The sequence below is a fragment of the Hyperolius riggenbachi genome, chromosome 6, assembly GCF_040937935.1.
Source record: "Hyperolius riggenbachi isolate aHypRig1 chromosome 6, aHypRig1.pri, whole genome shotgun sequence".
Taxonomy (NCBI): Eukaryota; Metazoa; Chordata; class Amphibia; order Anura; family Hyperoliidae; genus Hyperolius; species Hyperolius riggenbachi.
In genome coordinates, this window is record NC_090651.1 from 92,882,594 (window position 1) to 93,026,772 (window position 144,179).

Genomic DNA, 144,179 nt, shown 5'->3' on the forward strand with positions numbered 1-144,179 from the left:
GCTCGCTCATACAACCCACCACCTAAATGAATTTTGGCTCCTTTTCTTGTCACTAAAAGCTTTCTTTTGGTGCTATTTGATTGCTGCTGCGATTTTTACTTTTTATATATAATAAAAAGTAAAAATCGCAGCAGCAATCAAATAGCACCAAAAGAAAGCTTTTAGTGACAAGAAAAGGAGCCAAAATTCATTTAGGTGGTCATCAATAAAGACATGAATTTTGTCAAAAAAAATGATTTTTAACTTTCTGTGCTGACATTTTTCAAATAAAGTAAAATTTCTGTATACATGCAGCACGAAAAATGTGGACAAACATGCTTTTGATTTAAAAAAACATTCAGCCTATATTTATTGGTTTGGGTAAAAGTTATAGCGTTTACAAATTATGGTGCAAAAAGTGAATTTTCCCATTTTGAAGCATCTCTGACTTTTCTGACCACCTGTCATGTTTCATGAGGGGCTAGAATTCCAGGATAGTATAAATACCCCCCACATGACCCCATTTTGGAAAGAAGACATCTCAAAGTATTCACTGAGAGGCATAGTGAGTTCATAGAAGATTTTTTTTTGTCACAAAATGACAGTTTGTGACAAGGAAAAAAAAGTTTCCATTTCTGCTAACTTGTGACAAAACAAAAATGAAATATGCCACGGACTCACCATGCCCCTCTCTGAATACCTTGAAGTGTCTACTTTCCAAAATGGGGTCATTTGTGGGGTGTGTTTACTGTCCTCGCATTTTGGGGGGTGCTAATTTGTAAGCACCACTGTAAAGCCTAAAGGTGCTCATTGGACTTTGAGCCCCTTAGCGCAGTTAGGCTGCAAAAAAGTGCCACACGTGGTATTGCCGTACTCAGGAGAAGTAGTATAATGTGTTTTGGGGTGTATTTGTACACATATCCATGCTGGGTGGGAGAAATATCTCTGTAAATGACAATCTTTTGATTTTTGTTTACACACAAGTGTCCATTTACAGAGATATTTCTCCCACCCAGGATGGGTATGTGTAAAAATACACCCCAAAATACATTATACTACTTCTCCCAAGTACGGCAATACCACATGTGTGGCACTTTTTTGCACCCTAACTGTGCTAAGGGGCCCAAAGTCCAATGAGTACCTCAAGGGTCATTTTGCGGCATTTGGTTTCCAGACTACTCCTCACGGTTTAGGGCCCCTAAAATGCCAGGGCAGTATAGGAACCATACAAATGACCCCATTTTAGAAAGAAGATACACCAAGGTATTCTGTTAGGAGTATGGTGAGTTCATAGAAGATTTTATTTTTTGTCACAAGTTTGTGAAAAAAAACAAAAATCAATTTCCGCTAAGTGTCACTTTCCGCTAACTTGTGACAAAAAATAAAATCTTCTATGAACTCACCATACTCCTAACAGAATACCTTGGGGTGTCTTCTTTGTGGGGTTCCTATATTGCCCTGCCATTTTAGGGGCCCTAAACCGTGAGGAGTAGTCTAGGATTTCACACGTAATTTTGCGGCATTTGGTTTCCAAAGGTACTCATTGGACTTTGGGCCCCTTAGCACAGTTAGGGTGCAAAAAAGTGCCACATGTGGTATCGCCGTACTCGGGAGAAGTAGTATAATGTGTTTTGTGGTGTATTTGTACATATACTCATGCTGGGTGTGAGAAATATCTCTGTAAATGACAATTTTATTGATTTTTTTTTTTTACACACAATTGTCCATTTACAGAGATATTTCTCCCACTCAGCATGGGTATGTGTAAAAATACACCCCAAAACACAGTGTACTTCTTCTCCCGAGTACGGGGATAACACGTGTGGCACTTTTTTGCCTTATCGGGTAAACACTGTGTTTTTAGTGGAGCCTACACTAAGGTGACCCTAATGTACTGCTATAGATCTGTTTGCGATCAGGAATGATCACTAGATACTATATAGTACCAATGCTGATTAGCGACAGTGATGGTGCTAATCGGCGACTAATCGGTGAATGTGGTGCAGTGGGCTGGGCACTAACTGACCCTAACAAAGGGGCCTAGCTAACTGCTAACACTAGTGATACTAAAAAAGTGTCCGTTTTCACTGATCACTGCTTTTAGATCACTAGGATAGTAACAGGGGGATGATCTGGGGGGGGGGGGGGTTGTGGGGGTTTGGGGTCGGTGGGAAGTGGGGTCTCAGGGGCAATCAAACAATCACGGGACAATCAAAGCCGATCACGGGACAATCAAATACAATTACAGCACAATCGAATCCAATCACAGCACAAGCAAATCTGATGCACTCGGAAGGTGGTGGTTGGAGGTGGTGGGGGGGGGGGAGGGTGAGGTTGGGGGTGGCGGGAAGTGGGGTCTCAGAGGCAATCAAACAATCACGGGACAATCAAATACAATTGCAGCACAATCGAATACAATCACAGCACAGTCAAATACAATGCACTCAGGAGGTAATTAGGGGGGTCTGAGGGTGATTTGAGGGGGTGGGGGGTTGATCAGGAGCCCGCACGGGGCAGACTGAGTCCTGATCTGATGAGAGGCAGACACAGGGGGTTACTGATCGAAGATCAGTTAGTAATTGCTGGGGGGACAGATGTAAATGCGCAGGGGATGTAATCAAGAGGGGGTTCTGAGGGCAATCGAGGGTCTGGGCAGGTGATCGGTTGCCCCTGCGGGGCAGTTAGGGTCTGCTCTGATGGTTGGGGTTGCTGAGGGGTGATGGACAGGTGATAGACAATTGATCAGAGGGGGATCAGGGGGTAAGCTAGCTGTATACAGATGTATACAGTATACAGGGGGGGGTAGTCTGGGATGGGGTCTGGGGGTGATCTTAAGGTAGGGGGGGGGGATCAGGGGTGATTAGGAGGCAGTTAGGGAGCTAATCTAGGAGATAGCGTCGATAGTGACGGGGGGGGGGGGGGGGGTTTAGAGGGGTGCAAGGGTGCTGGCAGGGGCCTGCTGGGGTGATCAGGGGGGCTGGGTGGGAAAAAAAAAATGTGTGGTGTATACTTACTAGTGCTTCCTCCTCGCTGGTGGTCTCTGGAACAAAGAGACCATAAGGCGAGGAGGAAGCGTGTATAAAGCACTTTGTTTACCTATCAAAGTGCTTTATACACTTTAATTGGGCGAATTTGTGTATTCCTCCGCCCACCGGCGCTGCTAATTGGCCGGCGGGCTGGAGGCTAAATGCCCGGCCATCAATCCCCGGTGAAGGATCGCGTCACGGATGACGCGATCGCTCCGCCCATGCCCCTAAAAGAACCGCCGCCTCTGTGCATTAGCCGGTCCTTAGGGCTTCCACTTTCCGACGCCCCTGTGCAGTGTTAAGCATGCAGCTAATCAAGTCAGATCTGACAATGTCAAACACCTGATCTGCTGCATGCTTGTTCAGGGTGTATGGCTCAAAGGATTAGTGGCAGAAGATTAGCAGGGCTGCTAGGCAACTGGTATTGCTTAAAAGGAAGTAAATATGGCAGCCTCCATATTCCTCACTTCGAGTTCCCTTTAAAGTGTACCCGAGATAAAGAATACACAAGTTTTTTGTTTTGTTTTGTTTTTTACTTACCTTACCCACTCTGTTCTCCTGCAGTCAGAGCTGGTAATTTCTCAGACTGGCCCACTCACAGACCAGCCACGTGCATGCCCCAACCGGGTGCGTTCTGCACATGTGCAGTTTACCTAGATAAAATGGTCTAGCACAGGATGTCCCAGCAATGGGAGTGCAACATACGATTTGGGGGGGGGGGGGGGACTGGATTTTGAATGCACAGTTGACTACAGGTGGCTGGAGGAAGCCTCAGGTTAAGTAGAAATCATTATGCTAGGTACACACTATTTTCTGGCTGATTTCCTGCCAGATCGATTATTTCTAATCTGTCTAATCTAATTTTCAATCGATTTTTCATTCATCTCTACGGAAAATCGATTAAAAATCAGATTGCACACACTAACAGAATAGGAAGAGGGTACCAGGGAATAAGAATACAATACTCTGGTCTGCACAACAAGCCCTATAGGTACAGGATAAAGATAATACATTTATTAAATATCAACATAAAACTTAAAAAAAAATGGATATGGATTCCACTGTTGTGGGACATTAGTAAAGACCCTATAATAGGGATATCAATCCACGCAAAGAGAGGCTGTGGGGGTCCTGGATTATCCCTCTACACGTCAAAAGTATCAAGAAGCGAGGTGCATCTATCCCACAGACTGGGTGAAAGCTTCACTGGACGTAGCTGCAGAGGAAACCAGCCTGCCCAGACAAGGGATTCAAGGGACTCCGAGCAGTGCAAAAACTATGGAAAGATGCATATCATTTTAAAGCTCTCTTTCTCCTCTTTCCAATGATATATAAATCGCTGCCCTAAATTACCGCGGCTGCGATTTTGATCGCGAAAATAGAGAAAACTAAAAGGCGTAGGGCGACGATTTAGGGGTCGTCAGAAAGAGGAGAACGAGAACTTTAAAACGATATCCATCTTTCCATAGTTACATTGTATTACACAGGGCGACTTTTACTCAAAGTCAGCAGCACCATTCAGACGACCCCTAAATCGTCGCCCTACGCCTTTTAGTTTTCTCTATTTTCGCGATCGAAATCGCAGCCGCTGTAATTTCAATCGCGAAAATATCGAAAACTAAAAGGCGTAGGGCAGCAACTTATATATCATTGGAAAGAGGAGAAAGAGAGCTTTAAAATGATATGCATCTTTCCATAGTTTATGCACTGCTCGGAGTCCCTTTAAGTCAGATCAGCTGACAGTCTGTGGCAGACCTTCCACAATAAATTATCACGCACGTACGTCAAATAGTAACATAAATGGGTGAGAATAATATATATATATATATATATATATATATATATATATATATATATATATATATATATATATATATATATATATATATATATATCCCCTATCATGTATATAGCTCGAGTCAGAGTGAAATCAGATTGGACAGGTTGGAATCGATCTGGCAGGAAATCTGCCAGAAAATCTCATGGTGAGTACCTAGCATTATGTACTCTATCTCATCCAGTACCTTTGAAGTCCATTTTCCAATGACTGTGGTAGAATGATGGCAGCTGTAGGCAAACACTAACTACTCAGTAATGCTCTGCAGAAGAGAGCAGAAATATTTTAGAAGAACCCGAGAACATGATGTGAAATTGCTGGAAGCACTCCCAAATACAGTCCCCTCCCCCAAACACACCCGTCACTAGTGTCATGTCACCAAGGCTGGACCGCAGACATCAAATACCTTCCAAGAAAGAAACCAGCCACAAAAGATCAGAGGCTTCAAGTTTATTTGCGATAAAATATTGCAACATCCTTTTCTCTTTTTTTGTACTTTTTCTTAAAAATAACAAAAACTGATATATATATAACCTGGCATCCATTCAATGGGTCACATTCACATCACATGTAACACTGTTAGCAGTTCACAGTAAGAAAATAACCAGTGAGAAATTAAATTAAAAAAACACCAACAAAATATATTACAAGAGCTGTAAAAAAAAAAAAAAAAAAAAAATATAGAATTGTGGTGGGTGCATGAAGGTGTATAAAACCAACCATCCCACAGGACAAACTCTCTGACGTCAAGCAGTTCCGACTGTAGTGATCCCTAGAAAGTGCTCCACAAAGCATCAAAACAGGAGAATATTTACTATGGGTGTTGGTAACCACTTAAAGTAGATCTTGCATTTGGGGGGGGGGGGGGAACAACTGTATTCTATAAAATGAATTGCCTAAGTTAAGGTTTAGTGTAGTGCTTGTCTGTCCACTCCATGCAAAAGAATAATTCTGGCATTCACACAACGCCAACACTTAAAGGACAACTGAAGTGAGAGGGATATCTAGGCTGCTATATTTTCTGGCATTCTGCTGATTCTTTGTCTGCAGTAGTGTTTGAATCGCACACCTGTAACAAGCTCAGGGTTTATGGCTAAACGTATTACATGCAGTAAATAAGCAGAGCAGCCAGGCAATGTGCATTGTTTAAAAGGAAATTAATATGGCAGCCTCAATATCCCTCTCACTTCAGTTGTCCATATTAGATGCAGTGAATAAACAGAGGAGCCAGCCAATGTGTATTGTTTAAAAAGAAATGAATATGGCAGACTCAATATCCCTCTCACTTCCATTGTCCTTTGAAGACAACCTTGCTGAAGCAGAGACCACGGTAGTGTCGATTTCTGGAACAGCCCCCCTATTGCCCAGCCCAGGTGTCTGTCTGAAGCACTGAATGACTCTGGGAAAGAGGAGCAAAACGAAAGAAAAACAAAAACTGAGAGAACACTCTGGACAATCAAAGCTCCATAATGCAATTTACACAGGGAGAGCAAGGCATTGCTGATGTAGAGTGCCACAAAGCAACTTGTATGTAGTTACATTATCCTGAAAATGTATATTATATACAGAAAATCCTTAGTGTGATCATGATGCAAAGTCATGTTTATGGGCTTTACTTGAGCTTGTACACATGCTACAGTTCCTGGCTAAGCGGCCGGCTAGGCCCACCTCTGCAGAGTCTCTAGCATGTGTACAGAGGCTTCCGGCCCCTTGATATCAGACCTTAGTGGGTTGCTGAAATTGGATGCCTGTATGCACCCTTTAGTAGATAGGATTACTGGCTCAATTGACAGGTTTCCCAGGTATCGAGTCCATAAAGAACAATTTTATGAAGAAACACAACAGGACCCAAGGCATAGGAGGAGCTATTGCCCAAAGTAACCAATCTACAATCTTAAAAGTGGACACCTGGTTGAAAAGGGGTGGAGTCATCCACTAAGTTTAGTCATGGTGCAGGATGGAAGTGCAGTTGAATCAAGTAAAGCATACAAACATGTGTAACATGCATTACAAAAAGCTAAACATTCAGTTATTTCCAACAGCCTGGAATACCACTTTAGGTCCCCTAAACATTGGGCATCGGTATGCCCTGGTATTGTGCTTGGTAGTATGTTGTGTGACAGTAACCAGATTAAGTCTAAAATTGTGCATTTACTGGTCTATACATGAATCACTGACTCAATCATAGATGTGAAACTACATAAAGCATTTTGACAGGTTTTCCTCAGTACAGGCGTCTCCAGACATCTGCCACTGCAGCTATTGGCCAAGTTGCATCTTGTTTGGTGATTGCTACTAAACTTCCTTGTAGCACTTGTCAGTGGGACGTCTACCCCCTCCCAGTTCATTGTGTGATGCTCAACAAGCACGCAGGCACAGTCTCCTGGAAAACCGTCACTTGAAGCAATCACAAAAGGTCAGGTTGCGGAAGAGAAATCTGTAATGTGTAATCAGCTTTCAAGCAGGTTTTCAGCAGGAGAGTTGAGGTAGTGCTCCAGTACCGGGTCTTCGGTGAAGACCATGAAGTTTACCTTGTATGGGCCCACAAAAGCTGTATGTCTCTGAGGTGACCCCGTTTTCAAGTGTCCAAAGACCTGCAGCTTGTTCTATAATGGGTCGGGTAATGAGTTGCCCACCAATTAGTTACTATGGACACTCAAAGTCATAATATATCTGCACCTACTTCTCAAACCTTCCTATCTGCTATTGCCATTACAAAAAAGCTCATGAAAACATCAACAGAAAATGCATCAAGAGCCACGAAATGTAATCTACATTAGCAGAAGCTACAATGACTACACCCTGAGACCCTATATATGTTACATACTTTTGGGCCTGTAATTTATTATGAGTAAACTCATCCTTTTAATTTTGACTTCCAAGAACACCCAAGTAAAACTATTAACAACCCCTAATACAGGTCTGCAAGACATTAAGACAGTCCTTGACCACCACACTCTGACCCAGGTTTACTAATGTACATGAAGATGTACATACAGTACCTGATCCAGCAACCTGAGCTGGTTTTATTAAAAACTCTGCTATTAACTGGTAAGTGTGTGGAACTCTTGCCTGGGTGATTATCTTCGCGGGTTGCTGAAAGGTTAGTCAATTGCTGGTTGAACAATTAGTGTTATCAGAGTTTTTTATACTAAATCCACGCTACTATGGATTCATTATAAAAAGCCATGTTGTGATTACACAAAGGCTAATTCACCAACCTTTTCACAACTCGCACTATGGTCTAACGTTCCCTATTGCAGAAGTCTTAATAAATCCAGGATCTCTGCCCACACAGGCCTCAATTATTTGAACTCCTCACCAAATGAAACGTAGAAGCGGAGAGTGAAAACCATGCATGCAATGAACAGGTCGATGGGGGACTGCACCCTTTATGTCAGTAAGCAGCACTTGGAGCTCTGAGGCAGAGCAATGCAGACAGCCAGACACAAAGCTCTGCTCACATCAATGCCTAAGCTTAACAGGACATATTAGTAATAGACTCCAGTTATGTCCATATTCCAGTAATGTCAGGAAAGTAGCATTTCAGACCACGTCACTCATCCACCGTGTTTTACAGACAGCTTAAGTGTCAACATAAAACGTCTATATACATAATCTGCAGATTAATCTTTACAGAGAAGACAAGCCCCAATAAAAGGCTAAACTTAGAGGGACAGAAGGGCTAGTGCCGACAAGTTCAGCACTGAAAATCCTACATGCCAAAGCTCTCACTCTGCCCAGTGTAGTGGTAAGAATGACTCCCAACTTTGACGTGTGGCTGTCCCTTAAGAGCTTTGAAAATGACCTTTTGGATACATCTGGCCGTTCAGAGCTTCTCATAAATTCCTTCTTGTACTACTCAATGAAGAACTCTGAAGGGCTAAAAACGCAAGAGGAGTGGAAGTCAGAGCTCAAAGGTGACAGAGGTGGCCGTACTACGCTATGACAAATGACAGTTGTGCCAGGTAACATATGCAGGGCACTGCTGAAACTATTGCCATCAACCCCGATGTCTGTCTAAATTTAGCCTTTAGTTGGGATTTAAATAGATAATTTTCTGTACAAAATCTTGAAGAATAGAAAAACACTGATAGCCAATGAGCAGAATGACATGGTGCCAGTGTCCTGTGTCACTTCTCCTGATGCACACATGTCCTGCCAAGTTTAGGTGACTAGCAGTCTCACTGCATTGAGGGGAAGAGAATGCAAAGCCTAACCACAGCAACATGCTGGAATGCCAGTGACTTGTGGGGACCGAGACATGGAACCCTGAACCAAACAAGCCTAAACATTTACCTGCCAACATAAGTGACAGATCATTGACCAGTTTGTGGTGTTATTAAAGTGTGTCGTGGACTTACAGTGGAGGCAGCCAGTTTCAGGGCCTAATTATGCAAAGTATGCGTCTAACAGTAGCAATTCAAATTGAAACTGATCATTTTCCAATAAAACAAAACCACACAATTGTGACCATTTAAACAAAAAGAGACTGAAAAAAAACTGCCAGTTCAAAACCCTGCTCTTACAGATCGAAATTCATTTTCAGTGGAGTGTAAATTAATTGTAATAGTATGTATGGCTATCATAAACCCACCAGTAAGATCTATGGTAGATAGAACATTCAAACTACCAAAGGCCTTTGCCACAAGAGACCAGCCTATAAATATGCCTTCATGTTCATCCCTATGAAGAGAGAAGGAAAAGGGAGGAGGTGTAGAGGTAAAATACAATAGTCTGTCAGGGAGAACCAACCTGAATAATTGCTTTCTGGGCCAATCAAGTTCAAAGACAGGACGTCAAGTGTGTCTACACACATCCAAGCATTGCCTAATCTAAGCAACCACAACTGAATGAGTCCGCCCACCATGCAGTGACATTGGGCGGGCCACTGAACGGGAACAACATTTGTCATTTACCCCTTCAAAAATGTTATTGTGGTCAAATTCTCTCACTCTCTCTAGCAAGACTGTCTGACCCTAATTAAGTAAAAAAACAAATGACTACAAGCTACAATAACAAATAGCTTTATAGATAATAGATTGGCTGGGTCCTGTCTGGGAGAAATTGCTCATTATTATAATTTGCAACATTTATGGAAGCTAGAGACCTTTTAAAGCAATTCTGTAAAACAGACTAAAGTAGAATCCCTTTATAGATATCTCCACGGGACCAGGAAAAGTAGTTTACTATATTCAGGATTGGTCATATATTTTATATTTATACCGACGCATTTGGGACCTGCGGACCGAGTTTACTATATCCAGAGGTTTACTATATCAGTTTACTAGAGCGAGATTCAACTGTATATTATAAGAAAATAAAAGAGTATCCAATTTTAATATGTGATTTAGCTGAGAGGATACTTCTAGCTGACATCCTGGAATTCTCTTAAATATTTCAAGTAACCTTTAAACTTGTTTCAGTGAGGGTCCAAACTGACAGAGTACTGAGATGAAGGCAGAAAGGCGAATTCTCTGTGTCAGGTCTTATGCTAGGTAAACACCATACAATTTTCTGGCAGATTTACCCGGCAGATTGATTATTTCCAACATGTCTGAATTTCAATCGTTTTTTTTTTTTTTTCAATTTTTTTTTTTTTTTTAAAAATTCAATTTTTTTGATCGATTATCATAGAACTGAATGAAAATCTATCGAAAAATACAATTGTAAAAGGATCGGAAAGTCAAAAAAAATCGATCGAAATTCAGATCGGACATGCTGGAAATAATCGATCTGGCAGGTAAATCTGCCAGAAAATTACATCCCATACACCAACATAGATCTCTATCTGGGCAGCTCTGGATAAAGGAGAGAAGATATGCTACACCAGAATATTTTCAGGACATTAAGGTGGATGCAGGAAATGTATAGAGGCCGTCATTGCATAGACTGCATGCAGTCTTACTCCATGCTACACTTCCTAATGAATCAATCGGACAGAACAAGCATGCAAAATGTCCAGAAGCCATGCTGGATTCCAAGATCAGTAACTTCTAATGGAACAGGATAGAGGTCTAAGTGTTACACCTTCAAATGCAATTGAATAAATTAGACTCAAATGGTACTAAACAAAGGATGCACAGACTGCATCCCTTATTGAAGAATTAGTGGCCACTCATACACGAGATAGGACTTCCAGCCCCTGTGGAATAAGGAGTTCCAGCAAGTTCACTAAATATTTAGACTACAGGCTGTATCTTTATGGTCCTGGTCCTTTAATGACTGCCCCCACTGTAAGCAGCTACAACTAGTACAGGGCCAATGGATCATCTCCTCATGTTGGTAACTCAAATCTTTCAAATAAGCTAACACCACTTCTTACGTGAAGTATTGCAGCACAATGCTCATTTAACTCTGACAGCAGATCAATGGGGTACAAGTACAACATTAGGGGGGCAAACAAATCTGGGGTGTGGCCTGTTTTAGAGTCCTCTGCTTTCAATATCCCCAGGAAATCATTGTCCACATGCACACTTCTCTTCTCTACCAAATCCATACAGAACACACAACTTCATGTTTTGCCACATTGCTGTACAACTATTAAAGGGGACCCACTCAGCTCTCTTTTTGGACCTAGAGAGGAGAACAAAATCTCCATATGACAATACAAATAAAACCTGAGATGTAGAGGACATAAAATGCAAAGCAAAAAGGACTAAAAATTCTGGAGCAGAAACTTAATCTGGTGCCTTTTAGTGTTAAAACTTGTTCTTACTGGACTGCACTGTTCTGTTAGATTTTTCCAGCAAACGTATTTTCCTTTAGAAGTAGAAAGGGCTAGTCCTCACACTGGCTCCTCCAATGCTAGAGTGACTGGTACACACCTTACAGTGCATCCCAAAGGAGGTGGTAAACTGAGGGTGCATGGGGTGGTGAATAACAAACATCTCCTGTACATGTCAGCAGGACCATGCTTAGCTACCTCTGCACAACATCACTGATCTCCTGTACACAAGATAGTAAGTTATTAAGTACAGGGTTTGAACCCTGGGAAGCAGCTGCTGCCCCACCGCCTGCAGAAGACACCTGCAGCTCTTGTAGGCTGACCTCCAAGCGGCTGACAGCCTCACGGAAGGCAAATTTGTTTCTCGTTTGGGGGATGGAGTCCACGTATCCAGTGCAGTAGTCCAGAAGCTGATGGCCTGTGTCTACTAGTTGGCTGTTGGGTTGGGGTTGCGTTAGAGCAGTAGACAGCATCCCTGCACACTGCAGTAGCGCCTCTTTGCTTATTTTCTCTGCAGGAACCTTCTCTGCAGGTTGCTTGGACTTTCTCAAAGCACCCCTACCACTTCCAGCAGCCCCATTGGAAAGCTTTCCAACTTGAGTTACCGGAGGTGGTGGTGGCAGTAGGGGTCGCGTGGGTTTGGTCGCCCGATCAGGGATTGGCTGCCCTGATGCAGAAGAAGCAGAGTCCTCTGCAGATGCTTGCTGGAGAAACCTCAAATTTGGTGGAGGAGGCGGGGCGCATTTTGGCTTGAGCCGGCGATGAGAAGGACGATCCTTCTCACATCCAGCTGGTGCCACATGTTCCTGAAGCAATTTGAAGGTGTGACCTAAAGAATCCATTCCAACCAGTTGGCTGTCCGTAGATGCATTCCTTGGGGAAGGAGAGATGAGAACTGGCACTTTGTGGTTGTGAGCAGCTGTGGGAAAAGAAGATGAGGCAGCTCCAGACTGTTTGCTGGGTGAAGACCTCTCATCTGCACCTGTTCGTACACCACCATTTCGCTCAGAGCCCCCAGTCCGCGGAAGCATTTTAGACTTTACTTTGTCGCGATTTGGTTGAGGGGGTGCCATGTCCAATGCAGTCTTTGGAAGCTCCTGCTGAGTGTCATCTGTCTGGGACGATACAGAGGCACTACGGTCCACTTGGACCTTAGTCCGGTGGCAGTTTCTTGGCAGTGTCCTAGCCATTCTGTCCTGCTCAGGAACTACAGGAGTCATGGAAGATGTGGAATTTGACCTGGGAAAAGGTTTGGACTGATCCTCACTGCTTCCTGATTTTCCTGATCGCAATCCAAAAGTCTTTTTGATGAGACGTGGGGTAAAGAAACCGGATATTCCAGTCCAGCCACTGCCAACTCCTGCTATAGTGTCTTCCCCAAAACCACGCTGAGATACACCCCCATAACTCTTGTGAGAGCTAGGAGACGCAGGGGTATCAATTCCATCCAGTTGCTGAAAAGCAGATAGCTCCCCAGTCAGTTCTGGTCTTTTATGGGGCTGGTTCTCCATTTCACGAAAGGAGCTGCTGCGTTTTGGAGGCTGCGGTGCACTTTTCTTCTTCATAAAAGAACTGAAGAATCCGCCCTTTCGATCACGTGTAAATGTTGTCTCTTTAGAGTCGCCCAGCAAACTACTCGGAGATTTGTCCCTTTGTTTGCGGGGGAGGGCAGGGGAGCCAGTGGCCACAGGAGATCCTCTAAGAATTCCTGAAGAAAAAAAAAAAATAAATAAACTCAGGTCACTGTACGTTATTAGTCTCGAGCATACACTATATAGCTTGTGGAAGATATATCGAATACAGAACATTTACCTGATCTACCACCTTGCAGTATTATGCTAGGTACACAAGATGCAATTTATTGACAGATTTACTGTCAGATCAATTCTTTTCAACAAGTCCGTTCTGATTTCCGATCCATTTTCCATTCACTTCTATGGAAAATTAATCGGACATGTTGGAAATAATCGATCTGACAGTAGATCTGTCAGAAAATTGCATAAATGTGTACCTAGCATAAGATATCAGATAAATGTTACCCAATACTGATAACACTGCTAGTTCTGTGCTGCCTGATGCTTCTGCCCGCAACCCCTTGTACAAAGAATGAGCATTCCTGATTAAAACTTGATGGAATATTGCACAGGAATGCCTGATAATCTTTAAATGACAACTAACATTTAAAATAAAAAAAACACCTCAGAGTATATGGATCCCATTTGCGCCCAGTGTCCTCTGATGTTCTTTAAAGTACTTAATGACATGCAGCGTCTCGGCCGCTTGAAGTAGCCCCTCCCCTCCCACGATCTAGCTCCACCCCATGTGGCAGCATGATGCCGCCGGGATTGGTGGGGCAGGGAATTATGGATCCCAGCATGCTGCAGCATGTGAAGGCAGCGAGTGCTACCTAGAAGTGGGAGTAGTGCAAGATTGAAGAAGATAGTCACTGCATGGAGCAGGTATGTCTGTATGTATATGTATGTATGTGCATGTGTGCATGTATGTATGTGCATGTGTGCATGTATGTATGTGCATGTATTTATGTATGCATGTATGTATGTATGTATGTGCATGTATGTATGTATGTATGTATGTATGTATGTATGTATGTATGTATGTATGTATGTATGTATGTATGTATTTATGTATGTATGCATGCATGAGCATGTGTGTATGTATGTATGCATGCATGAGCATGTGTGTATGTATGTATGCATGCATGAGCATGTGTGTATGCATGCATGCATGCATGAGCATGTGTGCATGTATGCATGCATGAGCATGTGTGCATGTATGCATGCATGAGCATGTGTGCATGTATGCATGCATGAGCATGTGTGCATGTATGCATGCATGAGCATGTGTGCATGTATGCATGCATGAGCATGTGTGCATGTATGCATGCATGAGCATGTGTGCATGTATGCATGCATGAGCATGTGTGCATGTATGCATGCATGAGCATGTGTGCATGTATGCATGCATGAGCATGTGTGCATGTATGCATGCATGAGCATGTGTGCATGTATGCATGCATGAGCATGTGTGCATGCATGAGCATGTGTGCATGCATGAGCATGTGTGCATGCATGAGCATGTGTGCATGCATGAGCATGTGTGCATGCATGAGCATGTGTGCATGCATGAGCATGTGTGCATGCATGAGCATGTGTGCATGTATGAGCATGTGTGCATGTATGAGCATGTGTGCATGTATGAGCATGTGTGCATGTATGAGCATGTGTGCATGTATGAGCATGTGTGCATGTATGAGCATGTGTGCATGTATGAGCATGTGTGCATGTATGAGCATGTGTGCATGTATGAGCATGTGTGCATGTATGAGCATGTGTGCATGTATGAGCATGTGTGCATGTATGAGCATGTGTGCATGTATGAGCATGTGTGCATGTATGAGCATGTGTGCATGTATGAGCATGTGTGCATGTATGAGCATGTGTGCATGTATGAGCATGTGTGCATGTATGAGCATGTGTGCATGTATCAGCATGTGAGCATGTGTGCGTGTGTGCGTATGTATGTATGTATGTATGTATGTATGTATGTATGTATGTATGTATGCATGCATGCATGCATGCATATATTATGTGCATGTATGTATGCATGCATGTATGTATGCGCGTGCAAGCGCTTGTGGGCCCTTTCACACTTATGTCGAGTGCTGTCCGTTATGACGCACCGCACATGGTAATATGAAAGTCAACAAACCTTTGTTATCGTGCGTGTCAGGTTTGTGGACTTTCATATTACCATTCACAGTAGATGAAGCTTTCCTGCACATTGTGATGTAACGCCCCCAGGAACACCTCACCGCACAACACAAGCTATTTTCCATTGAGTTAAATAATGCCAGCACCGCTGATTCATGCTGAAATGAAACCACCCTCCACGCATGGCGTGCATCGTAACGCATGCATGAAATGGCATTCGTGCACACATTAGCTAGTGTTTCATTTTGCTAGTTCGGCCCCCTAACAATATCAAGAACAGTCATAGGGACCTTGGTCTAAAAAGCTTGAACACCCCACAGAAGTACTCGAGTCTCTGAATACTTCCAAAGATGAACAGCTCTGCACTGTGGACTAGTCTGTGCGCAGTACGGAGACCAGAGTACTTCCTAGGAGACCAGAACACTCAGCTGGCGGGAGATTTGAACAGGGGGCCTGGCTGTAGAACGAGGGGCACAGGGATGAACAGGAAGGCTCATGGGGATCCTGAGCCTTTCCTCCACTCCTAGGTGAGTAACTTTTTTTTTTTAAGTTACGTTTTAAACATTTTTACTTAATCCAACATCTAATGTATTTCATAAATATTGCGTAATGCATGCCAAGATTCCTCCCTTAATACTATCCCCCATTATTTTACAGCACAGCGGGCTTTGGCACACCATCTTCTACTCAGATGGCAATAAAAGCCAACACATCTGAAGCTCTTTCACCTGGCGCATTGCTGGAGGTGGAGTTATCGGATGAATCTCCGGTGCCTTCGATATTCTCTTTGTTTTCAGCTTTCTTCTTGATTGTGCGAGATTTTGAAGGTAGTATTGGGAGACGACTCTGACCTGATGTGGAAGCAGCAGCATGACGTCCCAGTTCCTCAGCAACTTCTGAAACAAGATCAACATTAATTCATTGCAAGTCATACACAAGCAACAGCATGTTCCTTTACTCCTCCACATAGATTTGTAAAGTCACTTTAAAGTGTACCTGAGGCAGGGTATCTGCCATGATTTGGACACAGAGGCATGCTAGTGATATCACTTGCCTCTGTGTCCTTTGCTTACTTTTGTTGGTCCTACCTGGCCACTGTACACCCCCTCCCCCTGCACGCACGCACGACAAGGAGCATTTCAATAGCAGAAGGGGCTTCCTTTCCCTAAGAGCGATTCCTGCAGAACAGCCTCTCAGGCATCAGGAACATCCCTTCACGCCTCTCCCCCGTCCTCCTTTCTTGTATAGTAGGAAAGAGATTAAAAAAAAAAAAAAAAGTGCACTAGTAGGAGCTGAGCATGGCCAAAGCTCAGGCCCTCTCATGCACTGTTATCAGGGACGTCCCGTGACCCCGAAAGTACTTAGTCTTTGGAAGAAAAAATGTATTCTTCTTCACCCGGCAGACGGGAAACAGAGTGAAGTGGTGCGTCGGATTTGGAAGATGAGCTGCATCAGGTTGTAGGTTTATTTGTAATGTAATTTTTTTAATCACCCCCTCTGAATTTCTGTAAGGGCCCATTTCCACTGGCTGCGATCCACTTCAAAAAGCGGTACTGCCAAATGCTAGAGCACCGCAATAACTTGTACATAGCGGTGTTCATTTTTTACTACCGCAATCTGTTTTTCGCCTAATGGCAATCAGCGTCCTGCGCAATTCTCATCGTGATACCTTCCCGATGGCTACACGCACAATCACGGCTAGTGGAACAAACAACTTCCGCATTTGCGAGCACAGGTGAATTGTACTTGCTAGTGGAAAAGGGCCCTACGGAATAGTTATCTACCTGAATAATGCTGCAGGCAGCAGGAATCATGCTTTGGCTAGCACATATTAGATACACTGTTTTACAATAGTCACATGACATCCAGATCATGAACATGTTATTATGCAAGAGAATGAAGCGATTACATCACTTGCCTTCGTTGATATTGGAATCATGAAACATTGTCTCGAAAGCCTGGTGGGTCTCAGAGAAAGAAGGCCTTTCCGCTGGATTCCATTGCCAGCCTAAAGGAGGCAAAGTATCAAAAAGACAAAAGTAATTTCCAAAAACATCATCATACCTTAATTGGAGCCTAAATTTGGCCAAAATATCTAAACTTGTCACTAGGTTTTCCAGCTGCAGTAATTCTAATCAAGACAGGAGTGCCCAGGGCTGTGCGTAACAAAACCTCACAAACAATTCTAAAGAGTCGGTACAGGGAAATGTAATGTGCAGCATGTTTCCCGCAAGGTGAAGGACCCGTAAGTATATTAAAAAATATCCTTTCTTGGATATGCATTAAAATAAATATGTATAACAATGTAGGGCAACCTATACTGTCTCTTAAAAGTACTAAAAATATCATCACATACATGATGATTTCCGGAAGACTACTGGCCATCATTAATGATACCAGATACTTGTACTAAAACCTGGCAGCCCTGGCTCTCCTATTAGGATAATATTGGCCTACAGTCGTGTGATCTTTCTAATTGATTGGATTTTACTGTTATCATATTATGCTCATATAAGAGATAATCTGGGTCCACATATTTTGTACAGCGTGTTTTCCCGAAAATAAGACACTGTCTTATATTTTTTTTTGCCTTCAAAAGATGTGTTAGGTCTTATTTTCGGGGAGGTCATATATTGTTAGGGTAGCCAGATTCCCATTCCCCCACCGCCACTTTACCTCCTGATGACCCCCTTCTCCTTAAAGACGCATCCCCGCTCTCCACTGCCCGACATACCAGTAACTCAAACCGCAGGACAGCGGTAAACTGTTGATTCCCCCACTGCTGCTTTATTTCCTGCTGGACCAGTTCTCCATTGCCCCATCGTCATAATTCAAATCGCTGATCAGGGATAAACTGTGGTTAATGCAGCTAGTTACAATGTAACAGCGCTTCCGTGAACAGGAAGTAAAGAGAGATGTCACTGCATAAGGGGCCCATACACTGAGCCGATTTTCTGGCCGACCGATCGATCCAGATCGATTGAAAATCGGTTGGCCAATCGACCGATCGATGGCCGATTTCGATCGATTTCGATGGATTTCTGTCGAACTGGCAGGATGGAAAATTTAGGTCGATCTGATGAGATTGCTTATCATTTTGCATTGGCCTTAATGGAAATCTGATGGCAAAAAAATGCCATCAGATCGAATTTCAATAGATTTCAAACTGAAATCTATTGGAATTCTATCCTGATAAAAAAATGTTCTAAAAACGCATCAGATAGATCATCAGATGCATTTCTTATCTATCTGCTGCCAATCTGACGAGTGTATGGGCACCTTTACAGTAACTAGCTGCCTTAACAGCAGTTTACTGCTGATCAGCGGTTTGAATTATGATGGTGGGCAATGGAGAACGGGCCAGCAGGAAATAAAGCAGTGGTGCGGTTTGAATTACCGATGTGTCGGCAGGCAGTAAAGAACGGGGATGTGTCTTTCTGGAGGAGGAGGAGGTCAGCAGGAGGTAAAGTGGCTGTGGGGGAAGGGGGCAGGTGGACAGATGGACTGGACTTGCACAGTCACTAGGGCTTATTTTAGGGGTAGGTCTTATATTTCGAGCATGCTCAAAATATGGGATAGGTCTTATTTTAAGGGGATGTCCTACTTTCGGGGAAACACAGTACTTACCGAACTCCACTTTGCTGTAAACTGTTCTTTTGGATACTAATGACCTTCTTGGTCATTATTCATGATGATTAATTTTGAATTTTAGGTTAATGAATCTACTCTTTTTGCTCCTGTTGGGGCTATTCTCAGCTGCACTGTTTATCTACATTGTTTCTAATAAAACTCTTAAATTCTTTGAAACTAAAATAAACATGTATGGAAAAATATTCGTATAGAGGTATCCAACATACAACAATTTGGGCCAGGCACTAGAGGGGTGCACGTGAGAAATAATGTACCTCCTTAGCCAAGGGTTCACGGTGGTCTAGTGTCGTACATCAACTCAAAAATAAAAGGCAATGTGCAGGTGTTATACAGATGCAGCTAAACTGAACACGCTTCAATCAAAAATAGAGCTCTGCCGACGGAATAAAGTGCATCATGCTATACACCAAATAAGCCTCCCACCATTTAAAACAAAGACCGTGAGTCATAGATGTAGCCTAAAGCTGGGAATACACGGGTTGATTCTGGCGCTCGATTCTGCACCTGATCAATTTGCCCACTCAATTCTCTTATCTTCCGCTCATTTTTTTTTTTTTACCTTTTTTGAATTTACTATAATATCACAAACCGAGCGGCAAAACGATTGAACGGTGATCGTACATGTCGGAAATTATCTATCTAACCAGCTTATCAGCTCAGAACCGACCTGTGTATTCCCAGCATAAGTCAGAGCTGAGGAGCCACTGAATAAGCACTCCTATTTGTATAATTATCCAATCACATCTGGGACATGGAGGTGGGGGATGTGTCTCATTAGGCAAATCTAGTGACAGTTGGTTATTTTAATGCATACTTCTTAAAAGTTATTTTTTAACCACTTGAGGACCTAGGGCTTTCTACCCCTTAAGGACCGGCCACTTTTTTTTCCATTCAGACCACTGCAGCTTTCACGGTTTATTGCTCGCTCATACAACCTACCACGTAAATGAATTTTGGCTCCTTTTCTTGTCACTAATAAAGCTTTCTTTTGGTGCTATTTGATTGCTCCTGCGATTTTTACTTTTTATTATATTCATCAAAAAAGACATGAATTTTGGCAAAAAAATGATTTTTTTAACTTTCTGTGCTGACATTTTTCAAATAAAGTAAAATTTCTGTATACATGCAGCGCGAAAAATGTGGACAAACATGTTTTTGATAAAAAAAACCCCATTCAGTGTATATTTATTGGTTTGGGTAAAAGTTATAGCGTTTACAAACTATGGTGCAAAAAGTGAATTTTCCCATTTTCAAGCATCTCTGACTTTTCTGACCCCCTGTCATGTTTCATGAGGGGCTAGAATTCCAGGATAGTATAAATACCCCCCAAATGACCCCATTTTGGAAAGAAGACATCCCAAAGTATTCACTGAGAGGCATAGTGAGTTCATAGAAGATATTATTTTTTTGTCACAAGTAAGCGGAAAATGACACTTTGTGAGAAAAAAAAAAGAAAAAAGTTTCCATTTCTTCTAACTTGCGACAAAAAAAAATGAAATCTGCCACGGACTCACCATGCCCCTCTCTGAATACCTTGAAGGGTCTACTTTCCAAAATGGGGTAATTTGTGGGGTGTGTTTACTGTCCTGACATTTTGGGGGGTGCTAAATTGTAAGCACCCCTGTAAAGCCTAAAGGTGCTCATTGGACTTTGGACCCCTTAGCGCAGTTAGGCTGCAAAAAAGTGCCACACATGTGGTATTGCCGTACTCAGGAGAAGTAGTATAATGTGTTTTGGGGTGTATTTTTACACATACCCATGCTGGGTGGGAGAAATATCTCTGTAAATGACAATTTGTTAATTTTTTTTACACACAATTGTCCATTTACAGAGATATTTCTCCCACTCAGCATGGGTATGTGTAAAAATACACCACAAAACACATTATACTACTTCTCCTGAGTACGGCGATACCACATGTGTGGCACTTTTTTGCACCCTAACTGCGCTAAAGGGCCCAAAGTCCAATGAGTACCTTTAGGATTTCACAGGTCATTTTGAGAAATTTCGTTTCAAGACTACTCCTCACGGTTTAGGGCCCCTAAAATGCCAGGGCAGTATAGGAACCCCACAAATGACCCTATTTTAGAAAGAAGACACCCCAAGGTATTCCGTTAGGAGTATGGTGAGTTCATAGAAGATTTTATTTTTTGTCAAAAGTTAGCGGAAAATGACACTTTGTGAAAAAACACAATTAAAATCAATTTCCGCTAACTTGTGACAAAAAATAAAATCTTCTATGAACTCGCCATACTACTAACGGAATACCTTGGGGTGTCTTCTTTCTAAAATGGGGTCATTTGTGGGGTTCCTATACTGCCCTGGCATTTTAGGGGCCCTAAGCCGTGAGGAGTAGTCTTGAAACGAAATTTCTCAAAATGACCTGTGAAATCCTAAAGGTACTCATTGGACTTTGGGCCCTTTAGCGCAGTTAGGGTGCAAAAAAGTGCCACACATGTGGTATCGCCATACTCGGGAGAAGTAGTACAATGTGTTTTGGGGTGTATTTTTACACATACCCATGCTGGGTGGGAGAAATACCTCTGTAAATGGACAATTGTGTGTAAAAAAAATCAAAAGATTGTCATTTACAGAGGTATTTCTCCCACCCAGCATGGGTATGTGTAAAAATACACCCCAAAACACATTATACTACTTCTCCCGAGTACGGCGATACCACATGTGTGGCACTTTTTTGCACCCTAACTGCACTAAGGGGCCCAAAGTCCAATGAGTACCTTTAGGATTTCACAGGTCATTTTTGTTTCAAGACTACTCCTCGCGGTTTAGGGCCCCTAAAATGCCAGGGCAGTATAGGAACCCCACTAATGACCCCATTTTAGAAAGAAGACACCCCAAGGTATTCTGTTAGGTGTATGACGAGTTCATAGAAGTTTTTATTTTTTTGTCACAAGTTAGCGGAAATTGATTTTAATAGTTTTTTTTCACAAAGTGTCATTTTCCGCTAACTTGTGACAAAAAATAAAATCTTCTATGAACTCACCATACTCCGTACGGAATACCTTTGGGTGTCTTCTTTCTAGAATGGGGTCATTTGTGGGGTTCCTATACTGCCCTGGCATTTTAGGGGCCCTAAACCGTGAGGAGTAGTCTTGAAACCAAATGTCGCAAAATGACCTGTGAAATCCTAAAGGTACTCATTGGACTTTGGGCCCCTTAGCGTACTTAGGGTGTAAAAAAGTGCCACACATGTGGTACCGCCGTACTCAGGAGAAGTAGTATAATGCGTTTTGGGGTGTATTTTTACACATACCCATGCTAAGTGGGAGAAATATCTCTGTAAATGACAATTGTTTGATTTTTTTACACACAATTGTCCATTTACATAGAAATTTCTCCCACCCAGCATGGGTATGTGTAAAAATACACCCCAAAACACATACTACTTTTCCTGAGTACGGCGGTACCACATGTGTGACACTTTTTTGCAGCCTAGGTGCGCTAAGGGGCCCAACGTCCTATTCACAGGTCATTTTGAGGCATTTGTTTTCTAGACTACTCCTCGCGGTTTAGGGCCCCTAAAATGCCAGGGCAGTATAGGAACCCCACAAGTGACCCCATTTTAGAAAGAAGACACCCCAAGGTATTCTGTTAGGTGTATGACGAGTTCATAGATGATTTTATTTTTTGTCAAAAGTTAGCGGAAAGTGACACTTTGTGGAAAAAAACCAATAAAAATCAATTTCCGCTAACTTTTGACAAAAAATAAAATCTTCTATGAACTCGTCATACACCTAACAGAATACCTTGGGGTGTCTTTTTTTCTAAAATGGGGACACTTGTGGGGTTCCTATACCGCCCTGGCATTTTACGGGCCCAAAACCGTGAGTAGTCTGGAAACCAAATGTCTCAAAATGACTGTTCAGGGGTATAAGCATCTGCAAATTTTGATGACAGGTGGTCTATGAGGGGGCGAATTTTGTGGAACCGGTCATAAGCAGGGTGGCCTTTTAGATGACAGGTTGTATTGGGCCTGATCTGATGGATAGGAGTGCTAGGGGGGTGACAGGAGGTGATTGATGGGTGTCTCAGGGGGTGGTTAGAGGGGAAAATAGATGCAATCAATGCACTGGGGAGGTGATCGGAAGGGGGTCTGAGGGGGATCTGAGGGTTTGGCCGAGTGATCAGGAGCCCACACGGGGCAAATTAGGGCCTGATCTGATGGGTAGGTGTGCTAGGGGGTGACAGGAGGTGATTGATGGGTGTCTCAAGGTGTGATTAGAGGGGGGAATAGATGCAAGCAATGCACTGGCGAGGTGATCAGGGCTGGGGTCTGAGGGCATTCTGAGGGTGTGGGCGGGTGATTGAGTGCCCTAGGGGCAGATAGGGGTCTAATCTGATAGGTAGCAGTGACAGGGGGTGATTGATGGGTAATTAGTGGGTGTTTAGGGTAGAGAACAGATGTAAACACTGCACTTGGGAGGTGATCGGACGTCGGATCTGCGAGCGATCTATTGGTGTGGGTGGGTGATCAGATTGCCCGCAAGGGGCAGGTTAGGGGCTGATTGATGGGTGGCAGTGACAGCGGGTGATTGATGGGTGGCAGTGACAGGGGGTGATTGATGGGTGGCAGTGACAGGGGGTGATTGATGGGTGATTGATAGGTGATTGACAGGTAATCAGTGGGTTATTACAGGGGAGAACAGATGTAAATATTGCACTGGCGAATTGATAAGGGGGGGTCTGAGGGTAATCTAAGCGAGTAGGCGGGTGATTGGGTGCCCGCAAGGGGCAGATTAGGGTCTGATCTGATGGGTAACAGTGACAGGTGGTGATAGGGGGTGATTGATGGGTAATTAGTGGGTGTTTAGAGGAGAGTAAACGCTGCGCTTGGGTGGTGATCTGATGTCGGATCTGCGGGCGATCTATTGGTGTGGGTGGGTAATCAGATTGCCCGCAAGGGGCAGGTTAGGGGCTGATTGTTGGGTGGCAGTGACAGGGGGTGACAGGGGGTGATTGATGGGTGATAGGTGATTGGCAGGTGATTGACAGGTGATCAGTGGGTTATTACAGGGAAGAACAGATGTAATGAATGCACTGGTGAATTGATAAGGGGGGGTCTGAGGGCAATCTGAGCGTGTGGGCGGGTGATTGGGTGCCCGCAAGGGGCAGATTAGGGTCTGATCTGATAGGTAAAAGTGACAGGTGGTGATAGGGGGTGATTGATGGGTGATTGATGGGTAATTAGTGTGTGTTTAGAGAAGATAACAGATGTAAACAATACATTTGGGAGGTAATCTGACGGCGGGTTTGCGGGCGATCTAATGGTGTGGGTGATCAGATTGCCCGCAAGGGGCAGGTTAGGGGCTGATTGATGGGTGGCAGTGACAGGGGGTGATTGATGGGTGATAGGTGATTGGCAGGTGATTGACAAGTGATCAGTGGGTTATTACAGGGAAGAACAGATGTAATGAATGCACTGGTGAATTGATAAGGGGGGGTCTGAGGGCAATCTGAGCGTGTGGGCGGGTGATTGGGTGCCCGCAAGGGGCAGATTAGGGTCTGATCTGATAGGTAAAAGTGACAGGTGGTGATAGGGGGTGATTGATGGGTGATTGATGGGTAATTAGTGTGTGTTTAGAGGAGAGAATAGATGTAAACAATGGATTTGGGAGGTGATCTGATGTCGGATCTGCGGGCGATCTATTGGTGTGGGGGGATGATCAGATTGCCCGCAAGGGGCAGGTTAGGGGCTGATTGATGGGTGGCAGTGACAGGGGGTGATTGACAGGTGATTGACAGGTGATCAGGGGGGATAGATGCATACAGTACATGGGGGGGGGGGGTCTGGGGGGGGGTCTGGGGAGAATCTGGGGGGTGGGGGGTGATCAGGAGGGAGCAGGGGGCAGGGGGGGGGGTATAAAAAAAAAATAGCGTTGACAGATAGTGACAGGGAGTGATTGATGGGTGATTAGGGGGGTGATTGGGTGCAAACAGGGGTCTGGGGGGTGGGCAGGGGGGGGTCTGATGGGTGCTGTGGGCGATCTGGGGCGGGGGGGGGGAGAAAATCAGTGTGCTTGGTGCAGACTAGGGTGGCTGCAGCCTGCCCTGGTGGTCCCTCGGACACTGGGACCACCAGGGCAGGAGGCAGCCTGTATAATACACTTTGTAAACATTACAAAGTGTATTATACACTTTGTATGCGGCGATCGTCGGGTTAACATCCCGCCGGCGCTTCGGTATGGCCGGCGGGATGTTGCGGCGAGTGAGCGGCGACAGGCGGAGGATCGCGTCACGGATGACGCGATCGCTCCGCCCATGCCCAAACAAGGACCGCCGCATTTTGTCAATACGGCGGCCCTTGCGGCGTCTGCTTCCCGGCCGCCATTTGTCTATACGGCGGTCGGGAAGTAGTTAAAGGTACTGTAGGGTCCGCTTCCCCTTGAGGGAAATGTGTGGCGTGTAACAAAACCTAACATTTCTTTGGAGGTTTTTCTTTCAGGGATCATTCAGATTCTGACAACTTTTATATTGAAACATTAATCTTTTTTCTAAAAACTTTTTATTATTATTATGTAATAGACAGAAAATAGATGTACAACTGGTCATCATGTAGAGAAGAAATGTGCTTCTAGTTAAATGTTGCTCACCACTAGACAATACCAGCATGATATCTCAGAGTAAAATCCATGGAAATACTCACATGCTCTCATAAGCTCATAGACCTTGGGAGGACACCCCTCCGGCTGCTCCATGCGATAGCCCTTCTCCAATAAGTCGTACACCTGAGAAAGGTCAATGCCAGGGTAAGGAGACATACCGTAGGTAGCAATCTCCCACAGTAACACTCCAAAAGCTGCAGAAGAAAAAAAATAAACACATTACTGTAATAATATTTTACAGCAACAATATTACACCACTTTATCTGAGGGCTCTGTCAAACCATAACTTAGAAGACGATGTAGAACTATGACGACAACCATCACTAAGGGAAGATTGTGAGCTCGACACGCATTAGTTGTTGCTGTGCAAGCACTCTATAGTTGTGTCCGATCATTTTCCAATAAAACACCGGCTTTTAGTATTCTACTGAGCCTGTGGATCTCCTTACTTCAACTGTACCAATACCATTCTTATAAACAAGACCAATAGCATTGTAATAACCCAGCTGCAGCAAATCAATTGTCCAAAATTACTATACCGTAGTTTTGGACAAGGTTATGTGTAATAGGAATAGTTTTCAAGTTTCCACTGCTTTCTGTGTCCTGAAAGGGCGGGATCTCTTTCCCCTAACAGTTACACAAGAAACTGGAACCAGAGATGGAGTTAGTTTACATGGGAAAGTACGAAACTGTCAACAATATCAGCAAGGAGAGGGGGACAAAAAAAATCTCCAAACTACCTATGACCATTTTTTTACTAAAATAAGGGTCCCTCACTGGGGTACTCTTAACTCCAGTCTCAGTGACAACTACAAATCCTTTGATGCCGTGATGCCAACTATATTCCCAGCAATAAAAACTTAAGAAAAGCTCAAATTCTTACTCATGCTACCAAAAATAATAATGAAACATTCAAATGTAAAAACTGTTCTAATTCTTCTATGTGTCTTCCATGTGTTTACCACAGCAATGAGAGTATTAAACATATTTACAGACTTTAAAGAGAAACTCCGACCAAGAATTGAACTTTATCCCAATCAGTAGCGGATGCCCCCTTTTACATGAGAAATCTAGTCCTTTTCACAAACAGACCATCAGGGGGCGCTGTATGGCTGATATTGTGGTGAAACCCCTCCCACAAGAAGCTCTGAGTACCGTGATACTCCTGGCAGTTTTCTGTCTGTGAACCTTGTTGCATTGTGGGAAATAGCTTTTTACAGCTGTTTCCAACTGCCAAAAAAAGCATGCAGCAGCTACATCACCTGCCAACAGTAAAAATGTCACCATGAGATAAATGTCAGAATGTAAATCAGGGAGAGGAAAGATTTTACAATGGGCAAACACTGACTAAATCATTTATACATAATTATTGTAAAAATGAAGCACTTTTTTATTACATTATTTTCACTTAGGTCCTCTTTACAGTAAGGTAAATGGCATAGAAAAAGGGATAAGAGATAAGCAGGGACTACTGTAAAGCTGGCCATACACTGGCCCGATTTGCCGCCGTTTCGACAGCAGATTCGATCACTGGGATCGAATCTGCTGCCAATCGTTCACGCTACACGCCGAATTTCGATCCATTTCGTCCGATCCCGTCGATCGCTCCGTGCGGAAAATTACTGTCGATCGTCCGCGGGTAGGGAGCGCGTCGCTAGCGGCGTTCGATTGCCCGACGACCGACGCAATAGAGCCGCATACATTACCTGCTCCGCCGGCGCGACCCGGTCACCGCTGCTCCGTGTCCGCGCTGGTCTCCGGCATGCTTCAGTTCCTCCTGCCCGGCAGGAAGTTTAAACAGTAAAGGGCGCTCTACTGTTTAAACTTCCTGCCAGGCAGGAACAAAGCATGCTGGACCTGGAGACCAGAGCGCAGACAGAGCAGCGGTGACCGGGAGGACTCGTGCCGGCGGAGCAGGTAATGTATGCATGGGGAGCGGCGGCGGCAGCAGCAGCACCACCACCACAACAGATTGTGAACGGTTTCAGGCTGAAATCGGTTCACAATCTGTTTGCAGTAGAGGTAGCCATACGATCCCTCTCTGATCAGATTCGATCAGAGAGGGATCTATCTGTTGGTCGAATCTGATGACAAATCGACCAGTGTATGGCTACCTTAAGTACTTTCCTGTACTTAACAGAACAGCAAAAATGAGCTCAGATTCTAGCTGACATTATGCAGATTGCAGATGCTGTATATGAATGTCATTAGTGCTGTTTCCGGTCATTCTGCTGCACCACGAAAGGCACCTTTTATCAGTCCCCACTGTTGTAGATAGGAGGATTGTCTCTACATTAGAAGGTTAACAATGCTTCCCAGAGGATGCACATTTTTTTTTTCAGGCCAGGTATCCCTCAGCAGCACAAACTCACTGATCTTGCATAACACACTCCTTGCATAACACATTCCTTTAAGGGCCCATTCACACTAGAAATTGCTAAACGCTAACGCAAAACGCTGAGCGTTTTTCTGGCGTTTTTTCCTAGCGTTTTTCACTGTAAAGAGAGCGTTTTTCCAGCGATTAGCGTTTTGCGATTTCTAGTTCAATTCAAATACTTTTACTGAAACGCTAATCGCTCCAGAATCGCTCAGAAAACGCTGCATGCAACGCGTTTGCGTTTCAGCAAATCGCTAAATGCTTAGATGAGAACACTTCCATACACTTTCATTGTGCACACGTTTTTCAAATCGCTAGCGGTTTTCAGCAAAGCTGAAATCGCTCTGAAAACGCACAAGTGTGAATGGGCCCTAACTGTTATGAGGGGTGTGTAGCCCTGAATTTCATTCCTAAATCCTTGTGTATTATAATTTCCAGCCCTGTGGGCTCAGTGTGGCAGACATGGAATCATTATTTCCTCTCATACAGAAAGTATCTCATCCATGTCCCACTCTACTCTTGACTTCCTTACCCCAGACGTCTGACTTGATGGAGAAAGTGTTGTATGCCAGGCTCTCTGGAGCAGTCCACTTTATGGGAAACTTGGCACCAGCGTGAGCTGTGTATGTGTCTCCTGTCATAAGTCGAGAGAGTCCAAAGTCAGCCACCTTCACCACATGATTCTCCCCCACCAGACAGTTTCTTGCTGCCAGATCCCTAAAAAGAAAAAAAAATATGCAAGTATGAATAAACCGCAGGAGAAATAAAAGCCTCAGTGGCACCCAGAGGGCACCATAAGCTTTTGTTCACAGGGATTAGCACCCGAGAGTGCATGCAACTCACCGGTGTATGAAGTTCTTGCGCTCCAGATACTCCATGGCTGAGGAAATCTGTGTGGCCATGTAAAGAAGCACTACAGCAGTCACCTCTTCCCGGTTACACTCCCGCAGGTAGTCCAGAAGGTTGCCATAGTGCATGTACTCTGTGACGATGTAAAATGGAGGCTCCAGAGTGCAGACACCTGCAAAGATCACAAGAGAAAGAAACATTTCTAAAGAGAAAACTAAGCCGAGGGCACACCGTGCATTGCTCTCTCCACATGAGGAGACTTCTTTGCTGAGGATAAGCAGGAACATGCAGCTGTTATGTGGCACGGCTGAGGATTTCATCCAGAACTGTGAGTTTTCCCGCACAAATGAGAAACATTGCCATCTATAGCACAACACTGTACATGATGCTGCAGATGATTCTGTAAAGCTTCTTAACAACCAAGAATCCTGGGTGTATCCAAATTAAAAATTTACAGAGCCGCTTCTTCAGTCCTAATGAGTGCAGGAGATACCAGAGTATTTTCTAAAGGAAGCATCAAGCAAATGTTGCTGCCCCATGATGTACTTACCGGGGGCTTCCTCCAGCCCCTTGAAGCAGACGCAGCATCTACGCTCACAGCCGCTGGCCTAGGATCCCCGCTGGTGCAGAGGCGGACCTCCTCTACTACACCTGCGTGAGCACCGCTATCCGTCAAGTCCACGATGTCCGCAGTGTACTGTACAGGCGCAGTAGTTCTGCGCCTGCACATTACGCTGCGGACAATATGGGCGCTTGATTGACAGCGGCACTTCACGCAGGCGCAGTAAGGAAGACCTCGAGGTCGGCCTCTGCACCGGCGGGGACCCCGTACCGGCGACTGTAAGCAGAGATGCTGCGTGGGACATGCCGGCTTCAAGGGGCTGGAGGAAGCCCCCGGTAAGTATATCATGGGGCAGCAACATTTGCTTGATTTAAAGAAGACCTCCATAGTAAATAGAAAAATCTGTCAGCCTGCAAGAAAGAGAAAGTTATATTTACCCGAGAAGCCTTGTCCCACGATGCCGTTCTGAAGTTCCTGCATCACTTGACTTCTGGCGCCTGGCCCCGCCTCCTCTCTTTGTAGTAAATAGCTTGGGCCAGGTGCCAAAAGTCGAGTGATGCAGGGACTTCGGGACGGCATCGCGAGACAAGCTTTATCAGGTAAATATAACTTTCTTTTTCTTGCAGGGTGCTAGATTTTTCTATTTACTATGGAAGTCCTCTTTAAGTAATCCAATTATGACTGCCAATAGTCTAGATAAACTATTATGCAGAGGTTAATTGCCTGACAAAGTGTGCACCGAACTCAAAATTTCTAGGCAAGCATGATAAAATAGTGCTGCAGGATGAGTGGTTAAAGTGGATCAGAGATGAAAAACTAACTTTAACAAGTAACTTGTCTACATATCTTATCTAAAGTTTACACAACAAATCTAGCTGCAAACAGCTTCAACAGTTTCATGTTTATTTATTCCTGTGATACAATGACAGCGGCCATGTTTTGTTTGTCACATTACACACAGGCAAGCTGCAACTGCATCTCCAGCCCTCAGCTCACTCCCCTCTCCTGCTCCCTCCTCCCCTCTGCCTCTCAAATCTCTAGCTAGTAACCTCCTCCTCCTGCCCGGACTGATCTCCCATAAGCCCTTGCTACATAGCGTGCCAAGGCACTTTGAGCTGTGGGTGAGGCTTGTTTAGTTTATAGGGAATTAGAGTATTGAAACAAAAAAAATAAGCATTTGGATTGAGGAATGCCCTATAAAGTATATGTAAGGAACATAATTATGCAATGAGTAAAAGTTTATCTCAGATCATCTATGTCAGGCGTGCCTCACACCATGCAATTTCCCATCAGATCGAAGGGTCAAATCGATAATTTCCAACAGGTTCAATCTGATTTCCAATCGTTTTTCTGAACGTGTAGAAGAGTAAGGTCCGCACTTGTCAAGGTTTTCAAATCTTTATTCTAGGCCTTAAGAGCTTGTATCTTGAAACATGTCAGCAATTTGATGCATGTTCCTGTGTCCTATTGTATGGATATGTCCTAGAATAAAGATTTGAAAACCTGGACAAGTGCGGACCTTACTCTTCTCCATTTTCCTGTGATTTGCTGGCCTGGTCGTGCACTGTTGCGGAGGTTTTGTGGGTGATAGCGGTGTCCACACTTTCGTTTCTACATTTTTCTGAATGATTTGCCAATCACTTCTAAACAAAATAGATTAGAAAAAGAATTGCATATCAGATCAGACCCGTCAGAAATTATCAATTCGACCCATCTATCTGACAGAAAGATGCATGGTGTACCAGGCATCAAACACAACCACCCTCAGACAGGGTACAACATACAATGCAGTTTTATCATGTCTGCCTATACATTCTGGCAAGAGTAAAAAAAAAAAAAAAAAACACTTTATGACTTGCACTTCAGAAATTAATATATGCAAAACAGTGTCAATTGACTGGCACTCAAAGTACCCAGAAATCATCTTCGCTCATATGAATAGAAAAGTTACAGAAAACAAAAATACGTACAGCTGCATCTACCTTATTCTCCTTTTGATATGATGCTGCAGAGCATCGCTATAGCCTGGAACTAGCCTCAATTGCAGGAGTCAGGAAACGGCTGATACAGCAACAGACACTATTGATTCCAACAAACTGGCATCTTAGTGGCTTCCATCACAATGTACCGCATCCCTAAACCCATGTTATTCTAGGTTTTACAATTACTGTATATTCTGGCTTATAAGACTACTTTTTAACCCTTGAAAATCATCTGAAAATTCAGGGATCGTCTTATACGCTGGGTGTCATTGACGCCAGGTGATACACCCGGTCCTGTTACCGACTCTCAGATCTTGCTGCTGAGGACTGTAGTGAAGCGCTGCTGGCGAGCATGTGAGAGATCTGAGAGGCAGAGGAGGAGTTAAATAGGATACAAGGATGGGCCAGAAGGATGAAAGAGGCGTGTTTTATGGGCACAGCGCGATCTATTCTTCCATACCGCTCTGATAAACAGGTAGACAAGGAGAGCTGACCAATCCACTTAGGGAGATGGAGAGTTGCCCAATCCAACCAGTCAATAGCCTATGTACGGTTATATACTGGGTACCGCATACAGTAGAGCGCCAGTATCTGTTCATACAAAGCACCAGTATATCATGTTTTTTTTTTTCATTTTTATTTGGTGTGCGTTGGAAAAGTTGGGGGGTTGTCTTATACCCTGGAATATACGGTATTAAAGGTACCTAAATCATCAGCTCACATAAACTAGCCTCACCCTTGGGTAGAAAGGATATGGAGGTTGTGGATTATTTCTTGGCTCAGACCCTTAATTAGAAGGACCTCTGCCCTCTCCTGCAAAGCACTGACCAGATAATGAACAGCCCATTGCTGTCCAGCAATAATGACCGGTCATCTTCTATACACACCTAAGAGCTGGACCAGGTTGGGATGTTTGATTTCTTTCATCACTGCAGCTTCCTTTAGAAATTCCTCAACCTCCATAGTGTCCTCCTAAAAAATAGAAATAGTATACAAATCAAAACCCCATCTCTGATAAACACACCAGAATTAGACCTACAATATAAAGGACAGCCATCAGTAAAGCATTTGCACAATTTAAAATACACACATATAAAACATCGGGTTCTCTTAGAGCAAAGTGCACAATAAACTACTTTTTATCGCTGTCACAGTCTGTAATGAAAATCTGACATGTTTTGGACTAGTCCACCTCCTCATGCCCGACTACCAAAATAGTGTTACTTTGGGAGAAATGTACATTTTCTATGTATGTATTTTAAATGTTTAAAAATATTTGCCATAGTGGTCCCTCAAGTTAAATATGATGTTAAAACTGAAGTATTTTAGAATTCAATAAACTCTGTACTGCAGAAACATGGAGGCTATGCTTATCATTTTGTCAATAACAGTACTAGGATAGCGGTCGTGCAGCCAGTGCAATCAGGACACCTTTTGTCAGGATGCACACAGCTTATGCTGGTGTATGTGCATGATGCACATGGATACATTACGTTAGCTCCCTTGTGCGATTGGTATGATGCGCTATCTGTCTCAGGAGAGGACGTCAGGATGTGTGCTCCTAATCCCTAGATAGGTTTGATGCAATGAATGTTTGCATAGCTGCACTATGCATGTTACAGGGCCAGAGTTAGGACACCTACGTTTACCTGGGTACTTCTGCGCAGTGTCGGTGACTAAGCATAAGAATGCATTCCTTTGTGAACTATGACCCCGGCTTTTAACTTAGCTGTAGGGATAACAGTGGTGCCTGGATGAGTGAATCTGCGAATGCATTGGTTTGAACATTTGCATGCGAATGTGCAAAGGGTTAATTGATTTTTGCTATTTTTGGCCACACCCCCTTAAGCACCTCCCTTTCCTTAAAAACTTATTTAAAGCGGATCCGAGATGAAAAACTAACTATAACAAGTAACTTGTCTATATAGCTTATCTAAAGTTTAGATAGTTTACACAGCAAATCTAGCTGCAAACAGCTTCAATAGAATATGATTTTTTCTTCCTGTGATACAATGACAGCAGCCATGTTTGTAAACATTACAAACAGGCAAGCTTATCTGCATCTTCTGTGAAAAAAAACTAATCCCTCCTCCTCCCTCTGAAATCTCTGGCTAGTAATACCTCCCTCTCCTCCTGCCCAGACTGAGCTCCCATGAGCCCTTGCTACTGCCAAGGCTCTCTGAAAACTGTGGGCAATGTTTTTACATACAGTATTTTTCCCTTCCATTTTTTTTTTCTTTCCTGAGAGCAGATGTGGCAGATACCAGTTTGTAGCTGGATGTATTACCACAACTCTACCACAAGAGGCATTGTGAAGCTGTGAAGTTCTAACACTAGATCATGGCCAATCCACACAGTAACACTGATGCAAAGCAGAACAGAGGAAGAAAATCTGCATTCTGCAGGTTTATAAAATCACCACTTTATTTAAAAGAAAAACATGCATAGAGTCCAAGGTATAAGGGATAGTAGACTATATATATTAGGAATTTAAGGGGAAAAAAAAGTAGAATCACTCGCTAATGAATGTCTTACTGTACACACCTCTGCATCTCCACATGGTGATTGCCGGTGAAAGGTGACATCACTACCACTACATGTTGCTACAACTTATCCTGCACCCTTTCTCTCCTTTAAAGTACAACTGTAGTGAGAATAATATGGAGGCTGCCATATTTATTTGCTTTTAAGCGATACTGGCAGTCAAATTCACTGACCACCTCAACAGCATAAAGCAGTCTATACACACTTTTGAAGCAAATCTGAAGTGGCACCAAAACAAACAAAAAAAAAGAAAAAAAGAAAATGAGTGACGGAAGGCTCGGGATTCCATGAGCCGCCCGGGCCCTCGCTATGACACTTCTTTTCACTGCTGTCCCCCGGTGCAGTTACACCCCTTCTGGACTCCTCAGCAGTCTTTGGAAGCACTGGTGTCCACAAGTACGTCTGAAGACTGGCGCATCCGTACTGCACATGCCCAAGTTCAGAATCCCGCGTCAGCAATACGGATCTGCTCATCTTCAGAAGCACTCGGGGACACAAGTGCTTCCAAAGACTACCTGAGGAGGAATGAAGATCTATTCAAATAAGCTGGTTGAATACACTTCACCAGGGCCCAGCGCTGTAACAATGGCACAAAGAGAGGAACGGGGAGTCTCTATAAAGGATCCAGAGCCTTCCCTCTACATAGGTGAGTATCTCACATTTTTTTCAGCTCGCTTCAGTTTTGCTTTAAAAGGCATTTTCTGTTAACATCCAAAAAATGAAGATATTGGATTTATTCGTTGTTGATTTTCTTACCTTTAGTGTTTTTACAGCAACTGTGAGATTGTACTTTTTCCAAACCCCAACATAGACTTCCCCATATTGCCCCCCTCCCAGTTTGTGCTTCATAGTGATGTCTGTGCGCTCCATCTCCCACTTGTCATGGATGGGAGAGACTCCGTATACTGTAGGCTTGTTGCACTTAGGTGCTGGGTAGTGTAGAATGGTGACAAGGCCATCAGCCACAGTGGAGTGATGGTGAACCAGTTCAGCAAGGGTGTTGAAACGGCTCTCAGCTGTGACATAGACCTGTGGACAGAAGTGATATTTCAGGCATGGCTGATACTCTGGACACATCTACTTATTTACCCGGCTTTTAAACAACACTACACTGCTCGTCTGAAATCCCCATTTCGATGCAATGTTCTAGCAGGCATGTTAAAGAGACTCTGTAACAAATTTTTCAGCCTTAGTTCTTCTATCCTATAAGTTCCTATGCCTGTTCTAATGTTCTCTGGCTTACTGCAGCCTTTCCTAATTGCACTGTCTCTGTGATAAATCTTATCTCCTTTGCTCTGTCGTGTCTGTCGGGCTAAGGCTTGAATGTGTGGAATGTGCAGGGCTGCTTGTGATTGGATAGAAGTGATACACACCCTCTTGATACACACTGCCTAAAACTGTTAATTACAAGCCAGGTTTGCAGCAGAGAGTGGCAGAAACAGCACAGAGGGGCCCAGGAGGAAATAAGGAATAGAATGGTATGCTTTTTAGTGTAAGAATATTAGAGTACAGACTCTCTTTAAGACATTATGTTTGATGTGCTGTCCAGGGATTGCTTACCTTGCTTACCAAGGAATAAACAAGTGAAACCGTGCATTAATATATGCTAATACCCGGGTGTTTATACTTTCACAAAGGCCTACAACGTGTTCTAAAACAAATGAATAAACACATGCAAAATCCAGAGTGCACGTTTTCAAAGTTGTTAAAATTATCTGTATAAACAGGAAGCGTTTCTTCCAGGTAAATTGGATTGTGTGTCACAGACAGCTTATCTATGAACTTTCGTCTAGTAGTCCTTCATAAGTGTCATGGCAGATAATTTCACTATAATAGCACATAGATGCCACTGCATAGCAGTGCAGGGACAGCACCATACAGTACATTAGGTCTCCCTGACAAGAATGAACAATAAAAGCTCATGGAAAAACCAAAGTATGTTTATACAGTAGAATCCCTTTATAGTAAACTTCGGTATATCAGAATTGATGCATGAATATATTGATGCTGTATATTGATGCAGACCCACCTGAAGACTGAGTTTACTATATCCAGAGGTTTACTACAATAGGGTTTACTATAGTGAGATTCTACTGTATATCTGACCAATACATAAGCTTAATTGAGTAACTTAATATAATAGTTAACTATCCTTCATGTTAATGTCTAAAGGACTGTCTCTGCAAATCTGTATAACAGTAAGAGCTTATTTTAATGATCATGAGCAGGCCGATACCTTCTTTTAGTTACAGTACATTCATGTGCCCCGAGGACCCCCTTTAATCTTGGTGAATACTAGAATGGGGTTTATATCGGACTTGGAACTATGGAAATCCCACAGACGGCAAAGTGCCAATATACGTGAAAGCAGGTTTAGCACAATGTCAGAGAGCATTCAATTAATCACAGCATGCACCATGGAGTGGCTGTTTAACCAAGGAAGAAAATAATTCATGAAAATGGGCATTAAAGGACCACCATCGCAAAACATTGTAAAAATGTAAAATGCATATTTATAAGCGTTACATTTCCCCCAGAGTAAAATGCATTATCAATTTATTTTCTCCTATGTTGCTGTCACTTACAGTAAGCAGTAAAAATCTGACAGCTCTAACAAGTATTAGACTAGTCCATCTCCTCATGGGGGGGATTTTCAGTATTCACTTTATTTACAAAACTAACCTATGGAAAGGACCTATGTAAAGATAGAAGTCATCCTTCTCGCTTGCATGCTATTTTTGCAGCTGGACTGAGCAACTGCCATTCAGGGAGTGCTTTTAAAAAAGGAAAATCCTGAGAGAATCCCCCAAGAGAAAATGGCCTAGTCCAAAACCTGTCAGATTTTTACTGCCTACTGTAAGTGAAAGCAAGATAAGGAAAGAGTCATTTATAGTGCATTTTACTCTAGAACAAATGTACATTTTATACATATGCATACACCTGCATTTTAAATTCTACAATTTTTCGTGATAATAGATAAAGGCCTCAATTCACTAAGCTGATCTCCTGTCTTTAATAACTCTTCTGAGCTGTTTCTACAGTTATCACCATGGAGATAACTGTAGAAACAGCTCAGAAGAGTTATTAAAGACAGGAGATAAGCTTAGTGAATTGAGGCCATGTATATTAACTGGATAAGTCAAATTCCTTGTAGGTGCAAACTTACTTGGCGAAAATAAATTGATTCTATTCCTAAACCACCAAACTAGTAACAAGTAAGAAGTCCTGAAAAGGACCCCAGTGCTAAAGCAAGGTGATTTGACAACAAAAGAACCCTTTCAAGCTGCACAATTTTATATTCAGGTAAAGGTATCTTTTCCTCAGAAAGGATACTCGCTTTTGATACTTCACAGATTGCTATCTGCAGGCTGTACAAATGCAGTTACAGTAGAATATCAGCGTTGTAAGTATTGTTTTAGTGCGCAAATATACAGAACCAACTTAAAAAATCAACTAAAAAAATTACATAAAAATCTAATAATCAAAAAAAATCAATAAAATAGTGTTTTCTATATAGGCAGTACGCTATTATTTTTTTGGCAAAAAATGAAAATTAGATATATATAGCGCAACACAATCCTGTAGTCCTAGGATACAAGTCCTTTAGTTTAAACAACATGCAATTTTCATTCCTCTTTGTAGACCTTCTGGCTTTTTACACCTCCACCACACCCAAATATGGAAAGGGACTATATATATATATATATATATATATATATATATATATATATATATATATATATATATATATATATATATATATATATATATATATATCTATATCTTTTTTTCATTAGCAGAATATCAGCGTTTACTATAACAAGATTATACTGTTGTAAGAAATGGAGTTTGGATGTTGAAATCTCAAACACCACATGAGATACAAGACTACTCATTCAGTGCCCATCAATATAAAATAACTTTTCTATTTAAAAAAAAAAAAAAAACAAGCAACCTTTGGAAGCTTGTGACAGATGCATTTATATAGTGGCCTATACAACGTACCTTGCCATCAGAGGCAGTGTTGATCCGGTAATGGTAGACACGGCCCTCATAGCGCAGTGAGATTGACAGCTGGCCTGGACTGCTCTCGCTCTCACGCACCAGGAAGCTGCCATTTATCAGGCTGCTGAGGAGATACTCTGCTGCGCTGCGAGACACAGGCCCATGGTACCACGAGTGCTTCTCCAGGCTGTTCACAGGAGTGATGTAATTGCTGGGCACCCAGCCCTGGCCATTCTTAGACAGCACCTCACACCACTCGCCATTCTGGTTATAGCACAACACACGGAGCTTCTCTCCTGAGAGGGACACACAAGAGAACTTGGATTTACTATTACTGATCATTGTAACTTTTCCCATTATAAACTGTATTCAGGTACACCTGCCCCCCAACATTTGTAGATAATAAAGCAGAACTAAAGTCACATACAGCTCAGTATACCAAAAGGATAGAGAAATAAGGATTACAGAAAGGAACGTTCTAGAAAAATAGTAGTAGGTGGGGAGAAAAATAAATCAATACATTGCAAAGTGAGAAGGTAAAAAAATAGAAGAGATCAAGAAATGATTGATATTCTCCATGTGATTTATTCATGTTTGATGCACAAGGATTCTGCACGCCATCATCTTTACTACTGGCAGACAAGAAAAAAAACTAGACAGCACAAACTGCCATTATCTATAACCACACCCCCTAACAATGCGATAGGCTAAAAGTTTGTGCTTTTAATAGATATACATATGCACAGAGGGAGCTACTGGATGCTTGGAAGTTGGAAACAGCCATTATTTCCCACAATGCAATAAGGTTCACAGAAAGGAAACTGCCAAGACATCACACTGTGGGAGGGGTTTCACCACAATATCATGCATACAGACCCCCTAGAAAAGGTAAAGCTTTCTCATGGGAAAATGGGTATCGGCTGATTGGGATGAAGTTCAATCCTTGGTTAACGTTCCTCTTTAAGTCCTACGTTTTTTTAAATTTGTTAATCATCTGTAAAGCAATTCTGAAGTCGATAACTAGATTGTACGGGAGGGCTATAACGAGTAATAACAGTACAGAAAACAATCAGTGACAGAGCAAGGAGTATTACTGATTTATAGAGTCCCTTCCTCTTACGTGGCACTGATAAGAAAGAAAAGAAAGAAGAAAAGAAAGAAAGAAATAAAGAAGTACCATAATGCATATGTAGGCATAGAAAATAGTGGTCAAAGCTACATTTGTTTATATAACCACGATCTGAGCCGATACTTGTTTACTATGAAAAGGTTATTTGCAATACATTTATGCTTTGCTATACATCTGTTCAAATTGTACAACTGACTTCCCCTGAACACTGTTGGGTTGAAAAACAAAAATCTTGTTTTAAAAAAGAAAAAAAAAGAAAATAGTGGTCAAGCTTCACGAGTGAATCAGACAGTTCAAAACACACTTCTAATATTATTATTTTTGATTTATATAGCGCCAGTATCTTCTGTAGCGCTATAATATCTAACAAAGGAGAAAGCCTGTAAATGGTTACTGTAATATTAACTGGTCGCAACACTGCATTCTGTGCAGTTTTACTACCCTAATGCTCAATGTCACTAATGGGACTGTACCGATGTACTGTGACTCAGTGGCTTCCCACATTCTGCTGGACCTCCTGGTGTGAGTGTAGAGACATGCTGCTGGTAGTGCAATAGACTTGCCTGTAATTTCTGTACCCATACAAAGCCTTAACACCAAAGACATGGGGTGGCGAGTCAGCAGTTAGGTCTGCTAAGTAAAAACAGAGATCACTGCCGAGGTGGTAAGGCTTCAAAAAGATTAGTGACGCTGCCAAACTCAAAAATCAGGAGTTTCAGATTTTGATGAAATGAAAATATTTCTGCTCCCTTAGGAAAAAACAGGTTGTGAATGGGAGACATGATTGTGTTATTCCAAATGAGTAACCAGTCTCCTTTTCCCAACATCCTAAGACGTGGAAGCTGTGAAACCCTATGCCATTACCACTGATGTCCACCCACCGAACAGCTCAATGCCAGCTAATACTTTTCTCTTTACGCACGAAAACCATAAACATTAAAGAGAACCTCAGGTAAAAAATCAAACACTTACCTTAGAATGCCATCCTCCAGAACTCCACCACTGCCCGGAAACCTCCTGCACATTGCGGCGTATGAGAGGAATCGCTGCCAGGGCGCAGGATACAGCCGGTATGGCTTATCCTGCTGCTGCACAAGTTCCTGGCAGCATTAATTACTATTCCCCCTCCAGATCGCCATGGATGGTGGGGAATGATGTAATTCGGCTTCCATCTATTGCTGGAGGCCGAATTACAGGGTTTTAAAAGTAACTTCAGTTACGTCTTCTGATGGCGCGGAAGTTACTCTCTGTGCGCCGCTATAGCCGTAATTCCCAAGTCTTCTGCGCTGGATTGCCAGTGTTCACTGCACATTGCGACCATTCTCTTCATACACGAGTGTGGCAGCGCTGCACTCGCACTTTCAGGGTAGCACCTCAGCAGTACCACAGATCCGCTCGTGCATGAGTGGCTCTGGCTTACTGCGCAGGCATGCTCTTGCAGGCACAATATGGCTGTGCCAATGCTTGAAGAGAAGCGATGTCGCAAGATTGGAATCGGACAAGAGCACGACCAATTAATTTGGGAGGCCACAGTCAGCAACGGGGGACCGGAGGATGGCATGAGAAGCCTCCACATCCAGAGGCTTGCCTCTTCTTAGGTAAGCATTTGGGTAGACTTTAACAGCACAACATAAAAGATCAAAGCTCGAGACAGACATCAACATTCAAACATTTCTCACCTTTAGTGATGCTCAAAGTATTGTCTCCGCTGGCAACAAAGTCATAGAGGGCGAGAAAGAGGTTGGGGTCACTTTCTGTGGCTCCCAGCAGGTTCTCCTTGGAGCTCCAGCGGATGGCGTCATTGAGTGCTTGAGGTTCTAAGTCACTCCCATAAGGCCGATGCAATGCTTCTAGGAAAAATAAAGATGTGAGTGAGCTGATAAAAAAATGTCTTCTTTTACATTATCTGCTAACATGATGTAATATGACACACAGTATACAACAGGAAAGAAGTAGTAAGGTAATACTCTTAAGCAAACATAACACTCCCTACATAACATGGCTTAATAACAGCAACATGAAGAGTCACAAAACAAGATAATAATGGGAAAGTAATCATCATTTTTGTGACAAGTAAGAATGGAATCCGTGTAACCCCTCACGACAGCTCATCACATGCTTCTAGTTATACACCTGAATCCTATGACTACAGTGTTACTAGCCAGGAATGGTCAGCAAACTTTCACATCTCCAAGACCTGAAATATCATTGCTGGATTATAAAATAAAAAATAACCCCTATTTTTACACAGCTTAGTCTAAAAGTGCTGGACAGGAAATCTAGCCTAAGCTGAGAGAAGATGAAATGCTTCCCAGCAACATTTTGGGATGACAAAGGGAAGTCAAACAATTCCCACAGGCAAATCTCATAGAAAGCAGTCCTGAAGGCTGTGATCAGGCTAGTGTTAGGAATCAGTTAAAAAGGTAGTTAGAGGTTTATGGAGGATGCCATATTTATTTCCTTAAAAAGATGAACTCCAGTGAAAATAATGTAATAAAAAAGTGCTTCATTTTTACAATAATTATGTATAAATGATTTAGTCAGTGTTTACCTATTGTAAAATATTTTAAATCCCTGGTTTACATTCTGACATTTATTACATGGTGACATGTTTACTGTTGGCAGGTGATGTAGCTGTTGCATGCTTTTTTGGCAGTTAGAAACAGCTGTAAACAGCCATTTCCCACAATGCAACAAGGTTCAGACAGGAAACTGCCAGGAGTACCACGGTCCTCAGAGTTTCTTGTGGGAGGGGTTTCACCACAATATCAGCCATACAGCGCCCCCTGATGGTCTGTTTGTGAAAAGGAATAGATTTCTCATGTAAAAGGGGGTATCAGCTACTGATCAGGATAAAGTTCAATTCTTGGTCGGAGTTTCTCTTTAAAGAGAACCTGTACTGAGTAAAAATATTTAAAATAAACACATGAGGTAACTTCAAATGAACATTACATAGTTACCTTGCTATCAGTCCCTTTCAGAAGCTCACCATTTTCTTCTGACAATAATCTCTTCCATTTCTGACAATATTTTGTCAGATCTGAAATATATCAGTTGCTGTCACTAAAATATCAGTTGCTGTCAGTTATAGCTGAAAGGAAAACTGATGTACCAGGTAATGTCCATGTTTCCCTATGGCTCAAGTGGGCGATGTTACAGTTTAACTGTGTGCTGACCAGAAAGCTGTTATGGGTAATGGCCATTTTCAAAATGGAGGACGGAAAATTCCCTTGATCAGAGTGAACAAACAGGACGTGGGACAGGAGAAAGACACTGAGAAGTACACTACATGGAAGGTAAGTATGACTTGGGTATGCTTATTTTGACTTTTAATTTTCAGTTCAGGTTTTCTTTAAGCAATACCAGTTGCCTGGCAGTCCTGCTGACCCTCTGCCTCTAATACTTTTAGCCGTAGACCCTGAACAAGCATGCAGCAGATCAGGTGTTTCTGACATCGTCAAATTTGACAATATTCGCTGCATGCTTGTTTCTGGTGAGATTCAGACACTACTGCAGCCAAATAGATCAGCAGGGCTGCACAGCAACTGGTATTGTTAAAGGGAAATAAATATGGCAGCCTCTATATTCTTCTCACTTCGGTTGTCCTTATATGGTTAGGAACAAGTGAAAGGTTGGCACAGTAAGATTTCATATGAAAGCGCGTGTTAGAGCTTCATAAGAGAGACACAGGAAAGATGAGGCAGGAGGCATTTTGGGACAGGACAAGTAGAGAAGAATATCTGGCCGGGCTGCCAGAAGCAGGACATTTGGGTGCCCCCATAGGTGCCCATACAAATATCAGAAATTTGCGCGCCTGATATTTGTGTGGGCACCTATAGCACAGATGTAGCTGGACTTGCAGATTCCGGATATGGAATTACAGTCATGCCCTCTAACCTCTGCTGGCGTTATAACCCAATCCCTGCACCAAAGCACTGTCACATGGTGGGGGCAGCATGCCAAGAGTCAGATTCTGATCCAAAGAAAGACTGCCAGGGATTAGGAGAGCCCTATTAGAGACAGGCGAGACCACTACTCAGGTAGGAAGTCCTCTTAGTATGCAGCTTTACCCACAGTTTCATATACTGTAAAGCTAAATACAAAAATACGTTCGATGAGGCAGAACCTAAAACATAAGCAACGTGTATGGCTACCCCTGTTCATATCATTTAAAAAGCATAACTGCTTAAAATACAGTATTGTTACTACAAATGATAAACATTAAGCTAATCATCTTTGCAGGAATATATAAAACAATTTAAAGGGGACCTGAACTCAGAACTCCTCTCTGCTCTAAAAGATACACAACAGCATAACAACACTTAAAACAAAATACATGTATTTGTTACAGCTGATTCAAATCCTAAAATAAATTTGCACAGTTTCTACTTCCTGATTCATGGAAGCAGATATATTGTTTACAGCCTCTACTTTAAAATGGGCTTAAATGCTTATCTGCCATAGGCAGTCATGTGACACAGGGGAGGATCAAATTACAACTTGTGATTAGACACAAATGAGAGGGAATTAAACAGGCTAACATTCAGGGTGCATTTCTCTACGTTTTCCTTCTGTCCTGTGCAAGAGTTCAGGTCCACTTTAAACATTGACTCACATCTAAAATAGGTTTATAAGCCCCAAGATGTTTGTGTGAAATCTCTATTCATGGCAATGTTCTATCTATACACATGAGATAGGGCATCAATGTAAATGCAGCATCCGTGCATCTCTAGCTACATGCTCATCAGGCAGCCTCTTATACCAGGGTCCTTATGCAATTCTCGTTTTCTCCTAAGGACCCGTTCTCACTACAAAGTAGCAAGCGCTACCGTTTTGCACGGGTGATTTTATCGCGATTAGTGCAGTAAAATCACTGTGCACGCCTGCAATTCTCGTCGATCGTGATCAGCGCTTGTTTAAGCACTGTACCTCGATCGTTTAAGAGTCGCGGCAAAATGCTGCAGACAACACGTTTCAACATTGCTGTTAATCGCGGAACGCCAGTGATCGGCAGCAATCGTGGCACTGAGATCACTGCCATATAGTTATAATTGCGCTAGCGCTTTTTAAAGCTCGCTAATCGCTAACCGCCCCGGTGAGAATGGGCCAAAGGTCTTCTCCTAGGATACAATTTTTCATCTCCTGTTTATAATAACATTTTAACACTCTGCAATTTAGAAATTAACAAAACGTAGGTGACAAAAGTGTTCTCAAAATTATTTTGACTATTTTCTTGCTTGCTGGTCACTTAAAAATCATTTTATTGTTAAGGTGTGAAAAGATCACCTAAGAAAACTTAGGATAAAAAGTGAATTGAATAATGGCCCATATGCAATTAACTTCTGCTGAGCTTTCTCCTTGGAAATAATATTTAATCGTAATCTGTTTAGAATAGAATAACATTTCAGCACTTGAAGTTGAAAAAGTACCAAAAAGCAGGTGGAAAAGTACTGTCAAAACTATTAAAGTGGACCCAAATTAAAAATACAAGAATTCAGAAATAAAATCTATTTTCTAAATTATAATAAAAATAGCAGCCTTTTTTCCGCTGCATGATGACAAATATAAAATATTTTACATTTAATGGAGGAACCCCTCCCTTCCTTTCATATTGCCGGGACAGAATCTGGCAAACTGGTGGAGTAGCAAAGGAGGAATTGCTAATGGCTGCCACCTGTAGAACCGTAGTTATGGAAAGAGAAGGGTGAAAAGCATGCACTGAAATGCTCATAGGCTTGAAGGAGTGTTTAATTATCTTTGTATGTGTCAGAGTGGTGCAACTAAATATTTTATTTAAAAAAAAAATGTTTGGTTTGGGTCCGCTTTAAGTATTTTCTTCATTTCTGGTGCAGTAAAAGGCATTTTATTGACAATTTAAAAAATATAACTTAGACGAAAAAGTTATTTGCATATGGGCCCAAATGTCTCTACCCCCAAAACACTAAAAGCCTGTTTCAATGCATACAAGTGCTGTATGTACTTTTCCTGGGGTTTTAAAGCTTTCTTTGTGCAAACTAAGCCTACCACAACATGTACACAATGCTAAGAGCTCATCGCACAAGAGACAAGTCCCCAAATCATATTAAAACGAAAAGGGTGTAATGCGACCATTTAACTGAAACATCTAAAAAACAGGCCTAGAGACATTAGTCAGACACATCAAAGTTCTGTAATTTCAGATGGTCATCAGCAGAGAATCACATTACAATACACAGTGTTTGATCTGTTCCTGCTAAACACAAACACAGAAAATGCTCTTTGATCATCGACATGTTAAGCCCCTTTCATGTAGAGTTATTACAATCAATGTGCAGCTAGATAACAGTTTCTAAAGAGGACAGACAGGACCACAGTCCACCACAACACAAGCTGGATACAGGATGAGTGTGAGGTCTGAGGACCTGTCTGACACAAGGTCCCAGCAACTTTACATCTATGCAATGCTGGGCATCCCCCAGTTCAAGCATGGTTCAGTGGTCTGAAGGGCTAAAAGCGGGCAGCAATGCTGTGTGAAAAGAGACAGACGCTAGGAGATCCAAGAATAAGACAGCAGTAAAAATAGGTTACGCGGAAAGCCAGGGACCAGGACCCCAGGTCTCCAGGCTCCTTCCCTGACCACTAGACAGCATTTATTTTCAATATGACATCAGCCATGCGCAGTGCCAATTATAGACAGGACGTGTGTCATCTTCCAAAATAATCAGGACCTACACAGCAAACACCAGCCAGACCATTCCTTGAATACGTTCATTGTTTATGAGCATTCTGGACCACTAAAATAGACTGCCATGGCTTGTGTTTCAAAGTTATTTACGGTAAATAAATGGCAAGAACTGGAAAACACACTGGTAACGGCTAAGACAACTAATATGTCCAAAGGTAAATAAAACTTATAAAGCTACTGTCATTGATCAGTTTTGGGTGAGTTATTGCAAAAAAAGTTAACTTATACATCTACCATATCTATATTAATCATTTGTGAACAAGTCCCAGAACTTGGTGTGAGAGAAGGGGGAGGAGAGAGAGACAGACACAGACAGTCATTGCTGACACATTCCTTAGAAAGTGAGACAGGCTGTGCTGATACACTTTGAGTTGCTTCTCAGACAACACTGAGGCTGGGTTTCCACATGGAAATTAAATTATTTAGTACATTTTGCATGTGTTTTCCATAAGCCTATTCCATTAGATTGTAAGCTCGCAAAGGCAGGACTCTCTCACCCTTTTGTGTTTTGGATTTTGTTACACATTTATTCATATGAATTATGTCACTGTTATTACCAATTCTGCATTTTGTACCAACTCTATTTGTATACTAGTGCATACCATTGTCTGTTATTTTGTACCCCATGTTTGTTTCTTATTTTGTACAGCGCCGCGGAATATGGTGGCGCTTTATAAATTATTATTATTGATTTATAAAGCGCCAACATATTCCGTGGCGCTGTACAAAGTAAGAAACAAACATGGGGTACATAATACAGACAATGGTGTACACCAATATACAAGATACATAATTAGTGACAAAATACAAAGAATTATACAAAATACAAAATATAGAATTGGTAATGACAGTGATAAAAGTAACATGATAAATAAAATGTATAATGATTTCCAAGACACAAAAGAGGAGAGCCCTGCCCTTGCAAGCTTACAATCTAAAGGGAATGGGGGGACAAGAGGAGGGGTAGTATGCAACAAATATATAGAGGCTGTGTGTTTTAGGATACCTAGGAGTGCAATTTGGTCTTAGGACAAAGGGAAGTGGCCTAAGGTAGCGCATATGCTTGTCGGAACATATGTGTTTTTAGAGCGTTTAAAGGTAAAGGTTGGCGAGTGATGGATGTGTTGTGGGAGGGCATTCCAGAGGAGGGGTGAAGCGCGTGCAAAGTCTTGTAAATGTGAATGTGAGGAGTTGATTCTAGAGGAGGACAACAGAAGATCATGTGCCGATCTGAAATTGCGATTGGGTTTGTATCTGGAAATTAGTGAGGATATGTACCGGGGAGAGAGATTGTGGAGAGCTTTGTAGGTTAGGGTTAGGAGTGAAGAGCTTGACAAAAAGGGTCGGCAGAGGAAGATCGAGAAGAAAGATGAATGAGACGAGCAGCTAAGTTCAGTACTGACTGGAGAGGGGCCAGTCTGTTAGAAGGTAGTCCACAAAGTAGTATGTTGCAGTAGTCCAAACGAGAAATTATAAGAGCATGTATTAACATTTTAGTTGTGTCTTGAGTGAGAAAAGGATGGATGCGAGATATGTTTTTGAGTTGGAGATGGCAGGAGATGGTTATGGAGAGAACATGAGAAATAAAAAAGTCGAATATTACCCCCAAGCACCGAGCTCTGGGGACTGAAGTTATGGGAGTGTTATTAACATTTAGGCTGCTTACACACAGGGACATTACAGGCGCACGTTAGTGCGCCTGTAACGCTCCCCCAACGCACAGCAATGTAACACAAGTGGGCTGTTCACACTGCCCACGTTGTGTTACATGTAACGCTGCACGTTCTCCCGAAAGTGCAGCATGCTACGGCGTTAGAGCGGCTATAGCCGCGTTAGACTGTTTGCACCTGCTCAGTGGGGAGCAGAGAGGAGGCGGGGAGAGCCAGCTACAGTAGCCGCGCACATGGCTACTTAATATTCACTGCACTGGCGGCAGCTGATTGGCCGGCGGGACCACGTAATGCGGAGTGTCTCGCTCCGCATCACGTGGTCCCGCCGGCCAATCAGCGCCACTCTGGGAGACCTTATAGGGATAGAGCCGCCTAACGCGGCTCACTCTACCGTCCTATCTTGCAGCACCATACGTTGTGTTAGGTGCACGTTATGCGACCTTAACGTGGCACCTAACGCAACGTCTTGGTGTGCAAGTAGCCTAATTGTTACTTCAGGCAGGGAGGTGGACAGAGACGGTGGAAAAATTATTAGTTCTGTTTTACTCATATTAAGTTTTAGGAAGCGAGAGGACATGAAGGAGGATATAGCAGACAAGCAGTCAGGAACACGTTTGAGGAGGGAGTTAAGGTCTGGGGCAGAGAGGTACAGTTGCGTATCGTCTGCATACAGGTGGAATTGAAACCCGAATGAGTTGATTAAGTCACCAAGGCCGTGCATGTAGATGGAAAAGAGGAGGGGACCAAGGAAAGAGCCTTGGGGAACCCCGACAGAAAGCATGAGAAGAGATCTGATCTGAGTAGGAGACTGTGAAGGACCTTCCAGAGAGGTAGGAAGAGAACAATGTGAGAGCAAGGCCCTTTATTCCTACATTTGAAAGTATTTGTAAGAGTAAGGTGTGGTCGACAGTATCAAATGCTGATGACAAGTCAAGAAGGATGAGTATGGAAAATTGACCTTTGGATTTGGCTGTAAGAAGGTCATTGGCACTTTGGTAAGGGCTGTTTCCGTGGAGTGGTTAGAGCGAAAGTCAGACTGGAACTGATCAAGTAGGGAGTTATATTAAAAAATGGCTTAATTCTGCATGTATATGGCATTCAAGTAGTTTGGATGCAAATGGGAGAAGTGACACTGGGCGGTAGTTGGCAAGTGTGGTAGGATCTAGAGATGGTTCTTTAAGTAGTGGTGTCACAACAGCTTTTTTGAGTGGGGACGGAAAGATGCCAGTGGAGAGGCACAGGTTAAATAGCGATGTTAGTGCAGGCATGAGAGATGAGGATAGCTGTGGAATGAAATGGGAGGGAATAGGATCCAAAGAACAGGTGGTTAGATTCGCTTTGGAAATTATAGAGGAGAGAGGATGATCAGAGAGTGGAGAGAAGTCAGTTAGAGAGCAGTCAATGAGTGGTGTGGAGGTGGGTTTTGAGGGCTGCATGGAGAGTTCACTTCGGATTTTGTCAATTTTATCAGTGAAGTATGCTGCAAATTCTTCAGCTGATAAGCAAGATGAAGGAGGAGGAGGAGGAAAGGGGGGGGGGGGGGGGGGTGGAGAACGGAGTTGAAGGTGCTGAACAAGCTTTTTGGATCAATTATAATAATCAATAATAATATGCTAATTTTTGTGGGATGTTAATGCAAATTTTGTATGTGAATTTTAATTACATGGAAAACAGATGCAGTGTCTGAAAAAAAATGCTGTCAGTCCCCCCACACACACAAACGCATGTGGAAAATTGCATATTATGGAAACTTGTCCATACACTTGCATTGCTGTGTATTGTGGAAATGGAGCCTTAATCATTCACATCAGTAATTCAGAAAGGCTTAATCTATTGATCCTGCGGGTGACAGTATTTGTGCGTGTGTATGTATCTTAATGCCTGGTACACACAAAGATTATCAGGCAGATTACTGTCAGATCGATTATTATTCCCAACATGTCCGATCTGATTTCTGATCGATTGTCCATAAAATTAATGGAAAATAGTTTAGAAAAAACGATCGGAAATGTTGGAAATAATCGATCTGACAGTAAATCTACCTGATAATCTCATTGTGTGTACCAGGCATTAGACTATGGTAGGAACATTAGAATGTGAGGTCAACTTAGTGACTTAGTATGCAGCAAAGTGCTGCAGAAGACATTGGTGCTATATAAAAACCAGACTGAATAATAATACCAGATATAGACAAACCGCACAAGATTCCACAACTGTAACAGTAACTTGGGAAAGTTTATATTCTATTAAGGATTGGTGAAAGAGACCATGGCGCAGACTGCCTGGCAGGATAACTGGATTATGAATAAATTGACCTTGATGTCTGTGTCTGCCATGTGTGTCTGCCAGTGACCTCACTAATCCTGGATAAGTAACTAACACACGGTTGATCTCTAATTGAGGTGTTGATGAAAGTGGCAAAATAGAGAAAGTCATGAAATGTTTAAAGCGCTGGTGCTATTTTACCCTATAGCAAGTGATCTCACTGCTGCGATTTGCGCCAATCACGGGTTTTTTGCTATTAGTGTCAATCACAAAACGAGTTACATGCAGCATTTTGCCGTGATTCTGGAGCGATCGCGGTACAGTGCTTATAAAATGCTTACCGCGATCGTTCTGAATCATGGAAGTGTGAGTAGTGATTTTAGTGCGCTTATCACAGTAAAATCGCCCACGCTAAGCGCTACAGTTTTGCAATTTATAGTGTGAATGGGCCCTAAAGGCACTTTTACAGGGAGCTGTACAGGAATGACAAAGTTAAAATGGCTTAAAGGGAAGGTTCAAGCAAAATAAAAAAATGAGTTTCACTTACCTGGGGCTTCTACCAGCCCCATGCAGCCATCCTGTGCCCTCGTAGTCACTCACTGCTGCTCCAGTCCCCCGCTGGCAGCTTGCTGACCTCGGAGGTCGGTGGGCCGCATTGCATACATTTTTACGCATTCCCGTTAGTGCAGGAACATTACCACATACATTTTTACGCATTACTGGTACATTTTTACACATTGAACCAGTAATGCATAAAAATGTATGTGTTAATGTTCCTGCGCTAGCGGCAAAGCGTAAAAATGTACGCAATGCAGCCCGCCGACCTCCGAGGTCGGCAAGCTGCCAGCGGGGGACTGGAGCAGCAGTGAGTGACTACGAGGGCACAGGATGGCTGCATGAGGCTAGTAGAAGCCCCAGGTAAGTGAAACTCATTTTTTTATTTTGCCTGGACCTTCCCTTTAAACACAATGCAGGGCAGGATTCTCTCCAGAAATTATTTTCAGCCGGGTGGCAGGGAAAGTAGCCGGGTGGGGAAGTAAGGGCCCATTTACACTAGGAAACGCAATCGGGGATGCCGCTGATGGCTCGATTGATAATTTCCGACGTGTCCGATTACCGCGTGGATCGATTCCCGGCTCAATCCCCGCAGGCAGACAATGGGCAAAAACGAAGCACTGATAAGGAAGTGCATGCGAGGATGAGCGGGAATCGATCGGCGCGGACGAGCGGTGACGCGCGGCATCGAGTCATTGGCTCGGTTCCGGCGCATAAACGTACCGTCTATGCCCAGCATAATGCTGGTGGCAACAGAGTTTCTCCTTCCACTGCCAGGCAGCACTGTCAAAAGAATTCGTAATGTAATTGTTACAGCACCAATGGTGAGTCGATGTGCTACAATCCCCTTTGGAGATCATCCGATACATACCCACATGTGGATTTTAATCTGATGTAACTTTTTAAGAAGATTGCTAATAAAATTCTTTTAGATGGTGCTAATTTGATGCAGTATATGGACAGGCAACACTGTCAAAGACGTGATGCTTCTCGCTAATGCTGGGAATACACGATACGTTTCTGTACCGTGTATAGACCAGCTGATCCGGCCAGATGATAATATTCAGCTGGCCTGATCATGCCGCTCGACCTGTGCCCGCTCGATTCCCGCCGGCAGACAATGGCAGGGAATCGAGCGGTGATAAGGAAGCGCCGGCGGGGACGAGCGGCAATCGATCCGCACGCACGCGCGAGCGGGGATGCGCCAGCATCGAGCCCCTGGCTCGATCCGGTGCATAAAACGAACAGTATATGCCCGGCATTATGGACTGGGGTTACGGCTAAGATCTTTTGTTCTGATAAAAGTGCTTTCTCAATAACAATAATAATAATAGATGATTACACGGATCAGCTGAACGAGGTAGTATGCTAAGTACACACGATGCAATTTCCCATCCAATCATCGGGTAATCTTGATGAGAAGTTGTATCATGTGTATGTGTGCAAACTGCTCCCAAATGTTAACGGGATGTATTTTCCGATGATTACTTAACAAAAACGATCTCATTATCGATCGGGAGCAGATCGGACATGCCGGAAATAATCGCTTTACCCAGCGTTAGATCTATGGATACCCGATTTCCTACTACAGTCAGTAGGTAGTGTAGAACAGAAATGAAAGACCAAATACACCAACTCATTCACTAAACTTTACAAGTGTCAAATCTGATCACCAATTATTGTTTCCCTACATAAAGTATGGGTGAACGTTAAGTGATTAACATCACACCTTGCAAAACGAAAAGTTCCACGTCTGAATCTTACCGATGATACTTTCAGAATAACGTATATGTTTCCCCATGTTTGTGTAGGCGTCTTTCCAAATAGCCTATCAGCATGCTGAGAAACCCGACCAGCATGCTAAATGGCTTCCCACTAAACTGGCCTCATGATGTGGTCTAGGCACAAGACTGGGGCCGTCCTGTAATGTAGTTTACAAAGGGCAGCAGATTATGTTATCTGTGTAAAAGCATAAGAAATGAATAAATGAAAAAAAAAAAACCTCTATAACGTGAAGAGAATATACACAGTCCATGTAGATGGTGCCCCTGATGACAGTTAAATCAGGCATTATATAAGAAATGTACAGTCACCTTACAAACCACATGGAGGTTTACTCATACTCTATAAAATGTTAGGCTCCAGCCAAAATGACCAACTCACTGCATTGCTATGACTACAGCAAACAGAAAAATAGATGCTGTGAGTTATGGTGCTTTCCATAGAATCATCACCCTGGCTTTCTGCACTGCAACTAACAGCAGAGGAGAGTAGCAACCCCACAGTAGCCATTTCTTATTCCTTCGTGCTGGGAATACACAATGCGTTTTTGCGGCCGATTTGCCGTTCTATTGCTTTTCGATTCGTTTTTCCGCTCGATTCTCTTAACTTTTCTTATCAATTTCCATTCACTTCTATCAGAAATCGAGCGGTAAAACTGCAAAAACGATCGAAAGTGAGATCGAACATGTCAGAAATGACCTATCGAACCATCTATCTGCCTATAAAGCGCATTGTGTATTCCCAGAATTACACAGCTGATCTGCTGCAATTACAACACACACATCTCTCCTGTACCAGGCAGACTGCATTGCCTCTATCCTTACACTGATTACAGCACAGCTTCATTCCACTGACAGACATCCTTCTATAGACAGATCACATGTCTCCACCACCTGTGAGAGGAGCCTACAGTACAGCACATGCTTCAGAAGCCAAATCTGATGTGCATTAACAGTTAAGTAAGGCTGCTTTTAAAAGTTACAGAACTCAGAATGCAAGTTTGAGGATCATTGAATAGTAAGTAAAGCTAAGCACTGTGAGAAGCATCTCCATTCCCAGCACGCTGCATGGACTACATTAATAAACAACAGACTGTAGAATCACTAGATCTTACCAGGGCTGAATAAGACATTTCGCCGAATGGCTTTCTCCCATAGCGGTGTATTGATCATGTGCCTCTTCCCATGTGACACGTTAGCAGCGGCCGGGACCGGGCCAAGTATCATGACCGAGGAGCTGGAAGAGCAGCTAGCTGCGTGGCATAGAGGCTGTGTGTACCCACTGACAAGAATGACTGCTGCACTGGCATGGCACAGGAATCTGAAGGGCTGGGAGGGGACGGGTGGAGAGACACGCAGAGGGCTGGAGTCAGGTTACAAGCTCTGGCTTGCTACACCAGTTGCTGTAAGGAGGGAAGGAAGCACAGGCAAGAACTGGGAGAGAAAATGTAAACTTCCTCTCTGAAAAATCCAAGGATGGGAAGACAGGAATGAAAGAATGGCAATGACACTAAGTGACAAAACTTCTGTCAGCATCTGACAAGTGAGAACACAGCTGTATTCCCAAGAAGTGTAACTTCTGTCATGTTTCATATGTGCCCACTCACATTACATGACAGACAATCTATGGTGGTTAACCGGGAAGTCTAGTGAAGTATTGCTGCCCTAAATGCCAACATCAAATCATATGCAGGGCATGCAAAAAAAGGAAGGAGAAATCTATCCTCCTGTGTAGCCTGCAGTTAAGAGATCTGCAGGTATGAACAGAAAGGGTAAGCAAGCATAGTTTTAACCAGGGCTGATTTTTGTACCCACTCCACAGCCTGCTTTTAACAAATATACTGTATCACTCCAGTAAAGGAATATAAATGTCATATACTGCACTGAAAATGTACCTCTAAGTTCAATGCTGCCTACATAGTTTTCAAGGACAAAATGACACTTAGGGCCCTTTTCCACTAGCGGCGACTGCGATGCTGAATCGAATCCAATAATGGTGTGATTTTTAGTGAATGATAATATCATTGAGATAAAAAAAAGAAAAAGTTTTTAGTCAATCCACAACAATGAAGTATCAAAATTTGTTGCACTTTCATCAAAAAATCTGCCATGCTGATCAACCAGTTCTTTGAAGGACCTCTGTCGCAAAAATCTTAAAATGTAAAATACATGTTAACATATACAAATAAGAAGTAAGTTTCTTCTTCGGGAGTTTAATGAGCCATTAATTACTTTTCTCCTATGCTGCGGTCACTTACAGTAAGTAGTAGACATCTGACATTACCGACAGATATTGGGCTAGCCCATCTTCTCATGGGGGGTTCTTAGGGTTTTAAAAGCACTTAGTGAATGACAGTTGCTCCGTCCAACTGCCAAAAAAAAAAAATTGTACGCTGAGCTGGGAGGCTGTCCAGCATCTTTGTATAAAACTTCTTCAGGGAATGTCTTTATAAAGAATAAACGTCATGCTGAGAATCCCCCATGAAGAGATGGACTAACCCAAAATCTGTCGGTAATGGCAGATTCTACTACGTACTGTAAGTGACAGCAACATAGGAGAAGAGTCATTTATGGCTCATTTTACTCTGTAAAAAATGTACTTCTTATTCGTATGTGTTTGAAATGTTTGGATTTGTGACAGCTCCTCTAAATGATGGCTAAATTATGAATAATGCATCATTTAGGAATGATTATGCCTACTAGCTTCTCTGTTTTCTAACAATAGGATCTAAATAATCGGTTTGCAAATAGAACGATTCACTAAAAATTCTACCATTCCTGCACATGGCCCCCTTTTACTTGTGGCCGCACTTCCTGCGCGTACGAGCACATCTGGACTGGCATGCGCAAGTAATGTCTACACAGGCCTAGTAGTACGAAACCAGGGCTCATATGCAAGTCACTTTTTCTCCTGAGTTTTCTCCTAGGAGGTAATTTTTCATCTTCAATTTAAAATAACTTTCCAGCACTTTTCAACTTAAAAAGTACCAAAAGGCAGGTGAAAAAAAGTACAGCCAAAAGACATTTGAGCATTTGTTTGCTTGCTGGTGGTTTAAAGGCATTTTATTTACAAGTTGTAAAAATATCACCGAGGAGAAAACTCAGGTGAAAAAGGGAATTGCATATGGGCCCATTTGCGCATTGCTTTTTTTCCTTATGCATGAGCGCTTTGTTGCCCAGTCCAGATGCGCACGGACACAGAGCTTGTCTCATATATTGTAGAAGGACCCACTTCCGGAACGGAGGGCGTAAGAGGTAGAGTTAAACTATGCATAGCATGGCTGCTTGTAAGCAAGATTATGAATACAACTTGCTGCCCGTGGCGGGGGGGGGGGGGGGGGGGGGGGGGGTTAACCTTCCCTCTGCAGTGGCCAGCAAGTTGTACTCTTAATTTTGATTATGAGCTGTGGAGCTATGCGTGGTTCAACTCTAGTCTGAGAATCTGGGAGGCCTCTGGACTATACAAAGACTTTCACTACTAAGGTAACTATTTATTCCCCATTTTTGGTGCTTTCACATAAGATGCATTTCCACAACTGCTATAAACATCTGCAATGCATCCCTTTAGGAGTGTGATGGAATACTTTATACAAATTACTCTGTTATATCCTTATAAGCAAGGCATACTCCGACTTCAGGTACCCAAAATGACTTGGTCTCCTCGATTCCGACTCCTTAGTCTAATACTTACCAGGGCTATGGATTTTAAACAGAAATCTTTCGACTCCCGACTCTGACGGCTCAGTTTATGAAACCACCGACTCCATGTACACAAAATTGCTCCGACTCCTCGACTCCAAAGCCCTGGTTACAGAGAAGGGTGCTGTGACGCTCAGGTCTCTGCTGTATGATAAACCACCTGTTTTCCCCTCTTTGGTATACATTCTCTATATACACAGTTACTTTAGAACAGGGCTGTGGAGTCGAGGAGTTGGAGCAATCAACTGAGGAGTTATGAGTCAGATGATTTTTGTACCAACTCCACAGCGCTGGTAAGAATTAGACTTAAGGTGGCCACACGCCATACAATTTTTTAAAATTGTTTTAATTTTAAAATATCTGTTCAACTCAAGAATAGCAATCATTTTTTCTGACTGATTGTAGCAATGTACCACACACCTATGTTCAATTTTTTCCCGTCATGAATAAAATAAATGAAAGCTCAGAAAAAAATTGATTGGAACTGTACCTCAAGTAATTACTTAAGGTACAGTTCCAATCAATTTTTCTGAGCTTTCAATACAATTGAATTGATACAATTCTTGATAAAATTGGTCTGAAATTAAATTTAAAAAACTGGAAATTTGATTGGATTTATCGTTCGAAAACAAAGAAAAGCTCTTGATTTTTTGGGACAACTGAACAAAATTATCAAATTGGTGAAAAATTGGATCTTTTAATTGTATGGTGTGTGGCCATGGTGTGTGTAATTTGCAATTGTATGCTGTATGGTGTGTGGTCATTTTACACTTAATCAGTTCTCAGTTATAACTGAAAGGACAACTGATTTTCAAAGTAATGCCCATGTTTCCCCATTGCTCCGTTCCCACTATACGCGGTTTGACTGAAAGATTTTTCATAATGCACTGCTATGGAGAAGAAAAAAAATGCGTACCAACTGATTAAGTGTTAGAGGACCCTGAAGTTGAGGAGTCAGAGCAGTTTTCGGTACCTGGAGTTGGAGTTAGTGGTTTCATAAACTGAGGAGTCGGAGTTGGAGGATTATTGTACTGACTCCACAGCCCTGCTTTGGAAAATACCCGACTAAAAACATGGAAGAGAGAGAACCAGCATGACAGCCAAGAAACACATTTCTCTTACAACGCACATTTATAATAACTTGTGCAGAATACATTTAGGGGATACACCATATATCAGTTGCTCTGACTGGAATCTGTTGCTCAACTTCAGTACAGAAATCCACCCTGACTGGTAGTTACTTTTTTTATGAGGCCAGGTGCTTGGAAATAATTGACCCTGTCAGTCCTGCTGGCACTGCTGAACTGTTCCATTTGCCAGTAAGGCAGAAGCAGCCCACACTTCCGGTACAGACAGACAGCAGCTGGTTTGGCCCAGAAGAGCTGGAAATCTGCATGTGTGTTCATTCCCTCTGCATTGTCTGGCACAGCTGTCGCTGGGATACACCCATGCAACAGGCATGCAGCAGCTGGCTGAAACAAAGCCACTGTCACAGCCAAGAAACCATCAACATTCCACTACAGTCAACAGCCCCCACAAGACATGTCCAAATGGGAGTTCTTTAAAGGAACAGGCCAGTAAAAATGGAAGTAATATGAATACACTGCAACTTTCAATGATAAACACTGCTTGGAACTAGTGTGAGGTCTGGCTGAAGTGAACATGAAAGTGCCACACACAGAATTTCAGTCTCCACAATTCAAAACACAACAAGCAGCAACACTGCTAATGGGGCACAGCCAGGATATTAGTGCTGGGAGGTGTTCTGCTGATCCTCTGCCTCTAATGCCTGGTACACACCATGCAATTTCTCATCAGACGGGTCGAACTGATTATTTCCAACAGGTCCGATCTGATTTCCGATCGGTTTTATAATCGATTTTCTGATCACTTCTATACAAAATCTATCAGAAAACAGATCTGAAATCAGATTGGAGCTGTCCAAAATAATCAGCTTGACCCGTCTGACAGGAAATTGCATGGTGTGTACCAGGCTTAATTTTTTTAGCTGTAGACCTGGAACCAGCATGCAGATATCAGGTGTTTGATTGAGGCAGGGAACACACTTTACTTTCAGTTTTCCGCGCGCGGTTTTCTGCATACATTTTCTGCACACCAAGTGTTTCCATGCTGGAAAAAGCGCGTTTTTTCACAGTAGCTGATGTAATTGATAGAGAAAACTGACAAAATGTGCAGAGTCATCATGAAGAATGTCCGTTTTTTTTTCCGCGTGCAAACACAGCAAGTGTGAACTAGCCCATTGATTAACAGGAGTTCTCAGTTTTTCTGTGCAGAAAACGCGCACGAAAACAGTCAAGTGTGTTCCCTGCCAGAAGTTTGACTGGATTTGCCACATGCTTGTTTCAGGTGGGTTAATCACACTACTGATACACAAAAGAACAGCAGGATGCCAGAAAAATGGTATTTAAAAAGTTCTATTAAATGTGCCAGGTTGGTGGCGGCGCAGCAGCAATTTTTTTTTTTTTAAATCATGTAGCTAGCCTAGCACTAGCTACATGATGCCCCCCCCCCTCCCTGCGGCGTCCCTCCCACCCCTCCGATCCCCGCCGGCGAGAATGCCCATAAGGAAATCCTGTTCTGAACGGGATTTCCTTCAGGGCTTCTCCCGTCGCCATGGCGACGATAGTCATCGACGTCGTGACGTCATCGGGAGTCCTGATCCACCCCTCAGCGCTGCCTGGCACTGATTGGCCAGGCTGCGCACGGGTCTCGGGGTGGGGGCCCTGTAACGCGGCGGGTAGCGGCGGCTATCGTCCTAAACACGCAGCTAGCAAAGTGCTAGTTGCGCGTTTAAAAAAAAAAAAAAGAAAATCGAGCGTCGCCCTCCGGCGGTAATGGACGAGCTGAGCTCGTCATGGTTAAAAGGAAACAAAATATGGCAGCCTCCATATCCCTCTCACTGCAGGTGTTCATTAAGCTGCTATGCTGGCTATAGTAGCATTCTCATACAGCATTTTGTAAGCAGCAAAAGCACACAGCATATAGGTCATGGCAGAATACATCCCGGTTAACAAGCAGTTTAGCCAGCAAATACTAAATGACCATTGAAACTTTGTTAGAAATGACACTGTGCTCTCCATATCCCCTGAGGCACCCCAGCTCTCTGATTAACAAAAGAACAAAGCTCTAATCAGGAGAGGCAGAGACAGCACAGACACTATAGGCTGCTGAACAATCGTTTGGCGAGACTGGTGACATCCTAGTATCGTGCTGCACAGTTGCCTTGGGGTACAACCACAGAACACTGTCGTAGAAAGAGTTATTGAGAGTCCAACAGGAAACTGCTAACCTTTCTGTAACTGAACACAGCAAATCACTGGAACCAGATTTCCTAACAGTTATTGCTGGCGCCTGACATTTGGAGTTCATTTTCTTTACAAAGATCAACCTTTATTTTTACTCTCAAATATAGTCCATTTAACAATAAAGTAGTCTGGAATTCAATGCCAACAAGGGACAAACAAAGCGGACCTGAACTCAGAACTACTTCTCTGCTGTAAACGATACGCAACAGAATAATAACCTTTAGGGCCCATTCACACTTGCGCTTGCAAAACGCCAGTCATTTTTGCCGGCCTTTTGCAGGAGTGATTTTTCACGCGGGGAAAAAATAAAATCACTGAACACTGTGGCGATTTTTCCACGAACTAAGCAATGAAACGCAATTGCCTGAAAATGGTGCAGGCGGTGTGTTTCGCGATTTTGGGCGATTTGCTGCGATTAGCGCAATTCGCCCAAATCCAAGTAGGAACAGGCCCAAAGGGTTTTATTACACTAGCGCTTTTAAAAAGCGCTAGCGTTTTGCTGAAATCGCGGCAAAAAAGCTCTAGTGTGAATGAGCCCTTAAATAATAATCCGAACATACTGTATAGCGCTTTTCTCCTTTCGGACTCAAAGCGCTCAAGAGCTGCAGCCACTGGGAGTCGCTCAAGAGGCCACCCTGCAGTGTTAGGTAATCTTGCCTTGAACTCCTTACTGGATACTGACCCTAGCCAGGATTCGAACCCTGGTCTCCCATGTCAAAGGCGGTGCCCTTAACCAGTACACTATCAAGCCACTGCATACACTATTCAGCCACTGCATGTTTAAGAAAATATTTTTTTTGTTACAGCTGATACAAATCCTGCAATACATCTGCAGTGTGTCTACTTTCTGCTTTCATGGAAGCAGACATAGGGTTAGCATCATGTGTTTACAAATTAGCAGCTCAGCTGACAGCTGAAGAGATAAAATTACAGTGGTGATTATTCACAGATTGGAGGTGGGACAGATTAGCCACTGTACATACACTGTGCATTACCCCGCATAAAAACCATGTGGCAATGAAGACGACATTCTACACTGTTTAAAGGATATCCGAGATGAAATGGAAAGGCCAATCCTCATTTAACTGGGGCTTGTTCCAGCCCCTAGCAGTCCTTGTGTTTCCTTGCTTCTAGCCCCTCTGTAAGATCACTGCTTACAGCTGTGGTCTGCACATGTGCGGGCACATCTGCAGGCCTCTCTCAGTTGTACTCTTGTAGCCAGAAGCGCTCTGCGCTTGCAGTTTTAAGTATTTGTGAACTGCGCAGGATGCACCCGGCTGCAGAAGCATGATCGTGAGACGCGCGGACGTGCCCATGCATGTGCAGAAGCCTGTGACCACAGCTGTAGTGGGTGGTCTTACAGAAGGGCTAGTGGCGCACTGGAGAGCAGCGGTACTGCAGCGAGGCCATCCTTGAAAGGACAACTGTAACAAGTGGGATATGGAGGGTGCCATATTTATTTTCTTTTAAACAATACCAATGGCCTGGCAGCCCTGCTGGACATTTTGGCTGCAGTAGTGTCTGCATAACACCAAAAACAACCATGCAGTTAATACCAGATCTGACAATGTCAGAAACACCTGATCTGCTGCATGCTTGTTCAGGGGCTATGGCTAAAAATATTAGAGGAAGAGGATCAGCAGGAGCCCCATGCAACTGGTATTGCTTAAAAGGAAAACAATATGGCAGCCTCCTTATCCCGCTTGTTACAGTTGTCTTTTAAAGTGATAAAGTCTGTGTACACCGCTATCACCCACAGGAGCCGAGGCTGTGCACGACCAGGTCAGCAGGCCCACAGGAATACAGAAAAAACGGAAGGTCCGCACCAGTCCAAGGTTCCAAGCTTTATTCGGACATATACATCAGCAAGACATTAGGACAAGCATCAGAGAGCTGACATGTTTCGAGCCATTCAGGCCCTTAATCATAGCTGATGTCTTTTAAAGTGGACCTGAACTCTTGCACAGAACATAAGGAAAACAGAGAAATGCACCCTGTATGTATTTAGAAAGTTTACCCTGTTTAATCCCACATCATGCGAGTCTAATCACAAATTGTAATCTGATCTCTCCCGTGTCACGGGAGATAAGAAATTCAGATAAGCTCATTTGAAAGCACAGGCTGTTGACAATATGTCTGCTTCCATGAATCAGGAAGTAGAAACAGTGCAGATTTATTTAAGGATTTGTATCAGCTGTAACAAAGAAATGTTTTTTTTTTTGTTTAAAGATTATTATGCGGTTATGTATCTTTTAGAGCAGAGAGGACGGTGCTTCAGGTGCACTTTAAGGCTGCTTGCACACCAAGACGTTACAGGCGCACGTTAGTGCGCCTGTAACGCTCCCCCAACGCACAGCAATGTAACACAAGTGGGCTGTTCACACAGCCCACGTTGCGTTACATGTAACGCTGCACGTTCTGTGCAAAGTGCAGCATGCTACGGCGTTGGAGCGGCTATAGCCGCGTTAGACTGTTTGCACATGCGCAGTGGGGGGCGGAGGAGGCGGGGAGAGCCAGCTACAGTAGCCGCGCACATGGCTACTTAATATTCACTGCACTGGCGGGCGCTGATTGGCCGGCGGGACCACGTGATGCGGAGTGTCTCGCTCCGCATCACGTGGTCCCGCTGGCCAATCAGCGCCACTCTGGGAGATATTATGGGCATCGAGCAGCCTAACGCGGCTCACTCTACCGTCGGCTTTTGCAGCACCATACGTTGTGTTAGGTGCACGTTATGCGACCTTAACGTGCCACCTAACACAACGTCTTGGTGTGCAAGAAGCCTAAAGGAAGAATGTATGGATGGAATAGAAACCTGTCTGCGCTGGAGCAGGAATCAGGATTGCCTGGATGCCGAATCATAAATATCAAAGTAATGAAGCAGTCATAGGGTACCAGATGCTAAAGCGATTTTCACAGAGTGTAGCAAGCAACATCCACCCCGCTTTACCACACACCTAGAAACACACACACACACATATATTGCGCAGAAGTGGTGGCTGAGAGCGAGGGCAGCACAAAGGAAAAGAAAACACTTCACCTAGCATCACCAGTCAAGCATGCATTTAGATGCCAGCAAAGTATAGGCCTGAGGCTCCCACCACCACCACGTCACAGTACATCCTGTACCACGGTTTAATAGGCACTTACAAGTTACATAATGCTTGTAAAAGAAATCAGTGGGAGGTAAAAGCGCTGCTAATATCTACTGCAACTCCTCTGGAAGCAATTATTACCTACACAAAAATGCATTGCAAGAGTTTCCACTTAAGTATGAACATGAACTAAAAAGATACCTTTCCTTTCAGGGAAGGAAATGCTGGCCACACACATTGCAATACAACCGTGAGATGTTTTAACAACCTTATCCGACCGGCCGCCCCATCGAAGCCCCATCTAGTATGTGCACAGGGCTTTAGAATGCTCGTCTCTGGGGAAAGGGGGGGGGGGGGGGGGGCTATGGACATAAATAAGTATAATAAACAAACATGGCTATTACACTCACATTCATTTCAGCACAAGAGAAGATGCAGATACTGCTGAGTGCATTGCTGTATTGATCCATTAAACTCTGGAGTACTGATGTGTAAAAGCCATCAGTGACAGATGAATCCACATAAAACTAGTCAAACAAATCCAAATACCAACTCCAGGTATACTAAGCATTGGTAGCTGGGCAGCAGCAGCAGGTTAATATAAAAATAATAAAACTACAACCTCCAGTTTCACCCAATTCAGTTCCCCATCACAGCAGTAACCCTCACAAACTGTATTTATTATTATTATTTATATAGCGCCAACATCTTCTGCAGCGCTGTACATACAGAGTATACTTTGTCACTTAATTGTCTCTCATAGGGCTCACAATCTAATCCTTACCATCGTCATATGTCTATGTATGTATAGTGTATGTATCGTAGTCTAGAGACAATTTAGGGGGAAGCCAATCAACTTATCTGTATGTTTTTGGGATGTGGGAGGAAACCAGTGTTCCCGGAGGAAAACCACACAGACACGGGGAGAACATGCAAACTCCATGCATATAGTGCCCTGCCTGGGATACGAACCGGGGACCCTGCGCTGCAAGGCAAGAGAGCTAACCACTACATCAATGCGCTGCCCATACTGTATAATAAACTGTATAGTACAACTCTTCCACTACATCATACCAACAAGCACAGACTACAAAAAGCCCACCTGGTGGAGATGTATTTATTCATTACAGATGCTGACTCTGCTTGTCAGCTATAACAAGAAAACAGGGAGCTGAAAGCTAGATACTGGAGCAAACATTCTATTTTCTCCATAATTTCCAGCCAGCCAAAGCTATGGGCTCCCATGATAAATTACAACTTTAAAAAAAAAATTGTTAATAAGATCCTTTGATCATTAAAATTAAAATCGAAAGGTTGCTTAGAAGTCGTCTTAAATTGTGGAAGTAAAATTGAAAAGATGTGCTTCACAACAGAAACCATTAAAATCTAATTTTTACTTACAACCCTCCCTCTTTTCAACATACTTAAAGTACAACTGAAGTGAGAGGGATATGGAGCGTGCCATATTTATTTCCTTTTAAAGGACCACTGTTGCGAAAATTTTTCAATTTAAAATATATGTAAACATGTACAGATAAGAAATAGGTTTCTTTCACAGTAAAATTAGCCATAAATTCCTTTTCTCCTATGTTGCTGGCACTTACAGTAAGTAGTAGAAAACTGACTGTCGGTAATGTCAGATTTCTACTACCTACTGTAAGTGACAGCAACATAGGAGAAAAGTAATTTATGGCTCATTCGACTCTGCAAGAAACATGCTTTTAATTTGTATGTTTACATATATTTTAAAATTTTAAGATTTTCGACACAGTGGTCCTTTAAAGTGAACCTTAAGCCAGAAAAAAAAAATGAGTTTTACTCACCTGGGGCTTCTACCAGCCCCCTGCAGCAGTCCTGTGCCCTCGCAGCCACTCACTAATCCTCTGGCCCCCCGCTGCCATCTAGCTTCGTTTTTGCCGACAGGCCCGTCAGGACTGGCCACGCGTAACTTTTTCCGCATTCCCGACTGTAACTAGCGCTATTGCGGGCCGCAACGCGTACAAAAATACGCATTGCCACATATCTATGCGTGCGTAATGCGGCAACGCGTATTTTTGTACGCGTTGCGACCCGCAATAGCGCTAATTACAAAAGCTACGCGTGGCCAGTCCTGACTGGCCTGTTGGCAAAAACGAAACTAGCTGGCAGCGGGGGGGCCAGAGGATTAGTGAGTGGCTGCAAGGGCACAGGACTGCTGCAGGGGGCTGGTAGAAGCCCCAGGTGAGTAAAACTCATTTTTTTCCTGAGTTAAGTGTCTCTTTAAGCAATACCAGTTGCCTGGCTGCCCTGCTGATCCTCTACCTCCAATACTTTCAGCCACAGCCCCTGAACAAACATGCAGCAGATCATGTGTTTCTGACAATGTCAGATCTGACGGTATTAACTGCATGGTTCTTTTTGGTGTTATGCAGACACTACTGCAGCCAAAAAGTCCAGCAGGGCTGCCAGGCCATTGGTATTGTTCAAATGGAAATCAATATGGCAGCCTCCATATTCTTCTCACTTCAGTTGTCCTTTAATGCTGTACCTTCCATCCCATACGCACCAATCCAATTTAGGGTCTCATACAGCTACATTCACTTTATGTCAACTTAGTTTCCCCCTGATCCACAAACCAGAAATCCCCGCCCCTCATTCCACATACATCCCACCCCCCTCCACCAATGCAAGCTGCATGCTTGTTTCAGGTGTGTGAACCAGATACTCCTGCAGTCAAAGAGATCAGCAGGACAACTGGCGTAGTTTATAAGAAAGTAATTATGGCAGCCTCCATATCCCTCTCTGTTCAGGTGTCCTTTAAGCAAAGCATATTCTATTTCCATGTCTGATCTGAACTCCACAGACTTCTCTGAAATGAAAGAAGCAATAAGGCTAGTCAATAAAATCAAGTGTCAAATGAAGCTTCCGACCTACCAAAGTATGGCCTGCACAGTAGCAGAGTCGCTCATGCACAGCAAAAAAAAAAAAAAAAAGTAACACTTGAGCAGCTTAGGGCTCTTTCACATTAGGGCAGATTTTGTGCGTTAACGCAAACGGCTAACGTTTGCGTTAACCAAGGTAAAATGAAAGTCCATAGACTTTCATTTTACCTTTCACACCCGACGCTGCGTTTCGATGCGTTGCGGTTCCGACGCACCCGGGCGCAGTTTTTCGTCCAACGCACCCGCGAGCCGGCGTTTTCAGTCGGGTTTAATTACCAGCTACCGCCGCTGATTGCGTTGCACCGCAGATACCCAACGACACGCCGCAGGCAGACAACGCATGCAGGAGAACGGCTCCTGCACACGCTGTCTAAAGTGAAAGAGCCCTTAGAGCCACTGCACAGAATAAACTTTGTGCAGCCACTCACATGCTGGGAGGGGTCATTCAGCAGAAGGCTTATAGCTTCCAGGGGATTTCTCCTACTGCAAGTATGTAACTTTTTTTTACTGGTTTACTGGCTGCAAACAATATTCAACATCAACATTGAAGATTATTTAGAGTGTCCCAGTGCAGGTGGGGTGTAGGAAGATGAGGTAAGCCTCTGGACCATCTGGGGAAAGGGGGGGGGACTTCAAATTCCCTAGACACAGGATAACTTCATGGATTGATGTGACAAATAATCCCCCGATTGAAGATCGATCAAGGAATATCAATCATTTCACTATCCTGAACCACTTGTCAGATTTTCAAATGCCCGCTGCTTTCCCTCAAGCTCCAGCCTGAATAATAAATAATCAGCCCTAATAATCAACATTTGCTTGATCTTTCAGTCAAAGTTGATAGAGAACAGTCATAATTCTCAGTACGTATTTGTTCAGACAGGGATCCCACTTGTATCAACCACACACATTTTCCTGCATTGCAAATTCACATTAGAAAAAACAATCCATGCAAATCAAAGTAAGTGAATGGGCACATTTATATCTAATACAAATGTTCACAGGTAGAGAATTGTCAGCTTGTTGCCTATGCTTGGATGCCGTGCACTTTTCTATATATTTTTACAGTAAAGCGGACCTGAACTCAGAGCTTCCTCTCTGCTCTAAAGCATACACAACAGCATAACAACATTTAAAGAAAAACATTTCTTTGTTACAGCTGATACAAATCCTGAAATAAATCTGCGGTGTGTCTACTTCCTGCTTTGACAGAAGCAGATAAATTGTTAAAGGGGAACTGAAGAGAGAGGTATATGGAGGCTACCATGTTTATTTCCTTTTAAGCAATACCAGTTGCCTGGCAGCTCTGCTGATCCTCTGCCTCTAATACTATTAGCCATAGCCCCTGAATAAGCATGCAGCAGGTCAGGTGTTTCAGACTTTAAAGTCAGATCTGACAAGACTAGCTGCATGCTTGTTTCTGGTGTTATTTAGTTACTACTGCAGAGAAATAGACCAGCAGGGCTGCCAGGCAACTGGTATTGATTAAAAGGAAATAAATATGGCAGCCTCCGTATACCTCTTACTTCAGTTCCCCTTTAACCAGGGCTGTGGAGTCGGAGCAATTTTTGGGTGCCTGGAGTCGGAGTCAGGAAAAATGCTCCGACTCCTAATGAATTTAAACTGCAATTAAAATATAAAATATGATGAAGTGTTCTATTTCTCAGATAATAGTCATAAATAATTTATATCTACAGTAATAGCTCTGCTTAGTCCACAAAAATGAAATAAACACATCAAAAAATAGTTACTTTTGCTGCTTCAATAAAGCAGTCCCCGTATTTTTAAAGTCAGATATACATATCTGATTGTGACTGTACAGTATATATGATGTGTACACAGGAATCTCATATATATACTAAATAACATCTATGCTGTAAGAATAAAGCCTGATGTGTAGCCGGGTCACTAAGAGATTGTCAATGAGATGGAAATAATTCTGTGCTAATGCTGGTTTATGCAAATTTATGCACTCCCTTTTGCACATGAAATCAAATAATTTGATATGTTAAAATTTGGTTAGTTGACTACGAATTAAAGGGTACCTGAGACGGATGAAAAGAAAAAAGTTTTATACAAACCTGGGGCTTCTTCCAGCCCCCTTCAAGCTAATCAGTCCCTCGCTGTCCTCCTCCGCCACCTGGATCTTCTGCTATGAGTCCGGGTAATTCAGCCAGTCAGCGCAGTCCGGCCACGTGCCACTTCCACAGCCAGGAGCGTTTTGCATCTGCGCAATAGTGCGGCACAGGTGTAGTATGCTCCCAGTGGCGGAGTGTGTGCATGCGCACTACTCCCGACTGGCTCAAGCACCTGGACCCATAACAGAAGAACCAGGTGGCGGAGGAGGACAGCAAGGTAATGATTAGCCTGAAGGGGGCTGGAGGAAGCCCCAGGTATGTATAAAAAAACTTTTACTCTGTCTCAGGTTTACTTTGTTACACAGTAGTGCTATACATATGCACTCTCAACAGAGCTGCAGGGAATCCACTAAGAATGTTGTGCACATTGAACACAGAGGTGTTGTCTATCACCCATAAACCTGGTTCAGATTGTGCATGAAGAATGTGTAATAGAGGAAGAATAGGCTCATTCTCCTGCAGAGTACCTGCACATCACTCTTACATGTACCCACAGTTACATTGCCTAGGGCCTGATAGATGTTCTCTGTTCCTGTTTGTATCTTCTACAAGTACTCTTACCAAGGACTAGTTTTAGTCTATGACTAAAAGTGTTAGAGGCACAAGATCCGCCGGATATCCAGGTAACTGGTATTGTTTAAAAGGTAATAAATATGGCAGCCTCCATATCCCTCTCAATTCCTAAGCATTGGCAGTTAATAGATGCATTCCATGTTACACACTTTCAATCAACAAAATTGTAATATGCAAACTAGAGGAGTCGGTGGAATCCTAAACTGAGGAGTCGGAGTTGGTGGATTTTTGTACCGACTCCACAGCCCTGTTAACGTCCTAGGTTTACCAATTAACTCTGCCGTGGCAGTCAGCTAAAATGGAGAGAGATCAAATTACAATTTGTGATTAATCACAGATGGGGGGGGGGATTAGACAGGCTAAACTCTCTACATACAGGATGCATTTATCTGTTTTCCTTCTGTCCTGTGCAAGAGTTCAATTCCACTTTAACTTTACTTTCAGCATACAAATGCATGCGAGGTCAAAAAAAATGTGAGGTCCATAAAAAATGTGAGGTCCATAAAAAATGTGAGGTCCATAAAAAATGTGAGGTCCATAAAAAATGTGAGGTCCATAAAAAATGTGCACATTTTCCACACATACAGGTATAAAACTAACATCATATCCATTAAATCATCTGACAATGTATGTCTACCTTTAGAGAGAGATGCATGTAATACTTATATAATTAAGGTGCCCATACACTCGTCAGAATGGCAGCAGATAGATAAGAAATGCATCTGATGATCTATCTGATGCGTTTTTAGAACATTTTTTACCAGGATAGAATTCCAATAGATTTCAGTTTGAAATCTATTGAAATTCGATCTGATGGCATTTTTTTGCCATCAGATTTCCATTAAGGCCAATGCAAACTGATAAGCAATCTCATCAGATCGACCTACATTTTCCACCCTGCAAGTTCGATGGAAATCCATCGAAATCGATCGAAATCGGCCGTCGATCGGTCGATTGGCCAACCGATTTGCGATCGATCGGTATCGATCGGTCGGCCAGAAAATCGGCTGAGTGTATGGGCTGCTTTAGAGGCTGTAGTCTCGGTTTCCCCCGTTGCAAAACAAATGTCTGAATAATGCAGTGAAATCTGCTATCTATAGAAAGGAGGCGTGGCAGCATAGCATGCCTCTTATGAGGTTGTACGCACAACAATGACTAGCTCTGAGAGGTGCTGGAATGTGTGAGCCATGCACAGCGCCCAATGTTGGGATTGGACTGAAGCCAAGAACCCGCTTAGTGGTTACCATGGTGACAAGATACTGAACCTCACAAGGGCAAGTAGCATAAGAATGACCTTGTAACTGTTTCAGTGCCCTGGTTATGGGGTGAGGCACCCTGAGCATCTCCAGCTTACAGCCGTATAATATATGAATCATTTTCTCTACGTCACTGGAATCTGCACTACTTCTGCATCAAATATGAAAGGAATCTTCGGTTTTATCTCAAATAGCAGACTGCCAGATTACCATGGCACCGTGAAGCAAGGTGTCAAACAAGAAGTGACTGTTCAGTCTACAGAGACTAACCTATATTTCATTGTAAAGTGCCCATACACCATTTACAATGCATCAGGGCCATTTCCACTAGGTGCGAGTTCGTGCATTTTTTTAAGCACACAAATTCACCGTCGATCATGCAGGCGCAACATACCGGCTGTAAAAAAGGAAAAAAAAAATATATATATTTACGGCGGGGGGCTCCGTGAATAGCCTGCGGGCCGCCGATCGCGGCTCGCAGGCTAAATGTAAACACAAGCAGAAATAATCCGCTTTGTTTACATTGTACGTCGCTGCTGCGCAACAGCGCCGTAAGGCAGATCGGCGATCCCCAGCCAATCAGCGGCCGGGGATCGCCGCCATGTGACAGGGGACAGCCTGTCACTGGCTGCACAGGACGGATAGCGTCCTGTGCAGCCCCGATCACTGGAGAGGTAGCAGGTAGGAGAGGGAGGGAGGAATCCTGCGGTGGAGGGGGCTTTGAGATGCCCCCCCCCCCGCAACACCCACAGCATGCAGAAGCGATCAGACCCCCCCCAGCACATCATCCCCCTAGGGGGGGGAAAAAGGGGGCGATCTGATCTGACAAGTAAGTTGTCTATATATCTTATCTAAAGTTTAGATAGTTTACACAGCAAATCTAGCACCAAACAGCTTTAATAGAAAATGATTATTTCTTCCTGTGATACAATGACAGCAGCCATGTTGTTTGTAAACATTACACAGAGGCAGGCTTATCTGTATCTGTAAAAAAAAAACTAATTCCCCCCCCCCCCCCTCCTGCCTCTGAAATCAATCGCTAGTAACACCACCTCCTCCTCCTGCCCAGACTGAGCTCCCATGAGCCCTTGCTACTGCCAAGGCTCTCTGAAAACCTGTGGGCGTGGTTTATTTAATTTATAGGGAATTAGAGTATTAAAACAAAAAAGTATTTGGCTTGAGGAATGCCCTATAAACAATAGGAAAGGAACACAATTATGCAATGAGTAAAAGTTCACCTCGGATCCACTTTAAGGGGGGGTAAAGGCTAGGTCCTCAAGTGGTTAAAGTGGTCCATGAAATAAGTAATGCAATTTTTTTTATCATTTTGAAGTGAGAATTTTCAGCAGATGTGTAACTACATTAAAAAAAAAAAGCACAGCAAAACAGGTTTTTTGTCATCGAGAATAGGGCCCTGCCAGATTATAAAAATTAAGCGTTACCACCATCTGCACCTTTACTGCAGCAATCCCTAGAAACGTTTTTTTTTTTTAAAGTTAAAGAAAACCAATATAGCCTTATGCTTCAAAAGGTTTCTTAGACCTCTTACCCCTGTAATTAGTAAAAGCAATGAAAGAGGACTTGTAAAATGTCCTTTTTTCACCCCATTCCACTGTCTGTTTTTGTGGTTGTTGTCTTTCAACGTGCAAAGCACAGCCTCTGGCTAGAAGATTAAAAGAGCCTTGCTCATAATAAGAGCAATTCATCTCTGTAATTTGCGTGACTAATGGGCTTCTATACTGCCTACTGCAAATAAATATCCCTCATATACATAACAGGACAAACATTATTGCTGGAAACCACCATAAGAACGTTATTAGTGTTTGCTCAATAGCCGATGTGCATGCTGCCAGGTGGTGCACACAGCCAAGCAAGGCTGGACATGCAGGTACAAGCGCACTGCCCTTGGGGGATAGCGGGGGGGAGGGGGACCAAGGATGAGCATGCATGCTGTATTAGACTGTGGGAGTGAAAAGTAGTCTCTGGTACACAGCCCACAACAGCTACAAGGCCAAGAGAATCTAACCTAGCCATTCATATTATCCTTGAACTTCTCTAAACAAGAGGTCAAACAATGACCATCCATACATGTGAACATAATCAGCTGACAATCTGTAACTCTGTACATGGCTTAGAACTACCACTTATCTACTATTAAATGCCTGATGTAAAGCCTTGTACACACGCTGTATGGTTCTCAGACGAGAATATAGTGTGTGTGTACAGCAGCATTCCTGACCTGTCACCAAAAGAGCCACGGTGCTGGATTAACCTCGCCCAAGCACACTGTTCTCCTAACCCCTGCTGCTCTGCTGTGCGCCGCACATAGTCCCTCCTCCCTACGCCGTAGCAACTGTATGCAGCTTCCCCACGTCATAGCAACAGTACGCATCACTATCCTGTAAGCCAGTAATGCATCTGCACAGAACTTAGCCCTGAACAGTCACCTGAGGGATTGAGTCTTGACATCTGCAGGCAACAGAACTAGTCTCTGGGCACAAAAGGACTTGGTTATCTGGAATCATAAGTCAGGGTCTGGCACAGACACAGCAGTGATCACACATAGGGCTGGAGAATGCAGGCTGGGAGAGCCGTGTTAGCATAACACAGCAGCACACAGGATTTATTTATTGTATTTACAAAAGCGCCAACATATTACACAGCGCTGTACATTTAGGGGTGACATAAAATTAGACAATATAGGAATATAAGAAAAATCAGATCATGCAGCACAGTAAGAGTACAAAGTAATGCTGAGGGCTCGTTTCCACTATTGCGGTGCAGAATCGCCTGGATTCCACCGCTGTTGAAATTCCATGAATTAGCATGCGGATGCGAATTTTTGCGCGTTTTTTGCCGCGAATTCGCATAGGTGAGGGTATATGCGAAATTAACCATGTCACTGCCTGTTTGAATTACATTGGTACCTATGCGAATTCGCATGAAAATTCGCATGAAAATTCGCATACCATAGCCGCATGCGAATTTCCTATTAAATACATTAGCGGCGATTCGCATGCATTCCACTCACAGGCGAATTCGTTGGCTCTTTTGTGCGTTTTTTTACCGCTGAAAAAAACGCACCTCAACAACGCTACAGTGGAAACAGGCCCATCCACTTGCATTACATGTGCGAATCTGCATGCGTTGGACGCATGCAGATTCGCGATAGTGGAAACGAGCCCTCAGTCAGTCACTTGATGGGAGCATGGAGATTAGGCAAGTCGAGTTCACTCATATCCATAGGATGAGTGTATGTTAATGGAGGTGCGTGAACATGTAGGAGACATAAGGAGGAGGACCCTGCCCGAAGGTTTACAATCTAGAGCAGCGTTTTTCAACCGGTGTGCCGCGGGATGTTGCCTGGTGTGCCGTACAGGTCTGGCCTCTCGCCAGACCTGTACCTACTGTAGGGCGCAAGCGGGGGGGGGGGGGAAGCAGCGCTAGAAGGAGGGGCAGTGGAGGCAGCGGTGGGGAGGGGGGAAATATCCCCCCCTCCCTCACCTGGGACCCCTCCTTCTGCCTCTCTCCCCCTCCATTTAGCGGTGGCAAGTGCGGCTCGGCGGCGGGGAGGCATGCGGAGAATTACTCACCACTTCCGCGTTCTAAGCGCCGGCAGCGTCATGTCGTCAGATCTCCGCCTTCAATGCCGCCCACTGTGCATAGTGGGCGGCATTGAAGGCGGAGATGTGTGACGACATGACGTTGCCGGCGATTGGAACGTGGAAGTGGTGAGTAATTCTGCGCATGTCTCCGAGCCGCACTTGCCACCGCTAAATGGAGGGGGGGGGGGGAGAGGCAGAAGGAGGGGTCCCAGGTGAGGGAGGGGGGGGGGGGATATTTCCCCCCTCCCCACCGCTGCCTCCACTGCCCCTCCTTCTAGCGCTGCTGCCCCCCTCCTGGGCATCTATACTGGGGGGAACTGTACTAGCTATACTGGGGGCAACTAAACTAGCTATACTGGGGGCAACGAAACTACCTACACTGGGGGCAACTAAACTAGCTATACTGGGGGCAACTAAACTACCTACACTGGGGGCAACGAAACTACCTACACTGGGGGCAACTAAACTAGCTATACTGGGGGCAACTAAACTAGCTATACTGGGCACTTTACTGGGGCACTACCTACCTATACTGGGCGCTACCTAGCTATACTGGGCACTATGCTAGCTATACTGGGCACTATGCTAGCTATACTGGGCCGGAAAAGGTTGGGAATCACTGATCTAGAGGGAGAGGTGGGGACACAAAAGGTAGGAGACCAGAGTTCAGCTGTGGGTTTAGAGCACTAGTGAGGGGGGGGGGGGTCTAGGCCAGAGTATAAAGTAATTATAAAAGGATTATATAGAACGTGGCGGTCAGTGGATGCAGGCAGAGACAGAGGATGACTACATTAGGTACTCATACCTGTTAAAGGGACACATTTTGTTTTTAAAGAGCCACAAGCATCCGTAGACCTTACGTCCACTTTAGCAAGCGTGGACAGAGTAATGTTAAGCTTCCCTGGGGACACTTGAGCAATATATGCCATTAGTTGGGGTGAGTTTGCCCAAGGTGAGAGTAAGATACCTTGCTGCTTCGCTGAAATTCCGATGGTTGTGCAGTGTCTTACAGACTCATCCTGCGTATTGTACACTCACCTAAAAGATTATTAGGAACACCTGTTCAATTTCTCATTAATGCAATTATATAATCAATCACATGGAAGTTGCTTCAATACATTTAGGGGTGTGGTCCTGGTCAAGACAATCTCCTGAACTCCAAACTGAATGTCAGAATGGGAAGGAAAGGTGATTTAATCTGTTTTGAGCGTGGCATGGTTGTTGGTACCAGATGGGCCAGTATGAGTATTTCACAATCTGCTCAGTTACTGGGATTTTCACGCACAACCATTTCTAGGGTTTACAAAGAATGGTTCGAAAAAGGAAAAACATCCAGTATGCGGCAGCCCTGTGGGCAAAAATGCCTGGTTGATGCTAGAGGTCAAAGGAGAATGGGCCGACTGATTCAAGCTGATAAAAGAGCAACGTTGACTGAAATAACCACTCGTTACAACCAAGATATGCAGCAAAGCATTTGTGAAGCCACAACACGCACAACCTCAAGGCGGATGGGCTACAACAGCAGAAGACCCCACCGGGTACCACTCATCTCCACTACAAATAGGAAAAGGAGGCTACAATTTGCATGAGCTCACCAAAATTGGACAGTTGAAGAATGGAAAATGTTGCCTGGTCTGATGAGTCTTGATAGAGTCAGAATTTGGCGTAAAAAGAATGAGAACATGGATCCATCATGCCTTGTTACCACTGTGCAGGCTGGTGGTGGTGCTGTAATGGTGTGGGGGATGTTTTCTTGGCACACTTTAGGCCCCTTAGTGCTAATTGGGCATCGTTGAAATGCCACGAGCTACCTGAGCATTATTTCTGACCATGTCCATCCCTTCATGACCACCATGTACCCATCCTCTGATGGCTACTTCCAGCAGGATAATGCACCAAGTCACAAAGCTCGAATCATTTCAAATTGCTTTCTTGAACATGACAATGAGTTCACTGTACTAAAATGGCCCCCACAGTTACCAGATCTCAACCCAATAGAGCATCTTTGGGATGTGATGGAATGGGAGCTTCGTGCCCTGGATGTGCATCCCACAAATCTCCATCAACTGCAAGATGCTATCCTATCAATATGGGCCAACATTTCTAAAGAATGCTTTCAGCACCATGTTGAATCAATGCCACATAGAATAAGGCCTCTTTCACATCAAGACGTTGCGTTTTAGGGGACGTTATGGTCGAATAACGTGCCCCTAATGCAACGCCTGGTGGTGTTCAAGGAGGACGCCAGAGTGAGCCGCGTTATACAGCTCTTTGTGCGCACTGCGTCTCCGTGGCGCCGATTGGCTGGCGGGACCACGTGACGCGGGGAGTTCCACTCCGCATCACGTGGTCCCGCCAGCCAATCAGCGCACATAGGGGCCGCTTCAAGAAGAAAACACTGCACGTCAGCAGTGCAGTAAATATTAATTAGCCATGTGGCTAATTACGGCGCGTGGGCAAGTAGTCTACCGCGTATAACGCACAGTATGCTGCACTTTCACAGAACGTGCAGAGTTACAATGTAACGCAACGTGGGCACTGAACAGCCCATTGCTTTTACATTGCTGCGAGTTGGGCTGCGTTACAGGCTGCACTAACGTGCGCCTGTAACGTCTTACTGTGAAAGCAGCCTTAAGGCAGTTCTGAAGGCGAAAGGAGGTCAAACACAGTATTAGTATGGTGTTCCTAATAATGTTTTAGGTGAGTTTATAGGGATGAACAAGTTGATATCTGGCATTTACCGAAGTGCCCTTCCAACATAGTGACGCTACCCAGATGTAGGTGTTGCAAGTGCATGTGATGAATAACATTTTCTCTGTCTAGAGAGTTCATCTTGGTTTTCACGTGATGGGTAGTAAGCTGTTAATTCTGCTGTAGCTGCAGCCAAAGCCATTATATGCTTCTTATGTGCTTTTAATAATTATAATAAATGGTTTCCAGTTATTCTTGAAGTTATAGTGGAGCTAATTTTGTGTGCTTTTCTGCTGACAAAACTTGAGGTCTGGGACCTACAGCTGCTTAAGCAAGAGAAACACAGTGAAGGCGGCATTCCCTCATGCGCAGAAGAGCCGACTGGTGCGACTAAGCCAGATTATCTGGGCTAATGGTGGCGAACGGGAGGATGGAGAGGGACGCATCGGTGCTCATGGGGCTGGAGCAAGCCACAGGTGAGTAAAAAAATCTTTTTATTTTGCCATCTCAGGTTTACGTAAAAAAAAAGTCAGATACTCCGCGTCATTGTTTCAGCGCTGTCACCCCTGTTGTAGGTATTCGGCCAACTGGTCTAATATACCTTCAGAGATCCGTGGAAGGCTTCAGAAACTCGTGTCCCCAAGTGCTCCTGAAGACCTGTGGCTCCGTACTCTGCATGTGCAAGCAGGCTCTCGCACAGCACAGGGCCGCCCGTCTTCAGAAATACTGGAGATATGGGTTTCTGAAGCCTTCCAGGGGGTCCCGGAGTCAGCAGATATGAACAGGGGATATCACTGGAACGAGAGCAACAAGAAAGAACAGGGAAGGCTGTATGAGATCCAGAGCCTTTCTACTCCATAGGTATCTTTTTTAAATTCGCTTTGCATTTGCTTTAAATACAAGAGATCTACATGTATACAAAACGCTAAAGTACAAAGCCTTGCCTACATCCAGCCTCTCGCCCCACCAACAACCATCATCATACTGTGCACTTGCTTCTTACTTAAGGTGGGTACACACATCAGATAACAGTCTTTGGAAAATGAAAGATCACAGACCAATTTTACCCCCTTCCATGTAGTATGAGAGCCATACCTACAGTCTATTCTATTGATCTGAACTTCACATCGGATAAAAATCTTTGCAAGATGCTGTACACAAAGATGCTGTACACATGCAAAAGATCAGCAGCTGCAAAAAAAAAAAAAAAAAAACCAGTTCCTGCAACCAAAAAAACAAACAAAACTGCTGCGTGTGGGGGACGATCGCCGCTGATGCGCCGCTACCCGTCGCGTAAGGGCCCCCCCTCCCGAGACCCCTGCGCAGCCTGACCAAGCAGTGCCAGGCAGCGCTGCGGGGTGGATCGGGACTCCCGATGACGTCATCACGATCGTTACCATGACGACGGGGGAAGCCCTCCAAGAAATCCCGTTCAGAACGGGATTTCCGGATGGGCTAATGCGCCGGAAGCGATCAGAAAGGTGAGTAGACGCCGCCGGGAGGGGGGAATCATGTAGCTATCGATAGGCTAGCTACATGGATAAAAAAAAAAAAATCAAAACATACTGCTGCGCCGCCACCCTGGCGATCTTAATAGAACGCCAGGGTGGTTAAAGAGACACTGAAGCAGGAAAAAAATTATGATATAATGATTTGTATGTGTAGTACAGCTAAAAGGGCCCATACACTTACCGATTTTCCCGCCGATATACAGCCGATTCGATCACTGTGATCGAATCGGCTGTGAAATCGTTGCGCAAATGCTGACCGAATGATCGATTTCCGTCCTACCACCAACAGGTCGGGAATGTGTCAATAGCGGCCGCTGTCACCGCTGCTTCTTCTCCGTGCTGGGCTCCAAGTCCGGCAGGCTTCACCACAATTTATACCTCCTTAAATGACTTAACTAATGATTTAGCTCTCTTTAACCGACTTAAAGGGGAACTTCAGCCTAAACAAACATACTGTCACTAAGTTACATTAGTTATGTTAATTGTAATAGATAGATAATATAATTTTTTACCCACCCTGTTTTAAAAGAACAGGCAAATGTTTGTGATTCATGGGGGCTGCCATCTTTGTCATGGGGGCAGCCATCTTTTTGGTTGACAGGAGGTGACAGGGAGCATAAGGCACAGTTTCAACTGTCCTTTCTCCTGATAATCCCTCCCAGCTGCATGCGCTAGGCTTCAAATGTCAAATTCAAAATGTAAAAAAAAAAATATTTGCACCAAAACAGCAGGACGAGACAAACAACATCAGAAATCCCATCATGCTTTGCACAGCATCAGGGGAAAAATGCCCGGGCAGTTTTCTTCTGTGCAGCTAAAAATGAGACTTGTATAAGAGAAACAAAGTTCTGATGCTGTGAAACTGTTAAAGAAACACCAGGCCTTTTCAGTGCTGCTGAGTCGATTTTTAGTCTGGAGGTTCACTTTAACTCATGGTTTAGCCCTCCTTATCTATTTATCTCTTGAAGTATCTGTCCTTATTTGTTTATCTCCTGCATTAGCACTCCTTAAAGGACAACTGTAGGGAGGCTGCAGTGTTTTTTTCCTCTTTTGTGCAATACTAGTTGCCTGGCAGCCCTGTTGATCTATTTGGATACAGTAATGTCTGCATAACACCGGAAACCAGCATGCAGTTAATCTTGTCAGTTCCGAAATTAAAGTCGGAAACACCTGATCTGCTCTATGCTTGTTCAGGATCTATGGCTAAAAGTATTAGAGACAGATGATCAGCAGGACAGCCAGGCAATTGGTATTGCACAAAAGGAAAAAAAACATGGCAGCCTCCCTACAGTTGTCCTTTAAGGTACATACACACGTTGGATTTTTCCGACTGGTTGTTTGAACGTCAAATCGGACGTGTGTATGGTCGGTCGTTCAGCTGATAAGACTAGATTTGAACCATCTGCTTGGTGAATTGTTCAAATCCAGTCTTATCCGCTGAACGACCGACCATACACACGCACGATTTGACGTGTGTACGAACGAGCCTTTACAGTTAGAGGCTCTAACAACATTGTCAGCCTTATTTCTTCTATCCTATAAGTTCCTATACCTGTTCTAATGTGGTCTGTCTTACTGCAGCCTTTCCTAGTTGCACAGTGGCTGTATTATCTCTGTTATATAATCTAATCTTTCCTTTGACGGTTTTGTCGGGCTCAGACAGACACTCAGGCTGGAATGTGCTGCACTTCTTGTGATAGAATAAAAGCTATACACATCCTCTCCACGCCCCCTGCAGGCTCTGTGTGAGTCACAGACTGAGCTCCTGTCCGCCTATCACATGTTAGCAGCCATGTCTTTTGCTTGTAAACACTGCCTAAAACTGGCAATTACAAGCCAGGATCACAGCAGGGAGTGGAAGAAACAGCACAGAGGGGCCCAGGAGAACATAATGAAGAGAATGGTATGCTTTTTATTGTAAGCATTTTAGAGTACAGATTCTCTTTAAGGTGAAAAATAAGTAACCTTTGTTAATCAACCCCACAGTCAGAGCCCCCTCTGCTACAGGGCCCCATAGCAGTTGCTATGGCTATTGCTACGCCCCTGGATGCAATGTTATTAAAAACACTATATAATTGAAAATAAAAGAGAATATTTCCTTTGCTACTAATGTTCTAGTAATTATCCGTACTGCACAACCAATACATTATATCAATATTGTTTTTCCGCTTGAGTGTCTCTTTTTAACGGACATTCATATGCAGATCAGATTCCCCAGGATAGATCTTCATTGGTGTGTTATGAGATCTGCAGATATGAATGCAATTTGCAGAAACTGATTTTGTGGCAGGAACTGATCTGTTGCATGTGTACAGCATCTTTGTGTGCATCATCTTGCAAAGATTTTTATCTGAAGGGGAATTCAGCTCAATAGAATAGACTGTGTAGGTATGGCTCTCATACTACATGGAAGGGGGTAAAATTGGTCTGATCTTTCATTTTCCAAAGACTTTTATCTGATGTGTGTACCTAGCTTTACTGACCATCACATACACATTCGAAGGTGTGAGTACCACTTCCAGCACTGTGTCAGACTTGGTCTAAATTGCAGTTGGCTGATGGTGTAATGGTTAAGGGCTATGTCTCTGACACAGGAGACCAGGGTTCGAATCTCGGCTCTGCCTGTTCAGTAAGCCAGCACTAATTCAGTAGGAGACCTTTGGGAAGTCTCCCTTACACTGCTACTGCCAATAGAGCGCGCCCTAGTGGCTCCTGCTCTGCTCTGGCACTTTGAGTCCGCAAGGAGAAAAGCGCAATATAAATGTTATTTGTCTTGTCTTGTCTTGTATCAAACGATGCAGCAGTGAGGCAGAAGCAGACTGAACAATCCAGTTGTATACTGCCCTCTGTATGGTCACAGGGCTGTTACAACCAGTGATTAGAAGAAAAAAAAAAATCACTGTATTGACTCTGTAGAGAAAAATCCCAAGTTGACAAGTACAAACCCCTGCTTCAAAGGATACATAGCAGTGGATGGCAGATTATTTGCAGCTGCTAGATGGAAGCTGCCAATATTTTAAGATGTTAATCAGCCATATGTATATCAGTGGATAGGTAACTAATGTATTAGCAGCACTCTAAAGCAGTGAACAGGTTTAGGGCTTGTTCACACAATCAGCGCTTTGATTTTTTTAAAGCACTGGCGATTTTTAAAACTGCTTTAAAAGAACTTGTGCAAGGATTCTCAATGTGAGTGTTCTTTCTTTCCAATCACAAAACGCGGCCTCTGCATTTCCTGAGTGTTCACGCTCCATAGCAAGGTATACTGCAGGAAAATCTCTAAGTGCTTGAAAAAGTGATTTTGAGAGCTCTTTTTACAAAAGTAACAAAGAGAAAATTAATTATATCGAGGTTTTTTATTTATTTATTTATTTATTTATTTTTTTGCTTTAGTGTCACTTTAAGAGCCACATCCCTTTCTGTAGTGGGCAAGAAGCAGAAGAAGACTTGTGACTGCTGGAAAACAGTAAATAGTCAGGGGCTTAAATGCAAATGAATAGTTTGCTACAGAACTCTGCATTGCAGGCAGCAGCGCACTGTGAAGCCTAGCACACTCTACCTGACACGGCTGTGCATCACTGAACTCATCTACACCCCCCCCCCCCCCCCCCCTTCCCATCTGCTGCACTCTCACTGATCTCTGCAGCAGCCTGAGCTCAGAGATCACAGACTCCTACTAGGTATCATAAGCATAACCGGAGGTTTCTAATAAACTTAATCCAGCTTGTAGCAAAGTAATGTTTAAAGAAGTCTCAATAAAGACACGTGACTTATAAATCCACCATGTGTACAGGACTGAGCTGAATAGGAAGTAGGTCAGTGCACACAGAACCTCAAATGCACCCAGCAGTAAAATGTGGAAAATAGCGAGCCAAACTTGGTCACAGAATCTAATCATTTCAAACTTTAAAGTGGAACTCCCCCAAACAATACTACCTGCAACATAATCCAAATCCAACGCAATTCCAGAAAAGAAAAAAGCATTGCTTGCAGTAGCCACACACCTGTGAGGTACATGCAGAGCAATTACAGGAAACTAGAATGCACTCATGCTCAGTTAAGATGGCAATACACTTAGGCTATGTTCACATTATAAAACGCAAGCGTGATCGCAAGCGCTAACAGTTTGTGTGCAATTTTTTTCAAGCGATTCCCAGCATTTTCTGAGCATTGGGTGATTTTGTGTAATCGCTTTTCTAAGCGCTTTTGATGAGCAATTTTTTACATTTTTTACTTCCTGCGTCAGTGAACTCTCTGAAGGGGAAAAAAAGATTAAATACAATGTATTCGGGAAAATAGCTATACAAAGCACTTTTTCAAGCGCTTAGCGATTTCCTTATACCTTTCATTGAGCCAAAGCGCTCAGAAAATGGTGTGAACAATCCCTTATAGATGGCCACCAGATTCAATCATCAGATAGATCCATGTCAGATCAAAGCTGATCTGAACCGGTCTATTACTGCCACACACTAGGCATAGATTTTTAATTTCAGCAAATCTCTTGAACTACAGCATTGGCTGTCAATCTGTCGCCGCTGCTGATCAATCGATAGGACCGCCCACAGCATCATTTTCTAGTAGTCTCCATCAGAGTGATCGAATCTGCCAGATATCGATGCGAACAATTGCTATGTGTATGGCCACCTTTAGAAAAAGGCCTACGGTAAATGGAGGGAAAAGTTCTCTCCCCGATGTAACAGCAACTCAATACTACTAAGAGTATAGCTGGCCAAACGCTGATAGAGGATTGATAGAACAATGAATGATCGATTTCTACCACAGGCACCTCGACTGTTTTACCTGGTCTACCAGCTTGGACCAGTAGATATCGTGCTTCAACCAAAATCTGATTTAATATCAATTACACCACTGGTGGCAAACACAAGGCTGTGGGCCGTATACAGCCCTGCTGGTCATTAAATGTGGCCCTCCAGAGCTTCAAATGTGCATCATTGTAAGCAGTAAAAGAACAGCACGCTCCCCCCCATACAGAACACACCACTGACAGCGTGTCTGGTTAAAACATTGCCAGTTTGAGGTGTGGTACAGCAACAACCCATGGGACTCCTCAACACAATGACCATGGAGTCCCCCTCTTGGGATCCAAACCCCCCTTGCGTCCTTGTGTGGCTGGTAACACCGCCAGACTCCACCCCCCCCCCCCCCCCCCCGATCTAACTCAGCTTACCAAAAGACTATGGGGAGTGAAGGCTGGCATCTCGCCTTGGGCCACATTTCATCTTGATCTTTTTTGCCAAAGCAGCACTGGGGCAGGTATTATGCCTGATACACACAATGAGATTTTCTGGCAGATTTACTGATAGGTCAATTATTTCCAACAAGTCCAATCTGATTTCCAAACAATTTTCCGTTCACTTCTATGGAACAATTGACCAAAATCAAATCTAACATTTGAAAATAGTTGATCTGGCAGTAAATCTGCCAGAAAATCTCATTGTGTGTACCATGCATTAAACTGCTAAACTAGGCTACTCTGCAGAAGAAGAACCCCCCCCCCCCCCCCCCCATGTTTGCTATTTTTACACCTCTAAGTTTGAGACAATTCAATAGTTGTAAAATCTTAATAAATTTGGCCCAAGACTTAGGTTTTTGATTTCGATTACGTGATTGAGTTTGACACCCCTAAATTACACCATACCTAGCTTTGTACTGCAGTACAGGGATATAGTGTAGGTCAGTGTTCAATCGCTATTCCAATCAAACAATGAATGGAAGTGTCTAAGTTTTTATTATATTCTTGTTCATTTTCATGTCTGCACTAAGCTGGCCACATACACTTGCCACCCAATGTGGCAAAAGGGTCAACTCCTTTCTAATAGGAATCAATTCAGGAAGTTATTGATTCTTCCCACACACAGCACACAGATTGCTGTAATGTCATGAAAATTGATCAAACTGCAGCATTGCACTTTTTTGACAGTCCCAAAAACAGGGAATGCCTATAGAGAAATGAGACTGATGGCCCAAAGTCTAATGTCTGTACATACATTTATGGGAGTCTGAGACACCAGAAGTCTTCCTTGCCCACTTCAGCCCTGTCTAGATTATGTATGGCCACATGCTCACACAGTTGGGGCAGGCCCGAGGAGACACACGCACAGGTAATAAAACTCTGATATCCTAGGCTTGGCCTCTGAAAATATTCCCACCTTAACCTTATTTTAATGCTTCCCCCCTTCCATTACCTAACACTAACCTTCATGCTTTCCAACTTGCAGCTCCTCCACCCCATCACTTTAACACAAACCTTTCTTCTAACCTTATGCCTCTCTCAAGTAAATCCTAACAATATCCCAGATCCCCTGCTTGGGTCTAACCCTAACTTTACTACTACTGTATACACATTTACTAGTATTAACCTATGAACTAAACTGCCAATAACATATCCAAATGCAATCATCTAACGCCAACCAAGAGAAATTCTAACATCAACCTCCCCATTCCTTAGCAAGCCTGATCTCACTAACAAACACACCTCCTCTATACATTACAATCCAGATATTAGTGAACCCTCAAAATAACAGGTTCCAAAACGAACAACTGCACCTTAATGTACATGGGTTAGCCAGGTATTATTTGCAAAAATGTCTCCTTACTCCAAGAACATAATTACTACTTGACTCAAAAATGTACTAATTTGAATAAAAAGTTAATGAAAGCAGACCTGAACTCAGAACTTCCTCTCTGCTGTAAAAGTTAAGCAACAGCATAAGAACATTTAAGGAAAAAACATTTCTTTGTTACAGCCGATACAAATCCTGAAATAAATCTGCAGTATGTCTACTTCCAGCTTTCATGGAAGCAGACATAGGGTTTCATCCTGTGTTTACAAAATTAGCTGCTCTGCCAAGGCAGCCAGCTGACACAGCTGAGAGTTCAAATTACAGTCGATAGTCACAAATGAGGGGGAATTAGACAGGCTAAACTCTCTAAATACATACAGTGTGCATTTTTCTATGTTTTTCTTCTGTCCTGTGCAAGAGTTCAGGTCCACTTTAAAAAATATTTTGGCGGGATGCCACCAAATACTTCTGTACATATACCAATTACCACAAGCCAAATATACACAGTGAATTAAGTGGTCAATGATGTGCCACTGTCAGAGCTCTTTGGAAAACCTTTGCCATACAACTGTCTGCTTCACAATTAAAATTCATCACACAAGTCTCAAGTTCAATTAGCAACAAAAGATATCAATTTCACATGCAGTACAAGACATGTCCTGCAAATAAATGTGTCCTGGCCGAATTCCAGGCATTGCTGAGACTCTGTGTTTACAACTGCAGAAGGGCCGCAATCTGCCTCTTATGCTGTACAAGCTTGTGTCACATAATCTGAGCACAGACCTCTCCCACAATCAATTCTACAAGGCTCTGAGGCTCCAACATAGTCTCCTATCCTGCTTTCAGCCCATAAGGCCAGGACATATGAAACCAGCACCAAAAAGAATGAATCATTCTTCTCCTACATATATTCTTTTAAGCACAACTCCTACTGGCAATATGCTATCATTTCTCAGATTACTTTTCAAGATTCCCGTCTGAGCCCTGGGCTGCAATACCAACCCTACTTTATGCAGAGGTATTCAGAACACAGCAGGTAATGTGATGCTATGTGCCTTGTACTATCTGTGTAGCATTTCCTGCTTTGTCTTTATCTTATACAAGACTGTACTGGCTGCTAATAAATCTAACTACTAACCTCACCTAAAGTGACACTGAACTGTTTGTAAAACTAAATAAACCCAAATGGATGGGTGACCATAAATAAGATAGTTTAGCCTGCAGATGATAGGCTGGTTGAACACATAAAGCCCCCTATCTGCATATTTGTAAATACAGAGCAATTCTGAGTCTACTGGTGCTATTTTAGCTGACAAACGTTATCCAGTAATGTTTTGATGAGGCAGCATTTCTTTATTCACCGTTTGGTAGGTTGATGTGGCTCTGACAGTCTCCCCTCCCCCCAATACTCAACCAATAGGGATCAGCCCTGGAGCAACAGGTTTGAGGAGAGCTTTCATCCAGCCAATAAATATTTTTTTGTGCAGTACTCAAAGGTCGCTATGTGTTGCTAGGCAACAGCTGTGTGATGTGGTCTATGAAGAAGGGAGGTGGGGCTACTGCACCAGGAATGACGGAGCAGCTTCCAAGTGGAAGGTAAGGAGGGAAAAAAATAGCCTTGGCCACTGTCACCTAAAGATCCCACATGCCGGATCATTTAATGATCTCTGCAAACCTCATGGAACATCTGAACACATGGGTGGTTCTGAGCTGTGTGTCAAAAAAACTGCACTATAAATTTGAATGCACCAAGCACCGCCATAGGCTGTAATGTGAATTACTCCTATATTAGCTCCCAGTCAGTAAATTGGGTGCGGTCAAAAGTCGGAGCCCAGATTATGATAAAAAAAGAGTGCAATTGGGTCTCCAGAAAAAGCTGGCAGATGAATTACCGTACATCTTACCCCCAATTTAATGGTGGCCTGGAGAAGGAATTAATGCTGCCGGGACTTTTTTGCAGGGGTAAGGTGAGACGTTTTTCGGATTTATCCTGCGCCCAAATTTCCTGCCGCTCTAATTACATGAACACGTGAGAGTCCCCACCGGCTACCTCAACCAAGAACTGTAACATGTACAACACTTTATACATGGATCAGTTAGGCTATGCACTGTATTGTTTTAATACAATCACTTTTCATGTTTGACATTCTTTTAAGAGCTTGTGACTGATGCCCTTAAACATGGTATATAGGTGGATTTACAAAGTATTTTTACGGTTTCCTCCTCTTATCCCACAGCACCATTTTCCACCATTAGGAGACACAAATCACACAGGAAATACATAACAGTTTATTCTGTGCTTTGTTTTTCAGTGCACTTTGGAGTCCCATTCAATTAAAACCAATGGGACTGCAATACATTTTGTGGCTGGATAGTGTGCTGGTTAGGGGCTCTGCCTCTGACACAGGAGACCAGGGTTTCGAATCTCGGATCTTACTGGTCAGTAAGCCTGCACCTATTCAGTGAGGAGACCTTGGGCAAGACTCCCTAACACTGCTACTGCCTATAGCGCACGCGCTAGTGGATGCAGCTCTGGCACTTTGAGTCCGCCAGGAGAAAGGAGCGACATAAATGTTCTGTGTCTAGTCTTGTGCGACAAGAAGTGTGTGCACACTGGCAAGAATTGGATCACAAAAGTGGAAACAATATTCTGCAATTTCCATTCTTACATAAGTATCCCTGTAGCCTATAATATGCGCACAGTTGCAAAATAGGCTGAACGCACCTAGTGGAAACAGGCCCTTAGTGTTGGTGGGCTTGTAGTCCATATATCGGTCATTATGGAGGGGGGGGGGGGGGGGGGCTGATACAGGCCAATAAAGAGTTAATGTATTGTAAGCATGTTACTTTTCATTTTATAGCTGTGTACAATGTCACAAGGCAGATCACCATCATGTTATAAATTATGACAACCACGAGTGGTCCATAATCACGAGAAAGATAAACTGCCACCATTCACTGCAGACAAAAACAAGCACTAAAATGTTATCCGCTGTATGAATTCAACTGAAGGCAAAGACCAGGCAAGCCAGAGTCAACGGAGTTACAATCAAGGAACGGCTAGAAAGACAACTCCACGCCCGGAATCAAAGCATTATAATTTGATATTTATAAGAAGTGAAGAGGACTGATCCCTGTGTCACATTTCATGTTACTACTGCAGATAAGTGAATACTGATAACTCACTTGTGTTTTCATTCTTAGCTGGATGAGATTTCCTGCTGCAGACCTACACAATGGATTAGGAAGTACATGTGTCACAATCAAAGGAGGTGAAGGGGCTAGAGCTGGCTAAAAACAGACTAAATACAGCAGATATCACTGCAGGAACATTATTTTTCCTTACCTGTCATATTTGCATATCTGGACGTCTTTTATATGCACATATTTATAGATTAGTTACTACAGGTCAGGAAGAGCTATATAAGGGCTGGGACCCACAATGGGCACTTTGCGATTGCATAGTCAGCGTTCCGCAAGCGCAGCAAAAGCACTACTAGTGAGTCCCAGCCTTTGGGGCAATTCACACTACAAGAGCTTTTCTAAGCACTTTGTGATTTTTAATAGCTCCTGCTAACGTTATCCTATGTGTGTGTTCACACTGGAGCGATGTGATTTTGTAAAAATCCCCCTTAGCATTGCATTAGCAGGAGCTTTTCAAATCACTAGCGTTTAAAGAGCTCTTGTAGTGTGAATCAGCCCCTGGGCCTGGATCCCACTAGAAGGAGGAAAACGCTATCACAATCGCTAGCGATTTGTGATAGCGCGTTGCAAGCGATTTTGGGAGCGATTGCCCTGCTCCTATACAATTCATTACAATGAAAACGGTCCCAAAATGCTGTATGTCCTGCGATCCATTTACATTGGCAGAGTGTTTGGGGGAATCACTAGCGAATGAAAGCATCCCCTATGCGCTAAAAACAACAACGCTCTAGTGGGTTCCAGGCCTTAGGCTTGATTCACATTGCAACTCGGACAAAAAAAAAAAAAAAGGACATTTCCATTTTTCAAGACAAAAAAAAAAGCCTATACACACACACACACACACACACACACACACACACACACACACACACACACACACACACACACACACACACACATTGATAGTCAGCAAGTGTAACAATCCACCTAGCAGAATCTGCTGGATTCCTTCATGCAAGCACACATTAAAAAATGCAAGAGTGTTTGCAAATATGAATATTTCATTCACAGGCAGATGTTCCCTCAGGCCTCATGCTGCAGAACAGGTTCTGAATTCCTAGCACTTTAGGTGATTACTACTTCCGTGAGTAGCTGACATGTAGGTCTGAGAGATTACTGACTCAAATCCATAAAGGTAGTCATTAGCTATGAATAACATACAGTGTTCTGCAGAAGGAACTGACCACAATGCAATCCATGACATCATTCAGAAGAAAACTAATAGAATGCTATTATTCCTTGAAAAAGGTAATATGCATCAGCAGAGACCTCCTCAAACAACCATCTGCTTCAGCACCAACCATTTACAAACAAAATCTTCTACTTATGGAACCCAGAAAAAGCAGCAAGTGTCCATTTATTGGCCAACAGCACCTTTTGTTAACAATTATGATTTTTGTTGGTTTTGAGGGTAAAGACAAGAGCAGTTTACCTCTCTCAAAATGTAAACAGCCTGGTTCACCCACCACATGTACACAGTAAGACAAGACAAATAACATTTCTATCGCGCTTTTCTCCTGGCGGACTCAAAGCGCCAGAGCTGCAGCCACCAGGACGCGCTTTATAGGCAGTAGCAGTGTTAGGGAGACTTGCCCAAGGTCTCCTACTGAATAGGTGCTGGCTTACTGAACAGGTAGAGCCGAGATTCAAACCCTGGTCTCCTGTGTCAGAGCCCTTAACCATTACACCATCCAGCCACAGTAGGAGGGCAGTGCAGGGGATGTTAGTATAAATTAAAAAAGGGCAGCATGTCAAGTCTGAGAAGTAGTAGCCGCCTTCAACACCATATAAGTTTACAGAGTCACCATAGTTTTTACTCTGCAGGCTATAGAAATAGCTGGCAGCATAAGTAGAGGTTTGAGGTGGCTAAAACGTATGCAGCTGTGAGTGCAATAAGGTGCAGAGTGACTTTCTCCTCACAAACAACAAATGCAAACTGTTCCCCAAACAGGCAGAAGAGCCCCCCATAACATAATTAGGCAGAGACTCTCAAGCACTGATGTTTCAGTAATGCTGGAAAAATAAGACCCCATACTTACCAATAACAGCAGGCTAGGTCGTCCCTCCCTACCCCGACTCTAAAGGTAGCCATACACTGGTCGATTTGCCATCAGATTCGACCAACAGATAGATCCCTCTCTGATCGCATCTGATCAGAGAGGGATTGTATGGCTACCTTTACTGCAAACAGATTGTGAACCGATTTCAGCCTGAAACCGTTCACAATCTGTTGTGGTGGTGGTGCTGCTGCCGCCGCATACATTACCTGCTCCGCCGGCGCGACTGCCCCCGGTCACCGCTGCTCTGTCTCAGCTCTGGTCTCCAGGTCCGGCATGCTTTACTTCTTCCTGCCCGGCAGGAAGTTTAAACAGTAGAGCGCCCTCTACTATTTAAACTTCCTGCCGGGCTAGAAGAAGTGAAGCATGCCGGACTCGGAGACCAGACCAGCGCGGAGACGGAGCAGCGGTGACCGGGGGCAATCGTGCCGGCGGAGCAGGTAATGTATGCGGACTATTGCCTCTATTGCGTCGGTCGTCGGGTAGTCGAACGCCGCTAGCGACGCGCTCCCTACCCACGTGCGATCGACGGTAATTTTCCGCACGGAACGATCGACGGGATCGGACGAAATGTATCTAAATTCGGCGTGTTGCGGGAACGATGTGACAGCAGATTCGATCCCAGTGATCGAATCTGCTGTCGATCTGGCGGGAATCGGCCTAGTGTATGGCCAGCTTAATCCTCTGTGTGCACACGCCTAATCAGGATTATGCCTGCAGGCCACAAGTAGTAATTTTTAAGTCTATAGGGCCAGTAAACAAGGCTCAGCAGGTGTGAGAACAGTAGATCAGGGTGCTAGCACTGTGACCTTCTCAGCCTCATATTCAAACATCTGCACTTCAAATTCAGAGTGCTCCGCTCCAGTTCTACAACATCTAGGTGCACTTATGTGTATGTTACTTCAATATCTCCTACTACAGGCGCTATCAGAGTACCAGGAAGACCAGGGGGTAAAAAAAAAAAAAAACTCCAAGCCCGGCACTTTAAAAGGTGGCCATATACGCTTAGATTGCCACCCAATGTGGCAAACAGATCAATCCCTCTCTGATCTGCATCTGATCATAGAGAGGTCAAATCTCCCCCCCATATACACTGGAATGGAATCTATTTAAAATCTTTCTAACCGCAGTGTTGCACTGTTTGATACACTGCAATGCAATGGCCTGGCGATCTACCACATCGTCTGACAGACCATGATTCTCCGTACTGTCCAATCATACAGTCGATTGATTTTTACCATGACGCCTTTGAATGCACTATCAGTGCGGTTCGTTGTGCTATAAATTTCCAACACATTCAATCAAAGTGATCGAATCTGCAGTGGAATATCAAAGTATGTATAGCCTGCTTAAAGTGGACCTGAACTCTCGCACAGAACAAAAGGAAAACAGGAGAAATGCACCTTGTATGTATTTAGAGAGTTTAGCCCATCTAATTCTCCCTCATCTGTGACTGAACACCACTGTAATTTGACCACTCAGTTGTGTCAGCTCAGGGATCTGCTCTGTCACAGCAGAGCAGCTAATCTGTAAACAATACGTTTGCTTCTGTGAAAGCAGGAAGTAGACACTGCAGATTTATTGCAGGATTTGTATCGGCTGTACCAAAAGGTCATTATGCTGTTGCCCATCTTTTAGACCAAAGAGGAAGTTCTGAGTTCAAGTCCACTTTAAGATTAAAATTATAGCACACCTGGACGGATAAAATGATTGGCAGCAGAATATGATACATCTAGCAGTTTATAATAGGAACATTTTGGAAAAGTTGAAATGTTTGCCAAAAACCCCTGCAAAGTCCTTCAATTAATGCAAACCCTGCAAAGTGCTGCAAGGAATGGACTAAATGCATTGTTTTTTTTCTTCAACAAAAGTATAGCTTTCCTTTACATATATTCTGCTTTCACATTGCTATTCTGCCCATACATTCCTGAATGAAAATAGTTATGAAGACATGTAACTACTAATTAGCTTTCATACAATGGAACTCTCTGACCCTCTAACCTCATTAGCAGGGTGGGTAACAGAGGAAGTAGAGACACAGCCTATAGGATATGCAAGAGTGCTACCTGTCATGTACACCAAATCCCACCATTCTTTATTCATTTAATAGCACACCACTATTGAAACCAGATGCATCAATTCCTTCCTGTTTATAGGAGTCAAACAGCAACAGCTAGTGAGCACAAATGAACATGCCTGCAGATCCTATGATTCATGAGGTTTCTCTGCAAGCACACCTCTAGGATCGGCATACAATTAGATGTTACATGTATTAATGAGGTGCATTAGCAAAATGACAAATTACCTATTCTTATATAGCTTGCCAAAGGTCTTATTCAGTTCATACAAGTAAACCATGTAGTTCAGAAGCTGGAAGAATGTCCTTTCAGAGGAAGGGACCATCCATACATATGTAAATAAATGGCGAGAAGCACTGACAGTAAGTAAGGCTTATTGGATCTTGTTTTCTGAGCATAGGCCAAAGCTCAACACACACCATACAATCTTGGTTGTTCGATCTTACCACTTTCATCTACTATAAGGGCTTATCCAATCAATAATTCAAGGTATTTTCAATCTGTTGGCCCTTATACTACATAAATTTGGAAAATCTGTACAACCAAGATTGTATGGTGTGTGTTGAGCTTAAGGTTCTCCTCCTTAACGTTCCCACTAAAGGTGCCCATACATTAGAACGAGTGTGGGCAGATTCAACCAAGAGACAAATGTATCTCTAATCGAATCTGATTAGAGATGAATTTGTTTGTAACCGAAACTGCCCATACACTACAGGCCGATTCCCGTCCGATTTCAGCATGAGATCAGGGAAGTAGCTGAGCCGCCGCTGTCCACCCCATCACTGCCCCCAAAATGTATAAATGTATGTAGTGTAGTGCATTTATATATTACCTGTCCTGCAGCAGCTTCCGCACGGTGTCCGTCCATCTCGCCGGGTAACAGCCGCATACACGCTAGCGGCGCATAGCGTCTGGCGCCAGCCGATATGCGCCTTCGTGACGTCAGAGCGCCGCCGGCGTGTATGCAGGAGATGGACTGAAACCGCGTGGAGGCCGACACCGGACAGGTAATGTATAAATGCACTACACACTGTATACATTTATACATTTCGGCGGGGGTTTCGTCGTCTCGTACTCGTTCGCAAATTGGTCGCCGTACCGCCGCGCACCTGTCCAACTAACCTCGGCCCAAAATTTTCCAACATGCGCGAACGACTGTGTGGACAATTTCTGTCCCAAAATTGGTCACTTTGTCGGTCGGGCATGCACTTGGCAGCACCAATTTTCATCCAGTTCGATTATAATAATCGAATTGGATGGTCGGTTGGTTGGTCGCCTAGTGTGCATGTTGGTGGTTCTGCTAGTGGATGACAATGTTCAAGAGGGTGAGTGGTGGAGCAGCTGCAAAACGGTGCTACATGTGAAATCAATGGCAGTTTCTGCCTACCCATCCTGAGAACACGTCTAGACATGTTTTAGAAACTTTTATGTCAGTTTCACAGTGGTGCATCATAGCAGCCACTTCATAACGCAACTTACCACACTGCAATGTACCACCAATGCAACGTTTACAGTGCGGCAGGTGCATTGTGGTAAAACGGCGTGCAGCATTGTTAACTCCAGCTCCGTGATCCGTCCGCAATCCGCATACACGCACCCCACGTCCTTGCTGGCGTATAAATGGTGCACAGTGGACTACTGAAGTATAGTGCACCGTGGAGGGGGGTACATGTGACTTAAGGGGGGGAAGCCGGGGGTTTTGTCAAGTTCATCCTGTTATCGCTTGCAGTTACCACCAAGCGCCTGATCGACCATGATGGCCCAACATCTCACAGCACATCCGATCGGCCCGAAATTAGTTGCATCGTCAATCAGGTATGCTCTTGGCAGCACCAATTTTCTTCCCATTCGATAATTTCCCTATTTCCCTCAAATTAAGACATGCCCTGAAAGTAAGCCCTAGCAGGAATTTCGAGCATGCTCAAAATATAAGCCCTACCCTAAAGTAAGCCCTAGCTGCAGTAAAGGGAAAAATTATGGCAAATTTTATTTCTACTGGAGCCAATAGTCTCACAGGCAGGTCCAAGGCTCTGTCATTGGGCCAATCACTGCACTCGCTGCTACTCAACCAGTGCAGTAATTGGCCCAATAAGAGAGACATGGTCCCGCCTATGAGATCATCGGCTCCAGTAGAAACAAGTTGCCGTACTACTTCCCCGTAGGCTGAAGATCGGGGAAACAGCAGCATGGAGCTGGGGAGGGAAGAAGAGGATTAGGGGGACATCACAGGACACCGGAAAAAGCGCGACATGGAGCTAGGGGTAAGAGGAGGATGTATGGGGACATCAGCGGAAACCAGGAGAACAAAGGGTTACATGCGATACAGGAATTTAGGGGATAGAGGACACGGGTACAGAGGGGGACACTAAAGGTACAAGGGGGACACAGGGGCACACAAGAGGTTGATCCAGCAGAGGAAGAGGCGGCACAGTGGGGAAGGCAGGACGACACAGCACAGAAACTTGTGTGTTCATAGAAATACAAGACATCCCCTGAAAATAAACCCCATCACAACATTTGGAGCAAAAAATGATTATAACACACTGTCTTATTTTCTGGGAAACACCACGGTATCGAATCGGATGATCGATCGCCGCCAAGTCGAGAGATGTATGGCCACCTTAATTTTCCATTCTTAAAACAGATGTTATTTGCAAACATTCAGCTTTAGTAAGGTAGTACTTTCTTACCTTACCCTCTTTTTTAAAAATGTAGAATTATATTTAGCATATCCTTTTTAGAAGGAGGGCTTCGAGGTTCTTAGGCTCTTTAGTTTTTCAGTTTGAAAAACACTTGGCGAGTGGCAGTACTGTAATTGTAAACAACAGAGAGAACAGAGAATAGCCAGACTGGTTCAATCCGACTGAAAAGCTATGTGTAACCTGGATTTGGCAACTCTTTAAATCTGTGGAGATCAGAAAGAAATATTGGAAAGAAAACCGCTTCAAACCACATTGGTTTCCACTCACTATCCAAGAGCAGAAAACAGAGGCTGCAGTGAGTACAGGTTCAGCCAAACTGGACAATGAAGGCTGGAAAAACATAGCCTGGTCTGATAAATCTCATCAATTAATTTCTGCTGAGACATGCTGCTGAGACACAATGATGGTAGGGTCAGCACCCATCTACAGCTCCAAAGGGCCACACCAATCTTTTTAAGCCTAGCTTTAGATACATGGCTCACCAAAACATTACATAACATGAGATCCCTTTTAATGGCAATGATCTAGTACACACAAGAGATGTTCTAGGGCAGGGGGCAGGAACCTTTTTGGCTGAGGGAGCCTAAACACCACATATTTTAAAATGTTATTCTGTGAGAGCCATACAATATGTTTCAAACTGGGACAGTGCGCATGCGCAGCAGAGGACTCATGTCCCTGTTGCCATGGTGATGTGTATACAGTTAATCAGTTGGGCAGCGGAAGTGTCAGACACATCCTCAGCTTCTCTTGGGTTTCAGGAACATCAGCAGTGTTCTCCCCCGAAATTTTTTCCAGCCGGGTGGCGTAAAAAAGTAGACGGGTGGGGCGAGATGAGAGAATACAAGGCTGGTGCTTCTCTGCATAACTCTGCTAACAGCAGAGGAGGAAGTAAGGTGATATCAGCCGGGTGCTCACCAAAACTAGCCGGGTGGAGCACCCGGCTAAAAGGGCATGGGGAGAACACTGATCAGCAATTTCCCCCTAGAGCCAGATAGGAGAAATACAGACTAACAGCTTGTACAATTATTAGCTAGCTGACTTGGGGGTTGATTTACTTTGTAGGATGAGATCTACGCACTTTGGCCCAATAGGCTGCCTGTCAAGTGGCAGGCAGCCTATTGGACCAATCTAAGTGCAGGGATCTCGTCCTACAAAGTCATTGGACCTGACAGGGTCCAGAGTGAGACTATTGGAGCAGCTGTTCATTTTGGAGTAGCGCAAGTAAGTTAGTAGTGCATGCTACAGCAGTAGCATGCCTACTTTGAAAACATTATTTGCGCTGCCACACTAAGCTGCGCTGCTTGAGCAGTGTAGCTTAGTGAATCAACCCCTACTGATTTGTATGCGAGCCAGATGTAGCCATCAAAAGAGCCACATGTAGCTCCCGAGCCGTAGGTTCCCTACCCCTGTTCTAGGGCATTAAAACAGACCCAAATCAAACATTGATCATGTTTTGCACAACAACAAACATTACATTTAACTACTAGTCGACCGCATCACGCCAATGGGTGTGGCCGCGGCGCCAGCCCCAGAACCGCCTACCGCCGATAGGCGTAAAGTCCTGGGGCTCTGTTTTGCAGGAGATCGCGTGCATCTCCTGCTTGGTGGGCGGAGTGGAGCTCCGCCTTCAGTCTCCAAGACTGTTAGATGGCGTAATCGCCATCTAATTACTGGTACAGCGCTGCGATCTACGTGTCACACGGCTGTCCCCTCCTGAGCCACAGAGGTGATCGGCTGTCATAGGCTGAAGCCTATGACAGTTGATCATGGGGATTGGCTGGCGGGGGGAGGAAGGGGGGTATACAACAACATAAAAAAAGAAAACACACTTTTTTATTAAAAAAAAAAAAACATATATAAACAAAACCAAACAAACATCTGGGGGGCGATCAGACCCCATTAAAAGAGAGCTTTGTTGGTGGGGAGAAAAGGGGGGGGGGGGGAATCACTTGTGTACTGTGTCGTGTGGCCCTTCAGCTTGGCCTTAAAGCTGCAGTGGCCAATTTAATGAAAAACTGCCTGGTCTTTAGGGGGGTTTAACACTGCGGTCCTCAAGTGGTTGATATGAAATCTTGACCTTTTTTTGAAGCCTAACCAGTAATTTAATTCATGTGTCTCATGTTCGTCACACATCTAATAGATTTCAAAGGCATTGCATTTGACCCGCAACTTTCTTATTTTTTGTGTGTCTTGTGGTTTTTCTGCACTTTTAAATCACACGGCAGTTTTACTTTTTTTCTTGTGTGGGCTTCCATGCATTGTCAATGGAAGTGCAGAAAAATCTCATTTTTTACGTGCAAATTGCATCCAATTTTTGGGGGGTTAGATACATTCTCATGTAAATAAACTTCATTATGCATGAGAAAAAAAAATCCCCCAAACAAAAAATAAAATCGCAAAAATCACAGACGACATCAATTAAAAAGTCCAAAGAGAATTGAATCCCTCCGGTATCCAAAATGACACCCCTTATACACCCTAAAGGTCAGTACACACTAGACTAAACTAGTCAGACTCCTTCCTTACATTCCATCCATGTACTGGGATTATAGCGTATGGGCAGACTTGTATCTCGCATGATGATGAGGGATGATGAGGTTGGAATTTTTTTCTGATTGCTTTCAGTAGAGCTGGCCCCTTCCTTGCACTCCATATAATGGTTTAGGAGTATAATGGGTTAGAGGCAGACCACCGCTTTACACTCCATCCATATACTGGAAGATGAGACTAGAGTGCAGACAGACCACCTCATCACACATTATATGCTGGGTGAGGAGGAAAAGGGGGTATAGGCAGACGTGCTCCTCACCCTCTATATGCTGGGGGGGTGAAAGGAAAAAGGGGGTATGGGCAGACCTGCTCCTCACACTATATTTACTGGGTTAAGGGGAAAAGGGGGTATAGGCAGACCTGTTCTCACAGTCTAACAATATAAATACTGGGAGAAGGGGGCATAAGAACAACCTCACTTTATATGCTCTGGGTAATGAGGCTTATAATAATATGAGGATAGCGCTGCACAGGCAAGACTTGCTCCTCACAATCCCATCCATATACTGGGTGATGGGGGTAATGGGCTAGAGGCAGAACTCTCCATCCATATACTGGGTGATGGGTATAAAATGCTAAAGGCAGACCTCTTCCTCCATATATTGGATAATGGGGATAATAGGGTAGAGGCAGACCTCTACCTCCATATATTGGATAATGGGGATAATAGGGTAGAGGCAGACCTCTACCTCCATATACTGAGTGATCAGGATATTGGGGTACAGTAGTCAGACCTCTCTCTACCTCCATATCTTGAGAGATTAGGATAATAAGGTACAGGCAGACCTCCCCCTCCATACAGAGATGCAGCCGATGGGGTACAGGCAGACAACCCTTTCCATGCATTTAGAGAAGAGCATAATGGGGTACAGGCAGACCTCTTCCTCCATATACTGGGTGATGAGGATAATGGGGTACAGGCAGGCCTCCTCTCCATATACTGGGTGATGAGGATAATGGGGTACTGGCAGACCTCTTCCTCCATATACTGGGTGATGAGGATAATGGGGTACAGGCAGGCCTCCTCTCCATATACTGGGTGATGAGGATAATGGGGTACAGGCAGAGGTGTCCTTCCATATACTGGGTGATGAAGATAATGGGGTACAGGCAGAGGTGTCCTTCCATATACTGGGTGATGAGGATAATGGGGTACAGGCAGACCTCGCCCTCCATACACTGGGTGATTAGGATAATGGGGTACAGGCAGACCTCGCCCTCCATATACTGAGTGATGAGGATAATACGGTACAGGCAGACCGCCCCCTTCATATGATGAGGATAATGGGGTACAGGCAGACCTCCCCCTCCATACACTGGGTGTAAGGATAATAGGGTACAGGCAGACCTCCACCTCCACACACTGGGTGATTAGGATAATGGGGTACAGGCAGACCTCCCCCTCCATACACTTGGTGATTAGGATAATGGGGTACAGCCACTCACCATGCTGGGTGAAGACATTGAAGCCAGCGCTGTCAGGGTTGCTCCTTCCGGTGGTTTCTCTCCTGCGGCCTCCGGTACTCCCAGACTGCTGTGCAGTACTTCTGCCACTGCTCCGGTTTCCCCGGGGCGGGGGCGGTGCGGCACCGGGCGTCTCACGGCCCACCTGCTGGCCCATCCCCGGCTTCTCCGAGACGCCTCTCCGCCTCTGCAGCTGCCGCCACCGGGATGGCCCTAGACGAGCCGATCACATGTTCCCTGTAGCGGCTGTGCGTACGGCTCTCTTCAGGCTGGGCCTGTCCTGTACGATGATCGCCGGCCAGAGCCTCTCCGTCCCCCGATTCACGGGCTCTGGCTCCGCGCCTCCGCCGCAGCCCAGGCCGCCGCCATGTTAACCAACGAGAGGCGACAGCAGCCGCCCGGAGCGCCCCCTGTCACCGAGCCGCCTTGTCCACAGCGCCCCCTGTCACAGAGTGGCAATGTGGAGAACACTCCCTCGTCCACAAGCCGCAGTGCCCACAACAAACATGGCACTACGGAAGCCTGCGGGCCACTTTCCGCAATCCATGCGCCATCTACAGGATCTGTAGTCGTTTAGGTCTTTAGTACGCGAATGTAGACTCTGCATTCCATAAAATGAATCTCAATTAGAGCCTAAAGGTGCCCATACATACACTATTCTAAATTTCCATGGCAGAATTGATCACGGTGATTGAATCTGCCACAGATCAATGCCCCAACATACCTGACCGATTGTCATTTTGATCAATTTCTGGCCAAAATCGTTGACAATCGACAGCATCATGACCCCAATCCTGCTCTATAGCAGTGAGGTATGGGGCCCGGTGACCACCTGCGTACATGCAAAAAGGGCGCCTGGTGTAAACGTTAATCTGAAATATCGTTTATAAAAATTATATTTTTTAATATTTTGTTTACAATAATGTTTTACAAATTCAAATCATTAACCACTTCACCACTGAGGGGTTTTACCCCCTGAGCACCAGAGCAATTTTCACCTTTCAGCGCTCTTTCCATTCATTCGTCTATAACTTTATCATTACTTATCGCAATTAAATGAACTATAGCTTGTTTTTTCCGCCACCAATTAGGCTTTCTTTAGGTGGGACATTATGCCAAGAATTATTTTATTCTAAATGTGTTTTAATGGGAAAATAGGAAAAATGTGGGAAAAAAATTAATTATTTTTCAGTTTTCGGCCATTATAGTTTTTAAATAATGCATGCTACTGTAATTAAAACCCATGAAATGTATTTGCCCTTTTGTCCCGGTTATAAAACCGTTTAAATTATGTCCCTATCACAATGTTTGGCGCCAATATTTTATTTGGAAATAAAGGTGCATTTTTTTCAGTTTTGCGTCCATCCCTAATTACAAGCCCATAGTTTATAAAGTAACAGTGTTATACCCTCTTGACATAAATATTTAAAAAATTCAGTCCCTAAGGTAACTATTTATGTATTTTTTTTAATTGTACATTTTTTTATTTTTTTTTTAATTACAAAACAAAAAAAAATGGGGATTGTGGTAGTTAATGAGTTAATTTTTTGTGTATAACTAATTTATTTCTATGTAAAAAATGCTTAGGGTGTAGTTTTACTATTTGGCCACAAGGTGGCAACAGTAACTTTTTGTTTATTGCAACCTGCTCGCAGGAAGTAGTAGGAGGCTGTGAGTGTTTGTTTTTTTTAACAATTATCGCGCTGCCCATCGGAGAGCAGCGGATCATTGCGGGGCTTAGATCAACGAACGGGAATGGATTTTCCTGTTCATTGATCTCCGGGCGAGCGGGCAGCAGCGTGTTTACTATTGGCGGGCGCATGTTTACGAGCGGGAGCGTGGGCAGCGGCGGGAGCGCGGAAAGTACGGATTTCTCCGTCCCTGGGGGTTAAAGGATGGAAAAAGGGACGGAGAAATTCGTACGGGTGGGGGTAAAGTGGTTAAATAATGTATATGAAATGTTGTATTGGTAAAACGCTATTCTCTGTAATTATAAATGGAAAATTACAATAACGTTTGTATATTCACAATGATGATTATAATTATTATGATTTAATACGGATTTTACATAAACGATTTTACATAAACGAAAGTAGTTTGTTATTTTATTTTTTTATGATTTAACCAGATCAGGATCCAAAAACATATCTTTACATTTTATACTACTATAAAGTTTCTAAACGATATTTTGAAACCTTTAAAAAGCCATTTAGAACAGATTAAAACTTAATTCACATATTTCAAAAAAATCAAATCATAAAAAAATATAAGTACGTTCGTAATAACTGTAGTAAAACATTAGTAAATATTACTAACATTTTACTACAGCTAAACCTAACCCTATTCTCACACAGAACCCTCCCTCTACCTAACCCTAACCCTCAGACCCCCCTGGTGGTGCCTAACCCTAAGACCCCCTTGGTGGTGCCTAACCCTAAGATCCCCCTGGTGGTGCCTAACCCTAAGACTCCCCTGGTGGTGCCTACAGTGCCGGTTCTAGCCCCAATGGGGCCCCAGGGCAAAAGTAACTTGAGGGCCCCCCAACCACCCTGGACCGCTGCTGGAACCACCCTCCCTTATCTAGTCTACCACCTGGTATAGTTAGCCAGATGTGTCCCCATGATTAGGTAGCCACCCCACCCCCCCAGTATAGATAGCCAGATATGTACTCCATGATTAGGTGGCCCCCCCTTATAGTATAGATAGCCAGATGCGCCCCCCCCCCCCCCACACAATTAGACAACCCCCCAGTATAGATAGCCAGATGGTCTCCCGTGGTAGGTAGATGGATAAATGTGTCCTCACCCCATGATTAGGTAGTCTCTTCCTAACCCCCCCCCCCCCCCCCCCCCATCATATACAGAGCAGTGAGGAACGAAGATACATCTCACCTGTCAGCGTCGCCGTGAACTTTAGCAAATCTTGTTGCACAGTCACAGCGTGTCCTCTCTGATTCCCTCAGCGGCACAATACTGAGAGGTGCCACTAGAGGGCAGCAGAGAGATGCACGCAAAACTGTGCAAAGTAGAGAAGAGTTGCTGAACTTCCCGAGCGATGCTGACTAGTGACCGAGCAGTTCGTTGCACATCTCTGCATATTTGCGGATGGGGGAGCACTCGGAGAGACCCTGCCTGTCGCTGCTGCCTCATGTCCTCCACCACCCGCACCACGCAAGGCACCCGGCAGACAAATCATATATTTAAATAAGAGATTCTTGGGGGGCCCCCTGTGCTCTGGGGCCTGGGGGCAATTGCCCCCTTGCCTTAATGGTAGCACCGTCCCAAATCTCCCATGGTGGTGCCTAACCCTAAGACCCCCGTGGTGGTGCCTAACCCTAAGATCCCCCTGGTGGTTCCTAACCCTAAGATCCCCCTGGTGGTTCCTAACCCTAAGATCCCCCATGGTGGTGCCTAACCCTAAGACCCCCCTGATGGTGCCTAACCCTACTATCCCCCTGGTGGTGCCTAACCCTATGACCTCCCGCTGGTGGTGCCTAACCCTAAGACCCCCTGGTGGTGCCTAACCCTAAATCCCCCCTGGTGCTGCCTAACCCTAAATCCCCCCTGGTGGTGCCCAACCCTAAATCCCCCCTTAGTGATCGCTTTATTTTGTGAATAATAATGTTTTACAAATGGTGACTGTAAAAAATCTATTACAATGTACTTACTGATCACTTGATTATGTGGATAATAATGTTTTACAAAGAGTAAGTGATAACATTTTAAATAACGTTTTAGTTAAATACGATAGATATGTTTAGTATGTTTGTAACCATTATTTGTCAGATTTAGCTATTGCTTGGTTTATCAACTGGATAATAGTGTTTTATAAGTATTAAGTGTGAAAAACGATATATTATGATTTTTTTGCTACGCAGTTTAGTTGGTGGATAATAATGTTTTACAGAGTGTTAATAAAAAAAAAAAGTATATTACGATTTATTTGTTGACGGCTTTATATGTTAAAAATAATGAGTTATGAAAAGTGATGATTTAAATATTATATTATTAACTCACAACTATAAATATTATTTTATGTGTAAACATTACTGGTCGCCGGCAAAGTTAGGAAACATTAATTATCATGGATGCAGTTTGAAAATATAAATTATCATGGGCACCCTTTTTTCCTGCTCGGCGCCTGTTAAACGATATTTAATATGGGAGTCAATGGCGGTGCCCTTTTTGTCCACTTGCCTCATGCACCCAAATTTTCTGCTTCCCAGTGACCTACCCTGACCAATCAAAATGGGACTCCAGCCCAACAGAAATCTTCCATCTAGAGTCCTGCATGTATCTTTTCCAAGTCCATCGCAGCACTTCGAACTCCGCCTGGCTGGTAGAGCTAGGCAGATTCCCACTATGGCTGACTATTCAGCAGAGGGCACTCTCATACTGGGCGCATATACAGAGCAGCAACCCCAGCACTTACCACCATAAAGCCTCACTGAGCCAGGGGAGCGAGGCCACACCACGTGCTCTCAAGCAAAGCATCAGCAGCCAGCCCAGCCAAGAAGACCACCAACACAGGCTGACAAAAGCCCAAATAAAAGGGACTGTAGAAATCTGCAAGGAACGATAGATACATAGAGGAATGGAGAAGTGACATAAAGAACTCCCAGAAACTCACTGTCTACCAATCACTACAGAGGGAGTACACAATGGCTCCATATCTGGAGAGGCTACACCACCACAAAGACAGACAGACCCTGAGTCTGTACCGTCTAAGTGCCCACAGCCTGGAGATAGAGACAGGGCGGCACAGACAGACATGGAAGCCCCGGGAGGAGAGACTGTGCAGACAATGTGACAATGTGTCTTGGAGGATGAGGCCCACTTCCTGCTACACTGCAGCAAATATGCACCTGTGAGTAGTGTTGGGCGAACAGTGTTTGCCACTGTTTGGGTTCTGCAATACATCACCCGAACAACAACCTGATGGTGTTCGGCCAAACCGTTCGGCCACATGGCCGAACTAAGAGCGCATGGCCGAACGTTCCCCGAACGTTCGGCTAGCGCTGTGATTGGCCGAACGGGTCACGTGGTTCAGACCCGAACGCGCTCTGATTGGCCGAACTGTCACGTGGTTCAGGTAAATAAATACCCGAACCACGTCATATCTCCGCCATTTGTCTGTGGGTTTAGCTTTGGGTAGGCAGGCAGGGTAGTTCGCGCTCCAGCCACGCTAGCCAGGGTCCCCCCAGTCATTGTGTCGCTGCTGAGAATAGTAGTACACCGCTCGCTCAGCCACACTATATAGCATTCTGTTTACTGCCACTCTGTGTACCTCGCTCAGCCACACTATATAGCATTCTGTTTACTGTTCTGTGTCTGCTGGGAATAGTAGTACACCACTCGCTCAGCCACACTATATAGCATTCTGTTTACTGCCACTCTGTGTACCTCGCTCAGCCACACTATATAGCATTCTGTTTACTGCCACTCTGTGTCTGCTGGGAATAGTAGTACACCGCTCACTCAGCCACACTATATAGCATTGTGTTTACTGCCACTCTGTGTACCTCGCTCAGCCACACTATATAGCATTGTGTTTACTGCCACTCTGTGTACCTCGCTCAGCCACACTATATAGCATTCTGTTTACTGCCACTCTGTGTCTGATGGGAATAGTAGTACACCGCTCGCTCAGCCACACTATATAGCATTGTGTTTACTGCCACTCTGTGTACCTCGCTCAGCCACACTATATAGCATTCTGTTTACTGCCACTCTGTGTACCTCGCTCAGCCACACTATATAGCATTCTGTTTACTGCCACTCTGTGTCTGCTGGGAATAGTAGTACACCGCTCGCTCAGCCACAGTATATAGCGTTGTGTTTACTGCCACTTTGTGTCTGCTGGGAATAGTAGTACACCGCTCGCTCAGCCACACTATATAGCATTGTGTTTACTGCCACTCTGTGTACCTCGCTCAGCCACACTATATAGCATTGTGTTTACTGCCACTCTGGGTCTGCTGGGAATAGTAGTACACCGCTCGCTCAGCCACACTATATAGCATTGTGTTTACTGCCACTCTGTGTACCTTGCTTAGCCACACTATATAGCATTGTGTTTACTGCCACTCTGTGTCTGCTGGGAACAGTAGTACACCGCTCACCCGCCACTGTATAGCATTGTGCTCTGTGTCGCTGCTGGGAATAGTGGTACACCGCTCACCCACCACTGTATAGCATTTCTGTACTGCCACTGTACTGCTGCCAGTCAGCGTGTACTTTAAGGATAAGTGAAATGAGGAAGAAATCCGGTGAAAGAGGGAGGGGCAAGGGAAGAGGTGTTTCCCCTGACGGTTCACGTACAGGCCACAGGGGAGCAGCCAAGAAAACCCACTCAATACCGCCCATGTTGTCCAGGACAACAACCCTCACAAATCCAAAAGAACAGGACCAGATAATTACTTGGATGACCTCTCAAGCGTCCAGCAGTGGGTTAAGCAGCACCAGCACATCACGCACGAGGTCCGAGTCCTCAGCCAGTTACAAGGAGCCAGTGGGCACAAAGCTGACACAACCGGCAGCGACACCATGCACACAACTGCCAGATAACCAGTCCGATGAATTACCTCAGGACACAATGGGGTATTCGCAGGAGCTATTCCCAGCCCAACAAACTTCCACCTTTCAAAGGTCAATGGAGGAACAGCCAGAAATGTTGTGCCCGGATTCACAACCATTAACTGTGGGAAATGCACCGCGCACTGAAATACAAGGCGAGTCCGAGGAGGACTCGGAAACCCAAATCCCAGAGCAAGTTGGGCAGGAGGGGTTGCAATTGCAGGAGGTCGGCCGACAAGATCTGGAAGACGACGTTGGAGTGAGCTGCGCAGAGGTTGTTCTGGGGAGCTCTACTCCACGGCGGCGGCCCCCCACAATGGCATATGACGAGTTTCAGGAGATGGAAGAGGAGGGTATGGACAATGTGGACATAGACCCAGATTTTGTTTGTGAACGAGAACATCGCCGTCGTAGCAGCAGCACAGATGAGTCTGTTGAAGAACCCACTGCTGCACGAGTTCGCCTTGTGCCACAAGGTAGGCGGCGCGCAATTTCAGGCACCACAAGCGTGGAAGTTCAAGTGAGAGGCAAAAGAGGCGCAAACAGAAATCGCCAGCAAGCAAGGCAGGTGCTCCAAAGTCTGGGCTTTCTTTGAATACTGCACTGAGGATGGTACTATGGCGATTTGCAAGGTGTGCAAGACCCGCCTGAGCAGGGGGAAAAGTATTAACAACCTCTCCACCACCAGCATGAGCCGCCACATGCTATCCAAACATCCCACTCTGTGGGCAAACGCGGCAGGACAGGGTACCAGCAACACTGCCTCCCTTGGGGTCCCCAGACTCACCACCAGACCCGCCTCAGCAGCAGCAGTAGCACAGCCATTGCGTGGTTCTTAACATTCACAAACATCAGGCGCTGACACTGTCACTTTCCGGAGTAGTGCTCTTGAGGTCTCCCAGTGTTCATCAAACACAAAAACCAACAGCCCTTCAGTGTGCAGCCCTACGATTCAGTTGTCTGTCTCGGAGATGTTTGATCGCAAGAGGAAATTGCCAGCAAATGACCCCCGGGCCGTGGCAGTAACAGCCAGCATAGCCAAGCTTGTGGCCTGCGAAATGCTGCCATATCGAGTGGTGGAGACAACAGCTTCAAGGGCATGATGTCAGTGGCCATCCCACGTTACGTGGTTCCCAGCCGCTACTACTTTGCGCGCTCTGCAGTGTCTGAGTTGCATGAGCACGTGGTCAGCAAAATAACCCGAAGCTTGAAGAATGCCGTTGCCTGCAAGGTTCACCTCACCACTGACACCTGGACGAGTGCGTTCGGCCAGGGTCGATACATCTCCCTTACCGCGCACTGGGTGAACCTTGTGGAGCCTGGAAGCGATTCCTCACCTGCTACGGCGCAGGTGTTGCCCACGCCGCAAACAGCTGCACCGCCGTCCCTCCCACTGGATAACAACAGCAGCACCTACCTCTCTGACTCCTTCTCCTCCAACGCATCTCAAAGCTGTACCTCATCCTGGAAACGCTAACCCAGCAGCAGTAGGATCGTGGAAGCAGTGCAGCACAGCTGTTGGCATGCGTCAGCAAGCGTTGCTGAAGCTGATCTGCCTTGGGGATAAGCAGCACACAGGGGAGGAAATTTGGAGGGGAATAAAGGAACAGACGGATTTGTGGCTGGCACCGCTGAACCTGAAACCGGGCATGGTTGTGTGTGATAATGGGAGTAATCTCATTCGCGCTTTAAGGTTGGCTAAGCTGACACACATCCCTTGCCTGGCGCACGTGATGAACCTAGTAGTTCAGCGGTTCCTGAGGACATACCCAGGCGTGGCCGATCTTCTGTTGAAGGTGCGACGAGTGGCCAAACATTGCAGAAATTCCAGTACTGCTTCGGGCTTCTCGCCAAGATGCAGGAGCGCTTCAATCTCCCCCACCATCGCTTGCTGTGTGATGTCCCTACGCGCTGGAATTCTACGCTGCACATGCTAGCCCGCTTTTGCGAGCAGAAGAGTGCAGTGGTCCAGTACATGACGGCGCAGTACCGAGGCGCATCCGGACAGCTGCCAAGCTTCTGTGCATCCGATTGGGCCAACATGTTGGACCTCTGCCAAGTCCTCCAAAATTTTGAGCAATCCACGTTGCTTGTGAGCAGTGACAACTCTTCAGTCAGCATTACCATACCACTGCTGTGTTTACTGAAGAGGTCAATGTTGAAAATCAAGGAAACAGCTGTCATGATGCAACTGGGGGAATCTGAAGGAGAAAACGATCAGCGTGATGGTACCAACATCAGGCCATCCGCATCAGGAAACGCTGGCCCCAGCAGCTATGACGAAGAAGAGGAGGAGGAACAGCTGGAGTTGGAGCAGGAATTTCCTGCCACCACTGACGAGGGCCAGAGCGGTGCACGTTGGACTTCCACAATTCAGCGCGAATGGTCAGCAGAAGCAGACCAGGAAGAAGGTGACGACTATGATGCATCACAACAACTATCACAACGCTCACAAGAGGATGATGAGGATTCTGGCAGGACTCTGGCACACATGGCTCAATTCATGCTAGACTGCATTGAACGCGACCCACGCATTGTGCGCATTCTGGACAACACCAATTACTGGGTTTATACCCTTCTGGATCCACGGTACAAACACAATGTTCCAAAACTGCTTGAAGAAAGAGTCAGACAGGTCAAAATGGAAGAATACCAGCAGGCCCTTGTGGAGACTTTAGAGAGGAGATTGACATCCTCCCCCTCCTCTAGCCAGTTGTACGCCGACAGACTGACTTCCGCAAACCCAGGACGACCAGGAGGGCAGCAAACAACACAAGCCGCAGCTAGTGCCCAAAAGGGAATGGTATCGGCAGTGTCCTTGGAGTGGGAAAATTTTATGACACCCATGCAGCAGCAGCCCACAGAACAGCAAGCGTGCAGATCCACCTCCAACACCGATCGCCTGGAGAAGATAGTCAAGGACTACATGTCAGATGGCGTAGCTGTGTTGAACAATCCATCTGCACTCTTCAACTATTGAATATCGAAGCTAGACACCTGGCACGAACTGGCAATGTACGCAATAGAGGTGCTGGCTTGCCCGGCAGCCAGCGTTATGTCGGAACGCTGTTTCAGTGCTGCCGGAGGCATCGTCACAGATCGGCGTATCTGCCTCTCCACAGAAAATGCAGACCGTCTGACTCAAATTAAAATGAATCAATCCTGGATTGGAAACGACTACGCAACACTCCTGGACCCCAACCAAGTAACATGAACAATGACCATCTGTGATGGGTTAGCATTTCCGGTCCCTGTTTATTGAACCTCTTATCTGTATTACATTTATGACTGCATGGCGGCAAAAAGCATTGCTATATCCGCACGCTATTTGTCCTCATGCAAGGCCTGGGATGCTGTGTCTCAAAAAGCGTGGCCTTCTCCTCCTGCGCCTCCTCCTGTTCCATCACGTGTGCTGCTGCTGCTGCTGCTGGGTTAGTGTTTCCGGTCCCTGTTTATTGAACCTCTCATCTTTATTACATTTATGACTGCATGGCGGCAAAAAGCATTGCTATATCCGCACGCTATTTGTCCTCATGCAAGGCCTGGGATGATGTGTCTCAAAAAGCGTGGCCTTCTCCTCCTGCGCCTCCTCCTGTTCCATCACGTGTGCTGCTGCTGCTGCTGCTGGGTTAGCGTTTCCGGTCCCTGTTTATTGAACCTCTCATCTTTATTACATTTATGACTGCATGGCGGCAAAAAGCATTGCTATATCCGCACGCTATTTGTCCTCATGCAAGGCCTGGGATGCTGTGTCTCAAAAAGCGTAGCCTTCTCCTCCTGCGCCTCCTCCTGTTCCATCACGTGTTCTGCTGCTTGTGCTGGGTTAGCATTACCGGTCCCTTTTCCTGGAACCTCTTCTCTGTATTACATTTATGACTGCATGGCGACAATAAGCATGTTACCTGTGCAAAGAAACATGACATTTTCCACATTTAAAAGACAGTTTTTCCTTTGAAACTTTACAATCAATTTTCTCAAAAACTATAAGCTCTTTTTCAAATATTTTTTTTCCTCTTGTACCCACTCCCAAGGTACACATACCCTGCAAATTTGGGGTATGTAGCATGTAAGGAAGCTTTACAAAGCACGAAAGTTCGGGTCCCCATTGACTTCTATTATGTTCGGAGTTCGGCGCGAACACCCGAACATCGCGGCGATGTTCGGCGAACGTTTGCGAACCCGAACATCTAGGTGTTCGCCCAACACTACCTGTGAGGACTGTCCACTTCCAGAGACTCTCTGACCACATCCAGGATTTTACCTCCACAGATGAAGAGAGGAAACTCTACATCCTACTGGGAGGAGGAAACCACCGTGCAAATAGCTGCCCGATATATCACTGCCTGCCACCAACTGAAGGGAACATGAAACCACATGGACTGTATACCCCCAATACCCTCCTATGGACTATATATCCCAGCCCCCCTCCTCCATACCCTAAGGACTACATACCGCAACCCCCTATACCCTTTCCTTATTCCCACAACCCCCTCCCCATGTTAACGCTTTGTTCTGCTTTGGCAATGCTAAATGTATTTGGTCCTGCCAATAAAGCTTTTTGGATTTGGATTGGACAGGATGATAAATTTTGGTTGAAAGCTGCCACGGCGGGGCGCGGCAGTATGTACTGTATGTCCAGGGCCTAGAGACAGTGATTGCCCCCCCAGGATTCTTCCAGCAAAAAGTGCTCCCTCAGCTTAGGCAAACGCTGGGTGGATTACAGCTGCCCAGAATCCCCCCTCAGACCAGGGCCGGTGCAGTGTCTGGAGACAGGCAGTTGTGAAACCAGAATATCTGCAGGCACCCTGCAGCTCACAGCACTGGCCCGTTTCTTTCCCTGCTACAGTTGACTTTGGATGTAGCAGCAATGTGTGTGTACAGAGCATGGAGCAGCTCTGGGGAACTTGACAGAGCACAGAGCCAGATATGAGCACAGCCCTGTGTCCCTGCTGTATGCTAGTAAAGAAGGAAGTTGGGACCTCGCAGAATGCTTCACTTCCAGCTTCATTACCAATGCCGGCTGTCCTTATTATTATCTGTATCCAAACTTCTCCTGATCGATCCCGTTGTGGGTCGGTCAGATAGGAAATTGCATTATGTGTATCCAGCATGATGTCCTACCATATTATTATACTACTAGGCGACCTAAGCCCATTTAAAAACGGGCTCTAGGCCCACACCGTACAAAACCGCAACGCGCGCCCGCCACACCCACGTCGTGCGCGCTCGCACACGCCCGCCCATTCTGGCCCCGTCCTTCTCCGGCTCTGGCAGTGTCTCTGCGTCTTGTCCCTGCACATGCGCAGTGCTAAAAAGCACTGACACACGGACAGACGCAGGGACTGAGGGAGACCTTTCAGGAATACCCCCCCCCCGAAAATCATGGGTGTGCCCCTGCTCAGATCAATCGCTCTCTTATCATATTCTAATTGGACAGAGATTGATCATTGAGCCACATCAGGAGATAACTGGTAAATGTATGAGCAGCATAAATCCCTGATTGATTTCCAGTAAGGGCTCAACCCCACTAGCAGCCTTTTCTAAGGGCTAATGATTTGAAAAAGCTCTCGCTTATGCAATGCTATGGGGGATTTTTATAAAATCACATCGCTCAAGTGGGATCTCACCCATAGCATTACATTAGTAATTCTCAGCAAAAAGCACTCCTAGTGGGTTCCTGGCCTTAGTGATATTGATCATTTGCCACATTGGGTGCCAGTTGCACAATATATGGAATTCACAATTATGATGCACTGTAAAGGTGGCCACACATGATACAATAAAAACATTTGATTTCACAGCAATTTGATAAAAACGATCAGTTTTTATTCAGGCAAGAAATCTGAATGAATTTCCTGATTTTTCAGGAATGAAACTCAATCTGGAGTGCCTTAAATTTATGTACATTTTTTTCTAATGATAGAATGGTGTAGGATAGATTGTAAATTTCTTGAATTATAGTTCCAAACAATTTTTTTTTCAGTTTTTTTCAACACTATTTTTTTCATAATTGGGGAAGAATTAGACACATGTGTGCTAAGCTGGTCAGGTTTTTCAAATATTACAATCAATCAGAAAAATTGATTGTACTTCTCGAATTGAAACGGATGCATTGCAGACTCACAAATGTGAACAGATCTAATTTATAAAATAGCATCCATTGACTGGCTTTCATTGCAGTAAAACGGACATAAAGGGCCCACTCACACTAGGGCGATTAGCGGGCGATTCCTGCTAATCGCCAAAGAGCTAGCGTTTAAAAAAAAACACGCTAGTGCTATTCTACCCTATGGCAGTGTTCTCACTGCCGCGATTGGCACAGATCACGGGCGTCTTGCGATTAGCATCTATCGCAAAAGCGTTACCTGCAGCAGTTTTGAAGCGATTCTGGAGCGATCTCGGTAAAGTGCCATTAAGCGCTGACTGCGATCGCTCTGATCGCGGAAGTGTCCAGTGATTTTTCCACGTTAAACTGCTGAAAAATCACCTGCGCAAAACGCTAGCGCTAATCGCTTGCGTTTGGCGATTTGTAAGTGTGAATGGGCCTAGACATGACAGAGAATAACAGCTTTATCAAATGTATTGCCATCCACCTGCTTTTCCTTAGGGTCCTTTCACACTGAATCAGTTGCTGTCAGTTATAACTGAACAGTTAGATCACTGCCCATCTATATCACTTGGGCCTCATTCACACTAGTTAGTGAGTTAAAATGCATTAACTGCATGAATAAAAACTCATGAATGGGTTTGGGAGTTGTGCATTTCCATGAGTTTTAAAGGGGCCCTGAGCAGTAATCTAAATGAAAAGATTTCACTTACCTGGGGCTTCCTCCAGCCCACTGTAGGCCGCGCGGTCCCCCGGCATCCTCCTGGCTCCTCTCTGTGTCCCGCCGGCGGCTCCCATTACTGGCGACACCCGGGCTGTGTGTCGGGCGACTCTTCCTGGATCCTGATGCTCGTCGTCATCACGAGGTGACAGGACTGCGCATGCGCGGTTTAAAGTTAGAAACCTGCGCATGCGCAGACCTGTCACGCCGGCCGTCATGATGATGCGTTGCAGCCGGCGTGATGACGATGAGCGTCAGGATCCAGGAATAGTAGGTCTGGCCGGTAATGGGAGCCGCCAGTGGGACACGGAAAGGAGCCAGGAGGACGCCAGGGGACCTTGCGGCCTACGGTGGGCTGGAGGAAGCCCCAGGTAAGTGAAATCTTTTAATTTAGGTTACTGCTCAGGGTCCCTGTAACTTCCGACGAGTTAAAATGCACTGCAGAGCAACTCACTGTTGTAGTGTGAATTATAAAATAAAACTCCATGGACTCTCATGTACCCATGTAAAACGCATACTATTTGCAGTGAGTCAAAACTCATTGCAACTCACATAGTGTGAATGAGCCCAAAAGACATTTCTAATGCATGGAATGGACACACTGAGGCGAGTTGACAGGTAAACTGCAAAGTAAGGGCCTGTTTCCACTACACACAGATTGGATGCAGAATGGATGCAGAAAAAACTGACTCCAATGAATACCTATGGGAAAATCTGCGTCAAAAAAATCGCGTTTGGTAGAAACAGGCCCATAGGCATTCATTGGAGTCAGTTTTTCTGCATCCATTCTGCATCCAATCTGCGTGTAGTGGAAACAGGCCCTTAGCCAGCAGCAACTGCTCATTCAAAAGCTGATCTGCTAGGAATACTATATACTAACCAATAGTTGTAACCTGTATGACAGCTTAGTGTGGACGGTGGCTTAGTTCATCAGTTCTGCTGTGTGTGCAGACTTTGGGTGTTGTGGGCTCTGTGGCGGTTGTGGAGTACGATTCTTTTGAGAATCGCAGGGTTTTTTTTCTTCTTTTTTTCTTTACAAACCATTCAGCAGTGTTGCTGCTCCATGTCCCAACCAAAGAATTGGCTATATCAGCACTTTCGCAATGTTGGGCAAATACTTGCATCATGGTTTGCATTATCTTTAATTATGTAATCTTTATGCAATAAAGTATATCCAGAGAGAGTGGAAAAAAATAAGACAAAAAAGACATAAAAAAAGCAGGAACAGCATCACTCTCGCTATGAAACCAATTACCACAACCTCATCATTCATCATCCTCATCCGTCCTCCTGCAACCACTTCATACATACTTCATGCCCCACCTTTCCTCCTTCACTCATCCCCACTTAGAGCCTCCTCTCCCCTTCATTCCCCTTCTACTGTCTTTCCAATTACACCTTTACCAACCACACAAACACAGAATTAGTCAGAACACCCTTCCCAAATCGCGGGTTTACTGGTATTTCCCTATGGATCAGTACACATGATATACGTTTTAACTGAAAGCTTTTCACAATGAACTGCTATGGAACATCTGATTAGTTAAAACGCATTTGTGTTGTATTTCAGTGTGAAAGAGTCCGTAGGGGAGCAGGAATAGCCATAGTGGGCCCATATGGGTTCTAGGAATCCATAGGGACTGTATGCCTTTTCAGTGGAATGGATACTTATGTACAGCAAACAGGGTCCACCTTAATGCATTGCACTGCATGCAAGTGAAAATGGCCATAAGAAGGCTCACGTTGATAGCTGACAGAACTAGGACTGCAGTTTGAGCACTGACAGGGCTAGGATAGCAATGTGACAGCTTAGAAGGCTGGGACCTTGTACCATATTTGCACTGCACTTTGACCATTGGCAGGGTTGGGATGGCATGGCACTGTTATGCCCACACACACACTTCAACTGCACTTTGACCACTGAGCAGTCTCAGACCACACTTTCACTGCACTTTGACCACCGACAAGAATGGAACCAGACAGACATAATGTGAACACTGAGGCCTTGTTCACATTGCGTTCGGCTCGCGTGTCCAAAAATGGTACAGGCACCGCTTTGCTAGCCGCACAGCGTACGACCCGCGCTGATATGAACCTTCTCATAGACATTCATTGTCCATGTGGTCGGGGGGGGGGTGTTTTTAAAAACCACACACGAGCGAATAAAAAGCCAAAAACGCCTGCAGTGTGAACAAGCCCTGACAGGGCTGGAACCGGACTGGGATAATTACTACATGTGAGCACAGGCCCATTTTAAGACATGGGCAAAGCTGGTGAAGGGAAAGGAGGGGGGGGGGATCAGCTCCCCCACCCCCAGGTATTGTACAGAACACAGTGCAGAAGAATGTGTTGACTCATCTGTCCAGCAGGTCTCTCCTTTCTTAGCATCTCCATCTCCATGGTTACCTGCAGCATCTGTGCTCCTGTAACCAGCCAGCATGTGACGTGGATGCCAGCAGTATTTTATGGAACAATAAGGCTTCAAAGGTCTTAACCCATCATGAGATTCTTCTTGTGTGTTACCTTGGTAATTAGAAACCTTTTTAAATGCCATCAATTAGGACTAAACTAACTGATATTAATTTGCACTTATAGGGGGTAGGATAGGATTGCTTTCTCAGATCGCAGCCTATAGGCACAGATGTCCTGGCACCCTAGACTTCCCAGTCCACAACCCCCAGTGGACCGCACCACAAGTGTGCTGGCTGGTCCAGCTGTCATTTCTCCCTTACTACCCTTGCCCATCATAGGGAGCTACAGGTGCCCCTTAGTATTAGGTAGCCAGAGGTGTCATCAGTATAATAGCAAGTGGTGCCCCTGACTGAAGGGAGATTTCATCAGTGGAATGCCGAAAACTGGGTGAGTAACCTCTCATTTACCCGCTGCTTGGAACTCATGCATAGGAATGGAGCTGCACTATTGGAGGGGAATGAGTCGCCTTTCCATCAGTGCCTTATGGTAAATCCGGCCCTGTGCTTTCTAAATACTGACATTTCAGTTGGTTTATTGGCTTTGAATGCCTTTTTTTGAGCCTCCTTTTCTTTATGTGTTCTATACTTATTCCCTGCACCATTCCAGTGTACGACACATAACTTTATTTATGGACTTACTTGTTTTCAATTGTTTTTTGTTCAATTTTTATATACGGTAATAGAAAGTTACATGGTACATATGGCAAAATTAACTGTACAGCAAGGAGGAATTCAAAGTAGCATGTTATAATATTGTATAATAAGTACTGTAGTTGAACAAGCATTGTAACTGTAATAAAGACAACTTGCTCTTCATATTGTGTGTCGTTTGTGATTGACTCCTTAAGTTCTTAGGGTGTGGAGACGAAGAGACCCATAATGGCAAACAAGATATACAGTACTAGTCAGGGACACTATAAGCTATTTATGAATATTTATGACCTGAAGGAGGGTTGTCAAACCCGAAATAAGTCAGCATAGTTGCCTAAAAAAAATTACAAGCCTCATATCTTTCTATGGCCTCCATGGGCTTGAGTTGTTTAATAACGTTATTGGTTGGATATATTTTTCACTGTTAACCTCCCTGGCGGTAAGCCCGTGCTGAGCACGGGCTATGCCGCCGGGAAGCACCGCTCAGGCCCCGCTGGGCCGATTTGCATAATTTTTTTTTGCTGCACGCAGCTAGCACTTTGCTAGCTGCGTGCAGTGCCCGATCGCCGCCGCTACCCGCCGATCCGCCGCTATACGCGTCGCCGCAGCCGCCCCCCCCCCAGACCCCGTGCGCTGCCTGGCCAATCAGTGCCAGGCAGCGCCGTGGGGTGGATCGGAGTCCCCTTTGACGTCACGACGTCGATGACGTCGGTGACGTCATCCCGCCCCGTCACCATGGCGACGGGGGAAGCCCTCCAGGAGATCCCGTTCTTTGAACGGGATCTCCTGATCTCCGATCGCCGGCGGCGATCGGAGGGGCTGGGGGGATGCCGCTGAGCAGCGGCTATCATGTAGCGAGACCTCGTCTCGCTACATGAAAAAAAAAAAAACGTATTTGCTGCCCCCTTGCGGATTTTACCAAACCGCCAGGAGGGTTAAAGACACTATCGATGTAATTTTGCCATTTTTGAATACAGGTGAAATTCGAAAAATTAGAATATCTTGCAATTGTCCATTTATTTCACTAACTCGACTTTAAAGATGAAACTAATATATGCAATAGGAAGTGGAACCCTTTGCCAGTGTTTTGGCTTCATTAGCTGATTAGAGTAGAACAAATAAAGGCTTGAAATATCTCACTTTTCATGTAATGAGTCTATTTCATATATTAGTTTCACCTTTTAAAGAGAACCAGAGGTGCGTTCTAAGAATCCTAATAGCAGACAGAGGCTGGCTGTGCATATAATCACCAGCCTCTGTTGCTATATATCGTCCCTCCAGGGGCCCCTGCGCTCTGCTCTGCCCCTCATAAATCACAGCCGCGCTGTGGACACGCAGCGTGTTACCAGCTGACTCTTTACAATTGCCTATCGATCTCCGCCGCTCCCTCGCCTCCTCCATAGCTCCGATCCCCGCCCGCTAGGGCTGATCGGAACAGCTGAATTCCGATTTCGTCGAAATTTCGTGTACAGCATGCGAAAACCGAATTTCGTGTTCCAAATTTTCGTGTTCCGAGTGCATTTCTATTGAAGTCAATAGTGCCAACTTCTGCGGTTAATTGTAAAGGTGGCCACTAACTGTCCAATTTCTAGCGAAAAATCGTTCGAGCGATCAGAAATTCTGATCGGACGAAAAATCGTTCACTACACCATCAACTAACCAATCTTTGCTTCCTATCTATCACGACCACCAAGAAAATCCAAATTTTCGTTCGACGAAAATTCATTGGGGCGACATTTTTTTCACTCGTTCATAATCGATTGTGTCCATCAACTGAGATTATTTACAACCAATCCGATCAGAATTTCTGATCGCTCGAACGATTTTTCGCTAGAAATTGGACCGTTAGTGGCCAGCTTAAAGCCCCTGTACATGCTATCATCACCAAATTTGGCATTTATAATAAGCAGATGAGTAGGAACATGGTAAAAAAAAATTTGTGAAAAGACCTTATAGTTTTTGAGCAAATAGATTTCAAAGTTTCATAGGAAAAATGGTTTTAAACTGTGTAAAATGACACTGCTGCAGTACAGGTTACTGCATTCTGAGTTCTGTATACATATTGTATACATTTCATGAAAACAGACAGCGTGGGGTCCCCCCTTCCAAGCCTCCTTAACTCCTTGTCTCCCATGCAGGCTGAGATAGCCAGAATGCGGAGTCCCGGCCACGTGGGGCTTCGCACCCTGAGCTATACCAGCCCGCATGGTCCATGGTATGGTCAACCTCCCCCTCTCCCCCAGAGCCCTTGTCCAATCCATGGACAAGGGGCTCTTCCCCACCTCCGGTGCCCCAGGAGTAGGTGGGGGCCGCCGACGTCCTGGGGGGTTCATGGTTCCATCCAGGGTCCCCTTTAACAAGCGGACCCCGGAAGCTGCCCCCACCCCAGGAGAAATGAGTATAGGGGTACACGGTACCCCTTACCAGAGTTGGGCCGAACCTCCGATTTTAGGTTCGCGAACCGGGTTCGCGAACTTCCGCGGAAGGTTCGGTTCGCGTTAAAGTTCGCGAACCGCAATAGGCTTCAATGGGGATGCGAACTTTGAAAAAAAAAAAATTATGCTGGCCACAAAAGTGATGGAAAAGATGTTTCAAGAGGTCTAACACCTGGAGGGGGGCATGGCGGAGTGGGATACACGCCAAAAGTCCCCGGGAAAAATCTGGATTTGACGCAAAGCAGCGTTTTAAGGGCAGAAATCACATTGAATGCTAAATGACAGGCCTAAAGTGCTTTAAAACATCTTGCATGTGTATACATTAATCAGGTAGTGTAATTAAGGTACTGCTTCACACTGACACACCAAACTCACCGTGTAACGCACCGCAAACAGCTGTTTGTGTAGTGACGGCCGTGCTGGACTGGTGCGCACCATGGCGAGAGTGCAGGTTTTGGTGGCTTTACAGCCCATATGGTCGCCTGGCTGATGTAGCTGAATGACAGAACAGTGACTGTCCAGCTGATCAAATTTGGTCTGACCACAATGAAGCAACGACCTTATTATCTTTTGTGTGCCCCCCGAGACACTCATCTAGGCGCCGGTCATTGCTTCATTGTGATACGCAAGCCCCTTCACCACGGCAAGGTAATGATCACGAAGGGGAATGGGCGCATGTACATGCCTTTTCTTTTGTTGTTGCAGCTGCCCGCAGTGCAGCCAGAAAAATTAGGCAGTCATGTACACGCACCAGAAAAATTATTACAGCGGCCGCTGCTAGCAGCGGCCTAAAAAATTCAGCAATCCGCCTGGAGTCCCGGACCCTGTTGGTGGTGGCGGAGAAGGTAGTCAAGCGGCCTGCAGGCAGACATGCTGTGTGGAGGGACTGGGAGCGACTTAGTCTTCTTGGGGCAGCCCAGGCAGCCAGTCACACGGCGTGCAGACAGAGATGCTGTGTGTGCGGGGACTGACTTAGTCTTGGGGCGAGCAGCAGCCCTCCGGGATCCATGCCTCATTCATTTTGATAAAGGTGAGGTACTTAACACTTTTGTGACTTAGGCGACTTCTCTTCTCAGTGACAATGCCTCCAGCTGCGCTGAAGGTCCTTTCTGACAGGACGCTTGCGGCAGGGCAGGAGAGAAGTTGGATGGCAAATTGGGACAGCTCTGGCCACAGGTCAAGCCTGCGCACCCAATAGTTCAAGGGTTCCTCATCGCTGTTCACAGCAGTGTCTACATCCACACTTAAGGCCAGGTAGTCGGCTACCTGCCGTTCCAGGCGTTGGTGGAGGGTGGATCCGGAAGGGCTACGGCGAGGCGTTGGACTAAAGAACGTCCGCATGTCCGACATCACCATGAGATCGCTGGAGCGTCCTGTCTTTGACTGCGTGGACACGGGAGGAGGATTAGTGGCAGTGGTACCTTGCTGGCGTTGTGCTGTCACATCACCCTTAAAGGCGTTGTAAAGCATAGTTGACAGCTGGTTCTGCATGTGCTGCATCCTTTCCACCTTCAGGTGAGTTGGTAACAGGTCCGCCACTTTGTGCCTGTACCGAGGGTCTAGTAGTGTGGCCACCCAGTACAGCTCATTCCCCTTGAGGTTTTTTATACGGGGGTCCCTCAACAGGCAGGACAGCATAAAAGACGACATCTGCACAAAGTCGGATCCAGTACCCTCCATCTCCTCTTGCTCTTCCTCAGTGACGTCACGTAAGTCAACCTCCTCCCCCCAGCCGCGAACAATACCACGGGAAGGTTGAGCAGCACAAGCCCCCGGCGACGCCTGCTGCAGGTGTTCTCCTGCCGCCGTCCCCTACTCCTCCTCCTCCCCCAAAGAAACACCTTGCTCATCATCCTCTGAGTCTGACTCATCTTCTGCACACGACTTCTCTTCTTCCTCCTCCTCCCCCCTCTGTGCTGCCGCAGGTGTTGAGGAAACAGCTGGGTCTGATGAAAATTGGTCCCATGCCTGTTCCTGCCGTAACGGTTCCTGGTCACGCTCATTCGCAGCTTCATCCGCCACTCTACGCACAGCACGCTCCAAGAAGTAAGCGTAGGGAATTAAGTCGCTGATGGTGCCCTCACTGCGGCTCACCAGGTTGGTCACCTCCTCAAACGGCCGCATGAGCCTGCATGCATTTTTCATCAGTGTCCAGTTGTCGGGCCAGAACATCCCCATCTTCCCAGACTGTTTCATTCTACTGTAGTTGTAGAGGTAGTGGGTGACGGCTTTCTTCTGTTCTAGCAGGCGGGAGAACATGAGCAGGGTCGAATTCCAGCGAGTCGGGCTATCGCAAATGAGGCGTCTCACCGGCATGTTGTTTTTCCTGCTGAATTTCCGCAAAGCGTGCCATGGCTGTGTAAGACCGCCTCAAATGCCCACAGACCTTCCTGGCCTGCTTCAGGACATCCGCTAAGCCAGGGTACTTTGCCACAAATCTTTGAACAACTAGATTCATGACATGTGCCATGCAGGGTATGTGTGTCAGCTTCCCCATATGCAAAGCGGCAAGCAGATTGCTGACGTTGTCGCACACCACGCTGCCTATCTCCAGGTGGTGCGGGGTCAGCCACTCATCCACCTGTTTCTTAAGAGCAGCCAGGAGAGCTGCTCCAGTGTGACTCTCCGCTTTGAGACAAGACATGTCTAAGATGGCGTGACACCGTCGTACCTGGCATGCAGCATAGGCCCTGCGGAGCTGGGGCTGTGTAGCTGGAGAGGAGAACTGCCACTCAGCCAAGGAGGAGGAGGACAGCGAAGAGCATGTAGCAGGAGGAGAGGAGGTGGCAGGAGGCCTGCCTGCAAGCCGTGGAGGTGTCACAATTTGGTCCGCTGCGCCCTGCTTGCCATCGTTCACCACCAGGTTGACCCAATGGGCTGTGTACGTAATGTAGCGGCCCTGCCCGTGCTTGGCAGACCAGGCATCCGTGGTCAGGTGTACCCTTGACCCAACGCTCTTCGCAAGAGATGACACCACTTGCCTCTCAACTTCACGGTGCAGTTGGGGTATGGCCTTTCTCGAAAAATAAGTGCGGCCTGGCATCTTCCACTGTGGTGTTCCGATGGCCACAAATTTACGGAAGGCCTCAGAGTCCACCAGCCGGTATGGTAACAGCTGGCGAGCTAAAAGTTCCGCCATGCCAGCTGTCAGACGCCGGGCAAGGGGGTGACTGGCCGAAATTGGCTTCTTCCACTCAAACATTTCCTTCATGGACACCTGACTGCTGCTGTGGGCAGAGGAGCAGGAACCGCTCAAGGGCAGAGGCGGAGTGGAGGAGGGTGCCTGTGAAGGTGGAAGGGAGAAAGCGGCAGAAGCAGATGATGCACCTGAAGGAGGAAGAGGAGAAGGAGGGTGACTTTTCTTTTGTGTGCTGCTGCTGCTTTTGCTCAGGTGGCCATCCCATTGCTGTTTGTGCCTTTTCTCCAGGTGCCTCCGTAAGGCACTTGTCCCTACGTGAGTGTTGGCCTTTCCACGGCTCAATTTTTGTTGGCAGAGCGAACAGATGGCTTTGCTCCGATCTGAGGCACACACATTAAAAAATTTCCACACCGCTGAGCCACCCTGGGATGTGGGCACTATGGGGACCTCAGCAGCTGATGCTGAAGGGCAAGTTGGCTGGCTGTACATAGGTGGCGATACATGGTGCCGGACACTGCCACCAGCTGTTTCTGACGAAGAGCTGCCCCAGCTTCTTTCAGCAACTTCTCTCCTCCTACTACTCTCTGACTCCCCCTCTGAACTGTCCCCCTCTTCCACTGGCGAACTGAGGGGGCTATTCCGGGTGTCTGGAACCTCCCCCCTACACTGAGCTGTGTATTCAGCCAGGGAAGCCCGCATAATATAAACAGCCTCATTCTCCCTCTCTTCTTACTTCTGGTGCTTCCCTCCAGCTAATAGAATGAGAGAGGCAGCCCAGCTTCCCTCACAAGAAGATGCAGCCTGCAGTGAGAGAATGTTGATTATGGAGTCCTGGACTCTCCACAGCACAGAAGTGTCAGACATGATGAAATTAGAGTACAGGCAAGCTGGTAAATATACACAGCATGATGCAGAGCTTGCCTGGACTCAGGGTCTGTGGGCAAACATCTGTCTGGTCTCTCCCCATTGTTATAATGACTGCATGTGTGGGTAAGGTGTTTAACAAGCTGAAAAGTTTTTGACAGTCCCTAGACTCCAGAAGGGCTTCTTTCTGACTTGTGTGAGAGACTGACAGGGACAGGAGTCCGATTACAGGCAAGTAGCCTGTGTGATGTGGGACTGCAATACAGATACGTTCTCTGCTCCATCTCAGGCTATTCTCAATTTCTCCACTCCTCTCTCTGGGCTAGTGCACGCCAAAATGACAATAGCAATCGCTAGCAATTTGTGAGTGTGATTTTGTGAAGTGATTTTCAGAGCGATTTTTGAATCAATTGCTCAAAAACATGCTACATGCAGTATACCTGCGATTTTGAAAAAATCACAACGCTGCTGTGGGAACACCCACATAGGGTAACATTAGCCAAGCGCTTTTCAAATCACTGTTGATTTGAAAAACGCTCAGAAGCACTCTTGGTGTGCACCAGCCTCCTTCATTCACCTTTGTTTCCCTCTTCCCCTAGAGCTGGCTGTGTGTTCTTGTCATACAGGAAAGCTAAATAAAAGTGCAATTCTGTTGAGGCAAAATATTATTATTTAGTATTTTATATAGCGCCGCCATCTTTCGCAGATGCATATATCCCTGCATCATATGGGTATCGCTTGCGCTATGTGACACTATGTAGCATATTCCACTGAATTGTCCAAACTAAGTCTATCTCCTGTTCCTCTCTTGGGGAGTTGTTCCAGCGCTGTACCCCGTTCACATTTGCTGCTACCAGAAGCCCTCAGAAACACTCGTTTCCTTGAGTACTTCCAAAGATAGGCAGCTCCGTAATACGCCAGCGCACTTTTGTGCATGGGCAGTATGGAGCCACCTGTATTCAGAAGCACTCGGGGACATACGTGCTTCTGGATCTTTCAGGAACCCCCCCCCCTTAAAAATCCTGCGTTTGCCCCTGTCTTCATCTCCTCTATTGGGAACATACAGAGGATCCCTATCATCGTCATCATCGTAATCATCCTGCCCAGCTTCGCTTGCCTCAGACAAATCCAAACATGCACCATCAGTAGGTCCTTCATCCTCCTTACACGTTACATACATAGTGTTGCCGCGTAACTCAGACTTATGAGCTGGTGAAAATTCATCTGGCTGTAACAACAATGGCTGTGCATCAGTGATTTCAACACTAAATAATTCTTGCGAAGTGTCAAATGCAGCGGAAGTGGTTACTTGTAGTAGCGCTGGTGGCTGAGCAAGATGAGGTGTTCTGTGTCGCTAAATACTCAACCACGTCCTGACAATCTTGGGAGGTGATGGGACGTGCCTTCTTCCGAGCACTGTACTGTGGGCCAGGTCCACACGAAATTACATTTACACGACCTCGCGCAGACCTGCCGGGTGGCCTTCCTCTGGCTCTGGCACTACCTCTTCCTCTACCTGTTTTGTCCATATCGGGTATGCACGGAGTGGTATATCACACTGCGTGCACTCACGTAGGTAGGTGGGTTCACTTAACTGCACAGGTATGCGCACTGATGCGGTGGGTTCACTGAACAGAACAGGTATACAGTGGCGGGTTCACAGAACAGGTATGCAGTGGCAGGTTCACTGAACAGAACAGGTATGCAGTGGCGGGTTCACAGAACAGGTCAGGTATACAGTGGCGGGTTCACAGAACAGGTATGCAGTGGCAGGTTCACTGAACAGAACAGGTATGCAGTGGCTGGTTCACTGAACACAACAGGTATGCAGTGGCGGGTTCACTGAACAGTACAGGTATGCAGTGGCGGGTTCACTGAACAGTACAGGTATACAGTGGCGGGTTCACTGAACACAACAGGTATGCAGTGGCGGGTTCACTGAACAGAACCGGTATACAGTAGCGGCTCCACTGAACAGAACAGGTATGCAGTGGCGGGTTCACTGAACAGTACAGGTATACAGTGGCGGGTTCACTGAACAGAACAGGTATACAGTAGCGGGTCCACTGAACAGAACAGGTATGCAGTGGCGGGTTCACTGAACAGTACAGGTATACAGTGGCGGGTTCACAGAACAGGTATGCAGTGGCAGGTTCACTGAACAGAACAGGTATGCAGTGGCAGGTTCACTGAACAGGTATACAGTTACGTGTTCACTGAACAGAACAGGTATACAGTGGCGAGTCCACTGAACAGAACAGGTATGCAGTGGCGGGTTCACAGAACAGGTATGCAGTGGCAGGTTCACTGAACACAACAGGTATGCAGTGGCGGGTTCACTGAACAGTACAGGTATACAGTGGCGGGTTCACAGAACAGGTATGCAGTGGCAGGTTCACTGAACAGAACAGGTATGCAGTGGCGGGTTCACTGAACAGGTATACAGTGGCGGGTTCACTGAACAGAACAGGTATACAGTGGCAGGTTCACTGAACACAACAGGTATGCAGTGGCGGGTTCACTGAACAGAACAGGTATACAGTGGCGGGTTCACAGAACAGGTATACAGTGGCAGGTTCACTGAACACAACAGGTATGCAGTGGCGGGTTCACTGAACAGTACAGGTATACAGTGGCGGGTTCACAGAACAGGTATGCAGTGGCAGGTTCACTGAACAGAACAGGTATGCAGTGGCGGGTTCACTGAACAGTACAGGTATACAGTGGCAGGTTCACAGAACAGGTATGCAGTGGCAGGTTCACTGAACAGAACAGGTATACAGTGGCGGGTTCACTGAACACAACAGGTATGCAGTGGCGGGTTCACTGAACAGAACCGGTATACAGTAGCGGCTCCACTGAACAGAACAGGTATGCAGTGGCGGGTTCACTGAACAGTACAGGTATACATTGGCGGGTTCACTGAACAGAACAGGTATACAGTAGCAGGTCCACTGAACAGAACAGGTATGCAGTGGCGGGTTCACTGAACAGTACAGGTATACAGTGGCGGGTTCACAGAACAGGTATGCAGTGGCAGGTTCACTGAACAGAACAGGTATGCAGTGGCGGGTTCACTGAACAGGTATACAGTGGCGTGTTCACTGAACAGAACAGGTATACAGTGGCGGGTCCACTGAACAGAACAGGTATGCAGTGGCGGGTTCACAGAACAGGTATGCAGTGGCAGGTTCACTGAACACAACAGGTATGCAGTGGCAGGTTCACTGAACAGGTATACAGTGGCGGGTCCACTGAACAGAACAGGTATGCAGTGGCAGGTTCACTGAACACAACAGGTATGCAGTGGTGGGTTCACAGAACAGGTATGCAGTGGTGGGTTCACAGAACAGGTATGCAGTGGTGGGTTCACAGAACAGGTATGCAGTGGCAGGTTCACTGAACAGGTATGCAGTGGTGGGTTCACAGAACAGGTATGCAGTGTTGGGTTCACAGAACAGGTATGCAGTGGTGGGTTCACAGTACAGGTATGCAGTGGTGGGTTCACAGAACAGGTATGCAGTGTTGGGTTCACAGAACAGGTATGCAGTGGTGGGTTCACAGTACAGGTATGCAGTGGTGGGTTCACAGAACAGGTATGCAGTGTTGGGTTCACAGAACAGGTATGCAGCCAGGAACAAGCTAAGCCTAACTAATCTTTCCCTATGAGAGACAGTCTGCAGCAGCTCGCCCTACTCTCACAATGCAGGCACACGAGTGACCGTAATGGCCGCCGCTGCCTGCCTTATATAAGGGGGGTGGGGCTCCAGGGGCTAGTGTAGCCTAATTGGCTACACTGGGCCTGCTGACTGTGATGTAGAGGGTCAAAGTTGACCCTCCATGTGCATTATGGGGCGAACCGAACTTCCGCAAAGGTTCGCCTGCGGGACGCGAACGCGAACCACGGAAGTTCGCATGGAACCGTTCGCAGGCGAACCGTTCGGCCCAACTCTACCCCTTACCCATTTCAGCAGAGTTAAAAAAAGAAATAAAAACACGACAACGAAAAAAGTCCTTTATTGTTCTAAATTAACCAGGGATACTTACCTTGCGAAAATCCCACGCCAGTATCCTTAGAAGTAGTCCCACGCCAGTATCCTCTTAGGACATCTCACCACCCTCCCACACCGACGAACTTCCGCCACTGAATGGTCACAGTCAGCCTCTGCATCTGTATAGCAGAGGCTAAGAACAAATGTTGCCTTTGAAACAAGAAATTTCGGCAAACAGTGATGCAATCAAAATGGCCACTGGGAAATCCCGGAACGCTGGAGGCCACACTAGAGTGGCGAAACCAGCCATTTTTCACATAGATGGTGGGTCCAGGTGACCAGAGCAGGAGGTGCCCTGGTCCCCTGGACCCACCTATTTATGTGAAATAACGCTCAGTCTGACACTCTGAGGTGGCCTCCGGGGAACGGGAATTCCCCAGCAGCCATTTTGTTTATGACACTGTTTGCCGAAAATTCTTGTTTTAGCAAAGAATTTTCGTGTTTCTACCTTATGCAATACAGATTGCAGAGGCTGTCTATAGCCATTCAGCCCCGGGAGTTGGGCGGGTCCGTGGGACCACTCCTGAGGATACTGGCGCGGGACCACTCCTGAGGATACTGGCGTGGGATTATTGCAAGGTAAGTATCCCTGGTTAATCCAGAGCAATAAATGACTATTTTCGTTGTTGTGTTTTTATTTCTTTTTTTAACTCTCTGCTGAAATGGGTAAGGGGTACCGTGTACCCCTATACTCATTTTTCCTGGGGAGGGGGCGGCTTCCGGAGTCTGCTTGTCGAAGGGGACCCCCGGATGGCACCATGAACCCCCCAGGATGTCGGCGGCCCCCACCTCCTCCTGGGGCACCGGAGGTGGGGAAGAGCCCCTTATCCATGGATTGGACAAGGGCTCTGGAGGAGAGGGGGAGGTTGGCCGCCCCTCTCCTCCAGAGCCCCCCCATACCATGGACCATGCGGGCTGGTATAGCTTAGGGTGTGAGACCCCCATGTGGCCGGGACTCTGCATTCTGGCTATCCCAGCCTGCATGGGGGACAAGGGGTTAAGGAGGCTTGGGAGGGGGGACCCCACGCTGTCTGTTTTCATGAAATGTATACAATATGTATACAGAACTCTGAATGCAGTAACCTGTACTGCAGCAGTGTCATTTTACACAGTTCAAAAACTACAAGGTCTGTTCACAAATTGTTTTTTTACCATGTTCCTACTCATCTGCTTAATATACATGACAAATTTGGTGATGATAGCATGTAAGGGGGCTTCACAATTAACCACGAAATTTAGTACTATTGACTTCAATGTAAACGCGAATTCGGTACTTGGAATTGCCGAATTTTCGAGTTTCGAGTGCTTACTCGGAACTGCCAAATTCCGGTGGCAAACTCGAAATTCGAATCCGAGAGCTCAGCCCTACCGCCCGTGTCCCTTCCCTCCAATCAGCAGGGAGGGACAGCCTCTGTCTGCCATTAAGATTCTTAGAACCCACCTCTGGTTCTCTTTAAGTTGAATTACTGAAATTATTATAATTAATTTTTTTCGAGTAATTCCAATTTTTCAAGCTTCACTTGTATTAAACATAAAGACATTTTTTTTTTTGTAATTGGTTTCTAATCTATTTATGTGACAATAGGCAGGAGGGGGGGGGGGGGGCAACTGTGGGAGTTGGTGCCTGCATTGGGGGAATGGGGCATTATAACACTATGAGTATGTTTGAAACATGATACAGATTACTGCTGTGTCCATGAGGATCCGTTCTCCTTTTTGTCTGGCAACTTGTTGCACTTTTACATCAACAATTGTTTGGCAAACTGTTCTCAAAGCTAATCTCTCAAAATTCAGCTTAAAATATCAGCCCCAGCCCTCCAGATTATAAAGCCATACACAATTAGAGCTGTGGCCCTCTGGAAATAGTGAATCGCAATTGCTGATTGCTTTTGCTGTCAATGTTTGTGACTTTTTTGGAGCAATGCTTTTAAATCGAACTTCAATACTAGTGATTTTTTGTTCTTGGTAGTAAATGCTGCAAAAACACTGTACAGCAATTGAAAAGCGATTTTGCAACAATCCTATACTGTGTATTGGAGAAAAACACTCCAAAAATGCTGCAGTTGCAATTTGGGGTAATCACAGTCGCTCCTGTGGGTTCACCTCCATTTACTTTCATTAGCTTAGCGTATTTGGAATCGCTGGCGAGATCTTTTGAGCATGCTCAATTGATACATTCAACCAATTTTGTCCCAAAGTTAAATGTATCGATTGAGCATGCTGTAAAGATGGCGTGCAGTATTGTGACGTCGACCAACAAACGCGACAAACCCCCAGCCGCTCCCCCCCCCCCAAATTTGAATGTGCCCCCTTCCCCGGTGCCCATGCATTTAAATCTTACCTGCTGTGACTGTCCAGCTGCTCCCGGTATTGTTTATTGCTTCTAGTGCGAGTGCCACCAGGCATGTCTGTGATGTCACATGTGCCATACGTGGCTACCACACGTCGGTTGTGTGTGACAGAGGCACTCATGGGGACACAGCGGATAAGACTGGAAGAGATGGACAGTCACAGCAGTTGGAGCAGGTGAGATGTGAATGCACGGGCACATAAACATTTGGGGGACAACAGCCGGGGATCTGTTGTGTTTGTCGGGGGCGAGGCCGATTCCCAAGAGATTTCATGCTGAAATTGATCGGGAATCGGCCTGCGGTGTATGGGCAGCCAACAGATCTCTCTATGATCAGATTTGATCAAAGAGAGATCTGTGTCTTGCTCGATCTGTCCGTACCTCGGTACTCCCGACTTAGCAGCACAGTGGATCCAGCCTCCGGCCCAGTGATGGTGTCAATGCATCTGGTTGGTCGGATGCTCTTCTTTTTCTATACTCCACATAATATCTTTTCTTCCTTCGCTCCAGTTTGGACTTATGAGAATCTTTGATACAAGGGCCTGATGAAGGGCTCAACTTGCCCAAAACAAACTTGTGTGGTTGCCTGTCTAGTATAAGCTGATGCCCATGATTTACTCATTACGTCAAGCCAGATATACATTTGTTCTGTCTTTTGAAGATTTTTTACTTTGAATTATGCAATTGTGATATTTATGAATATTGAATTGTTGGATGAAACGTCATATAAAAAGGATCACATAATCTTTTGTATTTTTGTGTCAAATAAAAGTGAACTAAGCTATTTTTCTACTGCATAATGTTGTTGTGGTTTCTAGAAGAAATACAAGTCCTGATTATTGAGCATACATCGGAATTGGGCACCTTTATACTACATGAAAGTGGTAAGATTCAACAAGATTGTATGATGTATGGCCAGCCTGATAGCCTGATGCCTCTTTGCCTCATGCAGGGCCAATCGGACACTACTTGTCCATAAATGCCAGGGTGGCAAATATTAATCAGTAATAACTGTATACCTAGTTATGACACCCAAAGAAAATACATATATTGTTGTTTTTTTCAAGACAAACTAGACTTTCATTGTATGGCATTTTTTCCCCTCAAACAATATTGTTTTCTATGCATTTAAATGGGACAAAGGAAAAAAATGGAAACAAAACACATTATTTCTCAGTTTTATCAATTCCCGTTTAAAAAAAAAAAAGGTCTACTGTAGATACAAAACACACATTTCGTTTGGCTATTTCTACCGTTTATCACAAAACTTAGATTATGTTTCTGTCACAATTTAGGGTGAAGATATTTGATTCTGAAATAATGCTACATTGTGTATTTTTTATTATGTACTGAGAAAATAAAAGTACTTTTACTGGTAAAATCAATCTTATTGGTTCAGGGAACATATATTTCCTTTCACCAATTAGTGCTGCATCAGATAGTGCCAGAGGTGTGCACAGGAGCAAGCCCAATCCTGCACAGCACTGCTTCTGCTACAAGACATATATCTACATCCTCGTGGCTTAGATGAAGTCACAGAGAACCTAGATATACTGTAGTGGTGGATAAAGTAGTTAAAGTTATCACTGTGGCGAAATCTTTAGTCCTGGCAGGTGCATCACTGTGGAATGTTTGTTCACTGTGTGTTCTGAAGTCGGTAGAATTAATACCTGGTCTCCTAGAATGTTCTGGGAGAAAATCTTTGCATAGCTAAACAGCCTAAGCTAAACATCACTGAGAGGCGGGGTTACAAACCAATATACAGCAATATATACAAATAGGACGTGTTTTTCATGCTGAAGGCAGGATATTTAACATAAAAGTGTGTATCCTGAATCATTTACTAGGTTTTATTATGTCACTACAGTACCTCTTTAAATTGTTTGATGTTTTCTGTACAGTGCTGTGCAATATGTGTCAGTGCTATATAAATGTGTAATACTAATAATACTCTATAATGCACAGTATATAGTGCAGAGGCATAGAATTCAGCTTCAACTATGCTTTTAAAAAAAACTTATGCGTTTCATAACAATTAAGTGAATTTGGCAGGAAATAAATATTCGTGACCGGTGTGTCCACAAGGTGCAAGGTTCAGGGTTCCTAACCTCACCTGCAGTCACTAGGGGAAAAGTCACTGACCAGGAATTACTATACAATCAATAAAAACATAACTGTTGACCTGTTTGATCAGTGACTCTTTAAAGTGATATCCAAGCTGAAATAAAAACAGTGCCATTAGAAGAACACATGATCCTGCGAGGAACGTGACATTCTGTTGGCATCAGCATCCTTCACTTGTACTAACAGGGCTGATTCTAGTTTTCATAAGGCCCCAGGCAATTTTACCCTCCCGCCCTTCCCCCTGCCAGTCCTGACCCCCTTAAAACAGCATTAGGGGTCCCTTCTTTTGCTGCAAAATAACCCCCCATTCCCTAAGCCCAGGGGCGCCTCTAGCCATTTTGTCACTCCAGGCGAGAAAACCTGTGGTGCCCCCCCCCCAAAAAAAAATTATCTTAATACAGCAGCATTTCACTGGAAAATAACCGTATTACAGCAGCGTTTCACCAGAAAATAATCGTAATGCGGCAGCGTTTCATCAGAAAATAATCGTAATGTGGCAATATTTCACCAGAAGATAATCGTAATGCGGCAGCATTTCACCAAAAATTACAGTTATTGCGGCAGCTTTTCACCAGAAAAATATACGTAAATGTGGCAGCATTTCACCAGAAAATACACAATGCGGGCAGCGTTTCACCAGAAAATACACGTAATGTGGGCAGCGTTTCACAAGAAAACAGAGGAAGGTGCAGGAGACAAAGGTGGCACATGGGGACTGAAGAGGCACATGGAGACAAAAGGAGGCACATGAGGATAGAAGGAGGCAAAGTGTGACTGAAGGATGAATAGGGGGGCAGAGGTAGCACAAGGGGACAAAGAAGGCACAAGGGGACATAAGGAGGCACAGGGGGCAGAAGGAGGCACAAAGGGGCACAGAAGGAGGCAGAGGTGGCACAGGGGGACTGAAGGAGACAAAGGAAAACAGGAGGCATAAAGGTAACAGAAGGACAGACAGGGAGTCAGATATGGCACAAGGGACAGAAGGAGGCACAAGGAGACAGGAGGCACAAAGGGGGAAAAAAGGATGCATGAGGCACAAAGGGATACAGTGGCTGCTGCCTGCAACTTACGCTAAGCAGATGCAGCAGAAGCAAGTAATAGAACAACTATGGGGTGGGGCTTCATTCAGGTGGATTGGGTTTCAATCAGGGGGCGAGGCTTAATCCATCAACATGGCGCCCCCAGAACCAATGGCACTCCAGGCAATGGCCTGTACAGCCTATGCCTAAAGGCGCCCCTGACTAAGCCTGCTGCCAAGCCCCCCCCCCCAGGTCTCCCCCCAAATTTATTGTTACCTTTGACCCCTGCAGAGTTTTTGACAGTGTAGTGACTTGCCTGTCCCAGCTAGTGCATTCCTCTGGTAGTCCATGGCTCCGTGCATTCCTGCCTTCATCCTTGCAGGGATGCCTCTCCTCTGCGGCCTGGCACATGCTATTACATAATATGCCGCCATGTCACTGAGAAGATGGAGAAAGTGAGGATGAAGATGGGAATGCACGTAGCCACAAGGAGTGCGACAGCCGGGACAGGTTAGTCACTACACTGACAAAAACTTAGCATGGTACCATAATAAAGTTGGGGGAAGACCAGGGGGGGTTTGGGCTGCAGCCATCTCGGATCCCTGGGGAAATTGCTCAGATTGCTCCTATGGTAGCACCAGCTTTTGTACTAAATAAAAAAAATAATAATAAAACCATCATAATGTTAACATCTACAGAATATAGAATATGTTTAAATTAATACATTGCATTCAGCCATGTTTTCTTTAATATTATATCAGTAAACTGCATGTTTCGTGGCTAAAAGTCCCTTCTTCAAAGGCCAATATTTGATTACCATTTGCGTACAAAAAAGCCGTGGGGCCCCACCAGGGAAGTACAGGACACTAAGGGCCCATTTCCACTAGTGCGGTTTCCATGCAAACGACGGCGCTGCTGACCGAATCGCTTACTCTAGCGATTCGGCCGATATGGCCATCCGTTTCCGTGCGGGAGGCTACAAATCACATGCAGGCCCTATGTGTTCAGTGAGCAGAAACAAAGCATGGTCAACCAGAGTGCACTCGGAGGAGAAGGTTGTGTGATATAGCCTAGGCAGGTTAAAGGGATACTGAATTGAAAAAAAAGGTATAATATAATGAATCATATGTGTAGTACGGATAATTAATAGAGCATTAGTAGCAAAGAAAAGAGGCTCATATTTTTATTTTCAGTTTTAATAACATTGCATCATTCTCTAATATTTGCAGTTTACAAAGTACACTCTGTATTTTAAACTATGAAACAGAGCAGAGCTAAGGACCCTTGGAACTTCCCTGCAGTAGAACCTTATCTGAAGTTGTCTTTCATTGCTCCTTTGATGTATAAGTGCTTCAGAAAACAGCACAGTCTTTGACCCAAGTGGGGTTGAAGAGCTCAGAGAAGCTCTTCTGCATTGATAACAAGTGAAGTTTCTTACTCTTCCTGTACTGGAAACAATATGGGACTCATATCTTTGTTACTCATTTTCTATTTCTTAGCTGTACTACACATACAATTCATTTATCATAAGTTTATTTTCACTTCAGATTCCCTTTAAACATCACTATGAGTGACATACCAATATACAGCAATATAAAGATATAGGAAGGGTTTCTAATGCTGAAACAATGATTTTTTTAGCATAAAAGTGGGTAGCCTGAATTATATGTAACATTCTACTATATGTTGTTACAGTGCCTCTTTAAGACTGCAGAACGTGTCCCACTCAGGCACTACATGCAGGAAATCACTCCCACACCGCCTGATTATTATTAGCCATGTTCAGAACAGTCTTATCACTGACAGTAAAAAAAAAAAAAAACAGTCCGAATGTCCGCCCACGAGCGAAACGCTTGAAATGAACCTCATATCACCTCATCCTTTGAAACCCTGGCGCTATGTTGCAGCACCCTGATCTTTCACCTGCATAGTATAACCTCGTGTTGACATGATCCCTGCCCGTCTGCCGATTCCCCCAATTACCTGTTGCACAGTAACCCCATCATGAAACACATGCACGTTGTGCTAACAGCGACACTTTTTTTTTGCTACAAATAGTCTAATTCCAAAGGTGAGAGTACTGTATGTTGGCAAAATGCTGTCTGTCCAATCTGATGCAAGAATACGGTTGGGAAACCCAGCAGCCACTATGTGACATGAAGCAGGTGAAAAACAGGGGGCGGATTCCACTGTAATGAGCATACAGAATAGTTGGGGTTTCTCAGGAACTTACCTTAAAGAGGCACATTACTGAATATAAATTAATAAGTAAAATTGCTTACAATAATATATTCATGCATATGAGGGTCTTCCAGAAAGTAACAGCCATTTGATTTTTTTCTGCCATGTCAGGTATTCTCTCTGTGTAATTTAACTTGCATCTGTCAGATAAATCTCTTCTCTCCCTGGGCTGCTTGTAACATGACTGCAGTATGCCAGTAACTGTTTTCCAGCAGCATTAACAAGAGTCCCCCTCCACTTTGGTTGCTCCAACCCTTAGGTGAAGAGTGTGATGCTCACTACAACAAAAGGATTGAAACCCTTGTAATAAGATATGATAAAAGATTAAATAAAGGAGGTGGTTATGTAGAGAAATAATCAAAAGATACAGTGGCCTTTATTGAATTCACTTTTTTTCCCCTAAGTTTTATCCTAAGTGATAATTTTACACCTAATGAACAAAATGCCTTTTAAGCCACCAGCAAGCAAGAAAACATGTAGAGCAGGGGTAGGGTACCTATGGCTCCGGAGCCATATGTGGCTCTTTTTATGGCTACATGCTCCAATTGTCCCACCCTGGACCCTGTCAGGTCCAGTGACTTTGTAGGACGAGATCCCCACACTTTGATTGGCCCAATAGACTGCCTGTCACATGACAGGCAGCCAATTGGGCAAAGTGCAGGGATCTCATTCTATGAAGTGAATCAACCGCCAAGTCAGCCAGCTAATTGTACAAGCGGTTAGTCAGTATTTCTCCTGTCTGGGAAATTGCTCATGTTGGTGAAACCCAACAGAAGCTGAAGATGTGTCTAACACTTCCGCTGCCTTGCGGATCAACTGTATAAACCTCACCATGTCAACAGGGATGTGAGCCCTCTGCTGGGCATGTGCACTGTCCCAGTTTGAAACATATTGTATGGCTCTCACAGAATTACATTTTAAAATATGTGGCGTTTATGGCTCTCTCAGCCAAAAAGGTTCCTGACCCCTGATGTAGAGTAATAATGTCAGTACTTTTTGACTTACTTTTTGCTATTATTGAATTCCAAAGTACTGAGAAGTTGGTTTAAATTATAGACGATGAAACTTGATCTCCAAAGAGAAAACGCAATAGAAAATGTGAATTGAATCATGGCCAGTGTGTCAGTCAAATACATTTAATGTTTCCTTGATTTAGTAAAATAAAACATCGGTTACTTTCCGGATGCCATTCATAAATTATTTAGTCAATGTTTGCCTATTATAAAATCTTTCATTCACGATTTACATTTTTTTTTTTTACACAGATGGTGACATCTTTACTGCTGGCACTGTGGAATGTGAAGTGAGTAGAAACAACACCTTGTCTCCCAGAGTGCACTGGGAAGGCTATGTGACATCATAGCCTAGGCTAAGCATCATTGGGAGGGTTACATACTAAAATACAGCAATAAATAGATATAAGGACTGTTTCTGATGCGGAAACCAAGATAGTTAACATGAAAGTGGGAATCCTGAATTATTTATTCCATTATAGTTATGGTGCCTCTGTAACAATCAGGGTTTTCAGAAATTCTGGCCAAAATAACAGGCTTCTTTTCTCATTGTCAAGAGTTTTTAGTTTAGTTTTTGTTGCAGAACCAGAACAAAAGCCAAATGAGGAACACTACCCATCATATGATAAATACAGCAGGACTGCCAGGCAGGCAACTGGTATTGTTTAAAAGAAAATAAATAGGGTAGACTCCATATCCCACTCACCCTCAGGTTCCGTTTAATAATTTACAGCCAGGATTCGGGACATATTTTTTGGCAATATTGTAATAAGTTTAGAAATAAGAAAAATCATAAATATGATTTAATATGTATTTGTAGTTAATTTAAAGCAAGCAAGCAAGAGAATGTTGATTTAACATAACGTATATATATTTTTTCAAAAAAACTAACCAAAAGGTACTATAAAGAATTGACTGTTACAAATCCACATACCCCCAGAATTCAACTAAAGTGCACTCTAGAATGTATGTGTTTTGAGAACCTAGGCTATCAAGCAGTATTGCACGCGTTTTTCCAGCAGCCAAGTGAAAGTTTTGTAATGGGAAAACTGGAAAATGAGTGTCTAGCTGCTTGCGTACGGCTCCTTCCACACAGGCAACTAACAGGCGGTGAATTCACCAGCTGTCAGCTGCTCTCCAGCAGCATCCGGGTGCTTGTTAGCACTCGGTACCAGCGCTAGACAGGCATCCTCATTATGGAGCCAGACCTGCGTGTGGCCGCAGCTGCGCTCAGACTAGACATGTCGCAGTCCTCTGCCGCCCTATAACACCGCCACATGTCAGTGCTTGACAAGCGTGGTGTTACTACCGCTGCAATTTGGCTGCATTTAAATAGCACTAGCAGGAGGCAGACAGGAGACTAAACTGCTCAGCAAATGCGCAGTTCAGCCTCCAGTCTGAAAGGGGCCTAATGGTGGTTGGTTATGCTGGATACACACCATGCGTTTTCGCGTTCGATGCGGCCGTCGATTCGCGTTGATTCGATTATTTCCGAACATTTCCGAACGAATTTCGATGATTTTTAGGTCGAATGCCATGTAAAGTATGGCAAATCGACCTAACGATCCATCGAAGCTTGAATCGGACATGTCGGAAATATTCGAATCGATGCGAATCGACGGCCGCATCGAACGCAAAAACGCATGGTGTGTATCCAGCATTACACATTGTGCAATTAAAAAAAAATAGATTAGATGTTAGATTAGATGTTAGATTAGATAAAACAGCTAATCTAAAAACAAAATCTATTAAAAATGAGGCCCCATTGTTTGAGATTTGATTGCTTTTCTTTATTAAATATTGTTAAAGTGAACCTGAGGTCAGAGTGATATGGAGGTTGCAATATTTATTTCCTTTTAAACAATTATTGTTATTATTATATTATTATTTAGCATTTATATAGCACCAACATCTTCCGCAGCGCTGTACAGAGTATATTGTCTTGTCACTAACTGTCCCTCAGAGGGTTTTTATCTGAGTACAGGCAACGCGTTTCGCGGGTCTGAGCCCGCTTTCTCAGACCAATACAGTGCCTAAAACAGCAGGAAGAGTTCCTCAATATACATACATATACATACTTCATAAAAAATGATTAAAAAAAATAACAGTCAGAATACATATATAGAAATGAATAAATAGCATAACATAATTTAATTTGGCAGATTTATCCATGCACTAATAGTTAATTCCGTGTTATGCATATGCAAGTTTGCCTTTAGATATGAGACACAGTAGTGTGTTCTCTTTGATGTGTATGTGCCTACGCATTAATATGCGTTTGCATATGCATAACACGGAATTAACTATTAGTGCATGGATAAATCTGCCAAATTAAATTATGTTATGCTATTTATTCATTTATATATGTATTCTGACTGTTATTTTTTGTATATTTTTTATGAAGTATGTATATGTATGTATATTGAGGAACTCTTCCTGCTGTTTTAGGCACTGTATTGGCCTGAGGAAGCGGGCTCAGACCCGTGAAACGCGTTGCCTGTACCCAAATAAAAATCTTTTGTAAGTTTACAGAGATTTCGTCATTGAGGTAAGATACCTCATTATTCTTTTTCGTTTTTAAACTGGTTTTAAAAGCTTTTATTCAAATCAGGGCGCCTCTTTCCCTTATTGTGCATAGTTATACCCCCGTACATATTTGTCCGAGGGGTGGTGACAGAACACCCGTTGTTTTACCACGGTTAATGTTTTGTGCATCCTTTTTCGTCTAAGTGAGCGACCGCATCCAGGTCCGTCCAGGACCACCCCGAGTGGAGTCGGGTTTATGGTCTCCACCTGCTTCCTGTGGTCGGTTGCCCCTTGCAACCCTCCTGTGTGAGTAGCCCTTTCAATCAATTAATTTCTCCCCACACCTACAATTGACATACTGCACTATCGGGCTCCCTTTTTTGTCTCCTGTATTTTTTTTTTCCATAGGGTGCCAAGACACCCCAACCCTAATTGTCCCTCAGAGGGGCTCACAATCTAATCCCTACCACAGTCATATGTCTAGTGTAGGGTATGTATTGTAGTCTAGGGCCAATTTTGGGGGAAGCCAATTACCTATCTGTATGTTTTTTGGGGGGTGGGAGGAAACCAGAGTACCCGGAGGAAACCCACGCAGACACGGGGAGAACATACAAACTCCTTGCAGATGTTGACCTGGCTGGGATTCGAACCGGTGACCCAGCGCTTGCAAGGGAAGAGCGCTAACCACTACGCCACCATGCTCCCCTGATAATTCATTTGGCTGCAGCCGTGTCTGAATAACAACAGAAACAAACATAATCTGGTCAGATCTGACAATAATGTCAGAAACTTCTGATCTTCTGCATGCTTGTTCAGAGTCTATGGCTAAAAGTATTAGAGGCAGAGGATCAGTAGGATAACCAGGCAACTGGTATTGCTGAAAAGTAAATACATATGGCAGCCTCCATAGGTCTCTTACCACGGGTTCCCTTTAAAACTTTGATCAGGAAAGACCATTCGGTGGGATATTGAGCAGGCAGCAGTGTGGGGGAGGGACGAGCAGGTGGGAACCGTAGGAGAATGATGCTCCATAGCTTCGCACTGCAACGAGCAGTGCAAAGCGTGCAGCTGCGGATAGCAGAGGAATATTAGATCTTATCTCTGCTGAAATCTGATGTCATCAAGTGTGGCAAGGTGGTAAACCATTGACTTCAAGCATTTATCACCAGTGTATGCTAAACGTAACATCCTGATTCTGATTCTGATGCTATAAATCAAGAACATTTTTCTTTTCTATCTTTATAGCAGGGCCCTTATCTGTATAATTTGTCCAGGTAAATGATTCATAAAGCATTATAGCTTTACATCCAGGCTTATAGAATTTCCGCATAGTGTTTAGCTTAGCTGTGGTTGCTCCAGTCCAGTCCTCACAAGAATGCTGTACTTTGTTCAGAAGCAAAGCTGGTTGCTGTTATTGAAAATTTAGACACATATGTTCTGTGCTGGTTGTGCCACCTAGTGGTCAATGTAGGTATTGCTATTTAGGTTCTCTTACATTAATTCAGAATCAGAATCAGAATCAGAATTCGTTTATTTCGCCAAGCATGATTTGGGTCATGCCCGGAATTGGTTTTAGCAGCACAGAACACCTTAGACTTTGTTCACATAGACACACTGACAGTAGAAGAGAGCAGTAATACAGCAAAAAAGTAATCATAAGAAACAACATGACAGTAAGCAACTCATCAGCAGAAACAGAGACATTTCAGGAGGAGCAGCACAGAGAGAAGTAGAACATTAGTATTGACACTGGTGTCAGACTACGTGGGTGCCTCCCTGTGTGGCGGGGGACCCCGAAGGGCTCGTACAGAGTTCAAGAGTCTCACTGCTGTGGGGAAAAAAGTGTTCCTGTGCCTTGATGTCTTGGTGGGGATGGCCCGGAATCTGCGCCCCAACGGGAGCCGTTGGAAGAAGCGATGGCCTGGGTGCGACAGATCATTTGCAATCCTTGTTGCTCTGGAGCACATCCTGGCCTCATGGATGAGATCCAGTGGGGGAAGGGGCTTCCCGATTATTTTCTCTGCAGTTCTGATGACCCTCTGGATTTTGTATCTGTCGCTGGTTGTTGCCCCAGTGTACCAGACGAGGATGGAGGAGCAGAGGACAGACTCGATCGTGGCAGAGTAGAAGGACTTTAGGAGTTCGTGGGCCATACCGAACTTTTTTAGTTGCCGCAGGAAGAAGAGTCTCTGCTGGGCCTTCTTTTGGGTTGAGATGGTGTTGGCTTTCCAGCTCAGATCGTCCGTGATGGTCGTGCCCAGGAGACGGACACTGGAGACTCTGCTGACTTCGGACCCATTAATATGGATCGGGCGGGGGGTGGTGGTGCTCCGCCTTCTGAAGTCAATAACCATTTCCACAGTTTTGGTATTATTGAGCACTAGCTTGTTTTCCTTGCACCAGTGGCTGATTCTTTCCACCTCCTCGAGGTAGGCCCGTTCATCGCTCTTCCTAACAAGGCCAACAATTGTGGTATCATCTGCGAATTTGATGACTTTGACGGAGTTCTCTTTGGATGTGCAGTTGTTGGTGTATAGTGAAAAAAGAAAAGGTGACAGGACACATCCCTGTGGGGCTCCCGTGTTGGTTGTTCTTGGGCTGGATGCTATGTTTCCAAGTTTCACAGTTTGGGACCTATTCGTAAGGAAATCCGTGATCCAGCAGCGGAGGGTGGGGTGGACACCGAGCTCCACTAGGTTATCATGCAGTATCCGTGGGCATATGGTGTTGAATGCCGAGCTGAAGTCCAAGAGGAGCACTCTGGCATAGGAGTCCGGTCTGTCCAGGTGGTCTGTAATGAACTCCAAACAGATGTTGATAGCGTCATCCGTGGACCTATTTGCTCTATATGCTCTATATACATTAATTGCTAAAGGACTGCTTGGCAGTGTTTCTGCCACACTTATTGTATTCACTTTTACGTTGCAGGCAAATGTACATTCTGTTGCAACAGCAGGAATTAATTCTATCGGTATTTCCCTCCAGTCTTTGGACAAGATCATTATATACACCAATGCAGTGATAACTGAAATCAACATCAGCAGCACGGTGGCGTAGTGGTTAGCGCTTTCGCCTTGCAACGCTGGGTCGCCGGTTCGAATCCCAGCCAGGTTTGTATGTTCTCCCCGTGTCTGTGTGGGTTGCTCCGGGTACTACGGTTTCCTCCCACATCCCAAAAACATACAGATAAGTTAATTGGCTTTGCCCTAAATTGGCCCTAGACTACAATACATACACTACACAATACATACATAGACATAGGACTATGGTAGGGATTAGACTGTGAGCTCCTCTGAGGGACAGTTAGTGACAAGACAATATGCTCTGTACAGCGCTGCGGAAGATGTCGGTGCTATATAAATACTAAATAATAATAATAATTTAAAGGGGAGTTTCACACTGAGATATTGCATTGTGTTATAATGTTCTGTAATGCAACCAAAAACAACATTTGGGGTCGCATGACACAGGAAAAGAGGCAACTGACTTATGCCTAGTACACACCATACAATTTTCTGTAAGATTTTCTGTTAGATTTGCCTGGCAGGTAGATAAGTTCCAACATGTTGGAAATTATCTACCTAACCATCTATCTGCCTAGCAATTAGGCAGGAGATAACCAGAAGACAATGCACCAGAGATAATGACCAGTCGCTACCAGTACTTTACAGAAAATAATCTAATTACAGAAAATCTTCCAGAAAATCTAACAGAAAAATCTAACAGAAAATTGTATGTTGTGTACTTAGCCTTCAAGAGGAACTCCAGTGAAAATGATGTAATAAAAAAGTGCTTCATTTTTACAATAATTATGTCTAAATGATTTAGAAAGTGTTTGCCCATTGTAAAATCTTTTAAATCCCAACTAAGGTGAAGCGAGGAGCTACACATAATACTTCCAAAAACTGATAATGTTGGTTCTACATGTTCATCATATGAGGAAAATCCCCAGAGCCACAACTACACTAGTGTCATTCTTGGATACCTGTGCAAACTGTAAATGCTAATGCATCCATCCAATGATGTGTCCCACTGTAGATATAACACAGCATATAGTGATTGGTTAGGATGTGTCACCATCCACGATTACAAAGGAGCCTAGAAACTGATTGGCCTTAATGCAGCACTGGCCTTGGATATGTGGACCCAACAATATTTTCCTTTCCTTTTGGAGGCATTACCATTGGGTACATCTGGTGGCTTTTACATGAGTTGAGACTATTGATGGCAAGCATGCACGAATCATAATGCCTTCAGACAAAAGAGCACACTACTACAAAAACAGAGCTTTCTTCAGAATAGTTCTTATGATGTTTGTGAAACCAAACTTTCAGTATGTTATGGTTCACACGGTGGGGATTTACATGTCAATGTAGTCAAGAACAAGTAAATCTTCCTTGAAGAAGACAAACTAAAGAGGATGTGCACGTTTTTGTTGCTGATGAGGTATTTGGTATCCATGAGCATGTTCTCATGTTTGCAAAGTGGCAAAGGCAGTTTGCACGAGTGTAGATTTCGATTTAGCACTTACATTTTGAGGCCTTTTTTGAGTTTCAGTTTCAATTTGACCTTTTTACATTGAAGACAATGGTACCACTTTCTTGAGTTATGTGCACTCCAAAGTTTCCTCCTAGGTGATATTTTCACATATAGCAAGCAGGAAACTAGCAAGAATAATTGTGACAGTACTTTTTCACCTACTTTGTGGTACTTTTTTCAATTGCAGAGTGTTGAAAAGTTATTTTAAACAGAAGATGAAAAATTCTCCTAGGAGAAAACGTGAATTGGATCAGGCTCATGGAATCTGCAAAACCCCTTCAAGGGGTACCAAGATGTCCTCCCTCTCTCCAGGTAAATGAATGTAGAGGTATATTAGTATAGTTTACCCACTCCTTCAAATGATTAGAAGTTAAAAAAAGCACAGTTTTTATTATTTTTGTTCAATAATAAATACTGATCCCCCATCAATATCCTCATTGTTAACGTAAATGTTTACTGTCACTTTGTATTTTAAAAGTTTCACCAATTGACTAGGGAGGAAAATCTTTTAGAGATTGAAGCACGAGGAAGCTAATGATACCAGCACTGGCAATCTGATGCTTCTTATGGTTTCATTTTATTTTGACATGTTCCCACAAGTGCCCTTGACGTACATAGCAGACTTGGCATTGATAGCATTGTTTGAGGGTTTCCACCAGTGGTCCTCAAACTAAGGCCCGTGGGCCGAATGTGGCCCCCTGAACCTATTTTACCTGCCCCCCATGCACAAAATTTATTACTTATAGTTGCAGTCAGCTACATATTTAAATATTGGTGGTCCGCATATAGAATAGCAGTGCTGGCACCACCCATCCACATGGAAGCCAGAAAGCAGTAATTCACTGCTTTCCAATTAAATTCCACATCAGGTGACCACTGCTGTCCAATTGGATTGCAGGTTGTCACCTGGATATGCTTCACTGTCTGGACCGCGAAGACTTCTACATCATTTTATGCATTTTCCGGCCCCCCAGCAGTCTGAAGTATGTTAACCAGGCCCTCAACCCAAAATGTTTGAGGACCCCTGGTTTCCACAATTAAATTAAAAAGTTGGCATCCATCCCTAGACTTCAATGGAAAGTCAAAACCAAATGTTCAATACAAATTTCAGCATTTTTGGTTTCAGTGTGAAATCGTAAAATTTTACCTTGAAACCGAAATGTCAAATTTCTATGCTCATCTCCAAATACCAGTACTTTTAAAGACTAAGTGGTTTTATTTTCTGATTTAATTTGTGTTGCCAGGTTTGTGAGACAGTTTACAATAATTTTATTATTCTCATTTGTCCTTTGTTCTTTCTAGTGTTTTTATAGACCTTTCCAGACAGTGTAATTAAGAGATTTAGACCTGTTTTGCATGACAGCTGCAGGTGGTAAATTGCCTGCGCAAATTGGGAGCTGAGAAACGCTCGTTACTGGCAGTTTGGAGGCGTCCATCACATGGAGCCGCATCTGTATTGAAAAGGAACATATGGTAGTTTTTTGCTGCTGTATTAGGCTAGAAACCCACTAGGAGAGCTTTTCTGAGCGCTTTGTGATTTGAAAAGCGCTAGCTAATGTAATGCTATGGCTGTGATCCCACTTGAGTGATGTGATTTTATAAAAATCCCCCATAGCATTGCATTACCAAGAGCTTTTTCAAATCACTCACGCTTACAAAGCGCTACCAGTGGGTTTCTGGCCTCAGGGTCAGACTTAGCACTAGGCACACTAGGCTTGAGCCTAGCAGCACCAGTGTGCTAACAGTCAGATGTCTCGGGTGCTCACCATACTGCAGCTGAACTGCCATCAACACCCCTGGAGTACAGAGAGCTGGATAGGTGAGCTGAATAATAATAATCCGAACATTTGTATAGCGCTTTTCTCCTGTCGGACTCATTGCGCTCAAGAGCTGCAGCCACTGGGACGCGCTCAAGAGGCCACCCTGCAGTGTTAGGGAGTCTTGCCTTGAACTCCTTACTGAATTTTGAGTACTTGACCTAGCCAGGATTCAAACTCTGGTCTCCCATGTCAAAGGCAGAGCCCTTAACCAGTACTCTATTCAGCCACTGAATGAGCCTGCCTTTCCAGCGTAATTTTGTATTGACTTATAATTTCACAGTAATATCATATTGTGATCACATTAGTATGATCAAGATCGTATTAATTTATGTGAAAATGCCCATTGACTTCAATTTGTTTTTTGAAAATGAATTTTCGTATGCATGCCCATCATTCTGCGCACATATACTCATCTATGCAAAAATATGTGCTAAACACTTTAGTGACTTCCGTAAATGTTTGTGAACTTGTGAAAAATTAAGCAAAATCAAGACGACCTGAAAAATCTAATTTACGGCAAGGTTAAGCAACATTTCACAAAAGTGAAATGATCCATTACGATAAACACTATTGGAGACTGAACTATGTGCTAAGCACGCAGTTCAGCTATCCTTGTGAAATATGCCAAAGCTACGTTTTTGTACACTGCAACTGTAGCAGCCAGCCAGCCAGCCACACGTTGCGGACTGAAAGTTCTTTGAAGACCCAATAGAACCTATACAGTAGAGTTAAAGGATACCTGTGGCCACCTAAATAAAAAAAGTTACATACTCACCTAAAAAGAGGGAAGGCTCTGGATCCTGTAGAGCCTTCCCAGTCCTCTCTCTGTATCTCCCTGTTCAAATTCCCTGCCGGCTACGTCTTCGTCAGACGAGTGGCTCCATACTGTGCACATGCGAGTCCGCGCTCATACATGCACAGCATAGAGCTGCTTGTCTTGGGAAGTACTCAGAGACCCAAGTAGTTCCAAAACCTACAGAGGAGACCCAAAGGCTTCTTTGAAATTAAAGTCAGATCGCTGAAACAGGGGCCCGGCAGTGAAATGAGGGAACACCGAGAGGAGTTTTAACTTGTTTTTTACTTGTTATTTCTCCCACTAGGGGCTGTCTGTGTGACAGAGAACTCCTAATCGCCATCTACAGTACATAGCTTCAGACCATTATGCTCTTAAAAACCAGAAAAAAATGAACCCTCGATGTCCATACACTCCCTTATGCTATGGAAAAGTGGGTAAAAGTATTTTTAAAGTGTTCCTGTAGCGAAAAAAAAAAAGTCAAAAGTGAATATTAACTTCAGTAGTAGGAAACCTCTGAATGGGACCCTCCAAGGGTTTGTCAAATATGTTCTCACAGTCGTGTTCCTGTCCATGTACGAGCAGGGATGCTCATCCGGATCCCGGGTACCTGGATTAACCCGGGTATCCGACCATTTTCCGCTATCCGGGTCGGATCCGGATTCCGGATACCTGGGCCAATATCCGGATAGCTCTATGCGGATATCTGGCCGCATAATCTGGATACCCGCGGGTACCCGCGGATATCCGACGGATATCCGGATCCGGGTACTGTAACAAGGGAGATGATGTCATTGAGCCAATCAGAGGGCTCCCAGCCAATCAGAGGGCTCCCAGCAGAAGCCCTAGCAACCAATCACAGAGGGGAACGCTGGCCAGCCCCACCTGACCTCATTGAGCCAATCAGAGGCCTCCCAGCCTAAGCCCTGACACCCAATCACAGAAGGGAACCCTGGCCAGCCCCCCTGTGTAATAAGGAGGGCTGGCATGATGAGACAGATCGTCCTTGCTTGTGTGGCTGGTTGGCTGGCTGGTCACTGACAGACTTGCTCCAGTGCTGTTGGCTTAGCAAGTGCTGCCTGCAGGGCCGGCCCTAGACTTTTTGCCGCCTGAGGCAAATTTTTTTTAAAAAATTGCCACCGCCGCCCCTCCCCCCGGAGGGGGTGTGTGTCTCCCCGCCCGTGCCTCTTACATATACGGCTGCGTCTATTTAGGCTGGATAGGAGCGGAGGACGGGGGACCCAGGCGAGGGAGGGGGGGGTCCGA

The 144,179-nt window shown here is 44.6% G+C and overlaps 1 protein-coding gene across 1 annotated transcript; it reads right to left on the minus strand.

Annotated features, from left to right (window-relative positions):
• Positions 1–5,277: 5,277 nt before the first annotated feature.
• ABL2 (ABL proto-oncogene 2, non-receptor tyrosine kinase) lies at positions 5,278–97,926 on the minus strand. Its single transcript, XM_068239663.1, has 11 exons — positions 97,457–97,926; positions 40,702–40,872; positions 37,894–38,189; positions 34,645–34,917; positions 32,232–32,316; positions 28,795–28,972; positions 28,484–28,668; positions 25,616–25,768; positions 17,219–17,308; positions 16,029–16,196; positions 5,278–13,277 (listed from the first exon to the last, which is right to left on the minus strand). Exons 1-11 carry the CDS (start codon positions 97,629–97,631, stop codon positions 11,764–11,766), a joined length of 3,288 nt encoding a protein of 1,095 aa, XP_068095764.1. The 5' UTR covers positions 97,632–97,926; the 3' UTR covers positions 5,278–11,763.
• Between the last annotated feature and the right edge of the window lie 46,253 nt (positions 97,927–144,179).

Coding starts and splice junctions, on each gene's coding strand:
- ABL2 (XM_068239663.1), bottom strand. CDS start 97,631: ATGGGCCAGCAGGTGGGCCGTGAGACGCCCGGTGCCGCACCGCCCCCG. Junction 40,873..97,456: donor CAATGTCTTCACCCAGCATG/GTGAGTGGCTGT, acceptor TATTTTTCCTAG/AAGCATTGCATCGGCCTTAT. Junction 16,197..17,218: donor TGATTCCAATATCAACGAAG/GCAAGTGATGTA, acceptor ATCTTGTTTCAG/AAGTTGCTGAGGAACTGGGA.